The following is a 121896-nucleotide window of genomic DNA, read 5'->3' on the forward strand; positions in this document are numbered from 1 at the left end:
TAAGCAAGGGAAGTCAATTCTAAAGTCAATTTTCCCTCACACTTTGGGAAACTTTGGACTAGCTCTGATAGTTTATGGATATAGACGTGTTTAAAAAAGCGAAGATAAATGTCGCTGTCATAGGTGTTAGTTCATAATCAGTTTTTTTTTATTTTTTTTTTTAAATTTAATTTTCTTAATAGATGCCCAACATCTAATTAGAGTCTAACAATGTTGCTTACGGTTGAAACATAATAGTCTTCTTTGTTAGTAACGTATTAAGTAACAAAGAATTACAAAAATAGTTACGGAATTACGGAATTCGAGCAACTTGCCAGCGTGAGTGGGTTGACACAAAATCATTCATTTTGTTTACAGTCATGCATGATTATAAGCAGGGATGCGCCCACGGGGGGAGGATACACTGTATCCGGACCCCCCAAACTTCCTAACTTAACATATATTTGTACACATTCTGAATAAAACTATGCTTGTTTAACAGGGAAATGATATAAAAACAACCTAGTTTCATTATCTTTTCTTGAAAATATAGATGGAAGTATTTTACAATTGAAGCGTTTGGAGGATAAAGGTGTTATGTTACATTTTTTGAAACGTTGCACTCTGGCGGTTCATGCACCTGTTATATGTTAATCATGCGACGTAACACCTTATTTAGTGAGTCCTCGTCTGGATGCAGGCATTTAGAAAGGATGAAGGCAGTATGTTAAGGTACAAAGTTGTGAAAGTCAATTTTCCCGTAATATTCAATTTGTTACATAACACCTTTATCCTCCAAGCGCTTCAATTACTTATCGTCTTTTCGGGTGCAGAATAATACCCGTTCAATACTACATAGACGTAGTAGCTAGTATTAGATCCCCCCCCCCCCGAAAAAAATAGCTTGGAACCCTCCCAACATAAATTTCTGGGTGTGCGCCTGGTTATAATTACCCTGAGGATATATATGTCAGATCTGAATCGGAGTATGCACAAAATTCATATGAATTAAAATTATATAGAATACGAATAGAAGTACTTATCATGCATAGACCTAAACAGTACCGGTACAAAAAATCTAACAGCTTTTGCACTAACAAAAGTGGGAAACACAAGGTAAAAAGACAAAAGTAAAAAGAACAAGATGACAGAAAAATAAAAATCAGTTCGTAAATTCCTTTCGTACGCCATACTTTTCTTTAATTATCGACCAGCAATATTCTTTGACAATATTCACACATCTGCAAGCGAATTGCGAATTAAAAGTACGGGTGTTCACATAAAAAAAAAAAAAAAAAAAAAGTTAAACAAATAACAATTCAACCAACACGGATAAAACTTCGAGAACAGTAGCAGCAATAACAATTATTTTTTCTCATCTCAAATATACCGGTATGTGAAATAGGCACCTCCTATTCATCGAAAAGATAATATTTCTATATACAGAGTGTTTAGTAATTCTTATTAGTGTTTGGTGGTTGAAACTTAAAAAAAGAAAAAAAAAAGAAAAAGTCAACAGTCACAAATCTCAAAGCAGCGTTCTTTCTGAGTTAGCCGAGTTACAAGTGTCGGAAATTGCGTGAGACAGGAACTTTGAAACATCATAGCGCATAGACGAAAGGCTACCGTAGCACAGGCGGTGTGAAATTTGACACACGATAGTATCCACAGATAGCAAAACCAAGACTCTAGAACAACTGTGAAAGGAAATCTCCGAAGGAAGTGAAGGATTTCCAATTATATTTTTCAATAAAGATGGATCAAAATCAGTATGAAATAAAAGAGTACGTAATATTAAATTGTAATTAGTCTGTGCCATGTCGATTCAAATAGAATCAAAGATATTGAGAATTATGATTGTATGTAGAATCACTACTGAATAAGTAGTATAATACTATGTGTAGTGGGTCAAAGTTTTTTGGTAGAGAGAATGTCCAGGAAAATTTTCTGTGGGATCCATAGGAAATACACCTCTTATATCATGTGTTGTAGAAAGCAGTTTTTCGTAATTTATTTCTACGAGAATTTTGAGATAGAATTGAAAACGGTTCACATCAAAGAATCTTTCTAAATGTTTTGTTGTTAAAAGAAGTGAAGTGATTCGTTTGTCTGTGCAATTTAGTAATGTGAAAAGTACCGAAAACACAATAGCTCAAAATATTGTTTTGTTGTGAAGTGATGTTTTTGCTGTACAAAATTTCAAATATAGGAAAATTTAAAAAAATAAATAAATGCTTGCAGACAATGCTTCCATTTATCTCAAATTTTCCTATAAAGTATACTTACTTTTTTTTTTTCATGAGATTACAGTTAGTTGAAATATGATTTACAAGTTTATCAAAGAAGGATACGAAACTTCTTTTTTTTTTTTTTAATTGTTTTATTCACAACGAGTGAAGTTGCGCTTGAATGGAGTAACTAATAGTGTGAAGATTGGAAAACAGTGAATGTTTAATGAAGGAAGCATTAATGGGAAGTGGAGATTTCAAGATTGGAGGGCAGATCATTAAAAAAATCAGGTATGCACATGATACGGTTATTATAGCTAGAACCGACAAAAGACTACAGAAGATGATTGACAAAATAGTTGACACTGGAAAACTGTATGGAATGGAAATTATCATCCAAAAATCGAAAGTGATGGGAATATCCCATGGAAATGGGCTCTTACAGGCCAGAGTAGATCAAAGAGAACTTGAAGAGATCGAGAATTTCAAATATTTGGGAAATATTTTGAAGAGAGACGCTTACTGCACCAAAGAGATTAGGTCAAGAATAGCCAAAGAAGCATTCAACAAGAACAGATCATTCTTAACTGGCCGGCTTAATACTGCATTAAGCAAAACGTTGGTCAAGTGCTATATATGGCACATTAGTCTGCGTAGTTCAGAGACTTTACATTACAGAAGTTAGAGAAGAAATATTTAGAGAGCTTCGAAATGAGGTGTTGGAGGAAAATGGGGAAGATAAAATGGACAGAGAGAGCAACAAACGAAACTGTTTTAAAACGAATAGGAGAGAAGAGGTCACTTCTAGCCACCATCCTTCGTAGGAAGGCCAATTGGCTTAGACACATCTTGCGAAGAAATTGCCTTCTTCATACCGCCATAGAAGGAAAGATGGAAGGAAAGCGAGGAATAGGAAGAAGAAGAACACAAGTGATGGATGATTTGAAAAATACAGGAAAATATTGGGTGTTAAAAGAGGAAGCTGAAGATCGAGAAAAGTGGAAGAAACATTCCTAGTTCCAAATCTAAAATTAAAAGAAAAAATCCTCATTAGTCTCAGGACCTGGCGAAAGGAGGAATACTTAATAATAATAATAATAATAATAATAATAATAATAATAATAATAATAATAATAATAATAATAATAATAATAATAATAATAATAATAATGATAATAAATGTTCATAGGTTTTCTTCATAGCTCCAGAAACTAGTTCGAAATTAACATTTAGTAGTAAACAAAATTATTTATCCTGCATAGTAGGAAGATGCTAATTTGAGAGTTGTAATTGTGTAAAGGGGAAGAATATAGGTTTTACTCAAACGCTCACCCTTCAAGTCTCTGGTCTTCTGCAGATTTGCACAGTCAAAAGCAACCTCAATTGTGAAAGCGAGGTTGGATGGGTAATCATTGCGTAAACCACAAAATGATTGAAGGTGGTGCTCATAGCTCACGTGGCCCGATCCACCGCAGCCTGCTTCCTATTCAAACGAATTGCTAGCCCACGTGACTGCCTATTGTAGTGGGTAAACAGACTGGTAATCGGCTAACGGTTAGATGGCGCTACTCGGCCAGTGATCTTCATTTGTCGGTAGTCCAGCTGCTGGGATTAGGCTTAGCAAAGACAGTAAAAGATACTGTTGACAATGATCAAACGACACAAGACAATAGCTTATAATCGATTGAAATATATTTATGTGATTTGATACTGTTGTGTAAGAACAAGTAATTAAACGGAAATCTTTGATTTTTTTTTAGTTTCATCTCTTTTTGAAACACGATATCATTGCACTGGCAATTAACGTTTGCATCGGACATTCAGAAAAGGGAAAATCTTTACTCAAAGCCGAATATAAAGGAACTTTCTCAGCAATTGAACAATGTAATCTCATTTCCATATTTACAGTAGGTTGAATTATATCATTAAAAAACATTTGTTCAATATTTAAAACAAGCCAGTTTGATTTCATAGTGTGAAACTATGGTAGACTTCCAAGTACTCAATACTCAAACTTGATGTAGTTACATCTATAACTACTGGTTCCAATAGAGTAATAAGATCAAAGAAAGAACCTGCTCTTCAGTGGCTGAATCCATATCAAAAAGCCATTAATCGCTGTCTCTTATTATTTTTGATCTACGGAAATTAATACTAAACCTGGAAGTAGCAATTTATGTTTAACACTTTCAGTTGCAATAAAGGAGTAAACCACATATTGTTGGCACTGACTGCATACAAAAAAAAAAAAAAAAAAAAAAAAAAAAATGCCTGTCACTAATTATTTCCGTTTTATCAATTATGCAATCAGTGTTGTAACCGACAAATCATAGATTTTCACCACTTCCGGTTTCAACAGATGAGTGAAAGTCGAGATAGAACTCTTTCTTGAGACGCTTAACCTGCCAAAAACCGTTCTTTGATACCCCTTATCATTTTTGCTCTATGAAAATCAGAATTGAAACCGGAAGTACTAGTAAATTCCAACCATTTCCGGTTTCAGTAAAGTATTGCAGGTAGTATGTTCTATTGAGACGTTGGGCTGATTGCAAAAAATAAAAACACATGTCGCTATCTTTTCCTGTTTTGTTATATGGCGATTAAGTTTAAAACCGGAAATGGTTGATGTCTGCCGCTTCCGGTTTGAATAGATGGTTAACGAAGAAGATGAGAATCTTACTGTTTTTGCTTCATGAAAATCAATATTGGAACCAGAAGTGCTAGTAAATCTCAATTACTTCTGCATTCGTAAAGTCTTGCGGGTGATGATGATATGTTCTTTTAAGACGCTGGAAGGATTTAAAAAAAAAAACACTTGTTTTTATTTATCATCACTTGTCTTCTATAGTGATGAACGTTGAAACCAGAAACTGTTGATTTCTACTACTTTCGGTTTAAATAGAGACTTAGTGGGGAAGTGAAACCTTTTTTGGGGGGGGGGACGACGCTTAATTGATTGCAAAAAATCTCTTTTCAATATCTTTTACCGTTTTTGGTCCATGGCAATCAGTATTGAAACCGAAAGTATTAGTAAATTTCAACCATTTCCGGTTTAGGTATTGTGCTGCGGATGATAACGATATGTTCCCTTGAGGTGATGAATCGATAGCAAAAACCGTTTGTTGTTACTGTTTCGTAATACAGCGAAAAACGTTCAAACCGGAAATGACTAATTTCATTCACTTCTGGTTTGAATAAGAGATTAACGGAGGAGATGGAACCTATTCTTGAGATGCTGAATCGATTGCGGAAAACCACTTCTCGATATCTCTTACTTTTTTAGCTCTGATAGCTGTCGACAGACAGACAGACGGACATAACGGTTCTACAAGACTTCGACAAATAAGCATAGCATAGTTTGAAAGTCTAAAACAATGTATTTAAACGAATGTACTTTTTTAAAGTCCTATTTCATGTGAAAATATATTATTTTGTTTAATAGCTAAACTAGACTTAAATCATAATTTTCACACTAACTTAATTTTAAACTTTGATATAAGATTACTTATATTTTAGAACCGAAATATTAATGAGCTAATTATGCCTGTTGTTCTGTATGGTTGCGAAACATGGTCGCTTACTCTGAGGGAAGAACGTAGATTGAAAGTATTTAAGAACAAGATCCTGAGACGAATATTCGGACCCAAGAGGAACGGGAATGGGGAATGGCGGAAACTTCATAACGAGGAACTACATAATTTATACGAATTACCAAACATTGTTAGGGGCATCAAGTCTAGGAGGCTTAGGTGGGCAGGTCATGTAGCTAGGATAGAAGAAAGTAGAAACGCTTTGAAAGTCTTGACTGGAAAACCTATGGGAAAACGGCCATTAGGAAGACCTAGGTGCAGATGGGAGAACAATATTAAGATGGATCTTGCAGAGATAGGAATACAAAGTAGAAACTGGGTCCAGTTTTCTAAGGATAGAAGTCAATGGAGAGCTTTTGTGAACGCGGCATTGAACCTCCGGGTTCCGTAGGCCATGAAGTTAGTTAGTTTTAATATTAATTAGCGTCCCCAAAAAGTCGTCGGAATGATAGAAATAAATCCGTAATTGAATAAAATGTTATCGGATCAAATTCCGATCAAAGAAAATATTTCATTATTGGACCTGTAGATTCTATTAACTTAAAAGTGGATGAGGAGCAAGGGTGGTGCGAAGAATGATGTTCCGGACAAAACAGAATGATATTTCTCGTGTCTTATACGAAAGTACGACGAGAAAGCATGGATTGCAAAAATAAAATGAAATCTTTGAGTTTTACGTCCCACGGTTATGCCGGTTAGGCTAAAGGAGAAATGAATGAAAGGGTGGAATGAAGAAAGTGGGAGGAAACGGGAGCACCCCGAGAAAACCCACGAGCACGGTGTTTGTCCACCACAAAGTCAGACCCCAAGCACCGGAGGTGACCGTTCTACTACTGAGCTACCGCGCTCCCCAGCATGGATTGTAATCACTGTAATTGTTTCAAGTAGAATGTATACAGTATCGTGGCGAAAAAATGATAAAAGGTAAGAAACTGAAAAAGAATGCATACGTTGAAGGCAGGAATGCACGCGTTGATGCAGCACTAATCATTCACCAAATAAAACACAAGTTTTGAACCAAGTTGGACTCAGATCTCGAACTATCTGTGGATGATAGGAATGTAGTTCATGTTGACATAGTCAGTCCTCTCCAAACAGTACTATGCGTTTCCTCTTCTAAATTCCTAATACTTTTTGAAAATTATTCTACCATACGATCATGCATAGCCTCTTCAAAGTTGGAAGCCCTGCAGTTCGTTTCTGTCCTTGGCCGTGGAACTCTTAAAAAAAAAAAAAAAAAAAAAAAAAAAAAAAAAAAGTTTTCCATAAATGAAGGAAAAGTCTGGAAAACATGTAGTATTTGGATGTCTAAATTGTGAATATCTGTTCTAATAGAACTTAGCAATTGCATTAGTGTCAGTCCATACGCAAACACAATTTCTGAAAGTTTTCTCAAACGTAAACTCGATTTCATTGATGTAGAATTCATTATATCAAACAAAAGTGCGAAATACACCGTTTGCAGTATCTACATTTCCTGTTAGATTCATGCAACTTTATTACTAGAGAGCACGTGCTCGTAGGACAGGAAAGATAAAGAAATAGCATTGCATAACGACGACAAACTGAAATAAGACAAGAAGACCAGAGTTTACCAGTCTACAAATATCCTATTTTCGTGTGGGCTATCCTTGCACCGACAACGTCTCACACCCATTTTTGCATTAATGGAATCTAGAAGTTTAACAACGAAATCTTTCCTTACACCGAACGTTGATCCGACAATTCCTGACAGTTATGGTCATTTCTGACTTATTCCGACAATTTTTTCGTGGGCTACAGCTCAAAACCGACTGATTTTCAGACAGTAGTTTCGTATCTTAGATTGCGTCTTCGATTATTGTCCATCATCCGAAGGTCATTGAATCTTCAATATATGCATTCTTCTTTTAGTCCCATATTTTACCTCCCTTTTCTTTGGCAACATTTTGATACGTACTTGTCTTTATATGAAAAAATTACACTGATTACAATGTATGCTTTCTCGTCGTACTTTCGTGTAAGACACACAGAATATCATAGTTTTCTGTGCAGATACTCACATGCCGACTCTGCTACCCACCATGCTCGTATTTACATTAATGGAATTCTACAAGCACAACAACGAAATATTCCCTTTAGCCGTACCTCGATTCAACAATTCCTTCTTTACCTATGAACATTTTTAATTCATTTTGATAAATTTTCGGCGAGCTTTAGCTCAAAACAGACGCATTTCTGAAATTTGGTTTCGTATCTCATGCTTCTTGTTTTGTCATTGTCCAGTATTCCTACAAGTCATACTATAGGTCACAGAAACGCCTAGTATACCGCTGATTCAATCCATAGCAAATTATATTCCTAGCAATCCAGCAACGATATAGCTATAGATACCAGTGACTAGTTCAAATTACATGTTATTAGATATAATTGAAAGTTTGCACCTCGCTTCCAATCAAGCAAATACTTTTCGTGCTTTGTTGCCTTAAATTTTGTTTTCTTCATATCTTGGAAAGCTCACAATTTAGAAACAAGTCACTTTTCGACTCTCCTTTACATAGACTTTTTAGCTTGCTTTCGTTAGTAGTCATCTCCTGAACATTGTAACGTCAATTTTGAATCACCCTGCACTGATCACTAAGTAAAATTAGGTAGATACAATAACTAAAGGGAGAAAAAGAAATGAAAAAGAATATAGAATTAAAAATAAGATCGTTGAGATTTCTCTCTGCTCATCCCCAGACGTTATGCAACCCAATAAACATAAATGTATGATGGGTTGTACGCATTCAAGGCATCAGATTTTTATCTTTCATCAGCCAATTTACCGCCATGTATTAATAACTATTTTTGTGTAATGCATCCCCAGTAAAATACCTATAGCGCAGGCTCTCATTGAAGTAGCAACCCGGTTTGTATTTAATTTGAACTGACATTGAATGGGGTGTGGGAAAGTAAAGGAATTAATGATGATGCTACTAGTAAAAAATGTCCATAATTGAATAAATTTGTAATTGCGCTTTTCATATTAATTTGGGAGTGGTGAATTCAATATTTTCAAACAGATCCGTCCTAGAAAATTATCTCAAAGTTGGGATCTTTGAAGCATTGCTTACGCCAATGGTAAAAGTGTTTACGCTTGAATGCATTTGTAATTGAACTCTGTATACTAATTGAAGGAGGCTGAATCCAATAGAATTAGTTTTAAGTATATCGCTATTATATTAGGATTGAATATATCAGGATTTGTGTGCTGTGGCGCGAGAAAGCAAGAGGTTGGTACACATAACACTGACAAACTCATGTTTAAGCAGATCGGATGCGACGCAATGCTGTTTCAGATTTTAAAAGTCGGAAACAGTAGTACTTTTAAGAAGAACGTATGTTTTAGTTTCTTCCTTCTACTTCCTTCGAACCAGAAAAGGAACATACTATAATGACAATTTTAACAAAAAGAAAAAGAAAAATATCTCTTCAAAGAAAAATAAGCAATGGCACGTTCTTGGTCGAATATTATTTAGAGCTTAATAATCTTGTGGTAGTTTCATTAATATCATTGCAAAGGACATTCTGTTTTATTATGTTTGATAAGAGATACATAAATCGATAGAACACATCTTTTATCTCCAAAAGATAAGAGATACATCAATCGATAGAACACATCTTTTATCTCCAAAAGATAAGAGATACTTCAATCGATAGAACACATCTCTTATCTCCAAAAGATAAGAGATACATCAGTCGATAGAACACATCTCTTATCTCCAAAAGATAAGAGATACATCAGTCGATAGAACACATCTCTTATCTCCAAAAGATAAGAGATACATTAATCGATAGAACACATCTCTTATCTCCACAGATAAGAGATACATAAATCGATAGAACACATCTCTTATCTCCAAAAGATAAGAGATACATCAGTCGATAGAACACATCTCTTATCTCCAAAAGATAAGAGATACATTAATCGATAGAACACATTTCTTACCTCCACAGATAAGAGATACACCAATCGATAGAACACATCGAGCTGAACAAAATGACCTGCGTATTTTTCGAGAAAATGGAAAGAAACTAATTTTTATTACGTTAAAATATGCTTGCTGTCAATCTTATAGAATCTATAGATTTTATTCTCTTAGAATAGACTATTTGAGTGGCTCGGACGAACATAATGATAACACTTTTTCTAACTTTCGCGTAAACTGGAAAAAGATTGACCATTCCCATCCAATTCAATGCGATGACACCAAACAAGATTCTCCTACCATCTGCAGGTACATTTCTGAAATTAAACTACCTACATATTCTTCTCTAATTCGATCACAACCTATTCCACCCAATAACTCAGTTTCACCGGAAATGGCGCTTACTATTATGTTTGCAAGAACGACTCATTTACGCATGTATCGTATAAACATGAACATGATTCTATCTGATGTTGTTTTGTCTCTCTTTAGCACTGACACACATACTACTTACAAAAAGAGTTACAAAATCTTGAGGGGCTCTAACGTTATACTTCTTGGATGGGTAATACCGGGAGGACAGAGATAAGTGAAGAATGCTAGTGACGGTGCGGGTGTACAGGATACAGTTAAAGATAATTTTCCTTTAAATAACTTAATAATTTCTCTGCTGAATGTGATTTCTTTTCTCTCGGAAAAGACTCACTTTTCAGGTAATCCATACATACAAGTACACATACTGTTAACATTCCAAACAAATAGGTAAACCCGATGAATTATTATTATTATTATTATTATTATTATTATTATTATTATTATTATTATTATTATTATTATTATTATTATTATTATTATTATTATTATTATTATTATTATTATTATGTCTCTTTCTAATTTCCATTGTCAAAACATCATAGCCTAGAACATGCCCTGAAAATAAAACGAAACAATATTATTTTTAAAGAATACATGCTTTCCTTTTTCTTGTAAAAAAATTAGAAACAAAATGAAGGAAACTAAAGAAAAATCTTTTAGAAAAAAATACCTAGAAGAAAACCATGGGAATCGCTCTCATATACAATTACTTGATAAAATCTTCAAATCTGACATAATCTAATATTATAATATAATGTTCCGTTCATTATTCGTATAGGGGGCCGTTGTGACTCAATGGTAGAGCGTTCACCCCTGGTGCATGGGGTTTCAGGTTCAATCTCAGCTCGCGCCAAGTGAACTTTATGGTGGACAAACACCATGTGTTTTCTCGGGGTTCTCCCGTTTCCTCCCACTTTCTTCATTCCACCATTTTATTCATTTGTCATCATTCTCTCCTTTAGCCTAGCTAGCATAACCGCGGGACGTAACACTCAAAAATTTCATTTTTTTAATTATTCGTATATAATATGTATACAATATTGTAACTCTATATAGTATTTTAAGTATAGTATAAATTTCTATTGTATACTATAGTATATATTTTTTTGCAATTCATAATGTAATATATGAGCTAGCTTTCGGCTAGCTGGGGATTTCGCTGCCAGATCCCACGTTTTCTCAGCCTATAGCATCCCATATCATATTTGAACCTTTGCTCCCGTTCTTCGCCCGACAAGAATTCACTTATGGCATTATATTTTGCGAAGAATTTAAATCCCTGTTTCCCTTACAACATAATTTTGAAACAAAGTAAGATGATAAAATACCATGTCGGCCCAAGTGTTGAATATGTTCAAAAATTCATTTCAAGTGGTTCACATGTTTTTCCGTGATGATGAGACTGACAAGCTAATTTTTATATACTGACAAAAAAAAAAAAAAAAAAAAAAATTGCTGTACTTCTCCCTTTCAAAGCAGAGTTTCCAGAAAGGCTGTGGTGCAATTTGTGGAGATTCTGTAACATATGTCTACTTGTCTTGAATAAGGAGTTTATATAGCAAGTTTCGTATCCCTAACGTGTCTATAATCTCAAAGGATTTCGAGATATGACTACCTTATTATAACAATTGCAACTCCCATCCTTTTTTTTCTCTCTTCCCAGAGCTCATTCACGGCTAAGTGCACATGTCTTTGGCGTAGAAGACCCGGGTTCGATTTCCTGTGGGAGCTCATGTGGTTCGGATTCCAAGTTAATCAGTATGTTCACGTCCCATATACCCTCACTGCTGTACGAGATGTTAAACTCAAAATCAATTCAACTCTTTTCTCTCTCTCTCTCTTTTTTTTTTTTTTTTTTTTTTTGGTGGGGACACTCGGTTGGATAGTGTAACTTCTTTTTCAGGCAAGCCATTCTAAGAGAGGTTTTTCCTCAGTCACACCAGGCAAATATGGCATAGTACCTAACAGAATAGTTCCAGCCCGCTTCTTACCTTCCCAATTGCCCGGGCTGTGTGTTTGGCGAAGAGCTTCATTCCTCATACGTGACAGGCTAAAATATGTACAGATGCCCATAAATCTAATTACTAATTCTTCCCTTTCAAATAAAACATCACATATTTAATTGATTTAAATTAAAAGACTAAATACAAATTTTCATATCTCTAACATTAAGAGATTTTGAGATATGTGTACCTTATTATAATAATTATAATTCCCACAACTTTTTCTTTCTTACCCCTTTTCTTTCACTCTAAGTCAAATATTAAAAAAAAAAAAAAAAAACTCAATGTATTAAATGAGAAGTCAATTTACCAAATTTTACATCTGTAATCTCCGGAGAGTCAAGATATGGATATTTTATGATAATAGTTGATACCTCTCTTTCCCCTCTTTCCCGTCGAATTTCCAAAAATCCCTGCATCGTAGTACCTTACGTTACAAATCCTATTCCCTGTCAAAATTTCAAGATTGTAGCTTAAGCGGTTTGGCCTGAGCGTTGGTCAATCAATCAGTCACTCATTTGCTCAGGACTATCCTTCTCTTATATATAAAGGTAACACAATTAATGAGGCTAGTTTATTTTGTGTACAAGATAGTTGCGAGATGCGTATTTCAATATAATACGAAATACTATTATAATATACAACATTCTTTTTATTATTCGTATATATTAAAAGCATACTTACATGTAATATTACTTGAGAACTAAAGAATTTAGATTAAATTTTTGAGTTTAGCGTTCTTTTGTGCAATGAGGCTATATGAGACATAAATTGGTTGAACCGCGTTCCATATATATTTTCTCTTTAGTTATGCACAAGTAGAATTTTTTAAAGTAATTTTCAAGAAAACAATTATTTTTATTTTTTGTACAATTTGTTTTATTTTGTTCGTTTTTTTAAAACAAACAAACCATGTGTTTTAAAAGTATTTTATTCTATTTCCAACTTTTCAGTTATAATTAAATACAACGGAAATATATGAAAGTAACTATGGAACATTGTACTGCCACCGAACTAACGTCGCTGTGCATAATTTCGTTATTGTATGACGGTGGGTAATGAGTTAATTCAAGATTTAAATATTTAAGGACACAGTTGTACCGCTTTAAGTAACAGAGAAGCATGTAAAGAATCATTGTAAATTAAAGAAAAGATTGTAAAGAAATGAACTTCCAACGAAAAAAATCAGATAACTTATCTTAAAATATCAGACAATCTCAAAATAATTTGGGTTGCATACAGTCAAGGGGTTAAGAACATTTTGTCCTCGTCAGCATTTTACACTCTACATTATACATAATAGATTCAATATGTATATAAATGTATAAAAGTAACCATGGAATATTTTATTGTCACCTAACTTCTGTCGCAGTGCAAAATTTTATCATAGTATAACGTTAGGTAATGAGTAAAATTAGTATTGCAAAGATTTAAGAACACTGTTGAACCGCTTTAACTAACAGCGAAGCATGTAAAGAACCATTATAAGATAAATAAAAGATTGTAAAAAAAGATAACTGCAAACGGAAAGTAAGAATCGAATAATTTATCCTAAAATATCAGGCAATCTCAAAATCAACGGAACATGGTGGGTTGCATATAACCAAGGGGTTAAATCATTATGTCCTCCTCAAGGTGTTCCAGATCATACGTAATACATATAAAATATGTATATAAAAATACAGAAATATATGAAAGTAATCATAGAATATTGTATTATCATGTACCTTATATCGGAGTCAAACTTTTATCGTTCTATGATGTCGGAAAATGAGTTTATTTAAGGCTGCAAAATTGCTTCTTATAACATCTGATGAGTTGGAACTAAAAGTGAAGCGCAGACTACAAGTTGAAATTTCGCCTAGGGTACAAGTAGAAATTTTAGGGGCCCCTATCTCCGGGCTGCATCCGCCACTGAGTAGACGTTACTGTCGTCAAGCCCTTTATAAGCTTACCACCCATTTTGATCATCGAGGCTATGTAAAACATGAACCTATATCTTGACATGGAATCAGAGTCACAGGAATATTACCAGGAATAAAATGTGGGCCTCTTGTAAATGAAATGAAATGAAATCTTTGAGTTGTACGCCCTACAGTGATGCAGGGTGGGCTAAAGGAGACGATGATGATGAGAAGTGAATGAAACTAAAGGAATGAAGAAAGTGGGAAGAAACGGAAGAACCCCGAAAAAGCCCACGCAAACGGTGTTTGTTCACCACAAAGTTCCCTTGGCGCGAGCTGGGATAGAAACAGACATTCCACACAAAAGAGATGAACACGCTACCACTGAGCCACCAGGGCTCTCATGGGCCTCTTGTATCGAAGGTGGTAACAACAATTATTTTGTCGTGATGAAGTTCTACTCTTATCTTTAATAAGCCAATGTTGTTTTAACAGAAATAATTGAAATGCTCTGTTCTGTAAGTGTCTTGAAAAATGAATCCAGAATAGTATTTTCTTGGTGATAGCAATCGCCTCTTCAAACACTTGTTACTTATGATTAATCCCACACTTTGTAATCCTTCGCTAAAGTAGATAATCTGATGTCAAAAAACATCTTTCACAGTTTATCACCTGGTGGAAAGTAAACGGTACACAAAAATTAAAAAGAAAAAGTTAGCTGAAAGAAAAATGAGTGTCTAGACAGGAACAGAACAGTTGAAGAACGCGAGGCACCTGATACCGGACAAACCAGGTGGGCAGCGGCCGACCCAATGACATCCAATCCTCTCCTTCCTTCCTCTGATGCTGACAACACTCATTCATCCTCTCTGCAGTTATCAAAGGCAACGACATCCCTCGAACAACCCAACTCTGTGAATCAAAATATATCAGTCATTTACACGTTTTCATAATCATCCTAAGTGTCGCTTATCACGAATTTAGCAGGCTCCACGCTCTATGTCCTCAGCTATGATCTCTTCGTTTCAAAATAACAATTACTTTCCTTACGGGGTTACAACTTTAACCCTTTTTCCACCCTTCTCGTATCTTCTGTCATACTTTCATAATATTTATAACAAGGGAACTTCCTATCAAATAATGTCCGAACCCAGATTTTTTCTGAATTGTGCATCTTGGGTAACTTACCGGTCTGCCAGGAAATACTAGAGAAGCTTTACTGAAACAACACTTGGTCTTAGGAATATCAGTTGATATAATGATAATTATTTGGATTTTGAGTTTACGTCAACAGTTGTCACAAGCTTTACACGAAGAATTGTTCTTGAAATTAAAATATGTATTTAATTTCTTATTTATATAAATATGTCGTCTTAGGCATGGCTATAAATTTGGGAAGAACTGTTAGTTTCTATTCCTCTTTTTAAACTATTTTCAGTACTATTCTCTCTCCGATTTATGTTAACATTTCTTTATTGGATTTTCATTCTTCTCCATATCCATATTACTTCGAATTCATCAGTCTGCATACTCTTTCGTAATATCCATGCTTTTTACTGGAAACAATATAATACAATTGTTTGATTTTAGTGAAAGGCTTATTTGATGGGTGCCTGTCGTAAATCTCTTCTCTTCTTCCTAATGAGTGCCATTAACATAAATATTTATTACAGCCTTTCTGTTTCAACTGTGCCCCTTCTGGTGCTGCTGTCGATATGTGTTTTCCCGTACCTCCCTCGAAAGAGGAAGGACAAGTTGCTGCGACCGAGATCTTTCAATTGTTGGATGCGGAAGGGTTGCCACAATGAATTATTTCACGGACTTTGTTGTGCACTATCTTGTTAGCCATTCTAAGTAGCCTACGATCTTCACTCGTCAAGACCAAACGACTGAATGACAAATTGGCAACACAGCTGAGGTCATTCATTTCTTTTCCTTAAGCAAAAGGGAAGGTTTCCTCCGTCCGGGGGTCGGCGGGGGTGGGGTTGAAGTATGTTTCGCATATTTTCCGAGGGCACATCTGAAATAGACATTCTCTAGTCAGCCTCGCTGATCTAGTGCCTGGTGCGCGTGTCTTTGGCAGCGGGACCGGGTTCGATTTCATTTAAGTTTTAACGCATTACAATTGTTTAATTTAGGCTTAAACTCTAAGTTCACGTCTCGTATAACTTCGGCACTAAAAAGGGATGTTAAAATATTTTTTTTTAAAAATGTGTTGATTCGATGGAACAATATAATAATAGTTTACTGATCTCATCGCTTTTTTTTAGAACAACTTAAAGCAAAGAGGAAAATTAAGATTTTTTAAATTCCATTCATTTCCATCTCTTGTCTACTTCCCACAATGTTTATTTTCCATACCTTTCTGTTTTCAGTCTTGCAGTAAAAGAAGAGTTTCTTTAGCATTCACAGTGACCTACAGTCAACAATAGAAAGAATATTAATAATTTTGTTTCTTTATACATCTGCAATATACAGTATAATGTATAAATGATAGTACTATACATCTTAGTATAGAATACAAATGATATAGCGCTTGTTGCAGAATCTGAAGAGAAAAAAATCAATAAGATAGAAAAGTTGAGGAAGGGCTGTGAAGAATAAGGGATGAAAATAAATGTGCGGGAGACAAAAGCCATGGTGATTGGAACGAAGGAATCTGTGCCAAATATAGAAGTAGAAGGGGAGAAAATAGGCAGGTGACTAGTTTTCGATACCTAGGTAGCATTATCGTAATGATATAAAATTTGAACATGAAATAAAACTAAGGATAGGAATGGGTAAAGAAGCCTTTAGGAGGAAGAAAATACTTTTTTGTGGGATCTTGAATAAAGAGTTGAAAAAAGATTCATAAAGTACTTCGTATTGTACTGTATGAGTGACAAAATGAACATTACGCAAAAGCGATGAAAAACGACTGGAAGTTTTCGAAATGTGGGTGTGGAGAATAATGGAGAAAATTAGCTGGGTCGAGCGGAAAATGAATGAGAGGGTGTTAGAAATGGTGAAGAAGAAGAGAACAATTTTAGATATTATTAAGAAGAGGACGAGAAACTGGTTGAAAGATTGGCTAACAAGGAACTGTATGATGAGGGACGTGCTAGAAGGTATGGTAGCAGGAAAGAGAGGAAGAAGGCGAAGTAGATTACAATTAATGGACAATATAAAAACAGAAAAATCGTGCGTGAAGACGAAGATGTTAGCGGAAGACCGTGGAGCATGGAAGCTTCTCAGTTACAGCAAGTGACCTGCCAATAATGTATCAATAATGTATCGATGATGATATTGATACATCTGTAAGGTTTCGGCTTCGCAATTTGTTCTGATGGACCTAATTATCAGCAATAGGTCCGGTCTACTGTCATGACAATATATATATATACTAGCTAATATGGACCTTCTAGAAATCTATATTTGGCCCATTTTGTATCTTTTCATATAGTGTGACCCAATTTTTGTATTTACATTTTCTTTGACTTTAACCCCCTGACAAAGCATCTAGATAATAATAAGTACATAATAAGTACAGATAATAAGTAATAATAATAGGTACAAAATTGATAAACACGACTTTGAAATCAGTGGAAGAAGCTGAGAACGAAGAAGGGAGAATTCGTCCAATATAAAAATGAAATTAAATTACTACCTGTGATATTTTCCATAAGTAGAAGCTTCGCTTTGTATATAATTAAATACACACTAATTATTTGCTGAGCGAAACTAGATAATGTCTGATGAAGCCCAAGAGTTAGTTGGTGAAACTATAACACGTATTTAATTTTTAACGAAAATATATGGTTTTGCTCAGCAAATAATTAGTGTGTATTAAATTACCAGCGACATTTTCTGCTCAGAGAAGCTGTTATTTTTAAATCATTACTGTTAATGTATTATTTAATGGATTGTTCTTAATACTCTGCATTATTTTAAAGTATTTTTTCTTTTCTTTCTTTCTTTTTTTTAAGAAGTGGTGCTTCTATAGCTATCATGGACGTTACGCTCCTGGAAACGATAAATTCGTTAGGTGAATGTTCTGTGGCTGCGACTTTCACGTAACGGAAGCATGTTTGTCAAACTGAATGGCAATGAATGGGTGAAATGTAGGAAATGAAAGAATCTGTGAAAACCCAAAGAGAACCCACGGAAATTAAATTGTAGATTATACTCGGCATTGGAATCGAATCAGCAGTTACGAGAGCTGTATTACTGAGCTACCACACACTTTTTGCAATGAAAAAAAAAAAATAATTGTGTAATTAGTGTTATTGAAAAGCAAAAAGAGTTATTTGCAAGATGGACAAGGAGGATTGAAAAGGGAACAACCGAATGGCTTCTGATAAAACTTTTCCCTCCGTTTATCGTTGGATGCATGGATCAGGGGATTAAAGTCAAGTGAAAGAGGGAATGGGGGAGAACCAGCGAAAGGAAATATCTACCCTTCCGGTTTATTTTTTATTTTTTGCGGGACAGGTACCGTCCCTCAGTGGAGTCAAATTTCTTGTAGGAAGAGCGATGCTTCGCATAACTAACTGTCCACTCGTGTTAGATGGACTCCTCATTGAATGCAACGAACTATTCTTGATCAGCCTTCCTGTTGGACTAAGAATGGCGGTCCACACTTATTAACAACATACTGTGGTGTTATTTAAAAGTGGTGTTAAAATTCTGATAGTTATATTGTTGTTAATAAATAAATAAATGTAGAATATAAGTTTTCCAAAACGTCTGTCACTACTTCATAATTTACACCTTTAGTTTTGATTATAGAAAACATGAATAAGCAAATGTAAATGATGTACGAAAGAATACTAGATAATTACAATAATTTATTGAAATATAAAACATTAATTTATTAATTGAAATTACAAAAGTGATGTCTAAATGGGATTCATTTCCTACTACATGGTAAGAATCCTGAACATTTCCTACTGAAAAATCACAAGTAGACATTTATCCATATTCTAGAATAAGAGAAGGGTTGTCACTTACATCAATACTTGGCAGAAGAAACCAGAAGATCCAACCTTTGATGACCGGGAGAGATCCATGTCATAGTTCCAAAGGACGGAGACTTTGGAAGATGTACAGTATAGATTCCAACTCTAAGGTAACCGCCTTCCTCCTCCACCGAACTGACCGCCGAAGCTAATTTACGGCAGTCTATTATATGTATCGTGTAACTGTGGCTAACTTCCTCATAACCTATTTCTGCTATGACCCACTGACTTACAGACGTCACGTAGCATAGAATAATATTTAGAATTATACTGTTAGTTGGAAACTTATGGTCTCTTCTAACTCAAAGAACATTAAGAATTAAATATCTGGTTTTTCAACCTGTATGAGAAAATAATTAAAAATATATAGCTTTTTTTTTCGACTGTGATTTACACCACAACACAATGACGTTGCCTCAAAACACTTCTTACGATTTAAAGAGAAGGAAATAGATTAGAGTCTACAATTCCTACAATCTGTAATGCACCAGATACATAAGCAAAGACTAATGACAAAAATCTATTTATGCTGTATTTGAAAACTATAGATGATAGAAATTTTCATGTCTTTCAGGGTAATTCGTTATGGGTTTGCTTCCAGACATAAACAAACAAATAAGAATTTAAAAAAGAAACTTTGCATCAAGATTCGCTCACACTTCAGAATGTTTCTTCAGGAAAGTACCATTTTTTTTTACATGTTTTGTTGTTGTTATTATTATAAGCAGTTTATGCCTTATATGTCTGTCATCACTAGAAGAACACAAACAACTGATACAATTTGTTACTTAATGGCGTAATTTTCCATTTGCATCACATTTTCTATTTATTATTATATTATAGACGTATTATTTTGGTCTCGTCCTGGGGGCACAGTGACAGCTCCGGGGGGCAGTGCACCCCCAAAACATGTCTAAACATGTATGGAAGAAACACTGCTCCCAGATGAATATTTTGTTATTGAGCAAATGTGCCTTCGAGATTGGATGAATTTTGTGGCCAGTGTACGATATACTATCCTTGTGATTATTACTACTACTACACAGAGAAAACACGTTATGTGGCGTTAAGTTCTGTAGTTTTTTTTTTTTTAACTTAAACTTATGACTATATATAACATCCTGCAATAAACGTATAACTGAAAACATATGTTTTATAATACTTTCCGTATAAGTGTTCCATCTATACGTACTTTCCGTATGAAAGAAAGAAATGTATATAGAGTGTTTCATCTATACGCACTTTCCGTATGAAAGAAAGAAATGTATATAGAAAGTGTTCATCTATACGTACTTTCCGTATGAAAGAAAGAAATGTATATAGAAAGTATTCCATCTATACGTACTTTCCGTATGAAAGAAAGAAATGTATATAGAAAGTATTCCATCTATACGTACTTTCCGTATGAAAGAAAGAAAGGTATATAGAAAGTATTCCATCTATACGTACTTTCCGTATGAAAGAAAGAAATGTATACACTTACATACGGATGGTCGTATATAACATATTGCTGACGTATCTAACATACGCATATGTATGTAATATACGGAAAACTTTTAGATGTCAGACATCCTGCAGCGGCATAATGTAGCTTCTTAAGAGAGAAAAACAAAGTGTGTATGTAGCATGTGGACAACGTACAGATTTCCGTAATAAACTTATGAAAAAAAATGAAATGAAATCTTTGAGTTTTACGTCCTACGGTTATGCGGTTAGGCTAAAGGAGACGGTGATAATGAGTAATGAATGGAATGGTGGAATGAAGAAAGTGGGAGGAAACGGGAGAACCCCGAGAAAACCCACGCACACGGTGTTTGTCCACCACAAAGTTCACTTGGCGGGGGCTGGGATCGAACCCGGGACCCGAAGCACCAGAGGTGAACGCTCTACCATTGAGCCACCGCGGCCCCCGATATTTCGTATATTTGTACAATATACTGCTGTCTGGATAACGGATTTGACTGATTATATTATTATTATTATTATTATTATTATTATTATTATTATTATTATTATTATTATTATTATTATTATTATTATTATTATTATTATGATATATTATTAGATATTATTATTATTATTTTAATCAAATAAAGGGCGAAATAATAGTAACGGGAGTGCTGAGCGGCTTTAATCAAAGCAAGACAGAAGCCCCAAACGTTTAACAAGTGATGCCTATCTCCATAGTTCTACAATGACCACATTACATGTGTTTTGCAAGAGATCCTCACCTTTATCTGCTTCTTCCTTTGATCCAATAGCTTCAAACAATACAGATATTGTGATGTTACCTGCTCTCCTCATCTGCCTGATCCATCAGCAAACAGCCTCCCCTCCTCCCGCATTGAGGGATGGATCCACCTGTGTTTACCCTGAGGCTCTTCTCTGCTGTTACAATTCGCGCATCGTCAATCGCAACAATGAACACAGCACGTGACAACTTGAGTTACATCACCGGTTATTCATTGCTTGATTGGTTCTTTAACAGAGTCGACAACAGAATGGAAGAAGATAGACCGTTGCTAGGGGTGTGCTCTAAAATCTTACTTTATTTTTTCATGTCTGAAATAAGCTATCCATGTAGAGAACACTTATTTTTTTAGTTGTAATCGGAATGTATCACTCAAGATTTATATAATTATTAATCTCCAGTCTGTTAATGCTATTCAATAACTTTGAAGTCAATGAATGAACTTAGTTTTGCTTCTGTTCAAATCGGAAGATTCAATTCTCCATGGTAGTTTATGTTTATTATGTACGTACAGTGGCTGGTGGAAGTGGTTATCCCCATCAATAACTGAGAAGTGGAGACAATTTTATGATTAGATGTTTATGAAACTTCAAGAGGGTATAGTCTTCACCAATTTGCAGCGAAGTATTTGCATAGAACTTAAATAATGCGACTCATGTCATTTGCAAGATATGAAGATGTGTATTGGTCAATTAGTTACCGTACATTCCATTCTTCATCTTGTAGAGCTGTTAGCAGACGTAAGTTGCAAAAAAAAAAAAAAAAAAAAAAGAACAGGGCATAATTGTAAACAACTACAATTCTTACTACTTACGAGCAGGCCCGTAGCCAGCCGAAAAATGTAGGGGGGACCGGCTGAAGTTAGGGAGGCTCGATCCAACCATATTATAGTTTGCAAGCCTACCGCGAAAATTTTAGGGGGCAGCAAAAACTTAGGGGGGCCCGGCCCCCTAGATCCCCTTGGATACGGGCCTGCTTACGAGTATTTAGAGAAAAACAGTACCTCGTGAGCTCCGTCATTGCTGAATGGTTAGAATATTGTCTTTCGGCGCGGGATGCCCAGATTCAATTTCTAGTGCTGTGACCCCGTAGATCCATGTCTCAAATAGCACCCGCGCTGAAGAATGAGGTTAAAAATCAAACAAATTATCCACCTTCATATTTTATGGGTTTGTCTAGGTGGATCACGTTCCTTTAATAGCGCAGTAGGGAGCACGGTGTCTCTATGGTGTAGCGCTTACCTCTGGTGCAAGAGGTCCCTGTTTCGATCGAAAGCCATGCAGGTTTGTGGTAGATAACATAGTATTTATATTTTTTTTGGGGGGGGGGTTCATCCGTTTCCTCTTACATTATCATTCCGCCTATTATCCATAACAATCCATCGCCTTTAGCCTTAACGACTAATTGTCGGATGTGAATCTACAAAGTTCATTTCATTTAGTTAATATGGACATCAGTGAGTTATCTCAACATTGAAACAGAGGTTCAAAATAGTTCTACTTCTCTACGAATTGTATTTGTATTCGCAATTGTTACGTACAAACCGATTAAAGATATCTGAAATTACTTAAATTTGAGATATTTCAGGTAACTGTGTGAGCAATTTGATGTCGTGACTTATGATATTTGATCAAAATCAAATCAGAGCCCAAATCTCTTGCCAAAGTTAAGTCCCGTTTCCAAAGAAGTTAATCTTATGCGTCCGTTTATCGTTTTCAATGAAACATTGCACACCAAAAACAAAACAACATTAAGCATAATGGAAACATCACGATTCGCTATCTTCAATGTCAGGTATGTAAAGTTGATCGGAGAGAATGTGACATCGGCGTCTTGCCAAAGAATTGACGATTTTTGAAAAAACGACTGAAAGCTTTTGAAATGTGGGTGTGGAGAAGAATGGAGAGAATTAGCTGGATCGAGCGGAAAACTAATGGGAGTGTTAGAATTGTGGGGAAGAAAAAGACTAATTTTATATATTATTAAGAAGAGGAAGAGAAATTGATTGGGACATTGGCTAAGACTGAAGTGTATGATCGGGACGTGCTAGACAGTATGGTGGCAGGAAAGAGAGGGAGGGGACGAAGGGGGGCTACAATTGATGGACGATATTAAAACAGATAAATCGTATGTGAAGACGAAGAGGTTAGGACAAGACCGTGGAGCAACGAAGCTTCTCAGTTGCGACCAGAATACCTATGACGATGATGATGACAATCATTCCTACTATTCGAGTCTTTTGGATTGAATCAACTGAGGGAAAACATATGTGAGAGGAGAACAAGTTTATCAAAGTAAGAAAGTCATCAAGACAACATTTGACACAGTATGTGTTGCGTTGTAATGACGACAATATTAATTGAGCATGATTTGTTGCTACATCCACCATATTTGCACGGTTTGGCTCCACCAGACTTTTGTGTCTTTCCGAAATTGAAAACTATTCTCAATGGACACAAATTTTCATAAGAAGAAGAGCTTAAACTATCAGATAAAGGATATTTTACTGACCTGCAAAAAAGATTTTTGCCATGGTGGGTCAAAGGTTTTAAAATGAGTACAATGCACTTGAAAAACAAGTGAAAGTATGCGCTTATGGTGTATAAAATATTCCACGAGCTGACAACCAATGCTGTGTTCTCATATTTTGATTTTTGAAAAATATAAGGAAGAATTGTTTTCGCTGCACAAAAAAAGGTAGTAATTGTATGTACTTGATCTGTCTACAGTTGACATTTACCCGACTTCAGTGTGCACCCAAGAAAAAAATAAAATAAAATGAGCACCACAATTTACCATCTCAATATACCGGTAAGTGCTGCTAAGAGTATAAGTTTTATGAAGGAAAATATACTTAAGTTTGTTAGTATATATACCAGATTTCTACCAATTTAAAACAGATTTCTTAAGCTTCATTTATTCAGAATTAACCTAGCCAGGGACGCCTGTAGGGTTTTTCCCAAGGAAGAGCAAAAGATGCATTTTAGGGAAAGAGGTAAGTAACCGACACATCAAGGGCAATCGCGAATACACACACACTTTGATAATACATCATATAACACAATTTATCCATGCATATTCTTATTAAATAAGTTATAGTATTACAGTATTTACTATAACTACATTCAGGACAATACGCAAGCACATTGTCTTGACATATACTTCCAAGAATTGAACACCCTCTGAAAATCCAGAAGTCATGTCCTTAAGTTAATTCATTGCAGACAGCCATGACCCATGCTCTTCAATTTAAAAATGATTAATGTGTGTATTAATAAAAAATAATTGAGAAACAGTCATTAACATTTTACTTTAAGTATCTGCCAAGAATATGAAAGCAAAGACATGTAACCAGTGGTCGAAGTGAGACGGTATGCAGTGGTATGCCATACCGCTTCTGGTTATTCAGTGATGAATGCATACCAGTTTTTCAGTGATCAATACATACTGTCACTAGAGAGTAGATGCTAAATACCTTTAATAAACCAATTTTTATATCCAGTAATTGACGAATAGCTTTGCATGTAAAAATATTTTATTTCTTATGTAGAAATTATTTCTAAGTTGACAACATCGACATTTTTATCTTTTTCTTACTTTTTTTTATTTAAAATGAGGTATCTTCAAAGTTCATCTAGTTTATATTTTGATGGGCCATATTGAATTGTTTCTTCCTTATACGTGTGCGTGTCTTCTTGCCTTAATGCATAAGCATGGCGGATTTAGGGGTAGTCTGCTATGGGGGACGGATCTTTCGGGGTTTTGGTATACTCGTCAGTTGAGTGGATAGTCCAAAAGTTTTCCCGCAGGAAATTGTTAATATAAAAATTCGGTTTTTGAACATTTTCGTGTATAATTCTCTACAATACAACATACGAGATCTTTTTTTCAGTGTTGGCGAGGTATCAAAGTCTTTCCATGTGCTTCCCTCTCCTCCCCCGTAACTAAGAGAAGCTCTCCAGAAAATTTCAGTCATTATGTAAATAGAAATGCAATCTTTTAGACAACATACCCTCACTGCATTTCAGCATTTAGATAGCCGGTATGTCGAATCAAAATCGTAATAAAACATACCGCCTCTGCTTTTTTCCCCACTTCGAACACTGCATGTAACGTAATGTGTTAACTTACCACCAAGCTATGTTTTCTTTTTTAGTGCGAACTTGACGGAGTTTGCATCCAATTAGTGCAACGAACGGTCAAGGGCGCCGATTCTAAAGGGGAACCGGGCCCCCCACCAAAGCTCATGTGGGCCCCCACATTGTATTTATGAATATACAATATTTGACATAATTTGAATGCATAATTTGTCTTAAAATTCTCATATATGCCTTCCGTATCTGAATGTGCCCCCCCCAGATTTACAGAGAAATCGGCGCCCTTGCGAACGGTTGTCTTAAGGGTGGTGAGTAATACTTTTCTAATCGAAAAGTCGGTTCTCTAGTGCCAAAAAGTGTTTGACACAATCTGGCACCACTGCAATGGATTTTCTGCGCTCATGGTATATGTTTTATACTAGTGCTGTTAAGATTCGAGTACTCCATTATTCCAATAACTGATTCGTCGCTTCTCGAAAATTGGAACAAATTTGAATAATGAATAATTATTAGATTAATTATTCGAAAATTGAGAACGAATATTTGGATATTCAAATATTCGAATAACAGTAGAACAAATTTTAGAATAGTTTTAACACCCTTTTGTTTGTGCACTCCCGGTCTAAAGTATTGTTGAATTAGTGCGAAATGAGAGTGGTTCCAAAATGAATTATTTCCAGAGATACGTCCGAGTTTTATACTTCTTTCTTAGATCTTCGTAATAGCTTCCTGACATTACATTTTCAACCTATGACACTGACACGTGGACTTAGCGATGAATCCAAGGGGTTGAAGAACTAAATAAGAGAAGTTGCAAATTTCCATTTCACATATTAAAGAAAACCTTGTGAATGATTACATTAACATCGAAACACAAGTTTTAATTTCTATATGACTAATGTGAGATGTTTAGCATGTCAAATGGCAAAGAAACGAAATACTAAATCCGTTTTCGAAAACACACAAATAAACTAGAAATAAATTGTTCAACTACAATTACTGATTACAACACCATAAGTACATTCTCAAATTAGGGCGAAAGCAAAAATCTCTGAAGTTGTAAATATATATATATATATTATTTCAACCGGGCATGTGGTGATAGTAATAGAAAGAAATAGAAAGTTTCTATTGTAATGGACTATTTTTGAAGATGGGTAAAATGTGTGGTATGTTCATTGTAGGCTTACATTTTCAGTGTAAGTATTGGTCAAGAAATTTTCATTGAAGACGTTCTCAACAAGACCTCAATGACTTTCGTAAGGAATTCTGTGTTATGTTTACAAATGCAAGACAACAATTTCACTTAGTTGAGTTGCATTTTTGTCATTTCAAGTTCTCAACATTTTCAGTATTGTATATTGGTAACTTTTACTCTTTCCTTTCCTTCAGAAGTCTAGAATAACCCATTCATTTCTAGTCCATAAAAAAGTGTGAATCCTAAGTTCATTCTGTTTAGTGGGGATTCGTTTTGTTATTTAAATTTTGTCACCATTAAAATGCAACCATTCATTTTAAACCAATTTAATCTGAGTGTAAAATGTTCCTTTAATAAAAATTTTCTTTTAAAAAATATGAACATACTTGAAAGAGCAATAATAATGATAATAATAATAATAATAATAATAATAATAATAATAATAATAATAATAATAATAATAATAATAATAATAATAATAATAATAATAATAATAATAAAAAATCTCTTAAGAGCACAAAATAATGTGTTAGTATTATCTATAAAAAATTTTGAAGTGACATGGTGAACAAATTAATGATTATAACATTATTTAGATGATAATTTTATGAGATATTAATCTATATTGCTTGCAGGCACGTAGCCAAGGGGGGGGGTCCGGGGGGTCCGGACCCCCCCTTCGAGACCAGAAATGAAAAAAATTAAGGAAGGATAAAACAAAATGAAATGACAAAAAGAAGGATCAGCGTTAAAAATTAAAAATAAAACTACAGGAAGCTTTTGCTTACTCTTTCTTATGAGGAGATTTGTATTACTTGCAATATGGTGGCGAGGTAAGCGAGGTATTCTGGAAGAGTCATGGAATTTGAAATTTCAAGAAAAGTTATGGAATTCTAAGAATTCCTGCTACTATTCAGGGAGATTTCAAGCTTTCGAAAGCATAAGTGCCGTTGTGTAACAGCGTGGACATTTTTAATCATCACTTTTCGTCATCGCATCCTTGCAGTAACAAACATGTTATTTCAAGGACAATTTTCTGTTGCTCCTTTAACCTGTCATTTGGAACCGACAGTAGTTGACGGAATAATAAAACAAAAATTATGTTGAAAGAAAGTTCTGTTAGCATTTGATTCAACAGAGAAAGGAACACATATATTATAAAACTAGTTGAATATACACATGCTTCGCACAGGGGCTGTATTTGGAAGTCAACGCCTGTGGTAGTGTCACCATTGATCTCAGCGACCGCGAAAACTATGGATTTGGTACTAATATCGGTCATTTTGGGCTATTTTTTTTATATGTCTCGGTATCCACCCCCCGCTGACTCCCGGCCCGCATACTTGCAAGACATCGCTAATGGAAGTGTCACCATTGATTTCAGCGACCGCGAAAACTATGGATTTGACACTAATATCGGTCATTTTAGATTACTTTTATATGTCTTGGTATCTCACCCCCCTCCGGTGACCCCCGGCCCGGAGCCGAATAGCGTGAATTTGGAAGTTAATGCAACTGGAGTTTCACCATTGATTTCAGCGACCGCGAAAATATGAATTCGACACGAATAGCTCAAGTGGTAGAGCGTTGTCTTCGGATTCGGGAGGTCGTGGCTTCGAATCCCGCTGCCTACCATCCTGACTGAGGTTTTCCAGGGTTTCCCTCAGTCCTACCAGGCAAATGCAGGGATGGCATCTACTAAACAGGCCCTGGCCGATACCTTCCCAAATCCTTTCCATTGTTAATGTTGTTGGATATTCAATGTAAAATGGCCTCTGAGCTGTATCTGGTGATTGTTAAATAAATAAATAAATAAATATCGGTCATTTTCTACTACTTTTACATGTTCCGGTAAACGCCCCCTGAGACCCCTCTGGTTCGAATTTCGACAAAAACGTTTAACTCTGGTCTGGAGCCTGGACCAAGGTCTTCGTGACTAAAATTTGGTAACTCTCGGTCAATTTATCTGGTTCCCAAGCCGGTTCCGGTAAACGCCCCCCTGAGACCCCACTGTTTCGAAATTTAAAAAAAAACGTTTCGTCTTGATCTGGGGTCTGGGCCAAGGCACCCCTGACCAAAATTTGGTCACTCTCGATCCAATCGTCTGGTCCCCAGGCCGCACACAGACAGACAAACACAAACAAACTCTTTATTTTATTTATATTAGAAGATAGTTTACAAGACAGTATTCAGTATGTACTTTTTATAATAATTGAGGTCATAACGAAAGGAAAATTGTTATATTTGAATAAACAGGAGAAGGACGTAGCCCTATATATTGCAAAATCTTTTTCAATACTTTTTTTTTTTATTATTTTGCTCGAAATTTCTTCATAGTTTGTTATTAAAATATTTACCAACATATCCTCATTTTATTTTCCTAACAAACCAATATATGTTGATAGTAAAGTAGTTTAGATTGATCAAGCTCCTGGGCCTTCAGAATTTCATGTCACTCCCCCCCCCCCCCGTTAAACGAACCAATATATGTTCCAGTAAAATAGTTTAGAGTGATTGAGCCCCTTTTGTGATGACCACAGTATTTCATATCACGGACCCCCCCCTTCACGAAATCCTGGCTACGTGCCTGTTGCTTGGCAGGATTCCATATTATTTTTTAAAATAGCTTTTCTTTTCTATTTTTAGTGTCTTTTTGAAGTCAGTTATTTTTCTTGTAAAAAAAATTTTTTGGAGCATTTTTGAAGTTATTTATTTTCTCTTAAGTTTCATTTTTAATTTTTTCCACTTTTTCGTATTTCTAGTAGTTCAGTTCACTGGCGCAAATCCCGGGGGTATGAGGGGAATATGTCCCCTCCAGTATTGGAACTGGGGGGACTGTCCCCCCAATAATCCGATTTGAAATCTGTTTTTTGGGGAAAAAATGTGATGATTTGTGTCCGATTGCTACAAAGGAAAGTGAGATGAAATTGACGTCCCCCCCCCAGAATAAGCTTCAAATTTACCCGCCTCACAATGTTGAAGACAACTCTGTTCCCTGATCCTCCACTGGATTGTTTTTCAACTTCACATATCTTTTGAGCATCGCTTAACCAAAAAAAAAAAAGAAAGAAAGAAAAGAAAGTAAACAGTCTTACTTGTCCCCCCGCGACAGATTTGTGCCGCTGGTTCAGTTAGATATCTAAACTAAAGCAAGGAATTAACTTTCTATAAAATAGACCTCCGTACCGTATGTCGGCATGAAAGCATTTATGACATCGTCAACGACTTAAACATCCATCACAGAGCAGTGTTAAATCGTTTAGAGAAAGCTGACTTTAAATAAAATACGAAAATAATCTTATAATTTAAATTTGCAGGTTTATATTCATTTACTGTATGAAATGTATGAATATTTGTCTCGAATATTATGTCAGAGGTGTAAATATTGTACTATTTTCAAGCTTGATACTTGGTTATTTCAAGATTCAAGATTATTTATGCTACATTCCCATATCCTAATATGGGAAAACTTACTAAAATTCCTTTACATATTTACCCTGAACGTGTGTCCGTCTCTGACCACATGACCAGGAGACAAAATATCTCTAAAAACTAATTGCTGATTCACCACGAAATTTGGGTAGGATGTTGACACTCAAAAGTTAGAAGCTGCGTTCGTTTGAGGCAATATCCAAACCGGAAGTGATAGTAATAAACCATCCCCGGTTTATACGTTGATTACTATATAGCAAAAGCGGTAATAGATATCAAGAAGCAGTTTTCTGCAACCGATTAAGCATTTCAAAAATACATCTCATCTCCATCCTAAACTCTCTATCAGGGCCGGATTCAGGGGAGGCGAACGGGGCGATCGGGGCGAGGAAACTTTCTTATTTTATATGTAAATAAAACACATCCCAGAGTTTGGAGCTCTTAAAAGTAGCAGTACTACACCCCCCCCCCCCAGAAGTCCGTCCTGGATCCGCCCCTGCTCTCTACTAAATCCGAAAGTGGCAGAAATCAATAACTTCTGGTTTTAACAATGATTGTTGGAGAGCGAAAACGATAACTTATAACGGGAAGTGTTTGTCTGCTATTAATTAAGCGTCACAAGAGTAAATTCCATCTCCACTCTAATCTCCCTATTAAAATCTGAACTGGCAGAATATCAACCAGTTCTAGTTCCAACTATGATCTTCGTAGAATAAAAACTTTAATAGCTATTTGCTGTAATCAATTATGCGTGCAAAGTGTACATTCCAACGCTGCTGTGATCTCTCTACTGAAGCAAGAAGTGGTAAGAATATACTACCCCTTCCGGTTTCAGTATTAATTGAGAAAATATCACGCTGTAGAAATCAAACTCCTTCACGTGGTGTACACGTGAAACTGCTACTTCTTCTATTACATGGTTATTTGTTGGAATTTTTTGTTTCGAAGTAACATTTCGACGAACAGTGTCCCAATACACCATTACTATAACTCCTAGTTATCTGGTATGAACCACTTTCAAACAACAAGTTTTTTGAGCTCCCCATATTTGGCAACTACCTCCATTGAAAGTCTCCCAGGGTTTAACGGTGGCTCAGTGGTAGAGTGTTCACCTTTGGTGCATGGGGTCTCTGGTTCGATCTCAGCTCGCGCCAAGTAAGCTTTGTAATGGACAAACACATTCGGGATTCACTCGTTTCCTCCCACTTTCTTCATTCCATCATTTCATTCATTTCTTATAATCACCGTCTCCCTTAGCATAGTCGGCAAAACTAAAAGATTTCATTTCATTTTGAAAGTCTTCACGGAGCAAATGTAAAATTACTGTATGGATTTCCTTCCACCGCATGGGCGTTTCAGTTTCATCCTGATTCGAAATTGTTTATTACTTTTACTTAAGTCTATGTAGACCTAACTAATTTCCTTGTAAACTTATACATTTACGTTGTATTCTTTTGATGTTATTTTTTTTAAACATTGTCCTTCCTATATATTTAATCTAATTTTTAAAACATTTTTAAAAGTAAAATTCTGTTATTCTTGAATTCACGTTTTTGACTGATCGGACTTTACTCGCCAAATGTAAAGAAGTACTCGCCACTGGCGAGCAGACGAGTGCATTTTTCAAGCCCTGTATATATCTATATCTATATCTATATCTATATATGCAGTACGCATATATATATATATATATATATATATATATATATATATATATATATATATATATATAGATAGATAGATAGATAGATAGATAGATAGATAGATAGATGTATGGTTGTTGAATATTCGTATATCTCACTGTAACTCGGTTGTCACTTGTATAATTTTATTTGTACTCCTTTTGCTTTTTTGTTGTACTGTTTGTACTTACAGAAATTTTTTTCCTCTCTCTCTCCATATATATATAAACGATAATTATTATACCTGTTGTGCTGTATGATTACGAAACATGGTTGCTTACTTTGAGAGAAATAACACAGACTGAAACTACTTAGGAATAAAATCTTGAGACGAATATTCGAACCCAAGAGGGATAGGAATGGGTCATGGTAGAAACTTCATAATGAGAAACTACATAATTTATGTCGTTTACCAAATATTGTTATGATCATTAAGTCTAAGAAGCTCAGCTGGGCAGAGCGTGTTTCAGCATAGAAGAAAGTAGGAACACTTTTAAAATTTTAACTGGAAACTCAATGGGAAAACGACCATTAGGAAGACCTAGACGCAGATGGGAGGACAATATTAAGAATGATCTTTGAGAAATAGGAATCCAAAGTAGAAAGTGGTGTCACTTGAATAAGGACATAAATCAATGGAAAGTTTTGTTGAATGAGGCATTGAACCTTCGAGTTCCATAGGCTATGGAGTTAGTTAGTTAGTTGCTAATAGGTAGATATAATTAAAATGAAGATTCTGCTATTCCTTGGTTTCTAAAATATTTTTAAAAAAGTAAAAAAGAAAAATGAAAGTGTACTCATGAACGCTTTCAACGACTCACTCGGTCAAGCAGTTTTAAAAATATAGTGTATTTCACATTTGCATTTATACCTAATTAATTTATATTATTATTATTATTATTATTATTATTATTATTATTATTATTATTATTATTATTATTATTATTATTATTATTATTATTGTCCAGTGGAAACGTGTAGAAAAGTGAACCCTTATTATTTCGTGTAAACTAAATGCACTCTAAAATACAAATGTGAAGAAAAACTGGAGATCGTGTTTGCATATCACTGCGTTTATTTTAATATCATAATTTGTGTGTGTTTTGAAAAGTTAGAAGTATATAACATGTACCTGTCATAAAAATAAATTCTGAAGAGAAGTCCCTCAAAGATAAAGTACACATTCGAACTTAACATTTCACCTACAAAACTTTGTCACAACTTTCTGTATGCTTAAAAATGCTCTCTTTTATTGCATATTAATGTGCTTATTAAGTGCATATTTCAAATGCACAGTTGCATGTATATTAATGAATTTTAACTGCATAAAAATCCGATGTCTAGAAATGCATATTAAATGCATATTTTAAGTGCACAGTTGCATTATATTACATGAATTTTAAGTGCATAAAAATCCGATGTCTAGTAATAAAGAATTACTTTTTTTTTTTTAGAGTATATAACCAAAATACAGCATATTTCATGCACATTGCGAGTCCTAAACCAACTCCATTTTCTGAAAGCTCTAATTACAGATTATGTTTGAAGTAGTTGTTAAAATCAATGTCTGTTGTTGTTGAATGAAGGGATATGCAATGATAATCTACCCTTTTCTTTAGAAAACAAGATGAAAGAAAATTAAAAAAAAAAAAAGTCCGAAGGAGATTGGTGTAAAATGGAAAGAGATCCCCGTGTTGTCAACTGTCTCTGGATTAATTTTGGCGGAAGTGACGGTTCTTTCCAGTGGAGTGGAAGGAAACCGGAGCCTCGGGACGAATGGGGAGTTGATGCTCGCGGTCAGTGGCTGTTTGACTGGCCATGGTGAAACACGCCTCGCGGCTGCGCATCTTCAGCATCACCATCATCATCACTGGGAATAGCAGGTATCGTACTTAATGGAGGGAGAACATACACGGTTCCCCTTTATTTATTCATTTACATACTCGTTCTTTTCTGGTTTTGTTCCTTTTATGCCTAATAAATTAAATGTCTAATTATATAACTTTGCAATATAAAATAGAACATTTTTTATCAATGTCAGGGAATACTTTGTAAACTTTCATAAGATTTTTTGAATGAAATTTTTGTTAATACAAAGTTGTATACATTAAAAAAAAAAAAAAAAACTTTATTTACTGTAATTCTGAAATATTGCGAGTTGAAGTCTCTTTCGACATTTTTCAAATATAGTTGTTTTATAATTTTTCAATTAATTTTGTAATGTTTCATAATGCATCATTTGACAGAAATCATGCGATATCTAAGGTAATTAACAAATCGATTTTAACTAAAGAGAAATTAGCAATGGTTTCTCCAAAGTAATGTCTTATCAAGTGCTACGGTACCCAAAAAAAGTATTCAACTTTTGGAAAATCACTATGATAAATTTCTTATTCATGTATTGATGCACTTTTAATTAATTCTTTTTCAACAAGTAACAGAAAACTGGAATCACTAAAATAACAAACTTTTTTTTTTCACAACGTCTTTAAGGTTTTTAAGAATTATGTTTAAAAACTTGAGCAAATTTGCTTAGTAAATGAATCTTTGCTCCCGTTCCCTCAAACAACAATATTTTAAAGCAAAAACGGGCAATAATAAACATACTTCGAAATGTTATATGTCATAACTAACGCTTTATTTATTTCTTTAAACTCTCACTATTATAATACCTCCATGCTGGTCTAGTGACTAGCAAGCGCATCTTTGGTACACGGTGCTCGGCTTCGATTCCTGTTCAGAGAGCATTGAAACCATTACGATGGTTCGGATTCCACCTTAAACTGTAAGCTCAGGTCCCATTTATCCTTAGTGCTGAAAAGGGGAGCAGAACTGCCCCCAGAATCACATTTTAATGTTATGAGCTATAGACTAAGCAAGACTTGGGCAAACCCATTTGGAATTGAAATCAGTGTCATAAGTATTAAGTTCCAGTGCAACATATTAATCTTCATTCGTCAGATTGTAATAATTTGCTCAATATACATATTATATTGTATGTGGAACACAAGTGTAAACCTATTCATAATTGTTCAGAATATATATGTATAGTTCGGTTTTATGAATCATTATTGAGTTTACTAGTGGCTATGTGGATAGCGCACACGCCTTCGGCGTGGGAAACCCGGGCTCGATTCCCGGAAGGAACTCATGTAATTCGGATCCCACGTTAAGCTGTCGGGCCATTACTGAACGGGACGTGAATCCTATGCCTCTTTTTTCTGCATGCTAAATTATATGCTCATTCATACGTGTATCAAATATATCTATTGTAGGACTTCTTATTTGGACAGTATTACAGGAAGTGCACTTCGAATGCGCGATACACACAACACGTTGGTACGCCAGGCCCGCAACCAGAGGGGGGCTAGAGTGGGCCTGCCCCCCCAAATTTTTCGTGGTCCCTCTAGACTTTAACACAAAATGCTATTATTAATAGAAAAAAAAAACACACACACAATTTAGCTATTTGTAATAGAATTTTTAATGACTTGGCCCCCTAACATTCATGGCCCACCCCAAACCTCTGTGGCTGGTTGCGGGCCTGTGGTACGCTCTGATGGTTAATGAAATGTTAGTATCTGGGTAAACATTTTCGAGTACGAAACATGATAGACGATTTCTAATAATAACATTGTGAGACCAACAAGTTTATTGAAAAGATACGTAGGCCTACATATCCCCCTCCCCCCAAAAAAAACAGCTTTTCGAGAGATGCAAGAGGTGATTCGGTAAAAGTTCAACATACTTTACGTATCAAGGATATATTCTTATATATTTATTTATTAAAGAACGCACAAATTTTGATTAAAATAATTTTAATTGATACACATAGTTTGTGCCCTAGAATTCCGTCTTATTGACATATATTCTAGTTTGTGACGTATTATATGCGTAGAATAGAGTATTTTGAGCATATTTTTTTCCTCCATTTGCATCCAAGTCTCATTACAAAATCCAAGATTTTTGTAAGCTTAATTTACAATTCGATTTAGATGAGAATCTAATAAACGTTTTAAACTACAAAGATCAGATTCATGATCAATTATTTGCAAATAAATAAATAAAAATAAAATAAATAAAATAACATAAATAAATAAAATAAATAAATAAACGTATAAAAGAAAATTTAATTGCACCTTAACAGTTAGCGTATTGAGTATTTTTAAATAACATTGGAGACTTCAGTTTACATTTGTAGAGCTCCACTGCACTTGTGGCTAGTAGCGTACGCAGAAATTTATTTTGGAAGGGGTCCAAACTCAATATAAGGTATTTTATATCAAAATTCCTAAAATTGCCCCTAAAATTAGGCTAAATTTACACAAAAGTCGAAATTTCGGGGGAGTCCGGACCCCCAGGACCCAACCCCTACGTACGTCCCTGCTTGTGGCATTCATGAATAAAGAAAACGGGGGCACGGTGTGTTAGTCATAGAGCGCTTCCCTCTAGTGCGTGTGAGGCCCTGGATCGAACCCCAGTTAAATAAGTTTGTGGTAGACAACCTTGGTATCCGTGCGTTTTTTCGCGGCACCGTTTCCTCCCACTTTCTCATTTTATCAATTGTTCCATCGTCATTCACTTGGTTTAATCATTGTCTTCCTCAGCTTAAAGGGCAGAATCGTTGGACGTTAAACCGAAAGATTTCAAAAAGAGTCATTAATTATCGGGAGCTGATTTTATTTTAGATTGGAGATCCTTAATGAAATTTATCTTTTTAAAATGTCTAAAAGAATCTCTTAAGAAATGAAGGATAGTCACATGTACACTCATGTCCAAAATTATTGTCGCATGTCTATAAATATGTTCTTGTAGGAATATAATTTGATAACGAATTCATCCGGTATTTCTTATGATGTTAGTAGAAAAAATATGTGTATAATTGGCAAAGGCATATATGTGGCAAATTTCATGTCAAAAGAGCAGTAAATAAGAACAATAAAACGAAAGTAAAATTTTCTTGTCCATTCAGCAACATTTTGTTTTACTCATTCTAATTTTCGTATTTATAATTCTTTTCCTATGAAATTTACAACAAATATACATTTCCCGATTATACATATAGTATCAGTATTAAAAGTACCCTGCAAAATTATAATCAAGTTATATTCTTACAAGAAGACAGTTATAGAAATGCAACTATAATTTTGGACATGAGTATATATTATAGAAAGGGGAAGAAACCATTTCCAGAAGTTATCGAGGAATATTCTTGTATCCAAACATACTCCAATCTCTTGTACAATAATATTGTAACACAGCTGACCTGGTAGATAGATGAGCTAATGAGCGTTGTTTCAGAAGAAATAGGTTAACATTGGAACAGATAATGTATACAATAAACATAAGTTAGATTTTAAAATGTGGAAATATGGCGAAACAGCTCACAAATTATCATAATTTTAAAGAAAATATGTCACACATATACAAAAAAAAAAAAAAAAAAAAAAAAAAGCGGAAATTTGAAAGACTTTGAATTGCTCAACTAATTAATTGAATGAAATGTCTTTTATCCGCAACGAGGCTATATGAGACAGGATGTACAACTTAAAATGGTATCGAGTCACTCCACTGGCTTAGTATCGACTCTAGGATCGAGCATATTCGTACGAGAAATTTGGTACAATTAATAAAGGCATGTTTTATTAAAACATAATTAAGTTTGAATAGGATTACTGCCACTGAGAAAAAAAATTGTAGGTGGCGTACTTAAAAAGATAGGTTACATGCGTAATTCCTGTAGTTTTTGGACTTAACGTACAACAGACGTATAACTGAAAACGCATGTTTTATAATACTTTCTGTATAAGTGTTCCATCTATACGTACTTTCCGTATGAAACAATGTAAGCGGTCAGGATCTCACATACAAATGGACGTATATAGCATATAGCTGACGAAGGTAACATAAGTATATGCATGTGATATAAGGAAAACTGTTAGATGTCAGACATCCTACAACGGTATGATGTAACATCTAAGGGCAGTGCCTATGTAGCATACGGATAACGTATGATCCGTACTGATTTCTATACTAAGCAAGAGGATACAGTATATTTGTACAATATACCGCTGTCCGGAGAACGGATTTTTCTCTGTGTGGTGTCACAATTCATGCTCTGAAGCAGGAAGACGCTCTTTAAATGACTCAGTAATTTGGAAAGGCCATGAATCAGAAAATTTTGCTACAGTCCAACTTTTTATTTACTTATTTATTTTGAAACACCAATTGCTCACAACGAGTTGATCTTTCATCGTTTGGCCTAATCCTCATTTCGCCTAACCAATTATCTGACACTTTTATGACAGATAAAAGATAAGCTTAATATCCGCCATTTTAGGCAAAATAAGGATACTCGTTAGGCCTAATCCTCGTTTTACCTAAAATGATGGACTATAAAAACTCGTGGAGATAAAACTGGAGGGAATTTTTTCCAAAAAAAAAAAAAAATATATATTCGCTACTATGTGAAGAACTGAGAAATACATATGCAAAACCAGTTAAATCCCTCTTCCATATTCAGTTTCATAAACTGTTAAGTCCCAAACCTGCAAATAACCTAATGAGAAAAGCAGAATCAAACCCGGTTAATTCCATATATCAAACAATTTGAGGTTTCGTACTGCATAGGATTAGTTTAGTAAGCTGAATATTTATTGCAACTCTTCGTAAATCATTCGAAATTTTATTTGGTAGAATTTGAAGTTTGTGCTTTCATTATTTTTTTTATTTTTGGACTGAAAATTGAAAAAAAAAATGAAATCTTTAGTTTTATGTCCCACGGTTATGCCGGTTAGGCTAAAGGAGACGGTGATGATGAGAAATAAATGAAATGGTGGAATGAAGAAAGTGGGAGAACCCCGAGAAAACTCACGCACACGGTGTTTGTCCACCACAAAGTCCACATGGCGCGAGCTGGGATCGAACCAGGGACTCCAAGCACCGGAGGTGAACGCTCTACTACTGAGCCACCGCGCACCCTGGACTGAAAATGGAGACACTATACGTCTTAACCTAACCGTTCGTGAAACTTTTCTGTCCTTATTAGCTTTTATTTAATAATTACTAGACAAATGCACGCAAAATCGAAAGAAAACGATATTCTAAGCAGCGATGATCATAATTTTGTTATCAGAAAACACCAAAATTGTCTAGAAAACGTACAAGACACATGAAAAACTGGAAACGAAATGTAGCCAAGGTGAGTGGACTATCTATGGTTAAAAGTCGTTTGTTTTGTATTTCAGGGTAACTCTTTACTTTGAACAGAACATTGTTGGATTAGGTTCTTCTCTAAACGGTCTCTTCAGCTTTAGCAGAACCTCTTTCTTAAAATGTCTCGTGTCAATTATCATTCAAAATTATAACATGCTTCTGGTAACATGTTAAAAAAATTTGCCACTTATTTACCATTTCTGATTCTCTTTCTGCCACTGTTTTGCTCAAACTCAACATTTGCACATTTTGTTTTGCTATATTTGAAATTCATATATTGGGATAATTGGCAAATTAATATTCACCCTATGTTAGTCCATAAAAGGTTACAAACTCTTCCGAAATATAGTCATTCAGTTTAGAAATGTATACGGATAGGTATAATTAACTCCGCTTGTAGTTACGAAGGGTTTGACGATTGAAAGCAGCTCAAAGCTCACGTTTTACAAAGAGGTTTTTGAGAAATAGAAAACCGAGAAAATGGTGATGCACCAGAGGACGACGACTATATGGATTCCCATTTAGTAGATGATGATGGAGAGGAGGTTACATAATTCAATTTTTTTGCACATTTAGATCCTTTGTTTTCAATTTAGAACAAAATTAATGTAGCATTTATGTATCCATATTCATTTGTGCCAATCTTGTGCAATGTATAGTTGATAATACATTTCCCCCCCCCCCCAATATTTTAGTAGGCATAATACTGATTTCTGACTCTGACTCCCTTTCTTTTTGATAGGTTTTGTATCTTGAGCCTCAACAAAAATGGCCGCTCGTCCAGATGCAAAAGCTGTTATTTCCATTTACATAAGCAAAACCTGTTAAATCCAAACTATTTTCTTCAATAACGCAATTCACAGACTAGTGTGATTATACAGCTTTCGATAGACCAACACTCACATTATTCTTAATTTTTTAATGTTCTCTAGTTTCTAATGTTATTTTACAATTATGACGTGTTTAAACAGTTTTCCTCGATTTGTCACAAATTTTAAAATGTCAATTTAACGGGTTTTGCTATTCACCTACTCATATATATTCGTATATATCCATGGTCCTAGTAAATACATAAAGGAGTTTTGGTAATCCTAACTCCTCGAAAATAGTTAATATAATATTAATCTATATATTTTGCATTTCTTAATTCTTTATATACTAGGGAATTTTCTCTTATATAATTTCCCTCTAATTGAATTTCCACGAGTTTTTCTTATTGAGCACCATTTTAGGCGTAACGAGGATTAGGCCAAACGAGGATCCTTTTTTCGCCTAAAATGGCGGACACAAAAATCTTATCATTTATCTGTCATAAAAGTGCCAGATAATTGGTTAGGCGAAACGAGGATTAGGCCAAACGTGGCGACACGCAACGAGTTGTTCATTTCGTACAATGACAATAAAACTCTACTTTTCCAAACAGAGGTCGATCATTTCCTGTCTATCAGAATTTTCAAAACTTAAGCTTTATTTTGTTTATTTTCTCATAACTTTTCTTTTCCGACTCATGATCTTTCCAAATTACTGATTCAAATACTCTTTATTTATTTATTTACTTTTGTTTAGAATAAAATGACTAGACGTCCCGTTTCAACGGCATTGTCGCTCTTTTCAGAAAGTTGTCCGGTGTCCCGAGAAAAATGCAAACGGATCGCTAAATTTCCCTTTCTTAAGAAAATAAGCGTCCTGTCTTTGACTCATTATTACATAGTATAGTCACAAACTTATATTTTAAACACATTTCGTGTACGGATTCCTATAGATTTTTTTGAAGTAAAATATACTCTTTTCTGTACAAAAATTTCAGTCATGAAAAATATGACATTGAAGCAACAATCAATTCACCTAAAAATCCTGTTTCCTTTTAAATGTTAAAACATAATATAAAAATTTAAATTGGAATAAGGTTAAGCAAATAAAAATCTACTTATTTTGAAAAGGAAGAGATTTCTTCTTCATTCCCGTGAATAACAACATAATAATGAATATATCTAGGTTGGTTGCCAAATTATCAAGTTTGCCGAGTGGCCCTTTAGGAAACCTATGGTCCCGCGTGTGGCGTAGTCGTTAACACTATTATCTTTAGTGCGAGCCGTTTCAGGTTCGTTTCCTGGTGGGAACACTCAGTCGAAAAAGTATAAAAGGCTTTCAGGGCAGCCGTCCTGAATGAGGCTTTCATTTGTTTTCTTCATATACACCAGGAAAATGCCGGGATGGTACTTAAAATAATAGTTCCAGGCAGCTTTTTTTCTTTCTCCATTTATTTCTTCCTATCCAATTCCACAGACAGTGCGATCGCCGAGGGACGTCATCCCTCATCCCTCATATTTGACAGCCTAACATGGCCATAGATGCTAATACCCAGAAATCTAATTCCTAATCCCTAATCTATTAGACAACTTAAACAAAGAATAGAAGGATAATATGAATGAGTTTGTGTGCTTTGAGTACTTATGCAGTACCGAGGTGATGAAGAACCGGATCTACCAGTAACGTAGGCCACGAAGTACAACCTTCTTTTGAATGTGACGTAGTCAGTGGGTGCACAGATCTTCATGAAAGATCAACATTCATCTTTCCTCCTCCAACAGTGTTGAAGTACAGAACCCCGCCACTGACCTCGACCGCTAATATTAAATTATTTTAAGTTCTCATTTGTTGATATTTTTATGCTGACGATGAAATGAAATGAAATCTTTTCAGTTTTACGTCCCACGATTAAGTCGTGCAAACTAATGGAGGAGGGATTTTGAAAATAAATGAAATGGTGCAATGAAGAAAGTGGGAGAAAATGGGAGAACCCAGAGAAAACTCACACCCACCACAAATCTCACATAATGTGATCTGCTGACGGCGAAGAAGATAAGAATCGTATCTTGTACAAGTTCATTAAAATGTGTATCTCTTAAAAATCATTCTACAAAGGAATGAAGATAAAACGAAGTTTTTAGTGACAATTAGATACAGATGTATGAAAAGATGAAACTAGGTTATATTAAATAATAATCATAACTATTAAATTAATTTTAATAAGTTATTCTCTCTTGTTCACCTCAACCATAGGTTGGTGGGCAACATGGAAATTTTAAAACTTTTCTCTCGATGGGGGGGGGGGGTTTGTTTTATACTTTGATAAGGTTTCTACTTCGTAACTCCGTTTCTTCGTTTCTTCTTCGTATATTCTATCCTTGGTCTTCTCTTCCTGATTTTCTTTCTGCCTTTCCCTCTATCAGCACAGTGATCCAATCGGAATGCCGAATAAGATGGCCAAGCATGCTGTTTCTTCTTTTTCCTATTATATTCATGATCTGTCGTACTTCATTTGATTCTTTTAGTACATCTTCATTCCTTTTCCTTCCGGTCCATGATATGCGCAGCATTCTGCGTCAACACCACATTTCAAATGCTTCCATCTTGGATATTTCAGCTTTTCTCAATGTCCACGTCTCTGATCCATAAAGCGCCATGCTCCATTAAACTAATAAATAGACTTTACACGTACATTTGATCAAAATTTGTAGAACAATGCTATTTTAAATGAAAAGTCTAAATATCAAATATAACGTCTGTAACCTTAAAAATTTTCGAAATATGGCCACACTGTTATAACAATTGTAACCCGATTCTATTTCTTTCCGCCTTTTTCTTCCCTTCTAAGGAAAATATCAAAAAGTGATGGAATGCATGTCTAATTTTTTCAAAGTGGGAAGTCCATGTACCAAATTTCATGTCTCTGCCTGTCAGACACTCGGAGATATGGACATTTTACTATAATAATTACAACCCCTATATACCCCCTTTTCCCGTCAAATTTCTAAAAATCTTTTCTTAGTGGTATCTTACGTCACAAAGCCTATGCACTGTCAAAATTTGAAGTTTCTGCTTAAGCAGTTTGGCCTCGGCCTTGACAAGACAATCAGTGAGGACCTATTATTTTTACATTTATAGCTTTATTGTAGTGATTATTACAATGTTGATTGATTTAATATTTCTTTGTTTAATACAGTTTGTCAGATAATGATATTTCTTTGTGTTGGGAGGCGAAAGTTGCATTCTGATTTTGAATTATTATATTTTCACACTCTTTCTCAAAAGTAATCCAATTAGGGCACTGGTCTGAAGACTTTTCAGTTCGTGATTCTAGCCCTTTGTCACATTCAAGATGGCTCACCACAGCTAATAGTTCTGCGGTTATACACTAGCGTGGAAAGTCCTTCAGATAATGAGGAAAATTGCCACCTTTATCTTAAAGTTATATATGCTCATGTGGTTTGCCATTAAGTTGAGCAACAATTTGACCGAAAGTCCACAACACGTTTACGAGACCATTCAGAAAACGCGGTATTTTGCCAGAACAGCTGAATAAGTTGTAGACCGCGTTATAGAACGGAATGCTTACTTTGCTCATCCCGAAAATTTGCTTTTGGCGATGCTCATTGATGACAGAAACCACATTTGAGAGCTTAGGTACAGACGACTTTTGAAGGCAAGGAAAGCAGCTTTCTAAAAGTGATCCTATTACATTTTTGCCACCAAACATGAACTTTGTAGCTAAAGATTACACCAAAATAATAAAATGGGATACTTGTAATCTTACTTCTTCTTTGTTAAGACCATTGACTAATGACGAAATAAGGTAGTTTATAAGCAGACACTAAGCTAATTATGAATTTCAAAAAGTACCCATGTCATACTCATGCTGTCGGAAGATGTGCAAGAGACTGTTTCATAAGAGCTACATTATAGACAAGATCATCCATGTCTACATTTTCGCATAAATCAGAAAAAGTAAAAAAAAAAAAAAAAAAAAAAAAAAAAAAAAAAAAGATTCTTACGTCCCACACCTATGCAGGCTAGGCTAAAGAAGACGGTAATGATGAGAAATAAATGAAATGGTGGAATGAAGAAAGTGGGAGGAAATTGAGAATCCCCACACAGTGCTTGTCCGCCACAAAACTCACTAGGCACGACCTGGGATCGAACCAAGAACTCCATACACAAAAGGTTAACGCTCTACCACTGTGCCACCGCTTCCCCCGCATAAATCAGAGTTTGAAGTCATTAGTAATGGACAAAAATAAAGGAGAAAATGGAAATTTGTAGGAGATGAATTATATGAAATTATAAATTTGTAAACACAATTGTAAATAATACACCCTAATCATTGGATGGCTGGTTGGGAAGTGGAACTCCAAATGCAGCCACGCCGTCATGGTGAGTAGCGTCCTTTTCTTACTTGTTTTAAGAAAATTTTAACAAAGTATGTTAAACTCTCAAATTGTGCTAAATTCGCAAATTTTGCAAATTTTTGACAGCGATGCGCGACCAGAAGATACTATAGGGCCTATAAATATAGTTTATTTATTTCAAAGTTGTTTTTACATACTTGAAGAAACCTTTAGGGTATATAAGGTCTTCATCCTATATTCTTCAGTCCTTTTAGAAAAATATTAAAAATTTATTGTTATACCGGATTTTTCAAATTTCAACGGCGATGCGGGACCGGAAGATATAAAAAATAAAAGTTTTTTTCTTGTCTATACCAACGGCAACTTTTGCGCACTATAGCGTTCCGGAAATAGAAAAATGATTTTTTTTTCGAACCACCCTACATACTAATATGGATCATCTTCTATCATTTGTTGTTACCCCTTCCATCTCCCTAGGCGTGTTAAGGGACCCAACCCCTACTGAAGGAAAATCTTGAACTTAAAGTTCACCGAAACTGCTTCAAGTTAACTTAGGAACCCCGAAAACTATGAATTCGACGCTAATATCTGGCGTTCTTTTTATAATATTTATGTCTGCCAATCCCACTCCGCCTTAGGAGTGCTAAGGGTCTTGCACACGCTGAGGCTGAATTTGTACTTAAACTGCAGCAGGACTGCCACCAATTAACTTATTGACGCTGAAAACTAATTATTTGATACTAATATCGGTTGTTTTCGATATTTTTTACATGTCACCATTTCACCCGCCTCCTGTGTGCTAATTTGTGCTGAATTTGAATAGCAGTGGGAATATCACTATTTATCTAAGCGAGCGTGAAAACTATGGATTCAATACTAATATCAGCCGTTTTTGATCATTCTTATATGTATCCCCTCCCCTAGGTGTGTAAAGGACTTCTTTTTACTGGGGACATGAACGTGAACTTAAAGGGCATCGAAACTCACAGACCCCCAAACTATGGATTTGAAAGTAATATTGGTCGTTTTCGACCGTTTTTATGTCTCTCCTCTCTACTACCCCTAGGTGTGCAAAGGAGTCTTACTCTCACTAAGGGCGAGAAATTGCATTTAAAGGGCATCAAAAGCTCATAGACACCGAAAACTATGGATTTGACACTAATATTGGTCGTTATCGATCATTTTTATATTTTCCCCCTCCCTCTTAGATGTGCTACGGTGTCTTACTCCAACAGTATTCTTATGGCCGTGGTGGCTCAGTGGTAGAGCGTTCACATCTGCTGCTTGGGGTTCCGAATTTGATCCCAGCCCCTGCCAAGTGAACTTTGTGGTGGACAAACACCGCGTACGTGGGTTTCCTCGGGGTTCTCCCGTTTCCTCCCACTTTCTTCATTCCACCATTTCATTCATTACTCATCATCACCGTCTCCTTTAACCTAACCGGCATAATCGTGGGACGTAAAACTCAAAGATTTCATTTCATTTTCCAACAGTATTCTTTTCCAGACTGCAAGTAATATATGTACAAAGTTTGGTTAAAATTGTTCCAGGCGTTCCAGAGTTATGGTGGAACACACACACACACACACACACACACAAATATATAGGGTGTTTCAAAACAACACCGACAACAACAACAAGATAAGACGAAAAGTATAGAGAGACCAACCTGGGTGCACAAATGCTTCGTTTCGGAGTTATAGGCTACCGAAAACGTGAAAAAATGAAATTTAAAGGTCCTTAACTCTAAAACTATGAGGCCTACCGCAGTCGGGTCAAGATTTCACTTGGGAACTATTATGTGCGCTATCCAAAAATACATGTTTCAGAATCCTAAGGTACTCACGCAACAATTTTTATAGAATGAGTTTGGCTACGGGCATATAACTTGAAGTACTCATCAACTACCTCTATAAAAACTGTTGCGGAAGTATCGCAGGATTCTGAAACATGTATTTTTGGATAGGGCACATACTGTACTACCTAGTTCCTAAGTGAAGTCATGACCCGACTACGGTAGATCCCATAGTTTTAGAACAATAGATAGACCTTTAAAGTTCATCTTTTCATGTTCTCGGCAGCCTACAACTCTGAAAGGAAGCATTTGTGCACCAAGGTTGGGCTATAATTTTTGTCTTATCTTGGTGTCAGGAATCACCTTCCAAACGTTGTCGGTGTTGTTTTGAAACACCCTGTATATATATATATATATATATATATATATATATATATATATATATATATATATATATATATATATATATATATATATATATATATATATATATACATTTTATATATAAAAATAATATAAAAATTAAAATCGGAAAAGCTTAAATAAATCAAAACTGGTTATTTCGGAAAGCTAGAGCCTTTCATCACTGGCACGAGTAACAATGATTATGTCTGTAGGTGCACTGTCAAGTTAGGCCAGTCTGCCAAGTGTCCCGTTTTCTGATTGTCTAAAAGTGGTCACTCTACACTAGCTCCTAAAGTTTTAACTGATATTTTCATATTCTTAGTCTTAAAACAAGAATGTGCTGCTAAAAATAACATTAGAAAGATTTGTGGATCATATTCAATTATGCCTTAGGAATACAACTTAGGACCCTAAGCTGAAACAGAAGAGCCGCCCTCCTGTTTATCAATTACTGAAGCACTACAAATTGTGGTGGACACCTTAAGTATAAATTACCTCTTGCAATACATCTGCCACTTGTATTGGAATCCACAATGTCGACTTACGAAAGCTAAACTAAAACTAAACTCCCTTTAGTTACAACTCAAAACAACCGATGGCAGCTCAATGTGCTTTTAGTTGCATAATGGAGGTCAGCATATTTCCATCACTTCTCGCTTTCTAAACAGGAGTTCAAAATAGCTTAGTTTACGTACTTTCTCGCAATAGTCTTACGATATTAAGTAATCTCCGAAAATTCTGGATTCGAACCCAGGTATATGGGAACTGAAAGTGCTAACCACTTAAATGTATTATTAAGCACTAGGACTAATATTAAGAACTTGGTCGTAAAACTCAGTGCAAGGGACTAACATTTTCGTCATAAATAGCAACTACAATGATTCAAAGAGGTGTATGATACATATCTGAACCAAAAAAAAAAAAAAAAAAAAAACAGAGGTGCAAAAAGTGCAGCCAAGTTCATTAGCCTCAAAAAGTGTTGGGATGATTATGGATGAGCCAAGTGCCTTGGCCACTTCATCTGAAACGAACACTGGAACTTGGCGCGAGATGTCTAACACATTCGAATACACCACGATGTCTCTTCCTAATCTCACGGCCGGTACATTTCAGCCCTAAGGCTGGTGGTGTCCCCCAAATCCAGCACAATCACAAGCACCACCAACCCTAAGGCTCGTCAACATCATTTTCCTCGTGGAGGATTATAAGTTTTCTTCGTCTGGGTTTCGAACCTTACAGCAGTAGCCTTAGCCCACTAGCGAAATTGATATTCCTAAGGTTGGGGGTGGCTCCAAACCCACCACGACTACCACTACTATTCCTATGGCTCCTTAACATAATTTTCCTTGACATCTCGTGCCAAGTTACAGTGTTCGTTTCAAATGCAGTGGCAAAGGAACTTGGCTCATCCATCCTCATCTCAACACTTTTTGAGGCTGACGAACTTGGCTGCACTTTTTGCATCTCTGGTGTTTTTGTTCAGATTTTACTTCCTTTTTTTCAGTTCACCATATCAATATCGTATATTTGGATTCTCAATTGTGTCATTTTGTTGGATTTAAATTTAGAATTGTGCATTTTTAAAGGAGTCATAATGTGTCACATGCATTAGCTTCCAATAACTCTTCCACTAGGAATCGAACGCAGGACCCCGTACAACAAAGGCGCATGTGCTAGCCATCAGACCAGCAGGTACGGTTTCTCCTATTAAATATCTGTCAGAGAGTTATGTTCAAACGAGATTCTAATTCATTTACCCAAGCTGCAAAATCACGATCGCTAACATCTCATTTTTCATTACCTAAATATGAAGAGTATCAACAGGGTCCCAAAACTCTTGATGCTGAATCCTCGATGATACATCACTAGACATGGCTGGTGTTTCAACATGCTTAATTGTTCTCTGCCCTTCCACATTGCGAAATTACAGAGTTCATTACATGATGCGAATGTTGCGCAGTTTCATACTACCTCAGGTTTTCCTTCTAATGATATACACCTTTTAAATAGCTTGTAAACTTAATTATATTTACCACCAACATATCTCATATAAAATTCGAACAATTGGATTTCTCACTTCTTGGAAAACTACATTAATTCTGAATATTCCCACCTCTACATTCTCTTACTCATCAATTTAATTTCAATATCTATTTAATACCAACGACTGCAATAAAGATTAAATATTCTCCGAAAAAAGAAAAAAAATATTAGCTTTATTTGTCTGGGTTTCCAACCACCAAATTTACGGCAGTATATACACACCTTAGCTCACTTAACCACTCGGACGGTTGACAACATTATCAGTATGCACATGTGTTGAATAAGGGAATCGTTCCTGATTTATGCTTGTAAGGACAGTTTTTCGCCCATTAAAATTTTCCCAAAGCAAATTCCTCAAATTTCATACTCAAGCAGTTATAAGGTACCTTTATAGAGAGTTTATAAGGTACCGTATACCTAATGGCTACGGACAGTTTTTCGCCCATAAAAAATTTCCCATAGTACAACCTTAAATTTCAAACGTTTTCCATACTCAAATCATTATAAGGTAAGTACCTTTATGCAGAATTTCACGTTTCTATCTCATTGTGAAGTACCTAATTAATGATGACTGACTGAATAAACCAATTTCTGCTTGGTTTAGAACAGTTTTTCGACCATAAAAATTTCCAGTAGCACATTCCTCACATTTCTGACTTTTTCCATACTCAAATAATTATTAGATACTTTTACGCAGAGTTTCATGCCTCTATCTGATTGGAAACTTGCGAATCAATGTGATGAGTGAGGTAGTGGAACAATGTTTGCTTGGCTAAGGACAGTTTTTTGCCCATAAAAATTTTCCCCATAGCACATCCTCACATTTCAGACTCTTTCCATACTCAAGTAATTATAATGTACCTTTATGCAGAGTTTCATGTCTCTATCCCATTGGAAACTAATCAATGTGATGAGTGAATTAATGGAAAGATTTCTGCTTGGCTAAGGACAGTTTTTTTGTCCATAAAAAAATCCATAGCACATTCCTCAAATTACGGATATTTTTCATATTCAAGGCATTATAAGAACGACCCGCTCGGGAGAGTAATGCTCCCGGAAGTACGTTTTTTCGTCCGCTACTCTAGCCAGCTGTTTTACGCGCTATCCTAGCCAGTTGTTTTAAGTTGGTCACAAAATTTATATCATGGAGTACAAGGGGAACAAAACGAGCTCTGCGGGACTTCTTACCCGTTCCTACTACTACTACTACTTATCTGCACAAAAGTAAGTAAATCACTTTTTTGAGTATTATTTTCATGTTCTTTTAATTTAAAAGTGTTATAAAAATGTAAAAAAAAACTTTCCTGGGGCGGGGTTTGAACTCACGCCGAAAGAGATTTCTGTTCCCGGCATATAGCGCTAACCCACTCGGCCAGGAAGATTGACAGCAGCATATGTTTGATTTCTGCTATTTGAATGCAACGTGGCAAGCAATGGATAACGCCAACCAATCAGAACTGTGTATTTCGTTCCTACTTCCGGGAGCATTACTCTCCTGAGCTAGTCCTCTATAAGATGCCATGCATAGTTTCACGTCTCTATCTCATTGGAAAGTACCTAATGGATACGGGCAGTTTTTCGCCTATAAAAAATTTCCCATTGCACATTCCTCACATTTCGGACTCTTTCTATACTCAAGTCATTATAAGGTATTTTTATGAAGAGTTTCACGTCTGTATCTCATTGGGAAGCACCTAATCAATTTGATGAGTGAGTGCATGAAAGGTTTTTTGCTTGGCTAATGATAGTTTTTCGTCCATAAAAAATTTCCTTAGCACATTCCTCACATTTCGTCCATTTTCTATACTGAAGTCACTGTAAGCTACCTCTACGGAAAAAATCACGTCTCTATCTCATTGAGAAGCACCTAATCAATGTGATGAGCGAGAGAATAAACCAATTTCTGCTTGGCTTAGAACAGTTTTTCGACCATAAAAATTTCCCGTAACACATTCCTCACATTTCGGACTTTTTCCATACTCAAGTAATTATTAGATACTTTTTCGCAGAGTTTCATGTCTCTATCTGATTGAAAACTTGCGAATCAATGTGATGAGTGAGGTAGTGAAACAATTTTTGCTTGGCTAAGGACAGTTTTGTACCCATAAAAATTTTCCCAAAGCACATTCCTCATATTTCGGATTTTTTTTTCAATACTCAAGTCATTATAATGAACCTTTATTCAGAGATTGAGGTCTCTATCTTATGGAAAGTACCTAATCAATGTGATGAATGAGTGAATGAACCGATTTCTGCTTGGCTTAGAACAGTTTTTCGGCCATAAAAATTTCCCATAGCACACTCCTCACATTTCGGACTTTTTCCATACTCAAGTAATTATAATGTACCTTTATGCAGAGCTTTGTGTCTCTATTCCATTGGAAACTAACTAATCAATGTGATGAGTGAGTTAGTGGAAATATTTCTGCTTGGCTAATGACAGTTTTTTTGTCCATAAAAATTTTACCATAGTATATTCCTCACATTTTGGACTTTGTCCATACTCAAATAATTATAGGGTACTTTCATGCAGAGTAGGGTGGAGCGAAAAAATCAAATTTTCGAGTATCGAATTCTAATAGGGCTCAAAAGTTGCGTCCCACTTTGGATCTTCAGTTTGCACAAACGGACAAAAGTTTGAAAAAGATGGCAAGAGACACCAAAATTTATCTTTACGCAATAAATATACAGATTACTTTTTTCTTAATTTCTATAGCGTCCAAGTGAGGCCATGTTTGTTATTAATTCGTTAATATGAGTGATTTTACACATTTCATTTTCATAATAATTTTGCAGCTCTTCACCTATTTCTTAACTTTTTTTTTTTTAAATTTTGAAATGGCCCAGAATTCACCACGAGGGAGTGGCTGCAATTCGAGTTCCACCCACACCCTATCTAACCAGCCTATCAATTAGGATGTGCTAAATTATGTTGATTTAGTCAAGGACGTTGTCTTAACTTCAGATTATTTAAAATCGAATTTTGGCATGGTGAATATTGAGAGGAAAGTTTCTCTAATGTAGTCCTCTCTGTTTTCTTGTCCGCACACTTTTCCCGCAGTCTCTGTGACAAGTTCGACGCAACTTTCAATTTCCTGAGTGTGGCATGGAAAATTTAAGAAGTCAAACTCATGAGCAGACTTATCATGCACAAGTGATAAGATAGTTTCTGTTGTCAAGCTTTGGAGCACTGGAGGGGGGCAACAGCTTATATTTTCTCCAATCTATCAGCTCACTGTAGTCCGTGGCATCAAAATTTATTAAAGGTGTCATAAAAGTTCTTACTCGAAAATTTGATTTTTTCGCTCACCCTACTGCAGTTTGAGGTCTCTATCTTATTGGGAAGTACGTAATTAATGTGTTGAGTGAAAGAATAAACCGATTTCTACTTGGCTTAGAACAGTTTTTTGCCAATAAAAATTTCCCATAGCACATTCCTCACATTTCGGACATTTTCCATACTCAAGTCATTATAAGATACCTTTATGCAGTTTCAGGTCTCTATCTCATTGGGAAGTATCTAATCAATGTGATGAATGAGTAAATGAACCGATTTCTGTTTGGCTAAGGACAATTTTTTGCCCATAAATGTGCTGCGTATTAATTACGTCTAAAATGTGTTGCGTATTAATTACCTAAAATAAACAATTTATAAATTTTCATAATGTATTTATTTCTTGATATTTTATATACTAATTATTTTGAATATGTTTCCTGAGCAAATGCCTTATGTGAACATGACACAGCTAATAGTAGAAAAAATTAAATGAAATTTTTGAGTTTTACGTCACACGATTATGCCGGCTAGGCTAAAGGAGACGATGATGATGAGTAGATGTGCCTAAAAGTTGACCTATAAAAAGACCTAAAATATCTAAAATAGGGCCTAAAAACTGGAAAAAGGACATAAAAATAAGACCAATTTAATTAGAATTACATATTTAATCAATATAATGTTCAAGAATTACAAGCTTCTGGTAGGTTAACGGTATGTCCTTCCACAAACTGAAATCCAAACTAAAATAAAAAAACTTCCACAACCTCATCCCCTCCCCGTTGTTGGAGGACATTATTACGCCTCCTTATCTGACTTGTGATTGTTGCAAATCTGGTCTTAAGAATCTTATCTTTTGAATTTTCTTTACTAAAGAAAAGATGTTAAAGAGGTGGTGGAGATTCGAGTTAATGACCAGTAAATTTATTGTCGAAAGATGAAGTGAAAAAAAAAAAGACGTTAAGACCAATGAAAAGCTTTAAAAAAGAACAATAAACAAGAAAACGCCGAAAAAGGCAAAAAAAGACAAATAAAATCCACCATTTTCTGAACATATATTATGTTAAGCCTCGTCTTCGGGCACTCGTGAAAAATAGGATTTTTCCTCAAATTCTGAGCCCTAATGATGAGAAATGAAAGAAAATGGTGGAATGAACAAAGTGGGAGGAAACCGGAGAATCCCAAGAAAACTCACGCACATGGTGTTTGTTCACCAAAAAGCTCCCTTCGCGCAAGCTGGGATCGAACCAGGGTCCCATGCACCAGAGGTGAACGCTCTACCACTAATCTACTGCGGCCCCAGCTAATAATAGTAAATAATAATAATAATAATAATAATAATAATAATAATAATAATAATAATAATAATAATAATAATAATAATAATAATAATAATAATAATAATAATTATTATTATTATTATTATTATTATTATTATTATTATTATTATTATTATTATCGTTTTATTCTATTTAAAAATTTAATATTGTATTTATTTGTAATTAAATAGGGCGTATATTTCAATATTTCTGGAAAAAGAAAAGGTAGTCAAACAAATGCCATTCGATTTAAATAAAAAGAAATGATCAAGAATCATATACATATAAATAATATAAAAATAACATATCACATATCATTATATATATAACATATTATTACAACATATAACATATACATAACATGTAAATGATCAAGAGCCATAGCATTGACTCACCAGTGTTTGATAAGGGCATCATCACATTTGGTATAAATCAATTGCAATGACATTCATGCCTTTGATTTTCAGCAAAAGGAACAAACGTAATACTTATAAGGCTTCACTTGAAACTGAAAACCAGGAGTGATTAATGAAATTGTGTTCGTTTTTTTTTTCTTACAAGAAAAGCTTGTATTATCAGCGCTGTTATTGATCCACATTGCTTGTTCAATCGGCGGCCATTTTGTGCAGAGTATGGAGCGTACATAACAAAAATAAAACCGAGAAGAACTCTAGTGAAAGCTGAAGACTGAAGAACAAAGAAAGAGTGTTGATATCAAAACTGGCGGAAGCAAACAAGAAACAAAATAAATTAAATATGTTCCATTCTAAATTAAATATGACGGATTTTCTCTTTCATAAATAAATTATAATGTTTTGTGTCATTCTTTCCTAAAATGTTCACAGAAACTAAAAATTATAAAATTCTTCCAAAGCTCATAATTAAAAAAAAAGAAGAAAAATGAGACATCTATTAATTGATAAACCAATCGAGCTAAACAAAAGTATTTATGTATAAGGGTATTTTCAGGGCCAGCTTTACCATATGTACAACACGTGCATTTGCATGAGGCGGCAAAATCTATCGTAACTATAAAATAAATATTTCTTGTTGGAAACAGACTTCATGAAGATGGTAGTTAAATTTATTAAACTGACATTCTATTTGAGTACTGCATTCATAAATCATGTTTAGGTCGCATTAGTTAAAGGTCACACGGACAGTGCTAAAGCAAATGGTTAAACAAATGTGCGATTGTTGTCAAATACAAGGACTCAATTCTCGAAGAGTAGCAAACACTTGTTCCATTTAGTTAGTTATCATAATTTTGATATGAAAACTAGTCTTGTCTTTGTCACAAACAAGTTCCTGATCATTGAAGGTGGAAACAAGCCTTTTTATTCTATTTTTTTTAAAACAGATGTAGAAGAAAAATCAAAAAGTAATGCTAAAAGAGCTAGTTGCAGTGGAATTGCAAAATGATATATTGCGATTGAAGCTCGATATTGAATTCTATGAAAAGGTTTGTTATTTTTCCTCTGTAGGTGTGTTTGCTTTATGTTTCACAACCATGAAAAATAGACACAATGAGATTGTGTTTGTAGTGTTTAGGTCTTTCTGAGTGCGAGTGCGTCTTCCCTCCCCTTCGTTGTTTATGATAAGGTAGTATAATTAAAATCGTGGCCTTCAAAATTTGTTTTTTTTTTTTCAAGAAAAGGGAGGCGGTAAATGATGTCATTGCAGGGCATCAAGTTGCCTAGGGTATTTCAGAAAAAATCGACAAGAACGAATTTTTATGGCACTAAAAAAAATATATGTAATTAATGGGCAACAGAAATTGGCTGAAAGGCATGGTATCTGTTAAAGTGAAACTAACACTAATATATAGCCCCGTCAAATCTATTATTACGACACACCAGTTAGATATCAGTACACGCTATGGGTAACCTCAAATTATTATTAACTTTTATACTTTAATTTTATATTGCTTTCAAGTCATGTTTTCAGAGTTGGTCCATTTGATTAAATGTTCTTGTATAGCCTTGATACTGAAAAAGAACGCTAAACTTTAACTAATTAAACAGACTTTTTATTAATTCCTTATTATATTGTACTTAATATGATAATGAATTAATAAATAATCTGGAGAAACGTTTCGTCATAACTACCGACGTAATTCGTTGCAGTCACTAGAATAAAAAAACCGTTCATCATGAAACTGAAGGTTTTGAAAGAGAAAACAGAAACAATGTCGTGTAGACTTGAGAGGTCCTCAGAATGGAAGCGTTTAGGAGTTCTGAATTAACAATTTCCAATCCTATGTATGTGTTTTCGAAGTCTCAAATGCATGTAGAGGACGCCTCACAATTTTTAAGTCCATTGGATAGATGTACAATTTGAAATGAGAGTAATGCTTTAGTTTTTTTTTTTTTTAAATCAAAAGATCCAAAGATATATTTCATTCAAAACTTTTCTTGTAAGCTTTATATGTGGATAACTACATATAGTGTAGCCAAACCCAAACTATCACTTAACTCAGCCTAGGTATGATGTGCTTATTCCGTAGAAAATACGTATACTTGATTTAGGAGGCGTTCAAAAATTTTGTGGCCCCTGATCCAAAAAGTAATTATTGACCAAGATCGCAATCTTTTGATCCATTTTTAATCTTTGTAAAATTCTTGTTTCTTTTTCGGAGAATTCATTAAGAGGTCACTTTAGGAAGAATGTTTAAATATAATCTGGAAAACAGGTCTAGCAGTCTCTTTAGGATGCGAGAAAATATCTTACTTTGGTCTCAACTTTAAGAGTACTATCAAAGGAGCAACCTCAGGTTTCACAAACATGTCCTGCATAGTTAAGCCTTATATCTATATAAAATGCGTTATCTAATTTATCTCTTATATAAAAACTGTTTATCTGTTGCATTTAGTTTATCTTCTCTGTATAAAAAGTGTTTTTATAAAAAATGAACTATCTATAAAAGATAACATTTATCTCTTACATAAAATATTTTTATGACTTATATTTAATTTTTTTTTTCAGACTTGAAACAATAATATTTATTGATTATATTTTCATAATTTACACTTAACAACTGTGAGTGAGATTTTAAGAGGTACATATAATATTTAAATATTTAACTGGTATTTAACTGGTATATTAAGTATTTAAATATTTAACATACGAAGTCTTAAAATACATCTACCGACGTGTGCACATTTAAGTAATTCAAGGCAATGTTTCAATCAAGTAAATATTTTTTTTTCTAGGTGGCAAAGATTTATACTATAAACGTAATAGATAAACAGATAGTAATAGTTAATCACTAGCGTAACGTGAAAATCTATGCATTTTGATCACACCTTCTATACGATAACATAATAACAATAGAAAAATATATCTTACAATATTCTTTACAATATCAAGCAATTAGATTCTGATTACGTTCTTCTACAAAGACAATTCTTCTCAGAGTATAAACACCTCATCCAGTTCCTTGCCAGGTGGTAAAGTGCCAAGGACCGACGAGACGTTACCACGTTGGATAGAAACGGATATGCGCTGTATTAGATAGGATGTGGAGCGAACTTCGCCGGAAACACAAGAAATGCGTCTTCCTACCTCTCTAATGAATTCTAGACTTCTTGCACCCCAAGCACCACTTGTTTCAATAGCGATTGGAGTGAAAACAAACTTAATTTATTTCTTATATAAAAATTTGTTTTTCTCTTGCACCTAGTGAATATTTTATATATAAAACATGTCTGTGTATTATATCTATTTTATTCATATAGAAATCTGTGTATCAATTATACCTAATTGATCTCTTTACATTACGAAAGCGGCTTGTACCTTATACCAAGCTTATTTTTAGGTAACAACTGTTGTTTATCTAATATATAAAATTGAAAGTCACGATGTTTGTGACTTCGTATCTCTTGAACCACTCGACCAATCTCCATCAAATTCTCAACATAAATGATGTTCGGGCCTGACAAGTTTATCATTTCACTTCATTGAGTTTCTTTTTTTTTTTATCATTTCACTTTGACGATAGAACTTAGGGGAGGGGGAAATATATAAAACTTAATAACTCTCGAACTACTCGACCGATCTCGATCAAATTTTCAACATAGATGAGGTTCAGACCTGGGATGGATTTTATCATTTCACTTCGACGGTGCAACTTAGAGGAGAGGGAGAAGGAGAGATATTTAAAAGTGATCGAAAATGACCAATATTAGTGTCGAATTTCATAGTTTTCGGGGTCGTTGAGATGAACAGTGACACTTCTGATTCCGTTTAAATCTAAATTCAATCCTGTAACTTGGAGCAGGGAGAGATATATAAAAATGATCGAAAATGACTGATACCAAAGAGCGTTTTAGTAATAGTAGAAAGTGACTGACTAACGGAACATATCACTAATTTTTCTTATTTTAACCCAGAAAAGCGCGTAATTGACGCTAGTTACTTATAAACTTACTATTTATCTCTTATAATTAGTTTATCTCTTATACATTCTGATACAAACTCTTGGTTATAGAAAAATTGGAAACAACATCGTCACGAAAAAGAAAACTACTCTGCGAGTGATTATTTTCGATTTGACTAGAAACGGTTTCGATTTTTTGGAAATTCCGCTCCAAATCGGAAGCAAAAGGAGAAGGTTTCATCCTATGATGTGCTTGTTTCGAATTCATAATTTGTACATATAAAAGAAAAAGTACTGATTGATTGCGTGATTAATCAACTCCCAGGCCAAGCCGCTTAAGCTACAACCTTGAAAGGACATCTCCAGTGACTCCCTACTTTCTTGACCGGTAAGCACCAGGGTCGATAGGGGTATGTAGTAGGGATGAGTAAAACCGGTTTTTACAAAAACCGAAAATCGGTTTATAGAAAAACCGAAAGCCGACATTTCGATTTTCTTCAAAACCGGTTCGTTTTTCACCGAAACCGGTTTCAGTTTTCTCCAAAAATCAGTTTCGATTTTTCACCGGAACCGGGTTCGGTTTTCTTCAAAACCGGTTCGGTTTTCACCGAAACTGGTTTCGGTGAAAACTTTTTTAAAACACATAAAACTATTTCTGTGGAAACGGAATCGGTTTCCGGAGAATAACGAAACACTATTCTGGTCAGAAAGAGAACAAATTTTGAAAAAAACCGGAACCGGTTTTGAATAAAACCGAAATCGGATCCGGCGAAAAACCGAACCGGTATTGGGGAAAACCGAAATCGTTTTTTTTAATTTTCGAAAACCAGTTTCGTTTTTTCTAAAAGCCGAAAAACCGGTTTTTGTGCCCACCACTAGTATGTAGAGAACTGTAGGCTCTGTAAGTAACGAATACCGTACTTTGTTTCGAACAGGCGTCAAAAAAACCGAGCGACGATCCCGACAGTGTTGTAGTCACTTCTCGAGTCACCGTGCGCCATTGGGGAGGTTTTCGGTGAAGATCTTTGCGAGTATCCCCTTCTCCTGACTCTGCTGCATAAATGACTTGATAATGTGCGTCACGGAGATTGAACCGGACATTGCCGCACTAGTGAAATCACACAATGCTCAGGTATCTCATTAGCTTTGAATTTTAATTGTACTTCAACATGCAGGTTTTGTTGCATTCGTATCTTTCTAGATATTTCAATATGTAGTTCTCATTAGTTTCATATCGTACCTCTTTCATTTAAATTGATTCTTAAACAACTCTGCAGTTGTTAAAAATGTTTAGTAGATCTATTTTTGTTGTTTTTAATAGTAGGGTCTATGTATAAAAATAAAAATATGCATATCAGAAGAACACTCAAAGTAATATTTAAAAATATTTTCCGGTATTAATTCTAATTATATTTATCTCTTCCGCTTATCTTCGCGACCCTCAAGAAACCCTCTCGCGGTCCCAGATTGAGAAACCCTGCGTTAGAGGTATAAGAAATACGAGGCCGTAGGCCGAGCAAATATGCGGAGGTGTGAGGGTGACGTCCCCACCTAGCCGAAAGGTAGTTTGGTACATGGATCTCTCTGCTTCAGAAAATAAGGCTGTCATTCATTGTTCAAATTCAGCATAGAGGACCTAGAACGAGGGAAGCCAAAGATAACACGAGAATCATTTGTTATTTTAAATACAGATTCAAAAGTATTGAAGTGAAATACGATAGATAAATAATGATTAGCGTCATAGTCACAGTTTGCCATCAGCTGATTCTAATTCTTCTGCTTGTTCGCTATTGTTCCCGATAACTTCAGATAGCATGAACGTATATTGATGTAGTAGTGTTAGAGTTAACAATACATTAAGTGATGCTTGGTCGGTTGCTTCGACTAAAGGTTAACGTCTCTCTCAGCTCGAAAGCTGTATGAGAAGTAGATTTACGCTTAACGTAAGGTATAAACCATATGAGCTCCCACCGACAAATTGAAGCAGGGTCTTTCATACAGGAAAAAGGCTAAGTGATGTACAGTCAGAAACAATATTAAGTATAGGTTGAAGCTATCGTTTCTTATACCTCCAACCTCACTTAATATTGTTTCTGACTGTACTAGTGTAAAAAAGTGTTGATGTGAATTCTACGATTTAATTTCACAATTGAAGAAAATGCTTCCATGAACACATTTAATTCCATCTACTGGTGCTTCGGATTTTACTCATTTTTCTCTACCTAATGTGAAAATAACAGTTATTCCAACATTTTAATAACTTTCATAATATAATTAAGCAAAACAATTTATTAAACTTAACTTTCATAACTCGAAACAGGTGGGGGAAGAAACCTTGTAATATCTTCCTCCGAATATAATTTCAATTCTGTTCATGAGATTAATTAAATCATCTAACTGTTAGCTTTATGAGACTTCTCACTCCCGACATACTACACACATCATTTTATATATATATATATATATATATATATATATATATATATATATATATATATATATATATATATATATATATATATATATATATATATATATATATATATATATATATATATATATAATGTGTATGTTGGTTCCGGCCAGGGTGGATGTTTTCCAAGGGAAAAAATCTATTCTGTGTTCCGCCATTAGGGATTTCTAGAGCTTCGTTTTGAAATAGGAAACCAAAGCATCCGCAGCCAGGGATCATGACAACCTCCCAGCTTCCTTGCCAACCAATGAGTTAGGTACATCTGGTTGCCATGGAAACAATATTATTTGATGTCTCTATGAAATAAGAAAATGATGATGGAAACCCCCCAAATGATGGAGAGCATTTTATTAAGGGAAGCCCTTCGATTCTCTTCTGTTGCAGGTATTTAAAAGATGGAGGGCTGCTATGTCCCCAACAATCCTCATTTTGGGTTGGATTCTTGGAGCGACGACATGGGATCCTTCTCACTCGATCTGGATATGACGCCAGGACTCTTCTCTTTCAGCCCGAATCCTTACAAGTAAGTCTAACTCATAATTAGTAATTACAATTTAATTTTTCTCAACTAAGAAGTATTTTAGAAACTCACAACATTGAATTTCAGCAGTTAGTAAATCAGAGTGGTTCCCAGAAGTTTACTAGTGTTCATAAGTCCCTAGATTATGTTGCAATTGACTTGAAATTGTTTCTAATAATATTGGGATAAAAATGTCTTAAAATCACTAATCATTTTAATGAATGGTTTGAAAACTTGTAAAATAAACTGCATTTTTTATTTGATTTATTTTTTTAAATATGAAACATAAGACCAAGAACAGGGAATGGTCTTACATTAGGAGAAAAACTTTTTATGGAAGTAATTTTACACTACACTATGACAAATCATGAGATGCAATGGATGAGATTTTCGGGATTCGAAATCATACAGACGAATGATTCTAATTTTGTGTTAAATATTTTTAAAATATGGGCTATTATTTTTTTAAAAAAAAAACGTACACAACAAAAATAAAGTTTGAAAAAAATTTCTGTCTCCAAATACCAGGCTTTTTTATTCATCAAATGCCAGGAAATAGACTATCAATGATTTCAAGATTTTTCTCTTAACCAGTAATGGAAAGCAATTATAAGTTTACTTCATAGTAATTTTTGTAGCTACAAAATAATAATAATTTTGTAAGCTGTTTATTTATTTTTGCGTTACTTATAAGCAAGAGAAAGAGATATGGAGATGCAGGGGTGTAGTGCACAAGTTTTTCTTGAGGAGACTCGAGACATTTTCAGGAGGGCCGGACTTTTACATATTAAAAATGAATCAAAAAGTTCTTTCAGAATGTAAAGGCAATAATAACTCACCGTTCATAGATTACATACATATTACATTTATTATTATTATTATTATTATTATTATTATTATTATTATTATTATTATTATTATTATTATTATTATTATTATTATTATTATTATATGCAGTTGAAACATAGGTTTTGACACTGTGAAAAATTAGAATCACCGGTTGTAAGAAAGGTGCGAATAAACTAATGATAGGAAAAGAAAATTATTTTAGGGAGCCCATTCGTTCGACTTCGTCTTTATGTGTGTAAATAGAAGGTATGGAACCACCGAACTTAGCTTTCTCGCTCTAATTTCTTGAACTAGATAATGTTATGTTGCAGTTATCACTGAAACATTTATTTATGAAATACGAAAAAAGTTATGTTTTCGGAAAATTTCGTTAGAAGAAAACTCAGATTCAAAAATAAAATATTAGGATTATATATTTAACATTTGTTTGATAAATCAACAAATCATATTAGTTGTATTTGAGGAAATAGTAAATTTTATATATATATATATATATATATATATATATATATATATATATATATATATATATATATATATATATATATATATATATATATAGTGGCGGATCCAAGGTGGGCTATATCCCCCCTTGACGCTCAGGTTTACACTGGATAAGATGGGCTTCAATCGTGCTTTACACTGGATAAAACGGCAAACTATGGTTTAGCCCCTCCCTTGATCATATCCTCCAAGTCTATGTAAAGTCACCTCCAAGAATAAACTACTCCTTTGATATTTTCAGGGTAAATAAATTATGCCATATTGTTAGGCAGAGACGTACGCAGGAGGTGGGTTCCAGGGGTCCGGATCCATCCTAAATCCAAAACTTTCTGTAAATTTAAACTAATTTCAGATGTAATTTTACAAATTTTAATATAATTTATTCTTATATTACATTTGGACTGCCTGAAATAAATTGCTGGGTACATCCCTTTTCTAACATTATTATCAATAAAATATATGTTAATGAAAAATGAACAAAATAATCTGAGTCGTTTTTGAGGAAATCATCCGGGTAAAACTCACCCCCAAGCATAATTACCTCTTGTGGATTTTCTCGAGATAAATAGATTATGCCATATTGTTAGGTTATTAGCGAAATATTTATTTATAAACTTAGAACAAAATCAGCTGTGTTGTTTTTGAGAAAATAGTTCAGAAAACGCATTCTCAAGAATAAATTATCTTTCCTGGATTTTTGATGTTACATTATACAGTTGTTCGTGGAACATTGATTTATGCAATATGGACGAAATCGTTAGAACGAATCGTTTAATGAAATAGCAAATTTAAATCTTCATCCTTCAGTAAACTACCCTTATTTTTAGAAGTAGCCCTGCGTGGCGTTGTCGCTAACTCAATTACATTTGCAGCGAGTTGTCCCGGGTTCGATTTCTGGTGGGGACACTCGGTCGAAAAAGTGTAACAGCTTTTTCAGGCCAGCCATCCTGATTGAGGTTTTCCCTGGGTTTTCCTCATTCACACCAGGCAAATGCCGGGATGGTACAGTCCGCAGCAAAAAACTTGCAACATGTGCATGTAAGTTTATTGTGAAGCGACGAAGTCTTTTTGCTCCAAGATAAGTGTGCAGGGGAGGACGCCGAGGTTTCTCCTGGCGTGATTCCTGCCTCTTAGACATTATGTTGATTCCCTGCGTTGTTAGGCGTAGATTTACAATAAACTTACACGCTCATGTTGCAGTTTTTTTTTGTTTTTTTTTTTTTTGCTGCGGACTGTACCTAATATAATGATTCCAGGCCACTCCCTTCCTTTCCTTTGATTGGATAGTATGCTCACCGAGGGACGTCATCCATCTTATCATATACGTGACGGGCTAAATGGCCTTAGATGCCGAAAGCCCAGGAATCTAATTCCTAATCATAATCCTTATTTTTAGGGGTAGCATAAAAGTTCAAAATACGAAACGCCCCTGGGGAATCTTATGAAAGCTTAAAGTTTTAAATTTGGTCTCGATACGTAGAGCGGTATGACTTCTAGGTGTGTGAACACCTTTACATTCGAACGAACAGACAGAGAATGACAGATTATTAAAAATAATCAGTTTTTCGACATGTAGATATCCGCTGAAATCTCGAATTTGATTTTTTTCACCATCACTGTACTTTCTTCTCACTCTGATCGTCGCTGGAAAGTAAAAATGGTAAAAATAAAATAAATCAAAGAAAAAAAAAGATCCTCTCAGATGGGTATGCAATAGTATATTAGCCTAATAAGATAACAACTGTGTGTATCCAGTTAGGTAAATGATAGTAACACAGTTGATGATTATTCAGTATCAACGGCGTAGACAGAACACTGACTTGACTCAAGCCTTCCTCTCTTTAGTACCGTGATACTGCAATGGATTCTGGAATTATGTACTATGTTCCATTTGTGACTCTTTTATATAAACATATTACGACTCTTTTATTTAGATAATTTGTCACGAAAAGCAAGCTTTACACAAACATGTTTAAAGAAAAACTTCCTTTCCATAAGCTATTTTCTTAATCTTACACACCGCATTGCTAGCATGTGCGACCTCGGTATGCATGGTTCCTTGTTCTATTCTCGCTGGGAGCGATAAAATTTCTTGGTACTGACCCAGTATCAAGAGGCAATTGAAGAGTTACCTGAATTAAGAGGTAGAAAACTCCGACCCAGAGAGCCAGAAATAATGGCACCTGGGAACCGGTTCACTAGACATCCATCACTCCGTTGAAAGTGAGCCCTCTGGCTGGCCATGGTCTTTTGTGGATGTAGTATCAGGAAGTTTAGTTTAGTACTTCTTAGGAAATTTCGTTAGTATTTCAATACTGTGTAACTACAGAAAACTAAAAAAAACGTAAACTTCTTTCTTATCTGTCTCACCTGCGCTGTGAAAAAAAAAATTGTAGGTGGCGTACTTAAAAAGATAGATTACATGCGTAATTCCTGTAGTTTTTGGACTTAACGTACAGCAGACGTATAACTGAAAACGCATGTGTTATAATACTTTCTGTATAAGTGTTCTATCTATACGTACTTTCCGTATGAAACAATGTAAGCGGTCAGGATCTCACATATAGCTGGCGAAGGTAACATAAGTATATGCATGTGATATACGGAAAACTGTTAGATGTCAGACATCCTGCAACGGCATGATGTAACATCTAAGGGCAGTGCCTATGTAGCATATGGATAACGTATGCTCCTTACTGATCACTATAGTAAGCAAGAGGATACCGTATATTTGTACAATATACTGCTGTCCGGAGAACGGATTTTTCTCTGTGTGCAATGCGCCTCATTTTTGTGTACAGAAATACAGTGCAAAACTAAACTTCATGTCACCAGAGCCCGTGAAGTACTCTGGCTGATCATATGACCCACAGTTCAGTTGGTGACGCTATGTAATGCTTGGTGTATGTGTGTGTGTGTAAGCTGGCAATTATTAGAGCACTCCATGATATATATATTTTTGGCTGTGTCACTGATTACTATTGCACTAATTACTGCATTTGGGAAGTTCCTAATTTGCACAATGTGCGACGCGGTTTAGATATTTTCCTTTCACACACACACACACACACACACACACACACACACACACACACACATACATATATATATATATATATATATATATATATATATATATATATATATATATATATATAGATATATATATATATATATAATATATATATATATAAAAGAGAACGTACAAAATCCTTTGTCCGCTCATCACGCTAATACGGCTGAACCAATTTCTTTCATTTTTGGGGGGTTATTAGGATTTGGACCCTAGATGGTTTTTATCATATCACTTTAATTTTTAATTACCAGTGTCTTGAGATAATTGACCATTCAAGTGTCCATAACGTACAAATCCTTTGTTATTAGTTCATCATAGGTAAAAATAAACGTATTTATATGCAACCCGCATGACCGTGTCACTCGGCGGGTTAACATAAATGACAGGCGATATACAGCGGAAAATAGCTTGAATCTTCTGTTTAAAATTTTTTAATTGATTTGCTTATTTTTACAGACACTTTTACAATATGCCAGCACCGGGATGACCGCAGCGAAGCGGGGCGGGTTAACATAAATGACAGGCGATATAATGTTAAGATTTACTGCAATCTTCTATGGTTTTTATTAGGGATGGCCAATTCCGGAATTTTTACTTTCCGGAATCCGGAAAGTAAAATCGGAAAATTCCGGAATTCGGAAAAATTCCGGATTTCGGAAAAAATCCGGAATTCGGAAAAATTCCGGAATTTAGAAAAATTCCGGATTTCGGAAAAAATCCGGAATTAGGAAAAATTCCGGAATTTAGAAAAATTCCGGATTTCGGAAAAAATCCGGAATTTAGAAAAATTCCGGAATTCGGAAAAATTCCGGAATTTAGAAAAATTCCGGATTTCGGAAAAAATCCGGAATTTAGAAAAAATCCGGAATTCGGAAAAATTCCGGAATTCGGAAAAAAATCCGGATTTCGGAAAAATTCCGGAATTCGGAAAAATTATTTTTTCTTTTTGTAATCCTAAGAATTTTGTTCAAACGCAAACGAACAAATTTCCTTTTTGTAATCCTAAGAATGTATGATGCAAGTTAAGCTGAAACTTACATCCTAAAGTATACACTACTCAATCTTCCCATGGTTAATGAGATGTAGTCCAAAAGTACGATGTACTTCTAATATTTAATTTTTGTTTTACTGTGATATTGTCCAGAGGTAAGACATATATCACACTGAGATAAACAACTTGACATAATGAAGATGTTATCATACGTAGTTTTCCAGAAAATCGTGAGAAACTAATTTTTGTGAAGTTAAAATATGCGTCGCTTGTTGCCAGTGGGATGCAATTGATAACTTTTATGCTGGAATAGTATTATTATTATTATTATTATTATTATTATTATTATTATTATTATTATTATTATTATTATTATTATTATTATTAATAATAATAATCGTTTATGTACTGTAAAAGAAAAATGTGAACCGTTAAGTAGTAGATTTTATCTGTTGTTTTTTGATATCTTCTAACAGTAATAACAAACTGCTTGTAAATACGCAATGATTATCAAGGACAATGGCATATTAATGTAAGGACTACTCTGCAGACTAGCAATAAACAATAACAGATAAACAATAGTTGCAAAAAAAAAAAAAGTAACTAACTTGGGCACGTCAGAATGTTCGCGAGAATATAGGGACGCATTGAGACTAGCAAAGAGCGTGCTATTATCATTACTCAAAGGGCCGTACGATGGAGGCTTTAACGTTAATGTTAATGGCACTAATGAGCACTTACTTGCTCTAACGGTTAACCTCATTTTTGAGATGATTCTTAGAAGTGGGCGTGTTGGCATGCAGTTAGAAGACCTATATCCATTATTTAAAAAGCACACGTTATCTGTGAAGTACTAACGATTTGCGTCACTATCGAACACTAACGTAGCACTAGCGACGTTTAAAGTCGAAATGGAGTCTGACATAAGTGGCTTGTCAACTTCACGGACATTATATTTTCCTTGAATGAGAGAATTTTGCGCCCAGGAAATTTGCGCCCTACCACAAAAATAGGAAAAAATGCGCTCGCAGTATATTTGCACTGGGATGTTTGCGCCCTACCCCAAAAAGAGGGGAAAATGCGCCGGCTATATATTTGCACTGGGATGTTAGCGTCCTACAATTCAACTTATTTTTGTATTGTGTAAAGTAACTTCCACTCACACTTGAACTAGGCTTGCCTATCATCGTCTCAGTGAGTTACTCCATCCGTTATATTATTCCGAACAAATGAAAAAAATACAATTTTAGTTCACTAAAGGACAATCCATACAAATACAATTTTTCATTATACTACAAAATTTACAAAAAAGTATAAATGACTGATATATAATTATTAATATAATGAAAGAGTATAATTTAATCTACAAAAGGCTGTTTGGCTCTACCCAGATATCTCTGTTCACAATCCTTGCGAGTTGTTTGGCTTTTCAGGACACAAAATATAGAAAAGAGAATGTAAAGTGAATGTAAAATCAGTTCAGTAATATTATCAAGAAAACTATGTACAGTGTGTTTACTTGCTGGAATTCAAACACACAATTGCGTTCAGTCGTTCTTTCAGAAAAAAAAATTTCCGGGGGGCACACTTAGAATTCCGGAGGGGGGTCACTGCTGGTACTATTCTATTTATTATTATATTATAGACGTATTATTTTGGTCTCCTCCGAGGGGGCACTCTGAGAGCTCTGGGGAGGCCAGTGTTCCCCCAAAATCATCTCTGGAAGAAGCAGTGATTGCGTTGATCCGTTGTGTTCTTTTGGCTTATATTGAAGTTTATTCTCCCCTTATATAGCCACAATGAAAATAAATCACAAATGGCATGGTTGTGGGGGGAGGATTGTTTATGCTGTAATGTCAGCCCCTCCGAGCAAATGCGTAAGCTCCAATAGGTTCTTTTATTTCGCAGAGCTCAACTTCCCGGTGGAGGTACATCGCAGGCGCAATTTTCCCTGTTCTTGAGGTAGGGCGCAAATTTCCCAGACGCAAAATTCTCGACACCGTTCTAATGACCTCGGAAAACTATATCTTTTTCAATACTTTTTTATATTCTTTTACTCGAGATTTCTTCATAGCTTCTTATTAAAATACTTACTAATATATCCTCATTTTATTGTCCTAACCAATCAATATGGGTATGTTGTCAGTAAAATATTTAGATTGATCGAGCCTCTGGTGTGTAACCACAGTATTTCATATCATCCCCCCATTAGAAATCTTGGCTAAACGAACCAATATATGTTGCCAATAGAATAGTTTAGAATGATTGAGCCCCTGGTAAATAACCACAGTATTTCGTGACAGACCCCCCCCCCCTTCCTATTACCATATTCTAGCTACATGCCTGACTCAGCTAATTCTCTACATTATTTACCAAGCACACGTTTTCTAAAGCGGAAAATGCTCTCTAAATACCTAAGCTCATTATTTTCAGCAGATGTACAAATTGGGTAACATTCTATCTACATGATTACTGGAAACCGCTTCTCGCTATCTATAACCATATTTACTATATAATGATTAACGTTAAAACCGGAAATGGTTGATTTGTACCGCTTCCGGTTTGAATATTACATTTATCAGGGAACTCGATTCTTAACTATTGACTCTGTACATCATGGCCAAAATTGATTGGTAATCCATCAGATAGTTCTTGAGACTGTTTGCTTCACTGACGGACAGAATGAATATATGGCTATAGAGTTTTGATAAACTAAATTCGTTAATGAGTGATGATGGAACAAATATAAGAAAGGTAGGCCTTCCACCGGGAAAATTTTCGAACACAAAATTAGCCATCGAAAACCCACATGTCCTGGGTTAGAATACCATAGATGAAAACTCTACCACTGAGTCATCAATCACCCGCTTATTAGTTTTATTAATTATTATATTAATATAAATTAATGAATGCCTGCTTATGTTAATTATTGAACAATTACATTGTACACTTCGTAAAGTCAAAAATTATAAATTTGTATTTACTGTACATACAGTGAGCGCAGAAAGTGTTCGTACACCTATGCTATTGAAACGAGAATGCCTGCGAAAAAGAAACAGAAAATTTAAGAAGTGTAATAACACACACAATATGAATAATGAAAACTAAGCTTTATGAATATATCAATAAAGAACCACAAAGACAAGTTTAATGGTCAGAAAGTAAATAAATTCCGTAGAAAGTGTATAGAGTAGACGCAAAAAGTGATCGTACACCTGACGTACGAATACGAAACAAAGATACCACAACTGGGGTTCACTAGTATTCACCTGGGTATACACCTCTGTATAGCATGACGAGTAACAGAATGAGTTTAGTTGTGAATAGAAGTGAAAAAACTGCACGGTGGGCTGTCAAAGTGGGAAGCAACCGAACAGAAACAAATGAGGAGACAAGAAAAGTAATTATTAAATTGCATAAGAAGAGTAAGTCTTTGAGAAAGATAGCAAACCTTGCAGACAGGCCTCGTTCAACAGTACAAACAATAATTGCGATGTATAATGTTTCTATCACTGTGCGAAAAAAAAAAAAACAAAACAAAACAAAAAAAAAAAAAAACTGGAAGACCAAGAGTGTTGAGTGAACAAGATAAACGTTACATTATTAGGGAAAGAAAAAAGGTTCCAAAAAATAGTGCTGTGCAATTGGCAACGGATCTGGAAACACGCGGTGTTAAAGTATCAGCCAGTACAGTGCGGAATATTTGCAAGGTATCATGGTCGGATAGCCAGGAAAATGTTCTGGGTGAACAAGACAAATCGTATAAAGAGACTAAAGTTTGAAAAAGAGTATAAAGATAAGGAATCAGGCTTCTTTCTGGAATAGGGTCATATTTTCGGACGAAAGTAAATTTAACTTTATCGAGTCCAATGGGAGGCGTATTGTATGGCGCAAGGTGAATACAGAGATGAATCCTCAAAATCTCGTCCCTAAAGTAAGACACGGAGGAGGGTCCGTGCTCGTCTGGGGTTGTATGAGTGCCTCAGGAGTGGGTCGTCTCCACCTTATCGATGGAGTGATGATCCACAAAGTGTATATTAACATATTAAAGGAAAATCTCCATACTAGTGCTCAGAAGATGGTTCTTGAAAACAATTTATTGTTCAGCAAGACAACGACTCCAAACATACAGCGGAAAATACTCGATTGTGGCTACTCTATAATACCTTGAAACAGCTTCGCACACCTCCCCAATCCCCAGATATGAACCCCATAGAACATCTATGGTCTGTTCTGGAGACAACAATCAGAAGGCACAGCTTCTCTACTCAGGGCCGGCGCTAGCAATTTTGCCGCCTTAGGCGGTGCTTTCACATGCCGCCCCTTTAATCCGCAAACCTTATTTTGACAGATAACGTTCAAGTGTCATTTAAAAACATGTATAAAATGGAAAAGTAAACAAAAAAAAAAAAAAAAAGAACTAACTTTCTGGAATGTTCACGTAATATTTAAACGACTCTATACTAACACAATATTCAGTATGCTCGATTTCGCTGTATATCTGTAATATAGAGCAGCGCATACAGAGAATAAAATTTTAAAAATATACTTTAATCATGACTAAGAATTTTAATTTTTAGGCTTATTTTATATCAAAAGGCGTTTTCAACAGAGTATGGAGCAAGAAGATAATACAGTAAATCAGATAATTATGGTAAATGTAAGTGATTAGCTTAAGCCTTATAATGTACTAAAACACAATAGACATACATAAATTTAACATACCTTAATTGAAAGAAACTTTTCTTGCTTTGATATGAGCAAATTCCTTTATCACATCACGTAGTCCAATGTTTTAGCCAATTTGTGTTCTATTGATATCGACGCTAGACCACTCAAGCGTGTTTCAGACATAGAAGAGTGTAGATAGTTTCTAATAAACTTAAGTTTCCAAAAACTTCTTTCTCCACTTGCCACTGTTACAGGCAAGATTAACAAAATTCTACGTGCAATACTAACATTGGGAGCAAAGTCATGTTCGTTTTTTTTTTTTTTTTTTTTTTTTTGTGAACTTTCACACGCTTAATTATAGTGGATAACACTTTCAGTTTGTCTTTCAAATCACTGGGGTTAATATCTTTCAATTCTTCGTGTGTTAAAATGATGGTAAGTTTAGTACACTTTTCAGACAAAAAGTTCAGGTGGTAGGCTATATCTTTACGATTACTTATATCGCAAAGAAAATTGAAATACTCGCTGTGATGTTTAAGTTGCTCAAATCTTTCTCTTAAAAGCTAACACAATCACTTCTAGAACTTTGTAATAAAAATCGATCTTGTATCTTGTTTGTGGCTGTTTTCAGTAGCTTCATCCTCTGCCTCGTACTGAAACTGTCTCTTCTTTCGACTTCGAGCTTGCACTGTATTACGTATCAGTGGATCACCCGTATCTAATGCTGATGCCAAGTCCATCGTATCAACTAAGTAAGATTTAAACTTTGCATAATTTCTGCTCCTCTCAAAGTACCCAGATATATTTTCAAGAAATCCTACTGCATCCAACACATGAGAATCAATGCTTTAAAGTCATATCAGACAACGAGTGAGTAAAGGAAAGAAAAGTAACTCAGCTGGTTTGCTATACACAGAGCATCGTGGACGACCATTCTATCGGTTCTATTGTCATTACTTATTTGAAGTAAGGCATCATAAACTTCCTATATTTGATAACTGAGTCAGAGCATCAATTCGGCTCTCCCACCTTGTGGTGGATTATGATTTTAAAGTGAGACTACTAATATGTTCCTTTAGTATGGCCTAACGTTGAACTGACGCAGAAAAAAAAGTCATAAACTTTTTTTTAGCTATACAAAAAATGAGACATTTCTCAAGAAATAATACGCTGTACGATTTACTATATTCGGAATGAACAATTTGTAAATTGGTCAAAAACTCGCTATTAGAACCTAAATATCTCTAGATGCTACCAGGGGCGGATCCAGGGGGGGGGGCGATCGCCCCCCCAGAAGAGGAAACTTTTTTATTTTATATATAAATAAAATATATAGTTTATTTTTTGACGCTCTTAAAAGTTTCCTCTCTAAGTAGCAGTATTAAAAGTAGCTCTAAGTAGCAGTATTAAAAGTAGCTCTAAGTAGCAGTATTAAAAGTAGCTCTAAGTAGCAGTATTACAACCCACCGCCCCCCCCCCAGAAGTCCGTCCTGGATCCGCCCCTGGATGCTACAGGCTAGAACGGCCTGTCTCAAGTGGGAGTGTACCTTTTGCATACTTGGAGCGGAGTGTTAGAACATTATTGAATAGAAAAAAATATAAAAATACACCGTGATAATCTTATGCACTCTAGCTCAAAATCCTATCTACACTGCTGCAAGGGAAATATTGAACGAGATACCTGTGGCTAGTAGTTTGATAATTGAAAACGAGGAGGAATGCTCTGAATTTCCTGAGAGAGTATTTTCTTGAATGTGAGTAAAGTAAGTTCAATTACATTCTCAGGTTAACACAATCTTATTTTTCCATGTGAGCCTATTACGAAGCATTATATTTTGATAGTATTCTTTTCTTTTTCAAATTTTGCCGCCCATTAGACTTGCCGCTCTGGGCGGTGGCACGGCTCGACCCTCTCTCGCGCCGGCCCTGTCTCTACTAAAGAAGGCCTAAGAAAAGCTATTCAAGAAGAATGGGACATAATCCGTCCCGAAGCTACAGAACTACGAACTACTATAGGTGAAATCAATGCCACGAAGACTACAGACAATCATTAACGCACAGGGTAATCCCACAAAATATCAAATAACGTAATATACTTTATAAGCACTAATTCACGCATAAGTGTAAGGTGACATTTTGCGTTTACAAAAAAGGAATTCTCTCTTTTCTTCTGAACAAAACAGTGATTGTGTTTGTTTGGCCTTTCTGTTGTATATAGAAATAAAATGTATGAATGTGTAGTCTTAATTCTGGTTATATATATATTTTCCACCTCCCGTCCTCATGCTAGCTGTTTTCAATATAAAGTATGCACGGTGTACGAACACTTTCTGCGCTCACTGTAGGTATGTTGACAATAAGCGAATGTTATTAGAATATTTGTTGAGATTTCTTTTCCTCCACTGCCTTTCGCCTGGTTAAAGTAGTTTGCAGTGCTTTGGAGCAGCTGCAGGTGGGAACGCGATAATGTTTGAGACATACCGGCGACTTTTTTGTGTGTGAAAATAAGACCTTCCTTATAAAACAGTAAATAACTGCAGTAGCAATTGTCTACGTAAGTGATAAAGACATATCCAACTACAAGAAACTAATACAGTATATATATTCATTATTGTGTTTCTGTTTTAACAGCTACTAGCTAGGGATGGCCAATTCCAGAATTTTTACTTTCCGGAATCCGGAAAGTAAAATCGGAAAAATTCCGGATTTCGGAAAAATTCCGATTTTTTCTAAATTCCGGATTTTTTCCGAAATCCGGAATTTTTCCGAATTCCGGAATTTTTCCGAATTCCGGAATTTTTCTGGATTCCGGAATTTTTCCGAATTCCGGATTTTTTCCGAAATCCGGAATTTTTCCGAATTCCGGAATTTTTCCGAATTCCGGATTTTTTCCGAAATCCGGAATTTTTCCGAAATCCGGAATTTTTCCGAAATCCGGAATTTTTCCGAATTCCGGAAAGTAAATTTTCCGATTCCGGAAAACAAAATTTCCGGAATCCGGATTCCGGAAAATTTTGGCCATCCCTAGTTTTTATCATATCACTTGAAAGCGAAAAAGTAAAAATTATCTAAGTAACAAAGTTTATTGCGTTCCGGGGTGACCGCGGCGAAGCGGGGTGAACGCTGCTAGTATATATATATATATATATATATATATATATATATATATATATATATATATATATATATATATATATATATATACCTAGGTATATACCATTATATGAAAGAGCAAAAGCGACTCATTCGTCAACATAACGTAACTATAACAGAAACATAAAATTTGGGTAGAAAACTCCCTTGCCTTGAAAACAAGTAATAAGAAAGGATTTTTAAATTACGTATCCTAAGGGAGGTTAACGGGGTATCAAGTGTTTTTTTTTTTTTTTTTTTTTTTCAAGAATGAAATATCTCACATTACGAAGATAAAACTTGGCATATGAACTTCCTATTAAAATATAACTAAACAAGTGTTTCAGAAGTTTTAAAGAATTCCGCTCTTAAATAGGAAAAAGGGGCCAATTTCTATTTTGATTCCGTATTATGAAACTGACAAATGTCAGAGTTCACTTAAGTTAGAGGAGTGAAGTTTGGTATTTGAACACTTCATTAAAAATAAGAGAATACACGTTTCGGCAATTTCACTTCTAACGGGGAAAGGAAACAATTTCTATAATATTTAAATTTCCTGATTTTTTTATACAGAAAAATTTCATGTGAACATTCGTTCAAATTGGAAGTAAGACGTCTACTACATCAATTCCTAATTGAAATTAGTCAAAAACGTGATTTAGGCTTTTCAAATCTTCCCCTCCTAAAGCAGGGGTGCCCACAAGGGGGGGGCTATGACGCAAACTGCGTCATTGAAATATTGGGGGGGTTAAAAATCTATATAAATATGTTTGAAGGGGTGTAAAAATTAATCGAAAAGATTTTTTTTCATGAAAAAACACCTATGGATAGACAATTGCGGGGGAAGTTCGTCATGGACAGAAGGGGGTGGGCACCACTGCCTAAAGGGGACAATTTCCAGTATTAACAGTTTCGATTTTTTATTCAGAATATATTTAATGTAAGTATTCGCTTAAATTGGAGGCGTGAAATTCGATATATAAACTAATAATTTAAAAATTAGTAAATTTGTGTTGGAGCGTTTTTGACAATTCCGCTTCTAAAATGGAAAAAGGGGAATAATTTTCACAGTATTCAAACTCCCGGTATTATATTCATTAAACCTTATTTTCCTGCGCGAAGAATGTTCTATTTGTTCTATTTAAGCATTCGTTAGGTGCCGCAGTGGCTCAGTGTTAAAGCGTTCACATCTGGTGCATGGCTTCCTTGGTTCGATACCAGCTCGCGCCAAATCAGCTTTATGGTGGACAAACACCGTGTGCGCGGGTTTTCTCAGGGTTCTCAGGTTTTCTTCCTCTTTCATTCATTTCTCATCATCACCGTCTTCTTTAGCCAAGGCGGCATAATTGTGGGACGTAAAACTCAAATATTTCATTTCAATTTAGCATTCGTTATTTACTTTATTAAACATATTTAACTAAACACCTAACAGTCGAGCTCCATTTGGGGACAGGATTCCGTTTGAGGGATCGGTTCCACACTGTCTCCCCCGAAGGTACACCCCTATGAAGACATTAGACATGTATAAATATCTTAAAAACTATTTGTGATCACAGGAAAGAACAATGAACAATAAATCGTTAACTTCGTCAATTGTTCTGGAAACGAAGTTAATTTATTCATTTATATATCAATTACTTCTGAATATTATATTCTTCAAATATTAAGTGATATGCCTCAGAAAACTCCTAATGTTAGAGCCCAAGAGGGTCTATAGGCGGCCGGACATATTTTAGTTGAGTGATGAGTGGTGAGCACATTGGTTTCAGTCACTGTTATGTGTAGCTTTTTAGACTGAACTTTGCTACCTCTTAATTCAAATAGCTACCCAATTGCCTTAGAATGTAGAGCTAACACTGAAATTTCGGTGTCTTGGTCGAGAATCGAAGGAGCTCACACGAATAAAGGGCATACTGGCTGAGCATTCGGATACACAAGAGAATTATTATTGATTTTATGTGATACCTTACGCAATAGAGTTCCTCTGTTCGAAGCATCTTTGTGGTGTGGTGTGTGATTGAATACAAACTCCAATTTTGATTATTTTCATAATTTAAAGTACTTATAACTCAATCATCAACCCCGAAGAATTATTAACACGATCAAATATATTAATTCAGGTTTCTTAATTAACAATTCTTCCCTTATTCTTTGCGTAGTGAGCGATGTAAATGTAGATGTACAGAAGCGGAATTTGGGCGTGGTCAATGGGGCACCCGCCCCAGACCGCGCACTTAGGGGGGACCTGCGCTAACAGAATGTTCCTTCTTACCAGCAATGTTCCTTTGAAAAGATACTGTACTTTCATCAAATAAATTACGTCGGATTTTTTTTTTCGTAAGAAACCGTTGTTCACAAAAAAAAGAGAATATTTAATAATAAATGTAAGAATAGGAATCAAAGCCAAGCATTTAAGGAAGTTGTTTTATCCACTTTAGAAGTAGCATGTCGGCGCTCGCGACTTTTACCAATACACTGGCTAAGGGTCAAAGAAATTTCTGTTTTTAATTTGTGCTTAGAGAATCAATGCCTTTTACACTGTTATAAAACAATCTAGAACAACACTTTTCTCTCTCTCTCTCCCTCCCTCTCTCTCTCTCTCTCTCTCTCTCTGTCTTAGAGCTCCTTCGTGGCTAACAGGTTAGCGTACGCGCCTTTGGCGTCGGAGACCCGGGTTCGATTCCCGGCGGGAGCTCACGTGGTTCGGATTCCAAGTTAATTGGTAGGTCCACGTCTCTTATAGCCTCGCTGCTGAAAGAGACTTTAAACTCAAAATTAACTCAACTCTTTGTCTCTGTAGAAACACATTGCCTTGTAAACGCTGCCATTGTTGGAAAAGGCCTTCAGTATCCGCTCATAATCTGAGGACTTTATTTTGCTTTTGGCAATTTTAGTCATTACTGTTAAATTCGTTCTAGGATTATTCTAATCATACTCGCATGGTTTGGAAAGAATAAAGATTGTAATACGTTTTCTCTTGTGTTTCAGATACCAATCTCAAATTTCTTTCTTAACCGTATTGTTTGTAATTCTATAGATTCTTTTGCTTTTTGAATCGAGGAACCTAGAGTTAGTGAAATGTGAAAACGTTAACTATGTTTACGCACAAGTGAATTCATTTAGAACTTACTTCTAAACAAAATCTACACTTTCACTCTAAACATGTAGCACTCCTTTTTTCGTTCTCATGATCGTATCCTGCCATGTCCTTCCCATGCTCCAGCAGTACACGAGTATTAAGTTGGTTGCATATGCACAAGGCGTTCATCGACTTTCTGTTCAGTTTATTGTTCCCCTTTATATAAAAACAGTTAACAGGAGATAAATACAGAGGATACATTATTATTATTATTATTATTATTATTATTATTATTATTATTATTATTATTATTATTATTATTATTATTATTATTATTATGTTGGATGAAAATTGGAACACTGGCAGTTCAGTAGGCTGTTTCCTTGGGGCCCCAACATACCAACAATACACAATTGTTAAGAAACGGATTCGAGATGTGTTCTAGGCTATATAAGAATATACGCATTTCTTGTATTACTGCACTGGGAAAAAAAATTGTAGGTGGCGTACTTAAAAAAATAGGTTACATGCGTAATTCCTGTAGTTTTTGGACTTAACGTACAGCAGACGTATAACTGAAAACGCATGTTTTATAATACTTTCTGTATAAGTGTTCCATCTATACGTACTTTTCGTATGAAACAATGTAGGCGGTCAGGATCTCACATACAAATGAACGTATATAACATATAGCTTAGGAATGTAACATAAGTATATATATGTGATATACGGAAAACTGCTAGATGTCAGACATCCTGCAACGGCATGATGTAACATCTAAGGGCACTGCCTATGTAGCATACGGATAGCGTATTATCCGTACTGATTTCTATAGTAAGCAAGAGGATACCGTATATTTGTACAATATACCGCTGTCCGGAGAACGGATTTTTCTCTGTGTGCAATGCGCTCTGTTCTTTCGTTCTAACAACCTGCTGAAGTGGAAACGCTGATTTTCATTTAAAACAGGGCGCCTTACATGTGTAGAATTAAATCGATTAGTTCAGTTGCAAAAAATTGGACCATTTTAGATTGAAAACCAACAAAGTTTCTCTCTTTTAATTTTTACATACCTTTCCTCATAATGGAGTTGCCTATGGACCTAGAAACTCCCCCTATTTTTAAAATCGGTTAAATAGGGGCTCAGTCTTCTGGTGCGAGAAGTCTCTGGTTAGATCCCAGGCCATGTGAATTTGTAGTGGACAACATCGTGTTCTGTGTTTTCTTGAGGTTCTCCCGTTTCCTCCCACATTCGCGTTCCGCGTATCATTTCATACACTGAGAAAAATCCGTTCTCCGGACAGCGGTATATTGTACAAATATACGGAATCCTTATATTTACTACGGAAATCTGTACGAAGCATACGTTATGCACATGCCACATATGTACTGCTCTTTCCCAGATTAAATGTTACATCATGCTGCTGCGGGATTCTGACATCTAACAATCTTCCGTACATTGCATATGCATACGTATGTTACATACGTCAGTAATATGTTATATACGTTCATCTGTATGTGAGGTCCTTACCATCTATATACATTTGTTTATTTCATACGGAAAGTACGTATAGATGGAACACTTTCTATATATATACATTTCTTTATTTCATACGGAAAGTACGTATAGATGGAACACTTTCTATATATACACATTTCTTTATTTCATACGGAAAGTACGTATAGATGGAACACTTTCTATATATACACATTTGTTTATTTCATACGGAAAGTACGTATAGATGGAACACTTTCTATATATACACATTTCTTTATTTCATACGGAAAGTACGTATAGATGGAACACTTTCTATATATACACATTTCTTTATTTCATACGGAAAGTACGTGTAGATGGAACACTTTCTATATATACACATTTCTTTATTTCATACGGAAAGTACGTATAGATGGAACACTTTCTATATATACACATTTCTTTATTTCATACGGAAAGTACGTATAGATGGAACACTTTCTATATATACACATTTCTTTATTTCATACGGAAAGTACGTATAGATGGAACACTTTCTATATATACATTTCTTTATTTCATACCGAAAGTACGTATAGATGGAACACTTATACGGAAAGTATTATTAAACATATGTTTCGAGTTGTACGTTTGCTGCAGGATGTTACATATAGTCGTATGTTCACTCCAAAAATTACAGGATTTTCGCATGTAACCTACGTTGTAGCGTACACCACATACGTTTGTGTGTGTGTGTGTGTGTAATTATTCACTTTCATAAATTAACAGTTCTCTTTAGCCTAGATGGTGTAACCATGCCACGTAAAACTTAACATTTAATTTCATTTCAAACGAATCAATAGGTGTTTCATTTACGGTATTTAGTACAATTTGAGTACCTCACAAGTATGACATTGTAAATTGCGTATCTAAATTTCTGATCCATAAGGGTAAAATTTAGAGGTACTTATTAATTATCTATAAGCATTTATACATACTTCCGTATTTTATTCTCTTTAAAATTATTCATTCAAACAACAATGAAAACAGTAATGAAACATGAGCTGAACCTCAACGAGAAAATAGAAAGTCACTTAAACTTCGAATATCGGGAAATAGTTTAACGTCAAAAGTATAGGATATCAATTTATACGTATATTTGCCTCATATAAAGACGTACAGACTGTACAGACATAATTGCAAAGATAATGATCCAGGTTCTATCCTCCAAAATACGCATGGAGAATTTGTACCACATACAATAAGATTAGTAAGGGTTATGTAGACATATTTAATTGTTCTAAAAAGTTGTTATAAAACTAATATTGAATATTTTACAAAAAAAAGTTTTCAAGGAAAATGTATTATTTTAATTTAATATTCTATATTCAAGTATCAGTATAATTATAATTTAATATTTTGTATTCAAATATCATATCTTGAAACTGTAATTGGACAGTAATTCCTGTTGTGTCGATAAATAAATAAAATCAAATATTATCTAAGAAGAGTTATAGAAATGAATGACAACAACTATCATAAAAATTGTAAAAGGACTTAAGAGGCCTTATCACTGTGAAATTAAAATACCGTTAATTTTAGAGTAATTTTGTGATATCTTCAAATAGATAAAAGATAATCAAAATGTGGAACAAGATCGCCCTAGACAATGTTATTTTACATGAGGTACCGTTATCACGAGTCACCTAGTAGCCTTCCGTTTGCAGTCATTTAGAAACGCGAATATAAATACCGATTTTCCAAATGGTTGGAAATCGAAAGCACATAAGTGATTCGTGATAAAGATATCACGTGCAAAATAATATTGTCTAGCGAGCTCTTGTTTCACTTTTCGATTATATTTCATCTATTTGAAGATATCACATAATTACTGTAAAATTAGCGGTATTTTAATTTCGCCGTGATGGGGCCATGACACTCATGTGCCATTAATACACATGAGAAATTTTAAAGGAATGTAGCAATATGAGCTTCCCATTTCTCCTTGTTTTTCACTTAAAATAAGATGTTTCCACCAAGGATAATGGACCATGCTCATCTTTCACTTTTCTCTCTAACTTTTGAAAATTTTGGGCGGTTAAATTTATCCCTTTCTTCAGAGTATATTCGAAAATTGATCTACAGTATTAATCTTCTACTATGCACATTCAGAAAATAAAAACAGTCACCCGTAAAACTTATTTATTACTATGTAAACCGCTTTTGTCTGCATATTTTCCTGGATTCTTTTTCGAAATGACTCTACAAGATGTTACTGATCTGATACACTGATATGAATCCATCCCACCTTTAGATTCTTTAATTAATTAAATTAAATATTTCAGTTTAACTTCCCATGATTATGCCCTTTTAGGCTATGACGGAAGAATTTGATGGAATGAGAAAATGGGAGGAAACGGGAGTACCCTGAGAAAATCTACGGACACGACATTGTCCACCACAGACTTCCGGGATCGAACCAGGTATCCTACATATCAGAGGTAAACGCTCTACCAATGAGCTACCATGCCCTCCTTTAGATTTCGTAAATACAGCAAAGTACGGGATGTCTATTTCTGTGCGTCATCCGCTGTTTCAATCAGTATCACAAATTTTAAATTGAAGTCTGAGGGTGCGACAAGGTTCTTGAATGTTGATCAAACTATTGCAAACGCTCTGAGTCGTATGAACACGGTAGCTTCATTTTGAGAGATGGAAGTATCCGCTGGGTACTTATTATGAAAATGTAGCTTGAATTGAATAACTGATCTGTGGGAATGTCCAAATATTCACATTTACTTGTATGGGTGCACTTAAGGCAAGGTACGAAAATCAGCCATACACATTTAGAGAACCTCTTCCAGTTTGAACTACACCCTCCAAAAGCTGCGAATGAAATACTGTAACGTTCATTCAGTCATGCATTACCATGAAGAGTTATCGATAACGATAAAGTGTTAGTTCTAGAGAAAGTAATGTTTTTAGCCGTTGTATTTATTCTCTTGTGATATTACATATTCACGTGTTTTGTTAGTATTATACTTCTAACTTTAATGATAATAGACTTGTATTTACTGCTGAACACTAACATAAAAGTATGTAAATGAATAAATGTAGTAAATATGAAATGCTGCAGTAATATATTTTAGCTGTAATATCAGTAAATTACTTATTTGTAATCACTATGGATAAATGTATTATATCAGTTTTATCTAACCTCCCATAACGGAAACCAAATATGAATATGAACCAGTGAGATTTGTTAACCACGTATAATAATAATAATAATAATAATAATAATAATAATAATAATAATAATAATAATAATAATAATAATAATAATAATAATAATAATAATAATAATATATATTTAAAAAGTATGTATGTATGCATGTATATTCCAACATAATTCTGGAAAGCCTGGAGAGATTTCAACCGAAGTTGGTACACATTTTATCTACAATTTGGAAAAAATACTGTGCGGATAAGGTCCAGGAAGGGGTTATACTGTATGTGAAAATGATCAAAAACGACCGATATTAGTGTTGAACCTATAGTTTTTGAGGTGGTTGAGATGAGTAGTGACACTTTCAATACTGTATGAGACATCTTTACAGGGTGGGAAGGTGTGCATGCAACAATAATAAATAAATATCAATTGACATTAAATTAGTTTCATTTTCCTCCACAAGTACCTAAGAATACAGCATAATATTAGAAGTGAAGTTCAAAATACAAGTGGCTTGGTATGAATTCAGCCTTGGTTGAAGGAGAGAAATATCAATCTATTTAAATTATATGAAAAAATATAAAGATAGCATTGTTACTAAGTTATAATTTATTACAATTTAATTTGTTATTATATTTTTTAGTATTACCTTCAAGTGAACTTTTCCTAATATTTAGTTAAATTTACAATAATAATATGTCCTAAATTTTCACTACTAGGTACTAAAACTTTCGTAAATTCAAAGAGTAAACAGAATTTTGATAGACTCACTGAAACTGAATTTTGAATCATATTCACTAATTACTATCTAGATGTAGTTATGTTGTAGCACTAAAATTCTTTTTCATGTTCAAATGTAATACTAAGTTAGATTTTTCCAAAAGTAGTATAGAGATATTAGACATAGCATTAAAATCTTATATTTTGTCTATTTCCGATTACTATAAAATTAAATTCGCTCTTGAAGTAAATCAAAACGAGTTTTCCAGCAGCTTTCTCTATATGCAAGAGCTGGTGGATATATACGAGGTTAAATCAAAAATTATCCGCAATTTTACATAACTCTTCTTACATTGTTCAAACTGCCCTCTGTCCTTGTTTATTTTTATTGTTATGCTGTTGTGGTCGTGTTATAAAAGTTTGATCCTAATTCCTCCATTTGTCTTCCTTATGTTATGTCAAAATTACGGATAATTTTTGACTTACCCTCGTATATTCAAATTATACTTTTTTCACTTCTATATATTACCTTGGTATATTGACATAAATAACGATACTGTATTTTAATTGCAGAGAATTTCCTGTTCTGAGTGGGAAGGAGAAGCAACCCCATGACATGGCGGATGTCCTTCTGTCCCTGAAACATGCAGTGGTCCACCCAGGACAGATTTCCCCCACCTTCTCCCCTTATACGCATCCACAACCTCAGCCACAAATGCAGATGCATCAACCTTCAGCTTCTGTTTCCTACACAGTGCATCCTCAGCCTCATCAGACAGGAATATCCGTAAGTAACTAAACTACTTCCAATTCAACTTCAGACTGCTAAATAGCTGTTGAGTAAGAGCAAAGAAGTTAGTCATGTCTTCTGCGTTAGAATTACCCTAGAACTACACAAGAGTGCATTTCAATACATCAGATTTGCAACTACTATTTTTTTTTTTTTTTTTTTTTTTTAGAGTTTGTGTCACCAGAGACAAATACGAAATCCGGCGCTCCAATTTATATGCATTGTGGTCAGAAGTGCAGAGTTTCTAAACTGGGGTTGTCCAAACCGTGGGAAAATAAACTTTGAGAGCGAATATTTCGAAAACGTTTATCTATTGAGCTGACGTGGTATGTTATTGTCTTAGACTTGTAATCTGCTCTATCGGAAAATGAATGATTCTGAATCGTTCAGTGCTGGCGCAAGGGAGTCCCCCCTATTCCTTTAGGACAGATGTGTGTGATTCATGACAAATGGAATGACATCCCAGCAAATAACAAAGTCGTTTGTAAGCTAAAAATATATTAAACAGAATCAAGATGGCGAGAGATTTTTGGTATGTTGTGCGTGGTTGCATAACTAAAGCAGGGACTGAATGTAGTGGATAAAATGAAATTAAATAAGAGCATTACATCTGCACGTTCATGACCCACAATCATGACCTGTGTGCTCAAGAGACAAACATTAATAATACTTAATGATTTTGGAAGAATTGGTACAAATTAGGATTTGTGGAAAAATTGAAGTATCCCCGGTAAAAAAAATAACGAAAAAAGGACAATTGATACAATGTTCTGCATCATAAACTCACTTGGTCCTGGATCTAAAATGGGAACCCTTGCCATATAGGTGCACACTACCATTGAGTTACCATGTATCCTTTTCCCTCTCCCACGTAGCGAACAACACATTGTTGACAACGTATAGGAGGTAATGCCACATGAATGCAACAATACTGGTTATGTAACAAAAAGAGTGAAAAGTCGTATTAACAAGATAGGTATCTCGAGAAGAGTTGGTAACTTATCCTCCCCATATTTTGAAACAAATTAACATTCCATAGTGTTCTCTCTTAGGCTAAACACAGGCGAATGCTGAAAGAAATATGAAAAGAGTTGAAATAATGAGAATATGCTACATAATGGCAGAACCGTGAGAATGGACACCTGCTCATTTCGGTAACTAATAAGAAAAGGTCCTTGGTCATGTGAGTCGCATTGTAGGTAGTAGTAGGAAAGAGGACATTTGGTATTGTCAGGCAATCATAAAGGTGAGAGTGTCATTGAACGGATCAGAGACGATCGAAACTACACTGAACCACAAAAGTATCTCCCTTCAAAGTACTCTAATTCCATTATTTGGGGTCCAGGTAATTTGGAGTTGTGAGAACGCCTAGACAGATGCAACTCAACTTACACGTAACTTTTCTGGCACTGACAGTAGTTGGTAGTCCAGATCCAGGTGTTAATGCAGGTAAAATTAAAGTAGGTGAGTATCGAAACAGTTCTCCATTCTAAGATGAATCTCTATGATTCGGATCGTGTTTTCCAAGAACACCATATGTATTAATCTTAATATTGATGTGTATGTAATGTATTATTTCTTTATATACTGAAGAGAAATAAAAGCACTGATCACATATGAATCAGAAAATGCTTGAAAGTAGCTGAAAATATCAAATCTAGAACAACTGCTGGAAATAACTTTGTAAATGATTGCCTCCATTGAGAGACCTTCTCCAATTCTTCTCATTCCAACATCTTTTTCTTTCTGGAGGAGAGAAAATCTTGCTTGTCACACTGAGCATGTATTGAAATTGAAATATTTGAAAAAGTTTCAAACTGGCCGGAATTCGATCTTTTTCCGATTATTTTTACAAACTAACTCATTATCAATTTACAATATACAGAAAGTGCCAGCCCTCCTCATAAAGGAGAATTTTAAAAAATGCTAGACGTTCTGTTCATTTTCAATAAAGAGTTAATATACTGAATTTCAGCTCCGTAAGTTTAACGGCTTGAGATATTCATTTTTTCGCTAAAATTCGGGTCCCCACTATCCCTTAGGATATTATTATAATGAAAGCAATATGATAACATCCCAGTTTGGATTAAGGCCTAGCTATATACAAAAAGTCATTTCATTTCTCTGCAATTTGGCTGTGATGATTAGGCACACATAGTTACATTCATTTTTTTCATATAATAATTCATATTACAGTGATTCAAAAATGTACTTTTTTCAGTACTCCTCTAAACCTCACAGGCCAAGTAGTAGTATACGTCTTATTGCTATTATTATAATTTCAAATATCAATATCCAAAAATGCCATAAGTTCTTTTTTCACTTAGAGATACTCATCTCAGGTGAGTAAACAGAAACAAATGAAAAAGGGAAATGGAGGCCTTGAAAGTAAACAGTAGATAAATTGACCACTGTTCAGAAGCATACTTTTAAATCACGCTCGACACTACTCATAAGAACTAAATACGCGGTTGCTGTTAGTTGGAGCTACCCGTTTCTCGCCATGTAGCATAAATATAGCAAAAATCAAGTGCCTGTTACTGCCGGTCTTCGTGACCGAGCGTATTAGCGCAATGGGCTAGTAATTATAATTACTTTTGGTGTGGGTTCAAACCCGCGCCAAGGATTTTTTATTCTTTTATTTTTTAAATTTTCAAAACACTTTTTTCATTAAAATAAGATGAAAATAATACTCAAAAAAGTGATTAAGTTAAGTGTGCAGTATTGGTATATGAAACCACAGTATAAGTAGTAGTAGTAGTAGTAATAGTAGTAGTAGTAGGAGGAGGAGGAGGAGGAGGAGAAGAGGAGGAGGAGCGGGTTAGAAGCCCCGTAGGGCTCGTTTTGTTCCACCTTGACTGCCATGATATAAACTTAACCTCAACTGCTTCTTCACTTCCAACAAATTGACAATTTTCTTCTATTTTACTATAATACACAAAACATACACCAGAAGGTTTGGACAGTCGCAAGCTGCAACCAATCAGAAACGTGTTTTCAGTTTCTATGGCTGGAGTCGAGGGTGGAAAAAATATGCTGTTCAGAAGATGCTGTCTACAATGTAGTGAGCAGAGTGGAGCGGAGAGTCAGAGTGGGTTACGGTGGGTGATGGGTTGCAGTGAGTCACATGGTGTTGACCCACGACCTACTGACCCACTCAGAAAGCACGACCCATTTGACCCACTGACCCACTCCAGCTCTGTATTTGACAACACATGGAAGATAGAAGACCAAAAATTGCATGTTCACCATATTTTATTCTTTTACTTCAGAAAAGAGAAGAACGCGCGAATAGCGCTTGTGATTTTTACTGTCCTCAATGTTTCTGTGTTTTTGTCCCTGTTCTTAAAGAGTTAATGGAAAAACTGCAAAAGTGAGTAAAACGCGTCAAAATAGGAAACAAGGTACTGACGAAGGTTCGTTAAATTAATTAATCCAGTGTCCTGAAACAAGGGCGCCCATCAGGGTAGCAACGTGGGGAGCTGCCCCCTAAGAGGAAATTGTACTTGGGAATATTAAAAACCCAATAGAATTTTTAAATTAGTTGCAGTAAAATTTGAAACTATATTTGAAACGTCGCTTATACTAGCCAATCTTGAAAACCACAACATGGGCGCCCTTGCCCTGAAACACCAGATTCCAATCAATATGAGTATCTGTCCAATACCATGTCGTGAAAAATCAGGGCCTGAGGTCAGAGCATGTGGCAGCGCCGCCCTACATATGAGTTGTCAATTTAAAGTTGAATTCTATGGACTATTATTTCTGCATAATATTTTACTATTTTATCATGACTGAAATCAGAAAGTTTCAGCACTATTACACCGGAATCGTAAAAGTGTACAATTACTGAATTCACTGCACATCCAGTTTTTCCTTCTCCCTGAACAGTGATATCTTAGAGTAGTGGCTTAAGCGTTAGTTTCATAATATTAGGGTCGCGAGTTCAATTCCGAATGTGGCAATTAAGGAAATTTTTATAATTTGCAATATTTATACTTCTGGTGTATACTAACATAAAAAACATTCAATTTCTCTGAGTCTAAGAGTTGAGACGACTTCCTTCACAGGTGAAATGCCAACAACACAAAATTACGTAATCCGTATCAAACTTCATTCGTAACTATATGGGAAGTAACGAGTTTGGACAAGAATTGATGAACACATACGGGCTAAACACGTCCTTACTGCTGTAGTATGGGCCAAAAATGAGTTTCAAGGAATTGTTCCTACCTGTGCACAAATTGCAAATAGTGATCGAACTTACAACGCTAGTCACAAGAATGATCCTAATTAAGTTGTCACCTCACCTTTCTACCTAGAAGAAGGGCGAAACAAAATGCGTTACTGTTATCAGCTAACAAGTATTTATATTCCATTTCTTGTTGTATAAAATGATAATTCTATCTGTAAATCCATAAACGTAATAATGATTATTGCGTTCATGTGTAAACCTAAGAAACATACTCTATATCTTTTTGGTGCCTATGAATACCTTCGACTATGTTACTTTTTCTTTCCTTCTGTAATAATAATAATAATAATAATAATAATAATAATAATAATAATAATAATAATAATAATAATAATAATAATAATAATAATAATAATAATAATAATAATAATAATAATAATAGAATAACAAAATTATTTACAAATTACATAAACATTACCTTCCCATACAGAGAAATTAATAATTGCCACGACGGGATTTAAACCCAAGTAGCTGCAATGGGAGTTTCTTGCTTTCACATTTTTTTTAAACAAACGCCCCCACCGGAGCATTATTCGCACTGGCACCTCATGTCCTTTCGATGTATTCCAAACACTACAGGAACATGAACACTGAAATAATGAGGACAATTAAAATTCCGACCTTTCTCTTCAGAGGAATTCGAACCATAGTGGATTGCGCCTCATGATCATAAGCCGAACGCCATAGATCACTTGGCTAGTGCCACCGGCTCAATTTGCCACAAATTCCTCATATGAATATAAAATAATAAACTAGTACTTATGGAACATAGACATAGAACTGTGTATTTCTACACGTGTTGATACAATTCAAAGAATGTGAAAATAATTTATGTCGTCTTTTCTTCTTTGGAAATTAGAAGTTATGGTAAAGACGAAATGTAATGTAAATTGGGACCATCCCTGAAACCGATGACGTAGCCTCAACTTGAAGAACGTTTCATGATATTTTCTTCGTTGAGGAACGTCTATACAACTTGTTTTTGAGTTAAACACGGAAATCTCGAGTGTCATTAAGACACTCACATAAGCATTAGTGTCTTGTTTATATTTTTTCATGAAACGATTTTAATTAGGTATTAGTTTGTGTGGAAGATGAAGTGCCGCGGTAGGTGAGTGGTTAGCGCATTGAACTTCTATTCGGTAGAGCCGGGTTGGAATCCCGGCCAGGCTGAAACTTTTTCAAGTGTTTCTGTATCAATTTCAATTTCAATGCATACTCAGTGTGACAAGCAAGATCTTCTCTTCCCTAGTAAGAAAAAGATGTTGGAATAAGGAGAATTGGAGAAGGTCTGTCAATGGAGACAGTGATTTACAAACTTGTTTCCAACAGTTGTTCTAGATTTCATATTCCGTCTACTTTCTAGCATTTTCTGATTCACGTGTGATCAGTGTTTTTATTTCTTTGAATATACAGTATATAATGAAATAATACATTACATACACAGAAATATTGAGATTAACATATGATATTCATTGGACAACACGCTCTGAACCAGAGAGATTGATCTCAGAATGGAGAAATGTTTTGTGCGTCATCTAGTCACAATTTTATTTGCATAAAGACTTGACTCAGTGCTAGCAAGTGCTGCCAGTGCCGAGAAAAGTTACGTGTAAGTTGGGTTGCATCTGTCCAGCCGTTCTCACAACTGCAAATTACCTGGACCTTAAGTAATGGAATTAGAGCACTTAGGGGGAGATACTTTTGTGGTTCAGTGTACACGGTGTGATGCAAGAGCACACGGACATTTCTGCGAACAATACGTATTGCTTTCCCACACAGGGTATGATTGTGGGTCATGAACGTGCAGATGTAACGATTTTATTTAATTTCATTTTATCCACTACGTTCAGTCTCTGCTATAGTTATGCAACCACGCACAACATACCAAAAATCCTCCGCCATCTTGATTCTGTTCAATTCATCTTTGGCTTGTAAGCGACTTTTTGCTACTTGCCGGGACGTCGTTCCATCTGTTATGAATCACGCCCATCTGTCCTAACGGAATATCCTGGACCTCCACTTCCGGAGGGGGGACTCCCTTGCACCTCCACTGAACGATTCAGAATTACACATTTTTGAACAGAGCAGATTACAATAACCTCCACCTCAGCTCAATAACTAATAGTTTTGGAAATATTTGCTCTCAAAGTTCATTTTCCTATGGTTTTGGACAGCCCTAGCTCGGAAATATGCATTTCTGAACGCAGGTCCACAGGAGAGAGAAAGCCAGGTTGGGAGAGTGCCTAAAAGGGATGGATATATATATATATATATATATACTTCTTAAGTAAACCTCCAATCTTGCTTGCTCCCTCCTAGTAGTGGACATGCCATATATTTGGAGTTTCATCAAACATTTTGTCGATCTTTGAAGATATGGAAAATAACATAACTATGCTAGGATGAAAGATAATTTATCGTAAATACAAAAAAATGAAACTTTTCTCTTATATCTAAATAGAAATATCACTTATCCGTATTGTTGTGAATTCCAACATAGGACACCACTTCACACTTATTTTGTCAACAGAAAGATGAATCAGTAACTAGCTCTTATTGTGACATGAACTTCCAGAAGTGTAAAAATGTCATTAGATATACATGATTGTATCTTAAACCACTGGTTCCCAACCTTTTTCACTGACGATATATTTCACTGTACGCGAACACATCGCGATGTACTTCCTTCTTTTTTATGATAATAAAAATTATAATAGTGTAACCCTATAGGTTTTTATAATGTAATGACTATACGTAGTACTAAGCATTATTGCTGCTGGTGGTGGCGTTGACTGGTACACTGTTTCAAAATTGATTTTAACTAATTATTATTAATTTTTTTATGATTTTTAAATTCTAAAATTTCGCGACACAGCCTAGGGGACTGCGTGACACACCAATGTGTCATGACGTACAGGTTGGGAACCATTGCCTTCAACCACAGAAGTGTAATTTACTTTTTCAAAAACGAATATTAAATGTTTATACGAATGTTACCGCAAAATTCATGGCTTTTCTTTAAACGAAAATGATAATGAAGCAAAACATTCCGAAATATGCAAATGCAAGGTTAGGTCACACGTAAATGTTAGATTCATGGTGTTGGATGATAATGCATATACCCATCAGGATAACACGAGAAAAATGAATATAATGAATCGTTCACTTCATACGTGTTTTATCTTAAGTGATAACATCATAAACCGTACCTTTCGTTTTGGTAGGAGATCGTAATCGCAAGGTGATACGTCTGGCGAATATGGTCTGGGCTTTACAAATAATTGTATCTGTACTTGTAAGAGGTTGTAATGTTATAATTTGAGGGAAAATATGTGTGAAACGAACGATGGGGATATATAGGTTAATCCATCACCAAATATGTAACGCTTACATGTTTACTAACCTTCCATTTCCATATTTCAGACTTTCTTGCTTCGTTCCCATTTTGATTAAAATAAAAATAGTTACCATGATTTTTGCGGTAACCCTCGTATATGTCAAAAGGAAAAGTGATTTAAGAGATGATTTTATAAATGAGTCCATAAACTCAACACTAGTTTTTTTTTCTAGCAAATGGAGTAATTGTCATGCTGAAACTTAAAACAAATACTTTGTCAGTAAACATCAGTGAATAGTGCTTTGCATCTTCCAAAATGGAAAAGTTTTTAGCGTCGATGGCTTATCTAAATCAGAAAATCTTCGTGAATTGATCGCAGTTTATCCTTTGGATGACCCCAAAGAAAATAGTTACACGGATTGTGACCAGGTGACAGGAATGGCTGTGCTATACATTTACCACACACTTCGGGGGTAACGATTAGCCAATTCAGAAACAATTATCAAACAACTTCCCCAATTTTGCAACAAACATTTTAATATTTACTAGCAGCGTTCACCCCGCTTCGCTGCGGTCACCCCGGAACGCAATAAACTTTGTTACTTAGATAATTTTTACTTTTTCGCTTTCAAGTGATATGATAAAAACCATAGAAGATTGCAGTAAATCTTAACATTATATCGCCTGTCATTTATGTTAACCCGCCCCGCTTCGCTGCGGTCATCCCGGTGCTGGCATATTGTAAAAGTGTCTGTAAAAATAAGCAAATCAATTAAAAAATTTTAAACAGAAGATTCAAGCTATTTTCCGCTGTATATCGCCTGTCATTTATGTTAACCCGCCGAGTGACACGGTCATGCGGGTTGCATATAAATACGTTTATTTTTACCTATGATGAACTAATAACAAAGGATTTGTACGTTATGGACACTTGAATGGTCAATTATCTCAAGACACTGGTAATTAAAAATTAAAGTGATATGATAAAAACCATCTAGGGTCCAAATCCTAATAACCCCCCAAAAATGAAAGAAATTGGTAGTAGTAGTGGCCCCGTTATGGCTCGCCGAGTCAGCAAAAATTTTTGTGACGTCATAGGTCAAAGGTCAATGACCTTGGCCCGGGGTCAATGACCTAGGGGTACCTAGGACCACCCCCTCTAAATTTTGACAGGGGTACCTTGGTCCACCCCCTAAATTTTGGCAGGGGTACATAGGACCACCCCCCTTAAATTTTGGAAATTGCCAAATCTAAAAATTTGGTGTGGTACCCTAGGACCATAGTATGTACCTCTATCAGTATTGGGGGTCTATGTCGTTCCCTTTCATGGGTAAAAAATTGCCAAAATTCAAATTTCGGGGGTTTTTGACCTAATTTATCCTCTTTGATGAGGTGTTATTACCCTATATGGTTATATGGACGTATACAGGGGTCCATTACCTTTCATAAGACATGGGTATATTAATGCACCCCTTGAAAAATTTGGGAGGGGTACCTTGGCCCACCACTTAAATTTTGGAAATTGACCAATTTAAACATTGGGTATTATAGTACAGGACCCTAATATCTATTATGATAAATTTGGGTAGTCCACCTCATTTCCTTCTAGGGGTACAAAATTGCCAAAAATATAAACGTAAGCAATACGTTATACCACGTGTTTGGTTTTTGGCTCAATTTATCCCCTTTGATGAGGTGTTATTACCTTATATGGTTATATGGTCATGTATAGGGGTCCATTCCCTTTCATAAGATATGGGTATATTTGTGCACCCCTTGAAAAATTTGGGAGGGGCACCTTGGCCCACCCCTTAAATTTTGGAAATTGACCAATTTAAACATTTGGTATTATAGTACTGCACCCTAACATGTATTATGATAAATTTGGGTGGTCCACCTTGTTCCCTTCTAGGGGTACAAATTTGCCAAAATATAAACGTAAGCAATACGTTGTACCATGTGTTTGGTATTTTGGCCCAATTTATTTCCTTGGATGAAGTCCCATTACCTTATATGATTATGTATAGGGGTCTATTCCCTATCATAAGACATAGGTACATTTGTGCACCCCTTTAAAAATTTGGGAGGGGTACCTTGGCCCACCCCTTAAATTTTGGAAATTGATCATTTTATATATTTGGTATTATAGTACTGGACTCTAACATGTATTATGATAAATTTGGGTGGTCCACCTCGTTTCCTTCTAGGGGTACAAAATTGCCAAAATATAAACGTAAGCAATACGTTATACCGTGTGTTTGGTTTTTGGTCGATTTTATCCCCTTTGATGAGGTGTTATTATCCTATTTAGTTATATGGTCATGTATAGGGGTCCATTACCTTTCATAAGATATGGGTATATTTGTGCTCTCCTTTAAAAATTTGGGAGGGATACCTTGGCCCACCCCTTAAATTTTGGAAATTGCCCAATTTAAACATTTGGTATTATAGTACAAGACCCTAATATGTATTATGATAAATTTGGGTGGTCCACCTCGTTCCCTTTTAGGGGTACAAAATTGACAAATTATAAACGTAAGCATTACGTTGTACCACGTGTTTGGTTTTTGACCTAATTTATTCCTTTGGATGAGGTCCTATTACCTTATATGGTAATGTATAGGTGTTCATTCCCTATCATAAGACAAAGGTACATTGATACACCCCGGGAGGGGATTCGGTATCATAGTACATGACTCAACATGTATCATGATAAATTTGGGTGGTCCACATCGTTCTCTTTTAGGGGTACAAAATTGGTAAAATATAAACATAAGCAATATGTTGTACCATGTGTTTGGTTTTTGGCCCAATTTCTCCCCTTTGATGAGGTTTTATTACCTTATATGGTTATATGGTCATGTATATAGGTTCATTTCCTATCGTAAGATATGGGTACATTGATGCATCCTTTAAAAATTTGGGAGGGGTATTTTGGCTCATCCACTCGGTTTTAGAAATTGTTTAATATAAGCATTTGGTATCATAGTACAGGTCTCCAATATGTACCACTATAAATTTGGATGGTCCACATCGTTCCCTTTTCATAGGTAAAGAACTACCAAAAATCAAATTTCGGAGGTTATTGACCCCTATTTAGCATGTTATATGGGTATGTACAGAGGTTTATTACCTTTATATGTTTATGTTCCCTTTTAAATTTGGGAATTATCAAATAACAAAATTCGGTAAACGTTTTCTACGACCCATTGTAGATGTTGATGTTCCTCTTATGGCCAAATATTCAAAATTTAAATGTTATTGACCGGCTTTATTATTGAATAAGTACAGGATTTATTACTTTTTTCATAAGACACAGGTGTATTTGTGTACCAATCTTAAATTTTGGAAGGGGTACATTTCTTATTGTCGTATCAATAATTGGTAATTGTTCTTAAAATTGGATAGTATCTCATTCATTGGGTAAATCATTATGATCACGTGATCGGTTATTGACCTATGATGGGATTAGGAGTCCAGGACATTGGTACATTGAAACTTTGTAGGATAATTTGATAATGCGTCATTGGTTTTGATTATTCCCGCCAAATATAAACGTAAGCAAGACGTTGTACCACGTGATTGTCCTTGATGAGGTAGTGTACAGGGATTCATTTCCTTTGTTGTGGTACTTCTTAAGTTTGAGTACACACACACTTCTAGAAAACAGTTGGTTCTACTCAGGTAAACAATTGACGGACATTATTGACCTTATTGAACATATAATGATATGATTAACTCTAAGACTTAGGTATATCAAGAGAAGTATTCTTTAAATTTGGGAATGGTGATAAACAGAATTTTAACATAAGGTGCGAAATTTGAAACAATACATTGAACTTTAGTCACAGCTCATAGTCTAAGATCATTGGTGGTGATTGATTTGACCTTGAGCTTTAGAAATCTGATAGCTAACCTTATTGAATCTTATGACTCATAGACGAAAGGCAATACATGCTACAACAGTTTAAAATTTAATCATAAGGTGATGTAATCTGACACTAGCAAAGTTATTGTTAATGCAATTTGATTGGATGATCACTATCTTTCCTGCAATCTGATTGGTTGATCACTATCTTTCGTGCAATCTGATTGGTTGCTGATTTTCAAATCTTTGCTGTATTCAGTTTTAAGTTTTGTTTAACATTGAAAAATCTTAGTTTCGTTCAACATTTTGCACTCACTGATAAATATGATCAAAACCGTTTATTTGTTAATCGAATAGTTAAAAACCGGATAAAGTTTGACGGTTAACCGTGAAACGTAAAATTTTTAGTTTGAAATTTTTTGTTTGAAACTTTTTGTTTGAAAATTCTTGCTTTCAAATTTTTGTTTGAATTTTTTTTTTGTTTCAAAATTTTGTTTGACATTTTTTTGACAACTTTTGTTTCAAAAATTTTTTGTTTAAAAATTTTTCGTTTGAAATTTTTTAAAATTTTTTCGTTTCCAAATTTTTTTCGTTTGAAATTTTTTGTTTGAAAATTTTTGTTCGAAAATTTTGTTTAAAATTTTTTGTTTGAAATTTTTTGTTTCAAAATTTTTTCGTTTGAAATTTTTTGTTTGAATTTTTTTTCGTTTCAAAATTTTGTTTCAAAGATTTTTGTTCTAATTTTTGTTTCAAAGTTTGGTTTGACATTTTTAAAAGTTTGTGCACTTATTAGTAAAGAACTGGAACTGTTTAGAAAAAAATCTTTGACAACATTGTGGTGCAATAGTACACGTCAGAACCTGAGGTTGTACTTGAAATGAAAAAACACAATTCATTGAAATGGATCATTTTATTACACTCCACATACATCCATACCAGATAGTGGTTCTGGATATTGTCGATACAATGTATTTTGAATTTCTTGCACTAGTTTGTCTTTAGCATATAATTTTAATTCCAATTGAAGTCTTTTAAGGTCTATTGCAATATCAATTCGTGGAAACTCAATGTCCATTTGATCACAAATAAACTGTTTATCAATACAGGTATGCACCCACGAACAACCATCACAATATCTAGATACGTGTTGTACAATATGCATAACACATTTTTCAAAATAGTACTTTTTCAGGAATATACTAGTTTTGTTGCACACTTCCACTGCATGTTTCGCACACTGAAATACGCTGATGAATTTGTTCCATTCCGTTTGTGTTAGATACACCATGTTGCGAGGGACATGGAATGTACTCTTTTTACGTAACAGCACCATCTTCTCTTCGAGGACTGTACGCAGCACCACTTCATGATTTGAGCCTAATGATTTGACTATGGTCACATTTAGCTCATCATGAAAATAATCGTTCATTTGGTCGATTCGTGAACATAATATTTGCCATTCTTCACAGGTCAGTTGTACACCAAATTATTCTGCTTTGCCCAATCGAATTACTGGTTTAAATGTTCTAGCACTGATACCAATCATCACATGTTTTGTTTGAAATATATTTATTGGATAATAGCTTGCGAAGATGAACTCTTTATCGTTAGAAGTACACATCTTTCCTCCTGAAAAGGATTTGCTCAAATGATTTCATGAGCTGACACTGTATTTGCTGGTTTATAGTTATTGCTGACGTCATTGGTAAGGAATGTGCTGACGTTTGAATTCATGATTTCATCACAGTTGCTGACATCATGCCGACCAACCAAATTCATACAACTATGTCTATTGTGCTGACGTTTGAATTCATGATTTCATCACAATTGCTGACGAATCTGGCTGTGTACTAAATTTAAATTGATGACTTCGACCCAAGAGTCTTTTATAACATAAAGATACAGATCCAGTATTTAAGAAACGTAACAGTTCTTCTTGTTTTGATGCTTCCATGGGTAAATATCTTGCTGGTAAAAATATATTCTTTTATACCTTGCTGGTATAAAAGGGAACATAAACATATAAAGGTAATAAACCTCTGTACATACCCATATAACATGCTAAATAGGGGTCAATAACCTCCGAAATTTGATTTTTGGTAGTTCTTTACCTATGAAAAGGGAACGATGTGGACCATCCAAATTTATAGTGGTACATATTGGAGACCTGTACTATGATACCAAATGCTTATATTAAACAACTAGCAGCGTTCACCCCGCTTCGCTGCGGTCACCCCGGAACGCAATAAACTTTGTTACTTAGATAATTTTTACTTTTTCGCTTTCAAGTGATATGATAAAAACCATAGAAGGTTGCAGTAAATCTTAACATTATATCGCCTGTCATTTATGTTAACCCGCCCCGCTTCGCTGCGGTCATCCCGGTGCTGGCATATTGTAAAAGTGTCTGTAAAAATAAGCAAATCAATTAAAAAATTTTAAACAGAAGATTCAAGCTATTTTCCGCTGTATATCGCCTGTCATTTATGTTAACCCGCCGAGTGACACGGTCATGCGGGTTGCATATAAATACGTTTATTTTTATACCTATGATGAATAACTAACAAAGGATTTGTACGTTATGGACACTTGAATGGTCAATTATCTCAAGACACTGGTAATTAAAAATTAAAGTGATATGATAAAAACCATCTAGGGTCCAAATCCTAATAACCCCCCAAAAATAAAAGAAATTGGTTCAGCCGTATTAGCGTGATGAGGGAACAAAGGATTTTGTACGTTCTCTTTTATATATAAGATTTCTAAAACCGAGTGGATGAGCCAAAATACCCCTCCCAAATTTTTAAAGGATGCATCAATGTACCCATATTTTACGATAGGAAATGAACCTATATACATGACCATATAACCATATAAGGTAATAAAACCTCATCAAAGGGGAGAAATTGGGCCAAAAACCAAACACATGGTACAACATATTGCTTATGTTTATATTTTACCAATTTTGTACCCCTAAAAGAGAACGATGTGGACCACCCAAATTTATCATGATACATGTTGAGTCATGTACTATGATACCGAATCCCCTCCCGGGGTGTATCAATGTACCTTTGTCTTATGATAGGGAATGAACACCTATACATTACCATATAAGGTAATAGGACCTCATCCAAAGGAATAAATTAGGTCAAAAACCAAACACGTGGTACAACGTAATGCTTACGTTTATAATTTGTCAATTTTGTACCCCTAAAAGGGAACGAGGTGGACCACCCAAATTTATCATAATACATATTAGGGTCTTGTACTATAATACCAAATGTTTAAATTGGGCAATTTCCAAAATTTAAGGGGTGGGCCAAGGTATCCCTCCCAAATTTTTAAAGGAGTGCACAAATATACCCATATCTTATGAAAGGTAATGGACCCCTATACATGACCATATAACTAAATAGGATAATAACACCTCATCAAAGGGGATAAAATCGACCAAAAACCAAACACACGGTATAACGTATTGCTTACGTTTATATTTTGGCAATTTTGTACCCCTAGAAGGAAACGAGGTGGACCACCCAAATTTATCATAATACATGTTAGGGTGCAGTACTATAATACCAAATGTTTAAATTGGTCAATTTCCAAAATTTAAGGGGTGGGCCAAGGTGCCCCTCCCAAATTTTTCAAGGGGTGCACAAATATACCCATATCTTATGAAAGGTAATGGACCCCTATACATGACCATATAACCATATAAGGTAATAACACCTCATCAAAGGGGATAAATTGAGCCAAAAACCAAACACGTGGTATAACGTATTGCTTACGTTTATATTTTTGGCAATTTTGTACCCCTAGAAGGAAATGAGGTGGACTACCCAAATTTATCATAATATATATTAGGGTCCTGTACTATAATACCCAATGTTTAAATTGGTCAATTTCCAAAATTAAAGTGGTGGGCCAAGGTACCCCTCCCAAATTTTTCAAGGGGTGCATTAATATACCCATGTCTTATGAAAGGTAATGGACCCCTGTATACGTCCATATAACCATATAGGGTAATAACACCTCATCAAAGAGGATAAATTAGGTCAAAAACCCCCGAAATTTGAATTTTGGCAATTTTTTACCCATGAAAGGGAACGACATAGACCCCCAATACTGATAGAGGTACATACTATGGTCCTAGGGTACCACACCAAATTTTTAGATTTGGCAATTTCCAAAATTTAAGGGGGGTGGTCCTATGTACCCCTGCCAAAATTTAGGGGGTGGACCAAGGTACCCCTGTCAAAATTTAGAGGGGGTGGTCCTAGGTACCCCTAGGTCATTGACCCCGGGCCAAGGTCATTGACCTTTGACCTATGACGTCACAAAAATTTTTGCTGACTCGGCGAGCCATAACGGGGCCACTACTACTTTGGTTCAGCCGTATTAGCGTGATGAGCGGACAAAGGATTTTGTACGTTCTCTTTTATATATATAGAATTGCTGCTTCAGTTCAATTAAACTTACTTTATTTAACACCAAAACTTTCTACGATAATTAGTCCAGGAAATTAAATTATTTTTCCTCGGTTAAAACACTGAATTTATTTAATACTTATCATTTATTAGCCGTAATTCCAAAAACACATCCTTCTAAGATTATCTTTTCACTTATTCTCTCTTAACAGTCTAAATGTCCAAGTATGGCCACAACATATATCAGCATAAATGTAAATGACTATCTATAAAAAGGATATCTTATGTATGTATCTCCTTTATAACACATAAATATTATCTTTGCAATTTTTTCCTACTTTTTACTCTAATATCACAAAAAATGTTAGTATCTAAACTAATTAATGCATTTTTGCGCGTATCTATGTTAATATTTTGAATAAATGACAAATAAAAGTTAAAAAATTTATCTTGAATAGATTCCTCAAGCTAACGTAATAATTCAATATATGAGGGAGTAATTATTAATAACTGAAAAGATATATATGCTGTGCGTTCTAGGGTTAATCTTCCACACGCTGCTGCGAAGAACGCTCATATAATACATTCCCACAGAAAAGAAATTGTATCATAAATAAAAGTTGTCCTGTACTATTGACTAACCTAAAACCAAATAGTTTTCCTAGATGCTTCAGTCACTCATTCTGATCCTTGCATTATACAGGGTGGCCCAAAAGTAGGTATACAGTCCCGTATTGACCTGCTCACTATATTTCATATCATTTCTTATTGTTATCAAACAGGTAGATCTAGCTTCATTATTACTTGTTCTTAACGTCTTTTTACTTATACCTTAAGCGCGGAACAGCCGAAGCAAATAAACCCATAAACTAGAATGTTATACTTGAAAAATGCAGGGGTGTATTTTTACTTTTGGTCCACCATGTATATACATAGGTGTATACATATACAGAGCGAGTCAAAATGATAAACCCGATTAAAGAAATTTATTCCGCGAAGTCTAATAAAAACATGTGAGACATGCGCTTTCAAAGTTTAGTTTCCACACAGTGTTTCCATTTTCTACCACTACGAGTCAGCAGCGAGCATGAAATGAATTCCTGATATTGCCCTGAACATGCTACAAAAGATTTGGCGAGAGATATGACCATCGGCTTGATGTGTGTCGTGCTACGCGAGGTGATATGTTTGAAGAAAACTTGGACAGTTTACCTCTCTTAGCACTTGTCTCAAAATAATATATGTTTATTAGATTTCACAAAATAAAATCCTGGAATAGGGTCCATTATTTTGATTTGCTCTGTGTATGACGCGCTCCCTTTTTTCTCTTGTGCGCATTCAATGAACAAGAGAATCAAGTACACTTTCTTTTTTTTTGTTATTTTGGACATATTTCATCTGTATGTCCAGAATGACAAGGTCTGTATCTGAAACCTCTGCCATAGTTTAAAAGATTCGTGTCTAGATATTGCAAATAACTCTTACATTGTAAAGAACAAAGGCATGAAGTTCACCTTTTTGGTCATTTTGGACATATTTCATCTTTAAAAGGTCTGTATCTAAAGTCCTTGACATAGTTTAAAGGATTCATGTATAGATATTGGAAATAACTCTTATGATGTAAAAAAAAAAAAAAAAAAAAAAAAAAAGCTTTCACTTCCCATGTGATCTGAATGTCATATCTTCTATCTATATTATAAAATTGAAAGTGACTATATTTGTGACTCTTAATCTCTTGAATCGCCCAACCGATCTCGCTCAAATTTCTCACGTAAATGCAGTTCTGGCCTGGAAGTGTTTTTAGCTAATCACTTTGACGGTGGTACTTCGGGGAGGGGAAGGATGGGGAATTATAAAAAATAAATAAAACCTAGTAATTCTTGAACCAAACGACCGACCTCGATCAAACTTTCAACATAGATAACGTTCGGGCCTGGGATCTTTTCGTCATTTCACCTTTACGGTGCAACTAAGGGGAGGGGGAGTGGGAAGATATATGTTAAAAAATAAAAATAAAAGTGACTGTCTTTGTGACTTCATCACGCTTAAACCACTCGACCGATCTTAAAGAAATTTTTAACGTGGATGAGGTTCGGGCCTGGGGTGGTTTTTATCATATCACTATTGCGGTAGAACTTAGGGGAGGGAGAGGAGAGGGGAGAGATTTAAAAAATAAATAAAACCTAATAACTTTTGAACCACCCGACCGATCTCGATCAAATTTTCAACATAGGTGAGGTTCGGGCCTATATTTTTTTTAAATTTTTACTTTGACGGTATAACTTAGGGGAGGGGAGGGGAGGGGAGACATATAAAAATAAATAAAACAACTCTTGAACCACCCAACCATCTTGATCAAATTTTCAATATAGATAACGTTTGGGGTTGGAATAATTTTTGTCATTTAATTTTGACGATGCAACGTAGGGGAGGGGGAGGTGGAAATGCATGTAAAAAATAAAAATGAAAGTGGCTGTCTCTATGACTTCATCGCTCTTAAACCACTCGACTAATCTCGATCAAATTTTCAACATGGATGAGATTCGGGTTTGGGATGGTATTTATCTATTCACTTTGACGATAGAACTTAGGAGTGGGGGAGGAAGGAGTTAAAAGTAAATAAAACTTAATAACTCTTTAACCAAACGATCAATCTGGATCAAATTTATAACCTAGATGAAGTTTAAACCTGTGATGGGTTTTGCCATATCACTTTCACAGTGTAATTTAAAGTTGGGGGAAGGGAAGAGACATGACCGATATTAATGTAGAATGATCGAAAATGACCGATATTAATGTAGAATCCAGTTTTCGGGGTCGCTAAGATAAACAGTGATATTTCTGATGACGTTTAAATCAAAATTCAATTCCGCAACTTAGGGGATAAGGGTAATATATGAAAATGATCGAAATGTAAAATTTGTTTCGAATTCATAGTTTTCAGGGTAGCTGAAATGAACAATGACATGTCCGATGCCGTGCCTCGCAACAATGGGAGGGGAGGGAATATATAAAAATCATCGAAAATGACCGATATCAAAAAGAGCTTTAGCAATAGTAAAAAGTGACTGACTAACGGAAAATATTACTGTTTTTTTTTTTAATTTAACCCAGCGAAGCGGGTATTTGATGCTAGTAGTATAATATAATAATGTATTATTTACTGTTGTAGGTGATGTCACCAACAGGAGGGTATGGTTCCCAATACTACCAAGACCAGGCTTTCCCCTCGGCACAGCCACAGCATAACATGTTCCCCAGCATGAGTGTAAACGTATCCATGAACATGACAATGGGAGTTCCTGCCATGGGCTACAACATGACAGGCGGATACAACATGTCGGACAACTTCCAACATCAAGTGAACTGCCCTCAGGTAAGCAATCCGTCGTCTCTTACCCTTCGATGGAACAATCGTAGAGTTCAGGGGAAAACGGATCAACTCTAGTCATGTCTAGATTCAAGTACATTTGATATGCAAAATGCTTTGAGTTTCAACTTTCAAAACCTCCTGAGAATTGTATGAAAATGGGATTGCGCTCTTTTTCACCCTAAATTATTCAATTATGATTATACTGCAGTAAAACCAGTCAACTTGGCCCCTCTCTAAGTTGGTCGCTGCTTATCTTGGCCTGGTTTGTCTTGAACCTGCATTTCCCATAAGACATTCGTTACTTATTACTCTGTAAGTTGGCCATCTGTCTATCTTGGAACTTGGCCGCATTGAAAAAAAAAATGTTTACCCTACGATGGTAATGATAAATTTACCTGTGTATCTAGGCCATGCAAAATACTGTTTTGTTATTTTTCTTAACTCTTTCGTATTTCCATATGAGAGGCAGATATTCTGTATTTGTCACTGGAGACAGAGAGGCAAGGATTCCCACGATTTGTTCTTGGAGTTTAATGGCCAAGGGGTGGTGAAGGAAGATGTGAATAAGAAAAAGCACGTACAGGAATTCAGGAAATGGTTGTATGTATTTGTTTACCATGTCTATTTTGGTAAAACCATTAGCTATATCGGCTCCTATCATCAGTGGGAAGCTTTAGTAATTCCGGAAAATTCTCAAGGTTAAAGCTAACCATCTCAATCGTCAACTATTGGCACCTGACGGTTTGTCGAAAGATGGCGGAGATTTTGAGATATGAATTCCCTTAAGATTTTCTCAAAACATCTTTTGCTCCGAAGGAAACACTTGTAGCTCATTAACAAGAGGTAGACGATATTACACAAGAACTACAAAATTAGAATGGGCACATGTGCCAAAAAGAATAAAGGATGTACAGTACATTATTTAATAGTAGCTGTCGTACCATTGCTTATTAAATTTTACAATCAAGTAATACTAGGAATCCTATTCTAAAAATACACCAATCACATTAATTTTCTGTAAGTTAGCCACCTGTCTAAGTTGGCCACTTTTCAATGGAACGATGGTAGCCAACATTGACAGGTTTCACTGTAAATCACTGCAAATAATAATAATAATAATAATAATAATAATAATAATAATAATAATAATAATAATGAAAATCTAATTATTGTAAATTGTTTTAAAATTGCTTTCACAAGATGTGGATTAAAAATATTTGGTCAATTTTAGATTTCTATCAAAATGCCATTAAAACATAGGAAGAATGTTTCCAAAGTTGTCGGAATTGTATTTTAAATTTTAAATTTCAATAATTTTCTTAAAAGATGTAATTTTCATTTGACAGCAACCATTTCTCTCAACTCAAAATTTGACTTTTTAGAACATCTTCAAAGAATTTTTACGGAGTCCTTTCTATCCATTGGTCTATAAACTTAGTCACTCGTAATTAAATCAAGCGAGTAAGTTTGCTTGGGAAGTAATTCCTGGTCAGTTCTTTTAAAACTTGCTTCATTGACCAAGCAATACGTCGTCATTCAATATCATGTGCAGCAATGGTCAGTTTAGAAGGTTTCGAGGTTGGTGTTTGTTAAGCAATTATCACAGTGATACGGTCAAATAAGAATACAGTAAAATTCTGCATTAATTGTACTTCTCTTTCGCATGTAAAGATGAAACAGTTTTCAAAGAATATATCATCTTCCATAGCCTTTTATATCTATCTGGTCAACTATTCTCTGAAAAGAGAAGTGTTCTAAAGGTTCCATCAGAAAACACTGATTCCAATCTAGTTTCAAAGTGTTCGTACACAATATAACTATCTCGTGTGAATCAACGTTTTCTGTGGTTAAAAAAAAACGGGACATTATATTTCAATTAAATATAAAATAATATTTCAATAGTGTATTTCCTAAATAGAATTCGAAGTTGAAACCTTTCAATCAGGAATCTAAAACTTAATTTAAATATTTGAACAAGGAACAACTCAATTGTATGAGGTGTTTATTATTATTATTATTATTATTATTATTATTATTATTATTATTATTATTATTATTATTATTATTATTATTATTATTATTATTATTATCTATATTTGTTATATGAGCAAGCTATATAGTAATATATGTGTCACCCAAGTATATTACTTTTCCTCTTTGTTTTTGTATAGTTTGCAGGAAGTTTCCTACAATTTTGCATGTCTAAAAGTTTTCTTTATGACTTTTCTTTAATTCCAATTGTTTCAAGCGTATTTTTCAATGTCTTGTCGACTATTCCAGTATCCGATATTATTACTGGTATTACTTTTACATTTTTAGTGCTCCATTGTTCTTTTATGTTTTGGGCTAGCTGTTTGTATTTTTCTATATTTTGTCTATGTGCTTTCTGAAGGTTTGTTGTGCTTGGTATTGTGATGTCTATTAGATGTACCTCTCCCTTATCTTTGCTTATTGCTGTGATGTCCGTCTTGTTCTTTATCGAGTAGTATTGTTGCGTCCTAGAAAAGTATGTGTTTGTTTCTAGTACCGGTATGGCTTCTGATTAGTGTTTATAATACGGTATTTCTTGTGGTACTATATCTTATTTATTTTTAATGTAACAGAACATATTCGAAAATTTGCTTCTTTTTTAGTAGGGAGGGCAGTCTTCCCATTCTTCGTGAAATAAATAAACAAACTGCTTGAAAAATGGTAGCACATATTAATGCTTGTTTCTTAGTATTATCCCAGACTACTTCTAATGTTTAAATCTAATTAAAACTCTATTTTATCACTAATGTTCACATACACATAAATATCATTTAGTGGTACCGTTAGGTCTTGTATGCTAGCGTCTCACTGCTAAGTTTTGTATCTTCGCTTACCATCCATAAGAGTTCTGGTACAATTAAGTGTTTTGGCCAGGCTGAATGTCTTCCTCCATTTTATGACTCACCATAATGAAAACTTCTTTAAGGTTGTATATACACTTCTTGCAGTTCACATGTAGACTCAAAGCAGGTCATAATTAAGATTAAATTAGAACCCGTGAGCTGAAAATCACATCTATTTGCAAGAAATGGCAGCATAGGAACACTTGAAGTATTATTAAAGTATTCTTTGGACTCTGTAGTAGTAGCTCCTACCAGGCCTTCTCAGATTAAATGTTAACCAAAATCAAATTACCACAAGATGTTATCTAATATTGAATATCTCCCATGTAAGTATTTCATAAACAATTCGATCGTTTTATTATTTTTACTTTATTTATATTATTTTATATATTACTTATTTTTTTGTTTTGTTTGTATTTGTTTAATCAGAAGCGTTTCAAACTCTTGAAAGGGGTTCATAAGTTTTAGTTATTTCATAGTCTTTGCTAAGAAATTGTCATGTTCCTTTGTTTTTCATTGAAATGGCACACGAAGAGTAGTGCCCAGTTTATAAATCAAGAATAAATAAATAAAACGAACAAGTTTGGAATTGCATTTGGGTGCAATATGGTTTGGAAATTAATATTTCTGTAAAAATAAGTTTAAAAAATGTGTATTTGTCCTAGGAACGAAGCATCAATTCGAGCACTGTGTAGTTTCAAATTCTTGGTTTCTTGACGACATTACGGACAGATGTCTGGAAGTTGTTCCAAAAGAAGCGACACAGGATCTGCAGTCTGCACTTTCAACAGTGTACATTTATATCGTAGGTGTCCGGGATGCGTACGAATCCCAGTAATAACAATAATAATTGAATTTGTTTAGATTATTCTTTATGGAATAATTCTTAAGGGTTAAACAACTTCAAGCTTACCCTGGGTTTTCAAAATGTATTAATATTGTAATAATTTTGGTAGAGCCAATAATGGACCGAGATTTATCCCCTTCACCAATTTATTATAAAAATTTGTAAAATACAAAACGTCTTTGATTACAAAGAGTAAATAGTGTCTATCTCGATATATCCAGATGAAAGGAAGTAGGTGATTGCACGGTGCCCCTTCTCTCAAGGCAGTCTCCAAGGCACCTGCCGATTCTGGTGAGTCTTGAAATATAGCTTCCTCAGCTCAAGGCAGCTTCGCGAGGCTTGGTTGTAGAAAGGACCCCTAGTCCAGTGCGACCTCAGGGCGGTGTAGGTGATTTGATCAGTTGGACGACTGATGCTGGGTCCTTCGGTGGTCTGCCTTTTATCTGTCCTTTTCGGGTCCTTCCGTGAGGTCCGTCTTCTTTCGGCAACCCTGTGTGCCTTTCGTGTCGGTTTTTCTTCTGCTCTTATGTTTATAATCAATAGCCATATTGTGTTCCATGTGCTCTTGTCCTGTTATGGGGATCCTTACACCCCTACACTGAAAACAAATAATGTGGAAGATTATTTTGGAGAAAAGCACATAATTGTTATTAGCGAAAGGTAACTGCACCACAACACTAAGACACTTGAGATATTGTTTAGACACTAGAAAGCGCTATAAACACTATAAAATATTGAAAAAAATCACTATAAGAACACTTGTTGCGAAATATACATATAATGGTAATAACACTTTTAGTTCTGTCCCAGCTAAGCAGGATCTAAGCAGTTTATCATTTCCCTCAAAGTGGGCAGAAGTGATATCACTGTGATTAATAAATATATACAAGTTCACTGATTGTGGGCATCGGTCGATCTTGTTGGTCATTAAAGTCGGTGTTGATATTGACGTCGCACTTTGTATGTATAGGTTGTATTGGTTTAGATTCTATCTGGATAGTAGGCACTGGTGAATTGAGTCTTTCTAATGGTAAGGATATGTGGAGTCGATTCCTATAATTACTGGCATTGTCTTGTCAATTACTTTAAAGTAATGAGTAAATGTTGTTTGACTTATTTTAAATTTTATCAATGCTATTTGGTTCAAACAAGTATTATTTCCCGATATTGCTTTTACTATAGTCTGGAACGGAATTAGACTTGTCCCAGGAGTTACGGCTTCGGCTGGCCAGAGGGCCTGTACTTCCTGTGTCAATTATCGCATTCTGAGGGCCTGATTTAGTTTTAATTGTTAAATGCGACCTGTTACTTTCGTCATCTAATGCAATGTTTTCCCGTCTTTCTGCCAATTGTCCTGATTGTTCTTTTATTACAGGAATTTTTGCCAGTTTCTCTTTGGTCTCCCTGTTCTGAGTGATGACTGGCGGCCCCTTTGTCAAGGGGCTGCCTTATGCATTTTTTGACGCTTGTAACAAATAGATGCGCCATGCCCTCGCTTCCGGCATATCGCGCACACCAAAATTTGATCTTCCGTCGGTGTAGCCTGCTGATTGTTCTAGGCTGGTTCCCGCTTTTTCTTCCCGTTATTATTGTTATTTCTCCTTCTGTTTCCCTGGTTTTTATGCTTCGGTTGGTTTCTGTAACTCGTCTGGGCTATCACCAGCGACAATTCTGCCATTTTATTGGCCAAGGTAGAGAGGTCATTTTGTGGAGGATTTTGCTCCTGGTGTGAGGTTTGAAATTCTTGAGGGTTGGGTTGAGAAATCGCTATGGAAGGATTAATTTGTTGTTGATATGTAAGTATATAGCTGTTCATCGGTTGTGTAACAGGTTGCATTTACACAGGATAGGTATGGTGATATAGCTGTTGTCCAGAATACATTGTCTTTGGTTCGCTTTTTGTAAGCCATAGGATTTATTTTCCGGGTTAGGTATCTGATTCTGGCCGTATAACATGTGCAGTTTTTGTGATAGCTCTGCATGCTCTCTTTTCCTCAAAAGGTCATTAGCGGCTCCAAAGTGTTTAATAAGTCTGTAGCGCTTCTACCGTTGCAAACCTTTCTAATGCTATCTTATTAAGGAAATCCCTCTGCAATCCCAAGGATAAATGATAAATCGTTTGTTCTTCAGTCGCTTCCGGTATTAACTGCCTTATTTGTCGAAGCTTACGTAAAAAGTATGAGTCTATGGACTCATCAATTCCCTGTTGAACCTCGAACAATTCCTGTTCTGCTTTATACGATGGGACCTTTGGCCTACATAATACTACTTAGATTTTAAATCATCATAAGACATCCTATCAAATTGATTTTGGTTTTTAAGTTGTAACACGAGATCTAGTGCTGTGTCTTGCAAATATATTGGTAGAATTTCCTTCTTCTTAGCCGGTGACCATGATTGCATAGTTGCCATATGGTCGAATAGCATGAAAAACCTGTCCAGGTCCTCGTGCACGTGTCCCGCATACTTCGTTAAAGGTGGTATGTTAAAGGATATATTAGATGCACTCTCTGTCATATTTGTGTTATTTTCTTCCGATCTGTATGTTTGTTTACCTGATGTAGTTTCCGGCATAAATCGCATTTAAGGAAAGTAATAAAAAAAGGGAGTTTATATAAATTTTAGTTGAATATTGATAGCAAAATTTAGATAAATTTTGATACTGACCTTGTGCCTGTTAAAAAGTTAATAAAAAGAGCGTCCCGTACAAACTCCGGTGCCTATCACCATGTAATGATTTTGGTAGAGCCAATAATGGACCGAGATTTATCCCCTTCACCAATTTATTATAAAAATTTGTAAAATACAAAACATCTTTGATTACAAAGAGTAAATAGTGTCTATCTCGTTATATGGTATCCAGATGAAAGGAAGTAGGTGTTTGCACGGTGCCCCTTCTCTCAAGGCAGTCTCCAAGGCACCTGCCAGTTCTGGCGAGTCTTGAAGGATAGCCCCCTCAGCTCAAGGCAGCTTCGCGAGGCTTGGTTGTAGAAAGGACCCCTAGTCCAGTGCGACCTCGGGTAAGGATAGGTGTACCCCTAGTCCAGTGCGACCTCAGGGCGGTGTAGATGATTTGATCAGTTGGACGACTGATGCTGGGTCCCTCGGTGGTCTGCCTTTTATCTGTCCTCTTCGGGTCCTTCCGTGAGGTCCGTCTTCTTTCGGCGATCCTCGGTGTCTTTCGTGTCGGTTTTCTGCTCTTATGTTTATAATCAATAGCACATGTTGTGTTGCCATGTGCTCTTGTACTGTTGTGGGGATCCTTACAATATGCATTGTACTAACCATTAACTAAATTTTAAATTTTTATATACGATTATAAGCAACAAAAAAAATGAAAATGAAATCTTTCTGTGCAACGTCCCACGATTATACCCGTTAGGTTAAGGGAGACAGTTAAGGCAAGTAAATAATGATGGAATGAGAATGTGAGAGAAAACGGGAATATCCCGAGAAAACCTAGGGACGATGTTGTCCACCACAAACTTATTCGGCGTGGAATTGAACCGGGGACCTGATGCACCTGATGGACCTGATAAACAGACTTCTAATTAATCCATAAAAATAAACGACTAAATTTATCAATAAGAATTTTGTTAATTTCTAAGTTAATTAAATAAAATTTCCAGAAGTTAATTTATAATTGATAATCGTTAAAAATGTACTCAAGTTCATTAAATAACATTCTTGATGTAAAAAATAAATTAGCAGAGCTAAAATAGATTAAATCGAAAAATAACTCACGAATTGGCTCATCTAGTAATCCATAATGATTACAAAAATGAAGAAAATTTAAAAAGAAGTAAAAAGAAAGTAAAATATAAGAACAAGATCTTGAAAAATAGATTAACTATCAGAGAGGAAAAACAGGAATTCAACAAATACAAAATGTTTCATAGGATGAAAGAAAAAGGACATTTGCTGAAATAGTGAAAGAGCAAGAGTGCCAAAGCAAAAGCAAAGAGCCAATATAGTCGAATGAAGGCAATGCCAGCTGTATTTCTGAAAGGAAAGAAAGAAAGAGGATGAGCTTGTAAAAACTTTTAATCCAATTACGGAGAGATTAACTTCTTTCTGACAGGCCGGAGGGTGGATTCTTTGAGACAGAAACAGAAAGAAGACGCATATATATATATATATATATATATATATATATATATATATATATATATATATATATATATATATATATATATATATATATATATATGTATGTATGTATATATGTATATATATATATATATATATATATATATATATATATTAAGAAATACAAGGATTATGGAAAAATGTAAGATTAAAGAAAAAGAAAGAAATGACTACTGGCAACTACGTACATTATTCTACAAACATTGAAAGACGGATATATAAAAGCAACCAAGAAAGTTCTGTCGCTTTTTGAGGAGGTCTTTGTTCAATTGTCCCTCACACCGTGAGTTGAATGTGAATTGAGATAAGGCGAAGGTCAGTTGTTGCTATGGGTATATCCAACTATTACCCGATTGTGGCAGTTCAATTACACCGTGAACTTGCGTAAGGACAGAATGAACATCGGACCTCCACACAGAGTAATAAGGGCGTGTATGCTGTACGAGTTCAAACTGGCGTCAAACGCCTCTGCAGCGGGGTGGAAGATATGCCAGGCCTTTAATGAGGGTGTCGTGACTACGTGGACAGTGCAGCGGTGGTTTAACAAGCTTAAGGACGGTGACGAAACACTCAAAGATGCACCACGTGCCGGAAGAAATATACATGCACAAAATGAAGATCTTCAGGCAGCAATTGAGGCGAACAGAGGCCAGATATGTGAGGAAAAGGAACTACAATTCAATGTGAGTGGAGAAATCATTTAGAAGCACCTCCATCAACTTGGGAAGTACTACAAGTTGGGTCGATGGATCTCACATGATTTGACTCCTGACCAGAAGGCAACGCGAGTAGACACCTGTGTTTCTTTGATGTCTTGTCTGAGCAAGGAGCCATTTCTGGACGAGGTGTTAACATGTGATGAGAAGTGGGCCCTATACGAAGCTCCACGGCGCCGTCATCATTGGTTTGTCCCATGAACCGATTCCAAAACAGCTGAAACCAGCACTGCACCAGAAGAAGGTTCTCCTGCGTGTTTGGTGGACTGCTCGCAGTATCGTGATCTGCTACCAGAGTCAGAGCATCAATGCAACTGAATCCGGGACACCATTCTACGCATTGGATGAGAAACTCTATTATATCTGCCGCACTCCCCGGACATTGCACCGTCCGATTATCACCTGTTCTATTCCTTGGACAATCACCTTAGAGGACATCAGTTCAAATCACTAGTAGATGTGCAAAATGTGTTTGATACCTTATTCGTTTCACGCCCTACCAAGTTCTATCGCGATGGAATTCATGCCGTTCCAGAACGTTGGCAGAAGGTCGTCTAGGCTGATGAGGATTATTTTTGATCTTCCAGGTATATCTTAGATAACATATCGATAGTTGAAGGTGGTGGGTGAAAAATGACAGAACTTTCTTGGTTACCTTTATATATATAATTATATAGAAGCAATGAAAGACATATGTAGTACCTACTGTACACTTATAGGACAAATCCTGGGAGAAGAAAAATGGAATTTGCAAAGAAAAAGTAAAGCCGAAATTCAGAATAGATCACATGAACGATATATATATATATATATATATATATATATATATATATATATATATATATATATATATATATATATATATATCGTCTGGTTTCCATTATATTATACACTCTTTTATACAATCCAATGATTTTCGTTCTACAGTACATTCACATGGTAACTTCAAAAATTCTTCCAACTCCCAATTCTCCACCGGGGAATTACTCACTGTTGGTGAAGGTGTAGGAGTAGAGACCTGCATGGACCGAGGTCGGGCTTGGGCGGGCCGACACTGATTTCTCTTCAGGTCGGGCCGTGCTAGGGCCGATTAATTGCAATTCTTTAAATAATTATTGGTTTTCGTTAAACGATAATTAGAATAAAGGCAAACATTGAAGAAGTGTGCCCGTGAAAAATGTTACAAAATGAAACTTTTAAACTTTATCGGGCCCGGGCCTGGTTTGGGCCAAGAATTTTAAAAAACTTATCGGGCCGAGCCGGGCTCGGGCCGAAAATCTCCAAAACTTTTCGAGCCAAGGCTGGGCCGGGCCTAGATACATTCGGGCTGGATTGGGCTCGGGCCGAAAAATTCGGCCCGTGCAGGTCTCTACTAGGGGGATATTCTTTTTCATTATCTGCGCACAATACATCATGTGACAGGGTAACTTCTTTTTCCAGTGGTGGAGATTGCGGGGTCACTTCCGGCAATGCTGAAAACTCTGTCTCGGCAAAGATGAAAACTCTGTAAAATCATTTTCACCTCTTGTACTAAGGTCCAAAGGTTTTAGTGAATCCATGTTTTAAAACCAATCTATAATTCCTTTACCCTAAAAAACACCGTTATATTTCAACGGCAAACAATTTACAAAAATAGATTTTATTCTTCAGTGTTTCTATTGATTATAACAATTTCTATTGGCTTCACGACCTAGAAAAGAAAAAAAAAACAGAAAATACAATTAGATACTTACCGTATTACGACTTTTCAAATTACAATAACATAAAAATATAATATTCAAAGTAGCACTAATGTTCCCAACCATATATGTAACGCAATAGCTTTGCATGTGTGAGACACAAATTCGCTTCCCAGCGCGGATTCTACTGACTTCCTGTTCAATATAAGTTTTTTCTTACACAGTAAAGTTTATACCAATTTATAATTACATATAACTAAAAAGTCCACGGTGCGAGCATAAAAAATTAGCGTACAGTTTCCCATGTGAACCATCCCTGCTTCGATTCCCGGTAGCGTCATGGCTCCCTGTCTAATATAAGTTTCTTCTTAACAAATACATTATAAATACCTGTTATACATCTCACACGATTTACATATAAGTAACAAAATTTGCTAAGCAAAATGTTTAGTGCACACAATTTCCACGTAAAAGTCTCCCGTTTGATTCCTGGTGAGTCTGCTGACTTCCTGTTTAATATAAGATTGTTCTTATACAGTAAAGTTTATACCATTTATAGTTACATATAAGTAACAAGTTCGCACTGCAAGCAAAAGGTTAGGGTACGGTTTTCCAAGTGGGAGAATCCTGGTTCGAGTTCTGGTGCAATGAACAATCTAGATTCCCTGTAGCCTTCATATTACATTACACTATACCTTAGTTAATTTATAATTCTATAAAAGAATACCGATACCGAATAATATGGTTTTCAATGTCGAAAAATCTGCAATCAATTCTCGGTAAAAACAAACACTTCCATCCCCTTATAGTCCCGACAATTACAATTGTTTTACATGTATTTTGTTTACAATGTCACTTCCGATATAGAAAATGAACAAGTATAAAAGAAGAAAACTAAAAAGTTAGTACTTACCAATAATTTTCTCTTCCACTGCCTTCTACGTGTCGATTTTCTTGTTCCAGCACTATACTTGCGCTTGATACGTTCTTGTTCGTACATGTACTGATCATGCAAATGAATCGGTATTTATATAACTCTACTCTAATAACCTTGAGAGCAAACTCGAAAATTCCAGAATCTTCTTTCAATTTAGTTTCCCCCTTCCAAGGACAAACAAACATCCGCAGCCATGTTGAGAAAGCGACGCGAGATGTCATCCATATAAATTCAACAAAAATATATTAACTTCTTATAGTGTGTGATCTGCTTTATTTCTAAAGGCAATTTATAGTCTGTTTGTCAAATTAGCATTTCTTAAACATTCTAACAACGGAACTCATTCATTATACGTCACATTCTCTTTCTCTATAAAATGTCCGTACACTTCATAATTCGTAGCTGCATATATTATCATATTTCTTCTTATGTATGTGTCATTTACATATACAACGTGGATCATTAATATGCGGAGGAAGAAAGCATCAATTATTCAAACTGTCATACTATAGCAGACCGACCATAAATGTAACTACAAGATATTAGGAAATATATCATTAAGAACTCTTATAATATAAAAAATATCAACACTCATGAATATTCATGAGTATCGAGAAGATGCCCAGTCACTACTCTCCTCCTAAAGAAACTTATATTTATATCAATTTATGTTCAAGTTCATTTCGGTAATTCCTGAATCTTTTACATCCAGCCATGAAAATTGAAACATTTTAAACTATTGATGACAGTTTAAAGAAATAGGACAAATATGTCCCTTGGTCTTGAAAGGGTTAATTCAGGATAGGAAACTCCAACAAAATAGAAATTAGAGCGAAAGAAAAGAAAAGAAAGGTTCGAATCATGCGTGCGTCGAAAATGAGCTTAAAATTGCCTTGTGGATCCAACTACATTTTTTGGATGATTCACCAATATGATATTACACTACACAAGTTTTTTTTTTTTTTTTTTTTTTTAACGTACGGCTGCAGAACATAATTTTATTACAAATCTTTATTGGAAAACACAGATAAGTTTCTAAGTTCGAAATTGCTGAATAAAAAGTAAGCACTCAACTACATCTTAAATGTCCTAAAATTTTCATTTTTAAACGTTTTTAAAATCGCTTTCTTAGCAAATCAAAATTCCTTGACTTAGCAGAATGTCTTGTTTTCCCTGATTTCTCAAATTCCTTGAGATTTCATAGTTTTCCAGGTTTGTTCTCACCCTGAATATTATTGTATTTATTCCAACAGCGTACTAGTTTGGGTTTTAAAAGTTATTTAAAATAATTCTACTAATAAGATATTACGCTATGAAAATGCTTTCTAAATATATTTGTATTTTCAGAAAATGTTTTATATCAATCGATTTCTAAGTTGAGAAAGAAATAATCTTAAAATTTCAATATATTCGTACTGTATACAATAAAAAAAAGAGCTTCAATTCATGTGAATTGAAAAATTGTGTATATCTATTTTCTTACCATGCGTTATTTCATAACTTATGATATTCAAACGTCGTTAAAATACAGTAGATTTATAGATACTTCACAACACTATCAGTATTGTTTACTTTTGCAGGATTTTCTCTTTAAATTATAAAATCATTTCATAGGAGACATTTTTAGATTACTAAATGGTTTATTTTTTCTGAGTATTTTTAACTACTTAGCTTGAAACTTTGGGTACTGTACTAAGATTTTTTATCTTTGCTTATTCCCTCAAAATTATGTTTGACATATTGCAAATATATTTAATCAACTGACACGGGTGTGGCATTACATTATAAACTGCCACGGTTAGCTGAAAAATTCTATTTTCAAAAAGGAAGGACCATAACAAAATAATAATTACCTGGTTAATACGGTATTCGATCACCTTTAGCATGTAGTAGAGCCTACACTATTTACGGAATTTAAGCATATATACGGTGTAAGCATAGGTGGGCACCTTCATGAGGATACTCTTTAACTTCACTCACCCTCAAAATCAATGCGTGAGGTTGAGGGGTTAGTGAGGGGATGTAAGGGCGAGCGATGTTGAGGGGTGGTGAGAGGCTGGGAAGGTAAGAGTGAATGAGGTTAAGGGGTTGGAGAGGGGCCGTGAGGTTGAGGAAGGTGAGGGAGAGTGAGGTGAAAGCAGTGCTTAAAGTGATATCAAATGAAGTGACGGTATGAAACAAATATGACCACTTAGAGCAGTAATTTTGACAGAATCCTAAAGAGCATCTCAATCCTGACATTTTTCACATGAAAAATTTATAGAAAGAGAGAGAGAGAGAGGGAGAAAGTGTGAGTGAGGACTAATATATAAATGTTTTACTCCCAACTATGATAGGCTTTGTAGGCACTCTCATCTCGTCTCTAGTATCTAGTATTTAATGATTCTTTCCAATCTCATTTCCATTTTCAAAAGGTTCTTCTGGTTTCGTCTCGTCTCGTTGTTAACACTAATTATCTTATAATTGTAAACATAGAAGTCCAGACAATGCGAAAAGAATAATTTTGAATTTAAAAAAAGAGTCCTGTCAATGCCAGGGGCGGGTCCAGGTTAAATATTTTAGGCGGGCGGTACGGTAGTTAGAATTTTTTGAGGGGAGGAAGGTGGAATTGCTCGCACAAATGTTGAAAAAGATCAAGAGCACAAGTTCTACCATTGAATAGGATAACAAGAACTGTTATTTACTTTCGAAGCAGCAGCAACGAAATCTTTGATAATATAATTATTTGTTGACTCAATAATAACGTCACACTTATTCATATGTATAAAATCTATTTTCTTCTACACGCAAATTACAATTTAAATCAGTTATTTTTACCGGTATGCCATATCGGCCGATTTTCTAACTTTCGGATGCATAACTGGCTCGCTTTAAGCACTGGGTGAAAGCCGTTTGTAACTTGAGCTTGAGGTTGAGCGATGTTTGGAGAAAGTGCCCAGCTATGTATACCTAGGTATAACTCATGAATCGTTTCCAGAGAATTGCTGAACATTCTGCATGCAATGCAGCACTCAGTTGTGATGGAGAATATCTGACTTGGTAATTTCAAATTAACCCATAACCGCTCAACAATACTCAAGAAAGGAGGTTAAGTAAGTCAAAGAGAAAAGTGTTCCGGTTCATTCTGATGTTCCTCAAATCACTTGAATAGAGTGGACAATGGTCTGGCTGGCTCATTCAAAAGCAGAAACGCCTCCTATGTTGTACCACCGATGTATGGCTTATAGCACACATGAATCCATACTACAACGCCTCCCATACTACTAACAGTGATGCCAAGTAGGGACGTTACAAAATCCCATATTAAGAGGCAAAAAGTCCCAGTTTGTCTCTGAATTTCCCACGTCATACTAATTCATGTCTGGAAAGTTCATTTTCCTCGTTTGGTATTTTACATTCTCCTTTTCATCCATTTGTTTATTTACTTTGTTTTCTTTTTCATTTCTCAAATACCCGAGTATCAATTTGTGTTCCTCGGTGTTTGTATTTTTGAGCACTGCATATGGTTAACTCACTTCATAAACCAATTCGTACTAGCATGATTTTTGCAAAAGAAAGATTTCGAATTTGATAGTAAACATCGATTTAGCGCTTAGATGACTCATTATGCTTATTTTCCCCCCGTGGAGAGTTTTGTTGACGTGGATTCCATATATGTTACTAACTAACTAACTCTATGGCCTATGGAACCCAGATGTTCAATGCCGCGTTCACAAAAGCTCTCCACTGACTTCTATCCTTAGCCAACTGGATCCAGTTTCTACATCGTATTCCTATTTCTGCGAGATCCATCTTAATATTAATATCCCATCTGCGATTAGGTCTTTCAAATGGTCATTTTCCGGTTGGTCTTAAAGTTAAGACTGAAAGCGTTCCCACTTCCTTCCATCCTGGCTACATGACCTGCCCATCTGAACCTCCTAGACTTGATGACCCTAATAATGTTTGGTAAACCGTATAAATTATGTAGAAACTTCAAGTTCCTACAGAATTCGCGACAAGAGATTTTGAACTGAATAATAACACGAATTCTCTGCTTTTAGTCGACATTTAATTTCTTCGTGAATATGGTTTTTGTCTGTTAATATTGATCCTAGATGTTTGAAAGTATCCACTTTTTCAAAAGTATTATTCGATATTTTAACGCATCTATGATTTGCCATATTACCATCCTGACAAACTTCCATGTATCTAGTTTTCTCTGCATTTACTTCTAAACCGATGTCCCTGTAAGCGTTTAATAAGACCTCTGCATTTCTTTCTATTGTTCTCCTATCATCCCCTATTAAATTTACATCATCAGCATACGCCATAACCTGGTGAACACCATTTAACCCTAGCCCTGGTTGCTATCTTTGATTCTCCTTATAGAGTATTCCAGAATAATGTTGAATAATAATGGCGACAACGCATCTCCTTGTTTCAGGCCATTCTCGACGTGAAAGCTCGTGGACAAAAAATTTCCTACCCGAACTTTACTTTGGGATTCATTTAAACGTATCTTAATTAATCTAATTAGCTTTTCCGGTATTCCAAATTCTGTAAGAATGTTGTATAAATACAATGTTTCTCTCCTAACCGAGTCATAAACCTTTCTAAAATCAATAAGTAGTTGATGTAATGGGGTATTGTATTTCCAGCTGTTTTCGAGTATTTGTCGAATGTAAATATTTGGTCGATAGTTCATCGATTTCGTCTAAATCTGCACTGATAATCTCCAATAATTTCATCTGCGTATGGGGTCAATCTTGCTAATAGAATGTTTGACAGGATTTTATAGGGGGTTGACAAAAGAGAAATGCCTCGATAATTATTAGTCAGTTTTGACGCCTTTCTTGTGAATTGAAACAATGATTGATTCTTTCCACTCATATGGCAATTCTTCTTTATTCCAGATAAGGAGAATGAGTTCGTGTATCTTGTTCCACAATTTGTCGCCTCCAGCTACAATTAACTCAGCCGAAGTTTCGTCTACACCCAGAGATTTGTGTTTCTTTAATTTCTTTATAGCGATTTCTACTTCTATTCGGTTAGGTTCTAGAATATACGGTTCTGTGGTGTTTATTTCCCTTTCTCCACGCACATTAGTTTTTGGCTGCGTGTTAAGCAATTCGTCAAAGAAATCTTTCATATGTGGTATCATATATATATGAAAGTCTCATATATGTTGCCCTTTGCCCTTTCTGAAAATATAACGTCAAAAAATCCCACAAAATGTGATTTTTCTCACACGTTGGCATCACTAGCATAGCATCAACACAAGACATCAGGTTAGCATTACCACCCAACACAGCATCAACACAAGAGAGCCACAATACATAGAAGTTTAATACTACCAACTCAAAAATATTACATGTTGCAGTAGTAGGGCCTACAAGTCGTTTCGATTATTTTGATACCTATCGAAATTTTAAATAAATAAATAATAGAGACGTGGCAGATTTTGTGTCGGATATGACTGGATATATACGACGATTAATCCGCGGCTAATAGTACGAAGTGAAATATCGTTGTTTACAGTTCATGCTAAAATTTACATGTATTACTCTAATTTTGCGTACAGTCGTGTTAATCAACCGAAGTAATGACATATTTTTTCTATTGTGTTACAGATACAGTGGACACCGGCTCCACCAAACACATCTCCTGTGTATCCTCAGAGCCAAAGTTTGCTAAGTCCAGAGGCTGCGTACCCCAGTGGAACTACCTACTCCTTCACAGCGGATTTCCGACCTCAGGACACAGGACCTTCGTCATTTAAACCAGTGAAAAGCTTTCAAGTAGTGCGTCGAAGAAACAGTGGCAGTGGTTTTCCGTCCAAATCGTCTTCCTCCACATCATCGTCTGTGTCTGAACAATCTGAACAAAGGACTAACTTGTGTCGTATCTGCGGAAAGACTTATGCACGGCCAAGTACGTTAAAAACGCATTTACGCACTCATTCGGGTGAGAAGCCGTATCGATGTATAGAATGCCAAAAATCTTTTAGTCAAGCAGCCAATCTTACCGCCCATGTGCGAACGCACAGCGGAGAAAAACCGTTTCGTTGTCCCATCTGTGACCGACGATTCTCTCAGAGTTCCTCCGTTACCACGCACATGCGCACTCACTCGGGAGAAAGACCATATCGCTGTCGTATGTGTAAAAAAGCGTTTTCTGATTCATCAACTCTTACCAAACATTTACGTATTCATTCGGGAGAAAAGCCGTATCAGTGTAAATTATGCCTGCTCAGATTTTCTCAGTCAGGGAATCTTAACCGTCACATGAGGGTTCACGGGACGACTACGACGGGCGCCCTCTGACCACGTCAGTGGCATATTCCGTTTGGCTTTAATCCATGAACGTTATGAAACACTACCCCACATATTTTATCAAGAAGAATGAAGAAAAGTGTTAAGATTACTGGTGCATCTAGGTTTTAAAAAGTTATAAATAATTATAATCGTCCAAAAATTGTATTTGGGTTATATCTGAGAATATTTAAGTATGCTTCATTGCATAGTATCAACAGAACATGGTACGTATTTCAGTTTGATATTTCTTGCTATTGTGTCAGCGAGGTTAATTGTAAATAGTTAATTACAATCTTTGTCATTGTTGCGTTATAGAAAAATTGATCTGTCAACTTTTTTGGTGTATTTTCCTGAGCCTCAGGAAATAATCTTCTGAACATGGGTATTTAAATAAGCGGGGATATCTGCTCTAATACAGATATAATCAGATTTTTAATACCCTGTGCATGTTGATGTAGCTGCACCAGCAATTTTCTAGTCATTTCCTAAAACAAATAAAGAATAATGGTTCATTATACTTTTGACCTCTTTCATGTAAATTAGAACAATGATTGAATGTTATTTTTTGTGGTAATTTCTCCTTGTTCCAGATTAGGAGAATGAATTTATGTATGGTTCCTCAATTTTCCCCCTCCAGCTAAAATTAACTCTGTGGGAATTTCATTTACCTGGAGATACGTGTTTCTTTAATTTCTTAACAGTAAATCCTATTTCTGTTTAGAATAGCTCTAGAATGTACGGTTCTGTTGAATGGGTTTCCCTTTCTAGAGGAACATTATGTGTTAGCTGCGTGTTTAGCAAATTAAGAAAACTGTTTACTGCAACATGTAAATCTTACGTTTCATGACGGTACTTTTTGCTAAAAACTAGGATATTACAGAAGAATTATTCATCATGTACAAGACTAACCAAAGTACCGAATTTATTACTAACAATTTGTAACAGGATCAGAAATGTAACATCATATTTACCAGACACGTTAAGCATAACGTGTCTGAGAAAGGAGATGTTACGTTGCTGAAACTGTTATACAATTGCTATTAATACATTTACTGCTTTGGTCAAATGTATTAAAAAGGAAAGGGATATAGAATGAAGGAGATGTGCACGTGTCTATGTTGTATTAATTAACCCTTTGCATTCCAAGTATCATTTTCCTATGTGCGTGCTATAATATATGTTTTATTTACTCTTAAAAGACTGTCCAGACAGTAAAATATAGGGCATCGTTATTGTGCGCGCGCGAGGAGAGCATTCTTAATTACTAATAAAAACAATTATTTGCATTGTGGAACATTTGGACTGAAAAAGGGAAATTCTGATGTTCTGAAGGGATTTTATACTGCTTCAGGTGGACAACACTCACCGGAGATCAAATACTAAGTTTTTACTTTTGCGATCTCAAAATAGATCTTGGAAGTTGTGTATTGTTTATTGTGGAAACAAACACATGTATGTTGTAATTGAATGCTCCCTTAGGCCTGCCATCTACTAAGACAAAACATTTGTTTTCTTTTCTATCAGTAAGGTGCTGTCACCTAAGGAGAAATAGTGGAACTAAATCTGTCCTTCCATCTACTAAAAAATTTCATCATCTCCAGGCTTAATAAGATCCTTAATACGGGATACGTTTTCATGACATCCGCAAGGATATATATATATATATATATATATATATATATATATATATATATATATATATATATATATATATATATATATATATATATATATATATATACAGTCATACGTATATCTATAGAAAATTGTTTACTACACTTATTAACTCCATGGCCTATGGAATCCAAAGGTTCAATGGCACATTCACCTCTGTCCTTAGACAACTGGATTCAATTTCTACTATGCATTCCTTTTTGTGCGAAAGATTCATCTTAATATTGTCCTCCCATCTGCGCCTAGGTCATTATAATGGTCGTTTTCCGATTGGTCTTCCAGTTAAAATTTTGAAAGCGTTCCTACTTTCTTCCATTCTGGCTACCCGACTTGTTCACCTGAGCCTCTTAGATTAAGTGACTCTAACAATGCTAGGTTAGCGGTATAAACTATAGAATTCCTCATAATGAGATTTCCATCATTACTCATTCATGTCCCTCTTGGATCCGAATATTATCAGTTTTTAAGCTTCAAATTCTTTGATAGAATTCGAGAAGACAAGAGAGTTTGGACTGAATAATAACACGAGTCCCCTGCTTTCAGTCATTTAATTTCTTCGTAAATATGGTTTTAGTCTGTTAGTGTTGATCGTAGATGTTTTAAAGTCTCTACTTTGTTGAAAATAATACTTAATATTATAGCATATT

At 35.1% G+C, this 121896-nt stretch overlaps 1 protein-coding gene across 1 annotated transcript; it reads left to right on the forward strand.

The window, feature by feature from the left end:
• Nucleotides 1-33440: 33440 nt before the first annotated feature.
• Nucleotides 33441-120889, forward strand: LOC145665862 (uncharacterized). The gene is made up of 5 exons (XM_081732976.1): nucleotides 33441-33569; nucleotides 60162-60300; nucleotides 82599-82812; nucleotides 101878-102081; nucleotides 118892-120889. The coding sequence occupies exons 2-5, from the start codon at nucleotides 60173-60175 to the stop codon at nucleotides 119582-119584; spliced, it is 1239 nt and encodes a 412-aa protein (XP_081589102.1). The 5' UTR covers nucleotides 33441-33569; nucleotides 60162-60172; the 3' UTR covers nucleotides 119585-120889.
• The last annotated feature ends 1007 nt before the right edge of the window (nucleotides 120890-121896 follow it).

The sequence above is a fragment of the Thermobia domestica genome, chromosome 12 (genome assembly GCF_964235325.1).
Source record: "Thermobia domestica chromosome 12, izTheDome1.hap1.1, whole genome shotgun sequence".
In the NCBI taxonomy this organism is placed as follows: domain Eukaryota; kingdom Metazoa; phylum Arthropoda; class Insecta; order Zygentoma; family Lepismatidae; genus Thermobia; species Thermobia domestica.

Bases quoted from the DNA above. Each gene is read 5' to 3' on its own strand.
- LOC145665862 (XM_081732976.1), top strand. From the start codon at position 60,173: ATGGAGGGCTGCTATGTCCCCAACAATCCTCATTTTGGGTTGGATTCT. The intron at 60,301-82,598 runs GTAAGTCTAACT...TTTTAATTGCAG, and splicing joins TTCAGCCCGAATCCTTACAA to AGAATTTCCTGTTCTGAGTG. The intron at 102,082-118,891 runs GTAAGCAATCCG...ATTGTGTTACAG, and splicing joins ATCAAGTGAACTGCCCTCAG to ATACAGTGGACACCGGCTCC.